Source organism: Ursus maritimus, unplaced genomic scaffold, assembly GCF_017311325.1.
Source record: "Ursus maritimus isolate PB19 unplaced genomic scaffold, ASM1731132v1 scaffold_36, whole genome shotgun sequence".
In the NCBI taxonomy this organism is placed as follows: Eukaryota; Metazoa; Chordata; class Mammalia; order Carnivora; family Ursidae; genus Ursus; species Ursus maritimus.
In genome coordinates, this window is record NW_024426230.1 from 24,203,412 (window position 1) to 24,319,986 (window position 116,575).

The following is a 116,575-nucleotide window of genomic DNA, read 5'->3' on the forward strand; positions in this document are numbered from 1 at the left end:
AAAAAAAAAAAAGGTGGAGATCTTGAGATTTTTGTAGGGAAAACACTTTAAATTTTCTTGTAGTAGGGAGAAGAGAAATATGCAAGAACTGGAATTTAGACTATTTCGTTAACATGAACTGAATCTAATACATAGTGAATCCTAAGATGAAAATGATTAAAAAGTCAGACTGAGAAGGCAAAATAGGAATTTCAACTTTTTAAAGAGCATTCCGCAAAATGGCTAATCCATAGCTACACAATTAAGAGTTAATTACCTCGAATTCTACATAAAGAGGATTCTGTTATTATTACCCACTTTGAATTCAAAGGTATTCACAGGGCAAGAACTGGACTTGCCTCACAGTTAACCAGCCCTTACCTAGAACAGTGCCTACATAGAAGATTCAAATGCCCTTTTAATGAATAAAAAGCCTACCCATCACAGTCCCTTTCAGTAAAATGACACAGTGCTAGAGTTGAATCATTATTATTAATGGAATAATAAAAGCAGAAAAGGAGAAAAAAAGGATGTTTTCTTTCCATTTTACCATCTGTGCAATACAACGACCTACCCCAGAGGAGTAGACAGCAAATTACCCATATGACAGAAGGCCATTTCACAGCTATATGCAGGAGTGTTGTTTGGAATAATGGGATATATATCATGATTAAACCCAATAAACAAAGCTGTTGCAAAAATCAAAGGAAAATTCCCTTAATATAGCCATATGAGATGCATTAACGCTCCTTTTGAAATAAAAAACAAAAAGCATAAAGCAATCTGAAACAATCTCTTTCCTTTTAATCCTTCAAGAACTCAGTGGATTTAGGGAATTCAGTTTGCTTCTTTATAATTTTTCTTTAATCCCAAATTAACCGTACCTCACTCTCCCATTTGTCTCAAATAACGAGAAGGAGCACAATTAAAAAGACAACAGCTCTTATCCCCTCTTGGTCATGGAATGTTCTAACTCCCTGAAGAGAGGAACCGCTCAAGTAGGGGGAAAAGAAAAAATCGACCCAATACAAATAATGAAGCATCTGCCAGGAAAAGCAGAATTCTACACAGGATAATGTTTGTGCACCCATCATCTTGATTAGTATTACACTGCCTACAGTTAAAATTGACAGACCTGGTTTCATATAACTTTTTAAATCAAGCTCAACCATTTAAGAGTTGTTTCTTTAAATGCAAACGTCTAATGCCAAGATTCTTTCTCACCCACTGTCCTCCACGAAGCATTTTTCCATGCTAAGTCCAGCACATCCTCAAGAGCAGCTCTAGAAGCAGATTCGAACGCCCCTCAATACCGCAAACAAACGTAAACGGCCTTTATACCACACACAAAAGTACAGCAGTGGCTGCAAAGGTGCGGGGAGCTCTGCGTGCTGGTGGCGAGAGCAAGCAAGGAACCCAGGGCGCCGCACGCGGAGCAGACGGAGCCCCGGCCGCTTCGGCCCCAGATGCAACAATGAAGGCATCCTCCCCACGTCTCGCGCTCCTCCGGAAAGCGGCCTCTGCCCGGGCGCCCGCCGGCCGCAGGGAGGGAGCCAGCTCCGGGCCGCGCCCGGCCCGCCTCACCTTATAAACGTCCCCGTAGGTGCCGCTGCCGACCCTCTGGACGAGCTCGTAGTCCTGCTGCGGGTTCCGCCTCAGGATGTCGGCGGCAGGCCGCAGCGGGGCCTCCATCTTCGCTCAGGGCCCGGCCCCCGCCGGCTCTGCCCGCGGCGCCCCGGTTCCCGCTAACGAGGACGAGCGGCGCCGCTGCCCAGCATGGAGCGTCCGCCCGCAGCTCCGCCTGCACGAGGGACGAGCAGAGGCTACAACCCCGAGCGGCCCAGCCCCGTCCCTTCCGCCCGCCGGGGCCGCGACGAGCGGGCCTGGGAGGGTCCACGGCGCCCCGCAGTCCCGTCCCGGGCGCGGCCCTTCCCCCTCCGGCCGCCCGCGACAGCCCAGCCGGTCTCCCCGCCCGCCGGGGCCTGGGGCCGGCCCGGGAGCCGAGGGGGCGGCCCCGCTCTTTGTTGAGCGCCGGGCCCGGCACCTACTCCCTCGCCGGCGCCCGCGCCCCGCTTCCCCGCGCCGCCGGCCGCTCCGGGCTCGCGCCGCCGCCGTCGCCCCGCACGTCCTCTCGCAGGCGGCGGAGGCGCGTACCGTCGCCGCCGCCGCCGCACCACGTCCCCCGCCCGGGGCTGCGTCAGCGGCTGAAGCGTTCCCGGCCAGCGTGGGTCGGCGCCCAGCGGCCCGCCCGAGCGCGCCGGCCGCGGGACCAGAGTGCCGCCCCGAGGCCTGGTCGCGACACGACACTCTCCCGGCCGCAGGCCGCCGCGCCCCCCGACCGGGTGCGCGCTTTCGGGGCGCAGGCCGCGCCAGCCGCTGAGGTCGCGGACGCCCGCGGGCATTCGTGACCCGCCGGGCCCCCGCTGAGCCGCCCCCAGGTTCGTCAGGTAAACTTGCAGGCTGACGGGTAGACGGAGAAGGGTGGGCACGAGGGCGGCGTCTCCGGCGCACCACGGACAAGGTAGGCCGAGGGCACTGGGCCAGAAGTCACCTGGCCGTGGGGTGCCGGGGAGGGGGCGGGGCGTGCCGGCTAAAGCAAGCCGCGGCACACCCTGCTGCGCCTTCCTGTTGTGCAGGGCATTCCCAGGGTGCCGGCTTGAGGCTTCGCCGCACACCTGCACAACCTGTCCTCTGCGGAGTTTTTCCACGACGCTGCTGAGAGCCGGACTTCCTGGGAAGTCTCAGTGGCCTCCATCCCTGCTGGGCACACGCAATGCCTGCCGGGGGGCACTGCTTCTTGAATGAGATCAGCAGTTGTGCAGAAGTTAAAACACAAGCAGAGACCACAACCTGGTGCTGGCTCTACCGCCTCCTCAGTGTGTGACCTGGGACAAGACATCATATTTGGCAATAGCTCAGTATCGTTATCTGCAGCTTGCAGAGCATACGGTTTTGCATCTGACACCCAAGAAAGTGTCTATAAGGCATTGTACAGGATTATAAATAGGGTTATCAAACAGAAGAGGTTATAAAATACTTCACAGTGCGCAGAATATGGAGCAGGAGTTCGAGGAAGTAATTTGGCTGATATTTCACAAGCTGTTTTGCAGTTTCAGTTCCAGTCCTGTTCTGAAGGTAGAAATAAAGTTGCCAGCTTTATGTATACTGGCAAAGATATTCCTAGAGTTCAGTAGAGGTTTTGAACAGAAAAGCCAGATAGGACTCAGCCAATGCGTTTAGTAACTGAAAAAATCACAAAACAGCGAGTTGCAGATGTTGGTTTGTGGTTTTGAGCATCCAATTCAATTCTGTTGTTGGGCAGTATCCTCCTTGTTGGTGATCATTGTAATTAATTGTGTAAAGTAGAAATTAAATTTACACCTTAACAGGACAAGGAATATATGTATTTTCTTGTGCTCCATGCACAAAGGACACTTATTTAGGGAACATAAGTAAGCTCAGACTTACATGCTCTATGGACAAAGCCTATGTGTTTGCTGCATTGAAAAAAATTGTTGAAGAACAGTTCCTTCTTTCAAAGCTTCTTGGCACTTGTTTTGGTGGGCACATACTTTTGGCTTCAATGACTCAAAATCTTTTCAAATGTTCTATTGGTATCCTAGTACTTGTTTACTGTCATAGATTCTTTTTTTCTTCCTTTGACCCTATAAGCATTGATCCTTTCTTTAGTCTGAAATTTATTCTTACTTATTTATACTTGCATTTTTCCAGAGAATTTGAGGCAGCATACAGAAAATACATGCTATACTACAAGGTAAAAATAAGTAAGTGAAGACATAGGTATGCTGTTAAGATTGGATACCGGAACAATGCAGCAAACTGGCCAAAGCAGAGGGTTTCATAGTGTTTTTGAGATCACAATGAAGCAATTGATCAAGAGAGGCATATCTTGTCCTGACACGAAGACTTCAGAGAAATTTACCTCATGAGCCTTCATAAAGTGGAAATTCTGAATTCCTAGCTTGAAGCAAGGATAAATGTTTGATAATCCATCAAGCATGTTATTCTTGAAACACAACGTTTGATATGAACTGGGCAGTAAAAAGTTTGAGGTCATAGGCTTCAACAAGGCTCTGGAGTGCAGATATTTTTATGTTGCCAGCAATGGCAGATCCATATGCTTTGACCATCAACCCAGAGGTGGATAGCATGGAAAAAGTTGAAATTCTACGTGGTGGTTAAAAAATGTGTCTGTTATAATCGTTACTTGTACCACAACTGATGCAAAGAGGAAAACATTTGCTTTATTCCAACTCCAAAAGAATCTTAAGGATTTAAAAAGACTGACCGAGTTCATTTAAACAAGATCAGTGAATTCATAGCTGGTGGGTTAAATATTACGTGCTTGGTAGAGAAATTCAAGTTCAATTTCCATAAAATAAACCTATGCTACATAAATTTAATTTTACATCCTGAAAAATTAAGCACATAGTTTCAATAATAATAAAAAAAATGTGGGGCACCTGGGTGGCTCAGTCGGTTAAGTGTCTGCCTTAGGCTCAGGTGGTGATCTCAGGGTCCTGGGATTGAACCCGGAGAGGGCTCTTTGCTCAGCGGGTAGTCTGCTTCTTCCTCTCCTTCAGTGCTCTCTCAGTGCTTGCTTTCCCTCTGTGCTTGCTCTCGCTCTCTCAAACAAATAAATAAAATCTTTTTAAAAAAATCTTTAAAAATAATGTAATATAATAAAAATAATAATTAAAAAATTGTAGCTAACAGATTTACAAACTACCTAATATTATAACAAGGTATGGAATAAGAATAAATATAGCTTGATAAGCCCTTCATCCCACTCTCAATATCATATACTCTTTGTGTCTTCATAATATCTGACATGTAAATATCTTCCAAATTTTACTCTTATCTGCATAACAACCAAAAGGGTTTGCTCTGTGCTTTGTAGTGTTTTTCCATTCTATCAAGTTTCTTTAGTAAAATGCTAATTATAATCTGTGGCTTCTGATATCAATTTTAGCCAACGCTGAATTTAAAAAAAAATTGGGGACATTAAATTTTTTAACATCTACCTAGGTAAGGTTCACAACTTAATAGCCAAGACAGAAAGGCTAATTAAAACTCTTAAGTGTGACAGAACAGAGCATGAGGACAATAATTTTGTGCATGGAACACATAGGCTTAACCTATGTAATCTCCTGATCAAACTTCCAGCATAAAGTAGTTGCAAAGCGTAACACTGTTGTTGAGTTTATTGCTCCATAGATTTGTTAGATATAAATTAATTAAATTTTGGAAGACATCTGCCGCAGTTATGATTTAGATTTTCAAATAGTTCAACTATTCTATCTTTTATTAATTAGGGTCAGTTGTCTATTGAAGTCAGAACCATGTTTTCGAAGTATAGAAGGGTTCTGTTTTGCTCTGGACGGCAGTACAACATGTATCTCACTCACAATCTGTATCTGGTCATTATGACGGGAGTTTTAAAAAAGAAGAATGGGGGGTGCCTGGCTGGCTCAGTCAGTGCAGCTTGCAACTCTTGATCTCGGGGTTGTAGGTTTGAGCCCCACTTGGGTGCAGAAATTACTTAAAAATAAAATATTTTTAAAATATATGAATAAATATAATTTTAAAAAATTAGAAGAGTTGAGGAAGGCAATGTACATTCTTTTTTATCCAGCTTGAAATGATCCTCTGATATGTTAAAATGGTATTCTTATTAACCCTGATTCCCAGGGTATATTTTAGATTTTTATGAGGACTGGTAGCAGGGTTCCTGTCTTTGGTTCATAACTTGGTCTTGTCTGCGAATTCAGTAGCTAAGAAAAAATGTAAGTTATAAATAATCGTATGTTGTTCCTTGTTGATTTCCTCACAGTATCAGAAGTATAACATTCAGAAGGGATGCTTAAAGTTTGCTTGCACCTCATATAAACTAGTGTTCCAAGAAGCCCTAAGGTACAGAAGAGACTACCTTGCCTGACTGTGGCCCTATCCTACAGCTGTATCACTCTTAAAGGATTCTAACTAGCTCTCTTTTTCCTTGCCCCTTTAAGACGAGTATGATAATGGTATTCCACCGTTGCTAGTCTCACGGTGTTTCACTATCCTTTATTGGTTCCTTTAACCCTGTCCTCATTTTTATAAATAGTCCTTTCATTAGATTCTCTTTCCGTGCTGTATCTTTCTTGCCAGAACCCTGATTGATAGTTACAGAAATTGGAAGAAGCCTCAGGAAGGAAATCCTTGCTTTGTGGGATGGTATTACTCACATAATCTGATGATTACCTGTATACACTTTTTGCCATGGAAAATGAAACAATGGCATCACAATTACTGAAATAACCATCAGTAGTGGCAAGAGATGGAGTGCTGATGGAGGGTGCATCGTTGGAAGACCAATTTCTTACACTTAGCTGCTTTGATAGTGATGATTACTAAAATCACAGTGTCATTTGCTCTGATTGCCTCTGAGAGAATACATGGGAAAAAAGACAAATGGCCTGAATCCCAAACTTAAGGCATGAGTAGAAAATCAAAAAGCTTCTTTGACAGCTTTGAAGAAACATTTCTCGTGTACCTGCAGGGAAGATAATGGCTGAGAATCAAGCCCATGGCCAACAGTAAAGGCTATCGAGTTGCAACATTAATTAAATGTGAGACCTAGATCTGTTATGCTAAGGTAAGAGCCCTAGTAGAGAAGTACTGGGACCCTGCAACAGGGGATGCGGGCATTTGGGTAGATATAAATGAGGCTGAGAACTTCGAGCAAGAGTTACCTTTCAAATAGGTGATGGGCATTAAGGAGTGCACTTGAGCACCAGGTGTTGTATGGAAGTGACGAATCACTATATTGTACACCTGAAACTAATGACACTGTATGTTAACTAATTGGAATTTAAATAAAAACTTTTAAAAAGAGAGAGATTTCAGCATTGCCCTGATGGAGGAGGACAAGACCTGTTCTTGGAGGAGAAAACTTATGCACTGAAGGAATTACAGGATCTTACCAAATACTTACCTGTGACTCAGGTTGACCCGAGCAGCTGGTAGTATTTCTGAATTGGTTACTTGAAGCTGGTAGTCTATATGCTGAGAAGCCAGAACTTCTGGCATACTGTAGAGGAAGGGATCTGAAGGTTCAGGGAAATGGGTATGTTGGACTTGCCCTATTATGTGCATCCTGCTTAGTAATGCTCTATTCATACCATCCCTATACTGGCCCATAAAATTTACCTTTATCAAGGTATTGAGTAAAGGTCCACAGATATCCTTGAAAAATTCTTTGGTGGCTGTCCTAATTGGTTGGAAATGATAACGGAGATGCCACAATGAAATCGGGATCCATGATTTCAGTGGGAATATTGAGATCCTGGTAGAGGCCAAGTAGGACTTAACTGTCAAAGACATGTTCAGCACAATCACCATGATAACCCTCAGGAGGAAGTGATAATCAGGACTGCAAGGATCTTTGATGGTGCTGTATGATCATCAATGTCTAGGAATGAATGAAACAAACAGTCCACTTAAGTGCTACTTGATGTATGTAAGCAGAAAAATTCTAGGTCTGATGAGCAAAAATGTATCTCAAGTCACTGTAATGGCGATTTAATACGTATCACCCGATTCTTAAACTGTTCACAGCTAGTTCACAAGCCTGGAGCCCGTTAATTGAGGGAGAAGCCTCATAGTTGTATTTCCACATGTGGAGTTTTTACTAGAGGAAATCGACATGGCCCTTGGCACCTAGACCGTAGCTACTGACTTGAACCCTAGAATGTAGATTTCAGTTCCCTTCAAAGGAAATAATCAGAAGCAGTTTGCCTTCACGTGACTAGGATAGCACTGTCATTGTCTTACCTCAGGTCTTTGTAAACACTTCAGTGACAATACGGTATCATTCCAGAGGGACTTTGTGTTCTTGATATCCAGTAGAACATCCTGTTACTCTCTTGCCTTGATGATGTGGTGCGAACTGGATAGGTGAACAGGAAGTAGCAGCTGCCCTCTCTTACCTTGATGATGTGGTGCAAACTGGATAGGTGAACAGGAAGTGGCAGCTGCCCTAGATGCCTTAAAAAGACCTTTCTATCAGAGGATGAGAAATAAGCCCAGTTCAGAGACTGTGCAGTAGTAAAATTTCTAACAATCAGTCGAGTTATTGTGCTTCACCGTGCATTGCCCACCTTAAAGAACAATACATATTGCTTGGTTGGCCTCTTTGGATTTTGGAGCCACCAAACTGCAGGTGCTGCTCTCTGACCCATTTACCATGTAAACTATATGACTGCCAGTTTTTCATATGACTTGGAAAGACAGAACGCCCTACAGATGGTCCAGGCTATTGGTGCAAGCTGCACTGATAGGGTTTTGGAATAAGAACATGTCCTCATCTCCTGACAACTATTCTCCATTTGAAAGGTAGCTCTTGGCTTGCTACCAGGCCTTGGCAGAAACTAAACACCTGACTGTGGGATACTAAGTGACTGTGTGATGTGAATTGCTCTTTAGGAACTCGGTGTTATCTAATTTACTGAATCATAAATTAAACGTAGGCAGCAGAATTTCATTGTCAAATGGAAAGGTATATATACTGGGGTGACCTGAGCTGATATGGAAGGCATGTATAAATTACATGGACAGACTTCCTCTGTACCTGCCCCTACTTCTTTGCCACCTTTTTTTTTTTTTTAAATCTTTTCTATGGGCTCATGGTCATTTAGCAAAGGAAGGAAAAGCTTGGACCTGGTTTATTTATGGTCTGCATGATAGACTAACACCAACTGGAAGCAAACAGCCTCTGAATTATGGCCCTACCCATAATGAGGTTGTTTTGAAAAATAGGGATGAAGAGAAAGTCTCCCCATGGGCATAACGTCGAATAGAACATGTGGTTGTCCTCTTTGTTAGGAAGGAGAGATGGCCTGAGGTATCGATCTATCTTTATGTAAAGTGGCCAGTAAGTCGGCCAGTAACTTGGAAGGAAGTATATCCGAGACAAGGGAGTCAGTGGGAGAGGTAATACAGATAGATTCTCAAAATGGACCCAGAACGTGAAAATATCTGTGAACCACATAACTGCCCACAAGAGGGCATTCATTCCAATAATCAGGTTTACAAAATGATCTGTCCTACACGTGTCAGCTGCTACCTAGTCATTCTGGTGCTGGTTCAGTGGGCCCATGTACAAAAGGAATGGAGGCCAAATGTGGATTCAGCAGCATGGACTTCCACTTGCCAAGCATAATAGTTATTGCCACTACGGAGTGTTTAACGTGCTTATAACAGGGCCATTGCCCAGGCCCCAGTATGGTGGTATTTCCTAGACAGACCAGTCAACCACCTGGTGGCAGTTTATTATACTAGATCCCTTCTGTTATGGAGAGAAGAGGGATTCATCCTCATGGAAATAGATACATATTCCAGATACAGGTTTACGTTCCCTGCCTGGAAAGTTTTTTTTTTTTTTTAGTTTTTTTTTATTAGTACCACAATTCATGGATTTATAGAATGCTTTATTTCATCATCATGTATTATAACATTAAATTTAAGCAAGAAATTCATTTTACTTTGAGGAAAATATAACAATGAAATCATGACCATGGAATTAACTGATCTTACGTCAAACCCATCGCTTAGAAGCAGCTAGTTTGAAAGAATGGAGGAAAGGCCTGCTGAAGGATCAGTTGTGATGCTGGCTGGGAGATAATCCAGTGAGGATATGAGATAGGACTTAACCCAATAGCCAATATATGTTGCCATCTACCCCACATTCCGAATGTGTGGGCCTAGGACCCAAGGGGTGGAGTGGTGGCTCTTCTATTCCTAACAACTCACTTGAAGAATTTTTGTCTGTACAACTTTGTCTTTAAAACATTGGGCTTGGTGAATCTGAAGGCCCAAGGGACAGATACTATCCCCAGATAACACAATTTCATTAAATAGGAAACTGAAACTGTCATTAAATAGGAAATTTCATTAAATAGGAAACTGAAACTGTCACATGACCCGTATGAGGCCTTCTAACCATTGGGGCAACAGTTAGAGAGGGGATCACTGTACCAATTGGGGTGATTGGTCCTCATTACCAAGGGGAATTGGTTATTGCTCCACAAAGATAACACGAATGACTATGTCTGAGATCCCAGCATGTACTAGGATACCTCTTGGTATTCACGTGTCTAATATTACTGAACAATATGAAACTGCAGCAACCCAGTAAAGATAAGGCCGCTAAGGACTTGGACCTATGGAAGTAAGTTTTGGGCCACCCCAGCAGAGGAGATACTAGTGGAGGATAAGGGGAAAATGAAAGCTGTGATTATCACCTTGGGCCTTGTGCTCAAAAAATATTTTTCTTTCCTTCTCTTTCCTTTCTAGTCTGTGTCCATCAGATGAGACTGAGACCCTCCCCAATGCTAGGGGATAAATCTCAATTGGCCTAGCCGCCTTCTTTCCTTCCTTTCTTTCTTTCTTTTTTTCTTTCTTTCTTTCTTCCTTTCTTTCTTTTCTTTTTTTTTTTTTTACTAAAGGGCTAGACAATTCTAGATAATAGCACATAAGTAAAGTCTGTGGGAGTGCTTCTGGAGATTTTCCTTGCTTTTAGCAACGTACACAAGGCACAGACATGCCTTTTTTGTTTGGAGGCATGGCTAACTGCTTCTGGTGTTGGAATGGCAGGTGCTTTCTTGGCACCATGATAGGAGCCCACATTACAAAATAAGTCCACACACTAAGGACGGTAAAATGCAGCCTTGGTGCTTGTAGCCAAGTCTGCTGGTGTTCTCCAAAATCCATTTCCCTTCTTTAAAAAAACATCCAACATGGGGCTCAGCAACCCCAAGATCAAGATCATGCTCTTCCAACTGAGCCAGCCAGGTGCTTTCCCTTCTTTCTTTAGTATGAGATCTCTTAAATTTTAGTTGGATACACATATACATAATATATTTATCAAATACATGGAGCATGTACTGGTCAGTGGTATTTGAGTAGAGTTGATATGTGCCATTTCTGAGTTGTACCCTTAGAATGGATATATGCCCTTCTTTCCTTTCTTGCCTTCTATTTGACTGGAATGAGGGTGCAAATGCCCAAGCAGCCATCTTGGATTATACCATGGAAGTCCAAGCTTAGGTTCCTTGATATTTCAAAGCCACCGTATTAGCCCTGGAGGGTTTATGTTCAGATTATATCAGGAGAGAGAAATGAATATCTGTCTTAAACCACTGTAATTTTTTACAGCAGCCAAATCTATGTCCCAGCTAATATGGTCAATGATGATATTGAGCTGGTAAATGAATCACCACAGAACCAACCCATCTTCAAAAAAATTATGTGACGGTAAATGTCCTTTTGGGTTAAGCTATTTTGAGTTACAGCCAAAAGCATTCTAACTGATCTAAATTCTTTCCCAAGATTGCTAGTTATATAGGGAAAGAACGAGTTGTAGCATCAACTATGGAGAAACTTGTGATTAAGAGAACCCTTTTCTTTCTTAAGGAGGTTACACTGTATTTTATTATTTTTTCTTTTTTTCTTTTTTTTACTGAAGTATAGTAACACATACTGTTATATTAGTTTCAGGGGTCTGGTACAATGATTCAGCAGTTCTGTGCATTTCTCAGTGCTCAACAAGTTAAGTGTGCTCTCGGTCCCCTTCATTTATTTCACCTATTCTCCACTGATCTCCCCTCGGCAACCACCAGTTGTTCTCTGTATTTGATTCTGGTCTTTGACTTTTTTGTTTGTTTAATTGTTTTTTCTTAAATTCCACATATGAGTGAAATCATATGGTATTTGTCTTTCTCTGCCAGACTTATTTCACTTAGCATTGTATGCTCTAAGTCCATCCACGTTGTTGCAAGTGAAAAGACCGAGAGACCCTTTTTCTTAGGATGGGGGGAAATGAGCATGGTGAAGGAACCAATGGGGGAAAAAAAGCATTGAGAATATAGGAGGAAGGGAAAATTTATGAAGTAACATTTCAGTGGGGTCAGGATGAGAGGAGATCTAATATTAATGTACAAATACCTTTTCTTCTTTTTTTTCTGATTTAAAATAAACTTGACCTTGACTTTTTAAAAGCAACCTATTGTTATATAATTACCATGCCACACAATTCACCAATTTAAATTGTATAATTCAGTCATTTTTAGTATATCCACAAAGTTGTACAGAATTGATTTCAAACATTTAAAAAATGTTAATCGCCCCCAAAAGAAACCTCTTTATAAATTTGCCAATTCTGTACATTTCATATAAACGGAATCATACAATGTATGGTCTTTGTGATTGGCTTCTTTCAGTTAGCATAATATTTTCAAGATCCGTGGTGTAGCATATATCAGTACTTCATTCATTTTTATGGCCAAATAATATTCCATTGCATAGATATACAGTGTTTTATTTATCCATTCATCAGTTACTTGGCATTTAGGTTATTTCCACCTTTTGGCTCCTATGAATCATGCTATTATGAACATTCCTGTACAAGTTTTCACATAACATTGGCCAAATTTAGGGCAATTTGAGGATTAGAAAGAATAATAATGGTAAATAACACACACACAATTTTTTTTTTTTTGCTTTAGATTTCATGAATCTATAGTGGTTCTCAACAAAGATGGGAGAGGGAATGTCAGCTGCTAACTGTGAAATGTAAAAGAAATGATATAATTATTTAAAAATCACCATTAAAAAATCACTAATATAAACTTGATTCAGGCAAGGGTATCAATGGATACTAAAACCATGGGGTGAAGTTCTTGGCCAAGATAGTCACAGTCTCAAGTATTATCCCACAGATTACCTATTAATTACAAAGAAAAGACCTTTTTTAAAATATATTTTTTCAGTTAATATATATTGTAAAGACCCACATATAGAAAAAAAATAATATATTGAATTATACAACTTTGTGTGTCTGTGTCTGTGTGTATATGTGGAATCTATTCTTTTTAATGAGATTCACTGAAAGGGATTATCAGGCTAGAATGTGAGCTGAGAATTATAGTTAAGATATACAAGAAAAGCAGAACACACTTCTTTTTAGTCTGTGAATTTGGTTTGTAAGTATAGAGTTGAGATAATTCCCATATTCCTATGTTGTTTCATTAGTGTGTGGGGAATGCAACTCTGTTGAAACTGTAATGTGAACTTGGTTTACAGTGTTCACAGCTCTGAGGTCACTAGAACCATTAACTGAAATATGGAAAGCATAAGATTGGGCAGTGGTGGGTGAGATAGTTTGGTTTTTGACATGTTGATTTTGAAGTGTCAGTAAAAAAAAAAGTGAAGATGACCTCAGGCAGTTATAAATTTGGTTCTAGTATGATGATTTTCTCTCTTTAAGGGATTTTAAGACCAGAAGCCTAGATTGGGAATTATAGAGGTCTTGTCTGAAGCCATGATAGCCAATTACATTGAGTGAACATGGAATGAAGAGCTGCTTATGAAGAATAAGCAGAGACTGAAGATTTGGTAATCCAGAGGCTAGCAGCAATCTTGTAGGCAAAACTGATCTGTGAAGTGTGGGCAACAAACCGAATGCACGAAAAAACCGTGTAAGGAATGGGATCACGGTATCCTGAGGGTCAAGTTGCACCAAAGGACTGTTTCTCGAATACTAAAAATGGAGTTTGCAGGCAGAGAGGAAGAAATTAGTGGAAAGGGAGAGATTGAGAATATTTTTGTTAAATGTTTATTGCCTTTTGCTTTCTATTCAAAATTGTCTGCAACCTTTGTGGCTGCCAAGGCTCACCCAGACTATGTATTATGATTTTACTTAAAATATTTGGCAATATAATTCCAGAGTTCTTCTCTGCAAATCTAGTGGAAATTTTGCCCACTACACATTGAGTTAGTTACATATTATGATGAATCTCCAGCTTTCATTTATCTTGGTGTTGATCTAAATTTTGCTGTCCTAATTTTAAAAGTCAGGCCTGTACAGTATACAGGTACAAAAATGCATGATACCCTCTTTACCAACATGACCTTGCTTTTAAAATGGGGAGAAATGGTGCCTGGCAGATAAATGCTGATTATTTTAATTTCTTTGGCTACGTAAATGTTGCCTGCGTATCTGTACTAATGTGTAACTATTCTAGGAAACAGGTATTTGAGCTTCCAGAATAATGCAGTATATTGGTTTGTGTATTTCTGCGACGGGCTAATGCTGTTCAATTCTTCGGGAGTGTGTGTGAGGGGTGCTGTTTATTTGTATGTGTGTTTTCCATTGAAAAGGTTGCAGTACGTCGTCTGCCCCTGTCTTCATGCTCTGGGGGTGGGCTGAGGTAGGGAGGGTGTGACGCCGATATGTGTGTGAACTCGGGCTTGTGATGCTGAGCTTGGTTCATCCGCTGTCTCCTCCCTTCTCCTCCCCACTCCTCCCCACCAGCGCCACAGCAACATCCTCCGAGTCGGAGACAACTGCGCCCAGCGCGGGCACAGAGCCTCCCACCGCCAGCAACCTGCGGCCCGGGAGAAGAGCCAGCGCAGTGAGAGCGCCTCGCCGCCGCCAGTCCCCAGACCACCATGGCCAAGAACCGCAGGGACAGAAACAGTTGGGGTGAGTAGCACACGCGGACTTCTGCAGCCTGCGTGGGGACTAGCCCTCTGCTTTCTGCTTCTGGGGACGAGAGGGCCAAGGGCTGATGGGCGCCAGAGTCCGGGGCTGGGAGACCGGCCACAACCGAGCGGCTCCCTGCAGGCGGGAGAAAGCTTGGCCGAGCGGTACCGGTGTGGCCGGAATCGCGCTGTGGGGGAGGGCTGCCGCTTCTCGCAGGCCGGAGCCCCCTGCTTCTCCCCCCGTCTCCACCCTCGGTCCTCCTCCCCGCAGCATTTGGACAGCACCCGCCGGTGGCCTCCCGGGGACTCGTTGGTTCCGCTTCAGCGATCGGTTGGCAGGAAGGCGAGGAGGGTAGGCAGGGGCTGTTGTTACCCAGCCGAGGGGGTGAGGGGCGAGGGGGTGGGCAGCCCTAACCTCCACCCCCTTCCGCCTGGCGGGGCGCGGGCTCCCGAGCGGGCGGCGTGCTGGAACAATGAGGCAGAGCGCGCCGGCCCGGTGGGAGCCTTGCGGACCTGAGCAGCCCAGGAGAAGGGGCGCTCGCTGGGGAGTCCCCCGGCACTGCAGTATGTGTTTTAATGTGGGGCTTGGGTGGGGAATTTGGGAAGAAGGGAAGCAGAGTTGTGGTTTCCAGCCGCTGCTCCACCCCAGCCTGGTACCCCGTTCAGGCCAGCCCTAAGGGTGGCATTGTTCTTTGGTTTTACCTTTTGGAGATATTGGACTCATGATTCAGCACCAGGCCGAGGGGCGGGGGGAGGAGAGGCTAGGCCCCGTGGGTTCACGCCGCGAGTGGGTGGGCGGCGCTCACGCAGGCGGAGAAGAGAGAACGCCGTGATGCAGGAGAAATCGCGGCCCCGCCCGCTCCGCTGCTCCAGATTCGGTTCAGGAAGGATAGTGTGGGCAGATGGGCGTCTTTCTCTGCCTTAGGCTCCCGTTTTCTTCCAGTCACGGTGCTAGCCCCACTACCATCTTAGGAATGAAAGGCATTTCGTTTCAGGGCATTTTATTATCTGAACCAGAGCAGATCTTAGGTCACTGTTCCTTGGTGGGTAAATATTTTGTTCATTCGCTTTAAGTTGTTACTTGGAAAGTTTACATCCACTAGGAGTTTGGAGCTCCTTGATTGTCTTCTGCGTCTCAATGAGATCTCTTATATGTCCTTCAGACCAACAGGTATAAATTTATATTTTAATTGGTTGTTTTTGGCTGACTTTTATCAAAAGACCATATTTCTCGTTGACTCTTTGGTCACAGGACCAACTTCACTCCCACTAGGAAAGGTTTACATTGGAGAGATTATCCAAGGTTTGTGGTAGGTGGGGGGAGTTGGTGCGGGGAGGTCTGTCGTTAGTTGTCTGAATTTAAAAGAAGGCGGTTCCATTTTCTGAGATTACCAAACCCCAGTTTTAGTAAGTGTGACTATTGCAGTAACACGGTTTTCTTTGCTTCTTATGAAATTATGAGTAAGCTTTCTCAGTGTCCTCCTACCACCACCCTTTTCCTTGGCCTCTAGAGTAGGAATTTCTTGAACACAGTGAAGGTATGTATGTTCAAGTCAGTTTTGGTCTTCATCTCTGTGCGTTGTTGACCCAACCCTGTTAAAAGACACGGTGTGAAAATTTATCCTAAGGATTAAAATTTCTCTCTTTAGTGAAGCTTTGGATCATTATTCTTCAGTATTTCTTTGGGTACAGATTTCTTATATAGTGGAGGTTTTTTTCTGTCTTGGGGATGTGGTTCTCAAATGGAATTTGCATAAAAATCACATTGGGAACTTATTAGAAATGCATATTCCCACATCTTCCAGCCAGGGCTTTTCTTTTCTTTCTTTTTTTAAATTATTTTTTTTATTTTTATTTTTTTAAGTTTTTATTTTAATTCCAGTTAGTTAACATACAGTGTGATATTAATTTCAGGTGTACAATATAGTGATTCAACAGTTCCATACATCACCCGGTGCTCATCATGACAAGTGCCTTCCTTCATCCCCATCACCTATTTAACCCATCCCCCCACTCCCCTCTCCTCTGGTAACCATCAGTTTGTTCTCTAGAGTTGAGTCTGTTTCTTAGTTTATCTCTCTCTCTCTTTTTTCCCTTTGCTCATTTGTTTTGTTTCTTAAATTCCACATATGAATGAAATCATATGGTATTTGTCTTTCTCTGATTTATTTCGCTTAGCATAATGCTCTCTAGCTCCATCCATGTCACTGCAAATCAGTCAGGTTTTCAATCAATAGGTCTGAAATGGGGTCTCGGAATCTGCCTTTTAATTAGCATTTTAGGTGATTGACAAGCATTGGATTATTTATATTTGATGAAACATGTCCCAGACAGTTTACCCAGAAGTCATCAAGAGTCTCAACTCAAGTGATGAATTAGGAAAAGAAATACTAAAGTCACTATGTTCCACTGTGTTCCACTAAAGTCCAGTGTTCACTGGATATTTTCACAGAAAAGAAATATTTGAATTGTGGAGTCTTGATGCTCTACGGAAATGCTTTACTACTCAGATTTTTCTTTGCTATAAAGTATGTATAACATAAATACATAAATGACTTAGAAAAAGATAGCCTATAGAGTAGGCAACAGAGGTTTTTGATGAAGATGTTAGCCATGTCTGTCCTGATTCCGTTTTATTACTAGCGCCTAGTGCAGTACCTAACACGTAGTGGGCATTTAATAATAACAATGATAGCTAATGCCATTGAGCTAATATCATACGAAGCAGGCACTATACTCCTTATTTCACATACCAAAGGTAAACGATAGAGCCAGGGTTCCAACTCTGGTGGCTTGACTTCAGATTCTCTTATCTTCACCACTGTACTGTACTGATTCTTTACTGAATTGGTAATACCTTCTGCACTGTGTACAACTACAGTTTTCAAGGCACAGTCACCTGCATTATTGCGTTTGATCTTGGGCTTCTTCAGTTGGCTGGACATAGTCTTTTGCAAGTAAAAAAACCCTGAGACTCAGGTAGGTTAAGTAACTTGGTAAAAGTCACATATTTAGTAAGAGGACTGAAATTAGAACATAGGGTTGTCTTCTAATTTATTTTCTATAACATAATACTGTAGAATTTTTTAAAAGATGCTATTTATTTGAGCGAGAGAGCATGCGTGCACAAGCAGTGGGAAGGGCAGAGGGAGAAGCAGTCTCCCCGTGGAGCAGGGAGCCTGATGTGGGGCTCGAGCCCAGAACCCTGAGATCAGGACCTGAGCCGAAGGCAGATGTTTAACTGATTGAGCCACCCAGCGCCTCAATACTGTGGAATGTTATATAAGATAATAGGGCATAGTGTAAAGGTAAAGGGAAAACAGGCTCTTGTAGAAGCTGGAGGTCTGTTATGAGAAAAAACTCAGGTAATAAGTGACAGTGAACTAACCTTGTCATCTAGCTAGATACTTTTCAGACAAGTTGGAAGGCAGTGGGTGGAGGTCAAAGGTAGACAATCCAGAATTGGAAAATATAGTGATTTCCAAGAAAAGGGCAAGAGAGATCTGCAAAATCTGTACAGGAAACCTAAAATTCAGATAAGAATTCTCTAGGACCGTATCACAGCTAATATTTTTATCTGAATAGTCAGAGACCTGTTAGGTTCTAATAAGATCGTGGAAACTACGAAGCAGAAAAGCATCTCTGCTGACACCCAGAATCGAGGGGGTGGTTGAGGGTCATACCCAGAGATACAACTGAGAAGCAGGTCTGTGAGGAGAACTAAGAATCCCAACACCTGCATGTAAATCAGCACCGAGCCAGAAGTTTATTTTTTTAATTTTTTTACAATTTTATTTATTTATTTGAAAGAGAGAAAGTGAGTGAGAGAGATCATGAGCAGGGGGAAGGGCAGAGGGAGAAGAAGAAGAAGACTCCCCGCTGAGCAGGGAGCCTGTTGCGATGGGGGGCTCTGATCCCAGGACTCTGCGATTATGACCTGAGCCGAAGGCAGGCACTTAACCAACTGAGCCACTCAGATGCTCCTGAACCAGAAGTTTAAATAAAATTGAGCACTTAAAAGTCCATTCTTCAGAAGTAGACATTATTATTTGCATTTTAATATATAAGAAATCCGAGACTCAGCATGAGGAAATGTGCCAGAGGTCCCATAATTTATATAAGTTATAGATCAAGATTTAAATTTAGGGTTTTTTGCTTCCCCAGTCTATGTGATGAAGACAAAGAACCAAATAATATGCCCAAAAGTTCCCGCAACAAGCCTGTCTAGGTTTAAGCTAGTAAAAGAAATCAGTGCTCTATAAACTTGATCGCTTTGGACTAGAAAAGAAGGCAAAGAATGTACTAGTGTGAAAAAGAAAAGATTCAGATGACTATCAGAGGCAGTAGCCCAGAAAGCAGTCTTTCAATGTTGGGCTTAGAGTTTAAGTACTACGAGAAACAAAACCGAAATGCATCCTTTGTTTTTGTTAATTGCAATTGCTTATAATTTGGGAGTCCACATGGGAATTTGGGTTTTCTACAATGTAACAGAAACTGTCAGTGCAATGTTACTTTCGAAAAATAATATTTGTATGTCAGCTTTTTCTGCCCTTACTTAAAAAAAAAAAAAAAGAACTATCTTAGCTTAAGTAAGTGTAGGGAGTGTCTATTTGTTGAAAAGGCATTGATCGAACATTAATTTTTAGGTTTCTTTTTTTTGTTGTTTTTTGAGGTAAGATTAAAAGCGATCTTGAGTATAGTATAGTTACTTCCTGCTCTTTCTTTTCCAATTGGCTGTATTCTGTTTTTCTTGAAAGGAGACCACTTGTCCCTTTTTACTTGCCTCATTCTGTATCTATCTATTCCTCCTAAAACAAAATAAAATTTCTACTGAGTCATACATACTTCCCCTACAGACTCTCCCCTCCCATCACACTAATTTAATTTGCCTTCCCTATATCTTTTTTCAAATACATTTTCTTGTGTGTATATATTTTTTTATACTTTATATCTTCTTACACCTTGTCTTGATGACTGCTGGGTTTATCTTTGTTCCGTTTCAAACTCTAGAGCCTTTGTGATCTTTAGAACCAGTGACTAGACTCTAAACAGAACCTGTGATCATCAGGAAAAATGATCTGTAAGATAATTTTAGTCATAAAAATGTTGGAGTGTTTTTGAATTTAGAGGCTCTTTCTCTTTTTATAAAGTTGCATGAAATATATCTGCACAAACGAACATATAAAACATAGATGTTTACTTTTGAAGGGAATGGTAATGAGAATCTGTCTGCTCCCTCCCAACTGAAGAAATAAAACTTTATCAGTATTTGACATTGCTTATGTGTCCTTCCTTACTCTCCTCCCAAAGATAAACCCTTTCATAACTTTGGTGTTTCTCATTTCCTGATCATTTTTAACATGTATACATCAAACATACATTTTTAAGAACCTAATATAAAATGGAATCTAGAGTATGCATTTTTCCACAACGTATTTTTGTTCATTTTACATCCTCACCCATACTTGATAATAGATGTGAAAATGGTATTTCGTTGTGGTTTTTTCTATGTGCCTTTTAGCTTTTTTGTCCCTCCTTTCCTGATTACTGCCCTTATGTGTTTAGTTGACTTTTTTGTAGTGTACCATTTTAATTCTCATATCATTTATTTCTTGTGTACGGTATATGTTATGGTCTGAATATTGGTACCCTCCAAAATTCATATGTTGAAATCCTAATATCCAGTGTGATAGTCTTAGGAAGTGGGGTCATTAGAAGATGGTTTAGGTCATGAGAGGGGAGTCCTCTGAATGAGATGAATGGGATTAACCATGCTCTCTTAAAAGAGGCCACACAGAGTTCCCTCACCCCTTCCACCATGCCAGGATACAATGAGGAGTCTGTGACTTGGAAGAAGGTACTCCTGACCATGCTGGCACCCTGATCTTAGTCCTTTAACCTCCAGAATCGAGAACTAAATTTCGTTGTTTCTAAACTACCCAGTGCAGGGGCACCTGGGTGGCTCAGTCTGTTTAGCGTCTGCCTTCGGCTCAGGTCATGATCCTGGAGTCCAGGGATTGAGTTCAGCGGGGAGTCTACCTCTCCCTCTGCTCCCCTCCCCACTCATGCTCTCTCTCTCAAATAAAATCTTAAAAAAAAAAAAAAAAAACCAACAACACTTATAAACTACCCGGTCTGTGGTGTTTTGTGATAGCAACCTGAATTAAGGCATTCTAGAACTATTTTCTTCGAGGTTACCATAAGAATTATATTTAATATCCTAAGGTTATATATCTCTAATTGGAAATTATATCAGTTTAACTTCAATAACATACAAAAACTCCGCTCCTTTATAGCTCCGTTTGCATCCCTTTTAGCTACTGATGTCACACGGTTACATCTTTATATAGTATGTGGACAAAAACATAAACTAATAGCTTTTTTTAAATGCATTAGTCGCCAAAGAGGACCTACAGATGGCCACAGACACATGAAAAGATGCTCAGCATCACTAATCATTAGGAAATGCAAATCAAAACCACAATGAGATATCACCTTATACTTGTCAGAAGGGCTAGAATAAAAAAGACAAGAAGTAACAAGTGTTGGCAAAAAACGTGGAGAAAAAGGAACCCTCACACACAGTTGGTGGGAATGTAAATTGATACAGCCACTGTGGAAAACAGTATGGAGGTTCCTTAAAAAATTAAAAATAGAAATACAATATGATCCCATAATTCCACTACTTGAGTATTTACCCAAAGAAAATGAAAACACTAATTCCATATGTATGTGTGTATGTGTAATAATATTCCACACACTAGAATATTATTTAGCTATAAAAGGATGGGATCTTGCCATTTGGACAACATGAATGGACCTAGAAGGTATTATGCTAAATGAAATAAATGAGACAGAAAGACAAATACCATATAATTTCACTTATATGTGGAATCTAAAAAACAAACAAGTGGATAAACAAAGAGCTGAACCAGTCCTATAAATACAGAGAACAAACTTATAGTTGCCAGAGGGAAGGTGGGTGGGGAAGATGAACAAAATGGGTAAAGGGGAGGGGGTGATACAAGCTTCCAGTTATGGGATGAAAAGGTCATGGGGACAAAGGTACAGCATAAGGAACATAATCAATGATATTGTAATAGGGTTGTATAGTGACTGATGGTAGCTACACGTGTGGTAAACATAGCCTAATGTATATACTTGTGGAATCATTATATTGTACACCTGAAACCAGTGTAACATTGTGTATCAACTATACTTTAATTAAAAAAATGCATTAGTCCCTTAAATTATTTAGAAAACAAAATGTGAAGCTACAAACAAAAATTATAATAACACTTGTCTTTAGACTAATATATTTTTTAAATATATTGGTCTCTTTTTTTTTTTTTTAAGATTTTATTTATTTGACACAGAGAGAGACAGCCAGCGAGAGAGGGAACACAAGCAGGGGGAGTAGGAGAGGAAGAAGCAGGCTCCTAGCAGAGAGGCCTGATGTGGGGCTCGATCCCAGAACGCCGGCATAACGCCCTGAGTCGAAGGCAGACGCTTAACAACTGCGCCACCCAGGCGCCCCTAAATATATTGGTCTCTTAAATTGTGTAGCAAACAAAGGAGTTATAAAATGTTCTAGTAATCCTAGCTTTCATAATTGCCCATGTATTTACCTTTACTGAGATTTTTATTTCTTTGGATGGTTTTGAGTTACTGTCCAGTGTGCTTTCATTTCAACCCTACAGGACTCCCTTTAGCATTTCTTGCAGGGCAAGTATGGTGGTAACAAACTTCCTCAGCTTTTGTTTATTTGAGAATTGTCTTAATGTCTCTCTCACTTTTGAAAGACAATTTTGCCAAACATAAGATTCTTTGTTGACAGGTTTTTTCTGTTTTTTTGGGGGGATTTTTTTGTTTGTTTTAAAGCACTTTGAATACATCAGCCCACTCACTGTTTTCTATTCTGGCCTCCAAAGTTTCTTACGAGAAATCGGATATTCTTGAGGATTCTTTGCACGTGATGTCAGTTGCTTTCAAACTTCTGTCTTTGCCTTTGTCTTTTGACAATTTGATTATAATGTGTCTCAGTGTGGGTCTCTTTAAGTTTATCCTGCTTGGAGTTAGTTAAGCCTTAAATGTTTATACTCATGTCTTTTATCAAGTTTGGGAGGTTTAGGACATTGTTTCTTCAAAAAATGTCTTTACCCCTTTTTCTCTCTTCTCCTTCCGCTACTCTTACAATTCGTATGTTGGTCTGCTTGATGGTGTCCCACAGGTCCCTTAGGCTCTGTTGACTTTTCTTCAAACTTTTTTCTTTCTTTTCTGCAGCCCCGAGTATTTTGATTGCCCTCTCTTCAGCTGTGGGTTCTTTCCTCTGTCTGCTCAAATATCCCTAGGAATCTCTCTTGTGAGCTTTTCAATTTGGTTACTTCACTTTTCAGCTCTAGAATTTCTTTTTGCTTTCTTTTAGGTCTCCTACTTCTTTATTGTTATTTCCATTTTGTTCAGTCATTGTTTTCTTGACTTTCTCTGCATTTTCTTTTAGTTCTTGGAACATCTTTAAGACAGTCATTTTAATAAGGTGTTTGTCTAGTAGGTTCACCATCTGGTCTTTCTCTGGAATAGTTTCTGTTGATTTATTGTTTTTCCTTTGAATGGGTCGTATCTTCCTATTTCTTTGTATGCCTTGTGGTTTTTGTTATTGAAGACTAGACATTTGAATCTAATAATGTAATAAGGAGTAAGAAAGTCAGATTATCCTCCTTCCCCAGGGTTTTCTGGGTTTGGGGTTTTTTGGTTTTGTTTTTGTTTTAATAGTTATAAGATGTCTTTATGCTGAGGATCAGCCTGAGGTGTAAGCTTCAGGTCTTCTCAGGTCTTTTTTTAGCATGGGCCTTTTCCTGGGCATGTGTGGTGAGTTTCTGATTTTCTGTGTATATGTAGTTGCTTTTGAATACCCTAATCTTTAATGTCTGACTCTCAAAAAAGGAAAAAGTGGAAACTGAAGAAGGGAAAAAAAGTACTGGCCCTTTAAATCTCCTGGAAGTCACTTCACTAGAAGGAAGGGACAGTCAGCAATAGGGGAGAATACAACTGTCCACCTCTATGTCTGCACCCTTGTGATAAGAAGCAGTAATCAGCAATAGGAACACAGATCCCCAGTTTTTGGAGGACAGAGTCCTGACTTCTGCAAGCTGTGTGTAAGCTGCTGTGGGAACATGTGCATAACTGCGTGCCACAGAGCTGAGGGGGGAGGGTCAGTAGCTGCTGCTGACCTAAGAGTTGGACTTGACTGAAATTGACTGCAGTGTTTCACCATTCAAGCCTTCCCCTGGAAGTTGTAAGACTTCAACAAATTCCAGAGTTCCAATAGTTACATCTGATAGATTCTGTCAGTGGAATTATTCTCTTGGTGCTTCCTACTCTGCTATCTTCCCAACTTCATTTTAAGCTCTAGGACCATTTGGATTTTATTTTTATGGATAGTGTGAAATAGAATCTTTTTGAATTTTTTTCCACATGGATAACCAAGAGTCCCAGGCCCATTATTGAGTAATCCACCTTTTTGCCCATTGATCTCCAAACTGTATTGTCAGATATTATTCCTGGATATGAGTGGGTCAGTTTCTGGGCTTCTTACTGTGTTACAGTGCTATTTGTCTGTCTATCCCTGTGTCAGTAACACACTATTTTATTTACTGTGGTTTCATAGTATCTTCATATATGGTACAACAGATTGTTTCATTGTGATCTTATTTAAGTATGCTTTGAACTATTCTTTATTCTTGGCTTTTTGGTTCTGCATAAAATTTTAGAATCAGGTTTTTGTGTTCTTTGGAAAGCCCAAATGGGTTTTTTTAAATTAAAATTGCATTCAGTTAAGGGACGCCTGGGTTGCTCAGTCACTTACATGCCTGACTTTGGCTCAGGTCATGATCTCAGGGTCTTGGGATCAGGCCCCGTGTTGGGCTGCACAATCAGCAGGGAGTCTGCTTGGGATTCTCTCTCCCTCTTCCTTTGCCCCTCTCCCCACTCGTGCTCTTCCTGTCTCTCTCTCAAATAAATAAAATCTTTTAAAAAAGTTGTATTTAGTTTGTTGATTAATTTGATTAGAATCAAGATTTTTACTATACTGAATATTCCTATTCATGTACATGGTATATTTCTTCATTTATTTAGATTTTTGATGTCTTTCAGTAATTTAAAAATCTTCCTTGAAGGACTGGCCTTTGTTAGATCTATTCTTATGTTCCTTATATTTTTTTGTTGCTATGATTTTTTTCCCTGTTATATTTTTTATTGGCTATTAATAGCACCTAAAAATGCAGTTGAATTTCACATATTTACCTTATATCTAGCAACCTTACAAAATTGATTCTATAGAATCAATTTGATTCTATAGAATTTTCTACATAAGGAAGCATATCACCTGCAATAATGACAGCTTTATTCATTCTTTTTTAATCTTTATCTTTTAAGTCTTTTTTTATCTTAGTTAGAATAAGAATGGTCTCCTTTTTTCCTAAATAAAAGTCTTTTTAAAAGTCATCACTGGATATGGAATTATAATGAATGTTCTTTCTGTATTTATTGAAATAATCATTTGGTTCTTATTCTTTAATTTGTTCATATGTTTAATTACATTAAAATATTTTCTGTGTTGGGGCACCTGGGTGGCTCAGTCAGTTGGGTGTCTGCCTTCAGCTCAGGTCATGATTCTGGGGTCCTGGGATTGAGCCCCGCATCAGGCTCCCTGCTAAGCGGGGAGTCTGCTTCTCTCTCTCCTCTCTGCTTGTTCTCTCTCTCTCAAATAAATAAACAAAATCTTTCAAAAAAACCAAGTAAAATAAAATATCTTCTGTGTTGAAGTAATTTTGTCTTCCTGGCAAGCCTAGGAAGGAATATATAAGATTAGACTGATCCAGTTTGGGAAAATGAGTCTTAAACTACCTGGACCTGCTGTTTTCTTTATAGTAAGTTTTTGAACCATTGATTCGACTTCAATATTGGTTTTGGGACAATTAAAGCTTTCTATTTCTTCCTGAGTCAGTTTTAGTAATTTGTATTTTTCTTGGAATCTGTCCATTTCATCAACTTGGCATAAGGTTGTTCTTAATGTTTGTTATTTTCTCTACTTAATTTTATTTGTGCTTTCCTTATTATATTTTTTATTGTTTAATCCCTCCTTCTTCCTTTCTTTTATATTTTATTTAATATTATTTCCTTTTTGTATTTTCTTTGGTTTCATTCTATATTCTCTTTTTAACTTAAAAAGTTGGATATTGAACTCATTAATTTTCAGCTTGTCTTCTTTTTCTAATATGTGAATTTAGGGCTATAGGTTTTCTCTACCAGTTTTGCTGTATCCTATATATGTTGGTATGTATTAGATTATTTCTCATTTAGTTTCAAGTATTTTAAATATCTACAGTGATTTGTACCTTTATTCATGAATATATAGAAAGTACGGATTTTTAGGATGCCTGGCTCTTGATCTCAGGGTTGTGAGTTCAAACCTCACATTGGGTATAGAGATTACTTAAAACTAAAATCTTTTTTTAAAAAGTATGGCTTTTTCTAAATTTTTGCTACTGATTTCATACTTAATCTTTCTCTAGTCAATATTGTATAGCAGACCACCTTTTATGGTCATAAAAATGTTCCATATCTATACTGTCCAATATGGTAGCCACAAGCTGTATATGTCTTTTGAGCAATTGGAGTATGGTTAGTGAGGATGAGGACCAAATACTTACTTTTATTTAATTTTAATTAATTTAATTTAAAGAGCCACATACAGTTAGTTGCTACAATATTGGGTGTTTATAGAATACCCATGCTGTGCACCCATGCTGTGGGCTTTGTTGAAACTTGCTTTATGTCCTAGTACATGTTAATACAAATATTCCACAAAAGCCTGAAAAGCATTTTATGTTTTCTAATTTTTGATACAGCATGCTATATATATTTGCTGGCTCAAGCTTATTTTTTTTTTGAAGAATGATAAATGAATGGGTTTGTTTTAAAGATGCATGAATTAATATAAAGTACTTAAAGGTTATACTTACTGTCAAATCACTTTTTAAATTTTAATTCCACTATTGTTGACATATAACGTTAGTTTCAGGTGTACAATGTATAGTTCAGTAATTTTATATAGCTCAAGCTTACTAAATGCACGTTCATGCCTTCCATACTCTTGATTTCCGGACCGTTAGATCTATCAGATACTGATATCTGATAGATACTTTAAAATTCTGGTGGAGATTTTAAAAGATGACAGTGGATTTGTCAATTTCCCCTTGGTCTTCTGTCAAGCTCTTACTAACTTTTGAGCTATGTTGTTAGATGCGTACAAATGTGGGCCTGTTACATCTTCCTGATGAATTGAGCCTTTTATTTCTATGTAGTGAGCCTCTTTATCTGGAGTAATTTTTTTTGCCCCAAAGTCTATTTTGTTTGATTAACATAGGTGCGTCATATTTCTTTCTTTTTTAAAAAGATTTTTACTTATTCATTTGAGAGCAAGCGAGCACGCGAGTAAGAGCACAAGCAAGGGGGAGGGTCAGAGGGAGAGGAAGAAGCAGGCTCCCCGCTGAGCAGGGGACCCCAGGATCATCACCTATCCCGAAGGCAGACGCTTAACCGGCTAAGCCCCCCAGGCACCCCTAGATGCTTCATATTTCTTTTGCTGATTTAGTTTGTGGGCCTACTGAGAAGTGGCTGGAGTAGGAGGCTAACTGATATCCACAAAATGAGTCATCTTATCCATCTGATTTTTTTTTTTTTTAAGATTTTATTTATTTATTTGACAGAGACAGAGACAGCCAGGGAGAGAGGAACACAGGCAGGGGGAGTGGGAGAGGAAGAAGCAGGCTCCCAGCAGAGGAGCCTGATGTAGGGCTTGATCCCAGAACCCCGGGATCACGCCCTGAGCCGAAGGCAGACACTGAACGACCCAGCCACCCAGGCGCCCCTCCATCTGATTTTTTAGCACTTCCTCTGAAGTGAATGCCCTCTGGTGAATATTCAAATGGGACTGAATATACTTACACTCTGTGCCCATTCCAAAGGTCCAAACACATACTTCTTTGAGGTACCTGACCATCTGGACAAGATGGTAGCCACTGGCCATGAATTCGTAAAATTCCATACCTTTGGCATGTGCTATCTGCTCTCATATCTATCCATTCTATTAGAAGACAATAGAAGTTTCTTATTTCCTGTGTCTTCCAAAGGTCATGAGTGCCTTTCATGGACAAAATCTAAATCAGAACTCAGCTAAGAAGGGATTATAAGAACTGTAGTGCCATAGTTCTCACACTTCCATTCCCTGCAATATGGAGAAGACCTGAGCATGGCAATGTTCATGGCAGAAAGGGGAACCAACAGTTTCCAAATAGCTGACTCAAAGATGATTAAAGGACCAGACAATTGCTTAGAAACCAAGTACTTCTAAAATTGACTTTTTTTCAGTGACTATAAATGCATGTTTATTTGTTTGTTTTCCTTAATGGGAATGATATTTCCCATCTGCTTTTTTTCTTAAAATATGTCAACATATTTTCTTACATGCTTATGATTAGGTATTTTTCTATAACATGATTTCAAATGGCTTCATAGTTTAATGTAGCTGTGACATAATTTATTTACAGTATCCTACAGTTAGGTGTTTAGAGTATTTCTAGTTTGTCATTTTTATAAATAATGTTATAATGAACTCTTTTGCACATAAATACATATGCACAGTCCCAATAATTTCCTTAGGATAAATTCCTGAAAATTGAATTGTTTTATTAAAGGATATATTTATTTTCAAATGTTTTTGAATGTTTCCAACTCTAAGTATACAGTTTGCCTTTGAACAACATGGGTTTGAAATGTGCTGGTAACACATGCCGAGTTTTGGGTTTTTTTTTTTTAAGATTTATCTTAAATTAGAGAGTGTGTGCATGCACAAGTTGGGGTGGGTAGGGAGAGAGGGAGAGAATCTTAAGCAGACTTAAGCAGAGCTCAGTCCCACGACCCCGAGACCATGACCTGAGCCAAAATCAAGGTCAGATGCTTAACCGACTGAGCCACCCAGGTGCCCCAAAGTTTTTTTTTTAATAATAGTACTGTAAATGTATTTCCTCTTCCTTCTGATTTTCTTAATTACATTATCTTTTCTCTAACATTATTGTAAGAATAGAGTATATAATACCTGTGGCATAGAAAATATGTGTTAATCAACTGCTGTTATTATTGGTAAGACTTCTGGCTAATTGTAGGCTATTAATAGTTAATTTTTTGGAGAGTCAGAAGTTGTATGTGCATTTTTGAGTTTGTAGGGGGTTGGCACCCCTAACCCCCCCATGTTGTTCAAGGGTCAAGTGTATATATTTTTTAACCTTTGCAAGTTATGATAGCTAAAAAGTTTATCTCCCTTAATTAGCATTTCTCCAGTTACCAGCAAGACTGAACTTTCCCCTCTATGTCTATTAACCATTAGTATTTCTTCTCTTTATCAGTTACACATCTCTCTGTTTAGGCCTTTTCACGTATTTATGAACATATATGAAATATATATGTGTGTGTGTATGTATATACACATGGGGTTTAATTTTTGCTGTATATATATATATATACACACACATACACACACACAGTGCCTTAATCATGATGGCATTGTTCTTCCAGAGGCATCCTTTGAATAGTTTATGGAAAACTTTTATATTTAATATAAATAAACAGCCTGCTAAATGACTTACTTATTCCTTCCAAGACTCTGAAATTGTAGACCTGCATTAGTCCTTGTAATCCTCTTCCTCAAAGGTATTGCTAACAACAGAACAATCTAAGAGTCTGCATAGTAGTGTTCTGAATTCTGCTATGTGTATTCACCTCGTTGTACCTCATATCTCTGTTCTTGCTCAAACACTCTTAAGACATCCATTTTTATGAGTTAATATTTTGTTTTGTTTCCTTAACTCACTTTGTCCCTTTATATATAAACTCTCTTTTGTTGTGATGTTTGAAGTCATTCTCAGTCATTCAGACAAATGTTTTCAGTCACTCTTCAAGTTTGTTTGTTCAAAAGAGGCATAATAGTTTAATATAATCTATACTTTTAATCTCAGTTGCCAAGAAACAATTTCCTAGGTGCCGTGTCTTTTCTCTATAATGGCTCAAATGTACTCACAGTTCATCATCTTGTAAGATTTCATTTTTGCTGGAAAGATGAAGTATAAATTCTTTTCAAAGTTTACAATTAAGAAAATTAGAGATACATGCCCATAGTATTTTTAGTATGTTAAAATGATTCTCCTCCATATTTAAAATTTTTAAAGATTCCTTTTCAACATATAGAAACTCATAGCTGTGTGGCCAGCTTCCAGAGATGTAGAATACCCCATAGAAGGGAAAAGTCCGACAAGCCCCTTTACTGAGTATAAGACCCAATATGTAAAGAGGCGAAACAATACTGTTTTTTGGTTCTCTCCGTGTGAGCCGTACATTTGTATCATCCATAGTGAAATGCTAATTCCTGTCTGGTTTGCTTCTAACCTGTTTTCTGTTTCTTCCCCTTTTAAAAATATGCATAGTGCCCAGGGAATTGGAACTAAGTTTAGTTTAGCAAAACAATATATAAGAGGGTAGAAATCTGGTGCTAAAGAAACTTGGCATGCATCGCAAGGATTTTTGGATTCTTTTATAACAAAGATAATGTTAATTGCTTAGTTGAAATATAGTTATGAACAACAAATCAAGCACATAAGATTTGTTCTTAATACCATGCATCTCGAAACTTTTTCAGTTATTTTATATTAAACTAATTGTAAGTATTTATTGGGACCTACTGTATGAGCTTCTTATAATTTTTTTCAAGAAGTACAAACTGAGTAAGACAGTCTCTGTTCTCCAGATATTTTAAATCTGTGTTTTCAATTTTGACCTTTTTATAGAAACTGAACTTTTTCTAGATAGTTTAACAGTTTTACTGAGATATAATTATGTACTATACAGTTCACCCATTTAAAGTGTACAATTCAGAGGCTTTTAGTATATTCAGAGTTGTGCATTCATCACCCAATTTTAGAAGATTTCATTAGCCCCCAAAAGAAAAGGTGCACCTCCTAGACATCACCTCCCAAACCCCTCCCACTCGCCAGTCCTAGGCAACCACTCATCTACTTTCTGTTTCTATAGATTTGCCTATTTGGGGAGTTTCATATAAATGGAAATCCTATAGTGTGTGATCTTTTCTGACTGGCTTCTTTCACTTAACATTGTGTTTTCAACATTCATCCATGTTGTACATATATTGATCCTGCATTTCTTTTTATTGTTAAATAACATTTCATTGCATGGATATACCATATTTTGTTTATCCATTTATCAGTTGGTAGATATCTGGGTTGTAGCTCATCTAAATGCCTGTTTTCATATGTCACTGTTTATTAGCATGAATATATGTATACATTGATGGTTATGATAGGTTTCAGATAGGACGCCTTTCTTAACTTTAGATGGGATGCAAGCTAATGTCTATATATTTATAAACATTTAACAGATTCATTCTATCATTTAATAAAAAATTATTTCTGTATTTTTTAGAGATTTCTTATCAAAAAGAAATATTTAATGTTCTTTTTGCCTACATTGTAATGAGACTTCTTCCCATAAACCATTTCATTATTTTACAGTCATGATCCAGGTATTTGTTTTATTTTACAGCATATTTACACCACATTAACTATATAATTTCCCTTTTCTTATTTTTTTAAAGATTTTATTTATTTATTTGACAGAGAACGAGAGAAGGGGAGCATCAGAGGGCGAGGGAGAAGCAGGCTCCCCGCTGAGCAGGGAGCCCGATGCGGGGCTCAATCCCAGGACCCTGGGACCATGACCTGAGCTGCAGGCAGACGCTTAACTGACTGAGCCACCCAGGCGCCCCTATAATTTCACATAAAGTCCATATGTAGCTCTCCAAAGTCTTAAGGATATAAACTAAAAGTTTGGAGTTACCTGTCTCCTTCACACCGAGTACACAAAGGTAGAGTAGGAAAGGATAATCATACACAAACATCTACTGAAGTCTTTTTTCTTTCTCTCACCCCCGGTATTCACTCTGTTACAGATCCTTTCAGATCTGCGCTTGTCTTAGTCTGTTGGTCTGGCCCCTTACCACCTTCCCAACATGCTCTATCCATTACCATACTCCCTCCTGTTCCTCCAACATGCCAAATGCGTTCTCCTGCACACTGTGCCCTCAGCTATGCCATACTGTACACATTGTTTTATACCTTGAGTTATTTTTCATAATATATAGGCAATTGTTTTAAATGAGCCCCCTTATTCTTTGTAACTACCTTATTTTTACAGGTGGGTAAACCATAGTTTAATATTCAGTCTCTTGTTGGTAGGCATTTATATTATTTCTGGTGTTTTGCATGTGTATATCAGCAGGATGATTTCTTTTCTTTTCTTTTTTATTTATTTAATTTATTTATTTGTAGCAAGAATTACTGTCAAACTCCAGTCACTGGGCCAGAGACCCTCGTGGTGTTAATAAAAGACTTGCCCCTCATGTAGTATACTTGCGAGTTCATCAGGATGAATTTTTCTAAATAGCATTGCTGGGTCAGGGACTATGTTCATTTGTATTTTTTATAACTATTTGCCAAATTGTTGTCCAGAGATGTTATATTCATTTTAATTCCCACCTGCAGTGCCTGAGGATACAAATATACATCTCAACCAATGAAAGGATTTATCATATTTCTGATCTTTGTGAATCAGATATATATTAAAAAGTATTGATCTCTTTTTATTTTTAATTTACATGAGAATGAATATGTTTTTATATGTGCGAAACCATTTGATATTGTGGTTTTTGTCAGTTGCTTACTTGTATCTTTTGTCCACTTTTCCTATTTCACATTAGGTGTAAGATTCATTTGGAATTGATTTTTATTTATCGTGAAAGGAAGGGGTAGAGGTTCCTTTTTTTTCCCCCGATATGAATATCCAATTGACTTAGCATCATTTTTGGAAAAGATTGTCTTTCTTCACTTATTACAGTGACACCTTTGCTGTAAGTCAGATGATTGTATATGTGTGGGTTTGTTTCTGAAATCTCTAGTCTTTTCTATTTGTCTACTTGTCTACTTGTCTATCCTTGTGACAAAGCACCCTGTTTGAATTACTGTAGATTTTAAATATCTTTTGGTGTCTGTTAGTTGATATCCCCCAAATTTATTCTTCTTCAAGATTGTCTTTATTATTCTTGTCTCTTTGCCTTTCCATTTGAGCTTGTAAATCTGTATAAGAAGAATTTATACAAGAAAGAAACTTGCCAATTTGTATAAGAAAGATTATGAGGATTTGTATGGTATTATAATCAATCTGTGGATCAATGGGGAACATTGACACATTTATAATACAGTCATTTAATCTGAGAACATGTATGCACCTCTTTTAGTAATGTTTTATATTTTTCTGTAGAGGTCTTAAATACCTTCCATTATATTTCAGTGAAACATTGGAGCAGCTCATACTAGCTCATGAGAGCTGATCTGATTCATCTCTTCCCAATCCCACATTCAGCGAGTCTCATTGGTAGATTGAAAGGGCCCATGATGGTAGGATTTATATCACAAAAATTGGCAAACACCACAAAGCAGAACTTTTCCCACTGTTAACAGATTATTGTTAAATATTTACCAGCACATCACTTAGATTTATTACTAGATTTATCAGGTTTTATAATGATGTGTAAATAGTATTTTTATTATTAAAATTAATGTGTAATATACACACAGTAAAATTCATGTGCTTATTTTCCATCCATGTATTTTCCTTAGTGAAGTGTTGGTTCAGATCTTTTGCACATTTTTAAATTGGGTTATTTATTTCATTATTATTATTATTATTGAAGAGGATTGGTGTTAATTCTTTAAATGTTTGGTAGAAGCTGCCTGGTCCTGGAGTTTCCTGTGATGGCAGTTTTTGGATAACTAACTTAAGCTCTTTACTTGTTGTTGGTCGTTTTTCTGTTTCTTCCTGATTGAGTCTTGGTAGGTTGTGCATTTTTGGAAATGTATCCATTTCTTTTAGGTTATGTAATTTGTTGGTATATAATTGTTCACAGTAGTTCCTTACAATTCTATATATTTCTGTGGTATCAGTTGTAATGTCTCCTTTTCATTTCTAATTTTATTTATTTGAGTTTCTTCTCTTGTTTTTCTTAGTCTAGTTAAAGGTTTGTCAATTGTATCTTTTTGAAGAACCAGCTCTTAATTTCATTGGTCTTTCTGCTGTTTTTCTGGACTGTGCTTATTTATTTCTGCTCTGATCTTTACTATTTCCTTCCTTCTGCTATTTTTGGGCTTAATTTGTTTTTCTTTTTCTAGTTCCTTAAGGTGTAAAGTTTTTTCTTGAGATCCTCCTAATTTCTTAATATACACATTTATTGCTATGAACTTTACTTTCAGAACACTTTTACTGCCTCCTACAGTATTTGATATGTTGTATTTACATTTTCATTTATTATGAGATAATTTTTTATTTCCCTTTTGTTTTCTTCTTTGCCCAATGCTTCGTTTAGAAGTGCATTGTTTAGTTTCCACATATTTGTCAATCTTCTCACTTTTCCTCTTGTTGATTTCTAGTTTCATACCATGGTAGTCAGAGAAGATAGTTGACATGATTTCAGTGTTCTTAAACTTGCTAAGATTTGTTTTGTGACCTATCCTATGAGCTGTCTTGGAGAATGTACCGTGTGCATTTGATAAGAGTGTGTATTCTGCTGCTGTTGGATGAAATGTTCTATATATGTTTATTGAGTCCTTTTGCTCTAAAGTGCGTTCTATTTCAATATCTGCTCGTGTTTTTCTGTCTGGATGATCTATCCATTGCTGATAGTCAAGTATTGAAGTCCCCTACAATGATCTTATTGTTATCTATTTCTCCTCCATATCTATAACTATTTGCTTAATCTATTTTGGTGAGTAGCTCTTGGGAACATACATATTTATGATCTGATATACTGGCCTTTCTATCATTATATACTGACCTTCTTTGTCTCTTGTCCTTTTTGACTTGAAGTCTTTTTGTCTGATGTAAGCATGGCTATTCCCACCTTCTTTTTTCCCTTGTGCTTGGAATAGCATCTTCCCTTCTTTCACTTTGAGCTGTGTGTCTTTAGAGCGGAAAGGAATCTCCTGTGGGCGGCACATAGTTGGGTCTTATTTTGTTGTCCTTGTTTTTGTTTTTTAATCCATCTAGCCACTCTGTACCTTTTATTTGGTAAATTCAATTCATTTACATTATAGATATGCAGGGATTTACTATGGCTATTTTATCTTTTGCCTTCTGGTTATTTTTCTCTCCACTGTTTCAGGTTCCTTCTGTTTCTGTCTACCTTCATAAGTTGGTGGTCTTCCATGGTGCTCTGCTTAGTCGCCTGTTTTTTAAATTTCATATCACTGCTTTAGATTTTGCTATGTGCTTACCATGAAGGTTACATAAAACATTTCATAGATATGTTTTTTAGTCTTTTTAGTCTTTTCTCAGCTCATAGCAATTTATCTTCATTCACCTATAGAAGTTCCATCTTTTTACTCTTCCTCTTATTTTTGATGTCAAAAAAGCTTTTACACTATGACTTCATTATCAAGCTCTACACCCAATGTGGGACTTGAACTCATGACCCCATGATTAAGAGTCTCATTCTCTACCAACTGAGCCAGCCAGGCATCCCACCTGAGTCACTTCTAGATTCCTATCTTCTAGCTTGCTAATTCTGTCTTCCATCTGATCTCTATTTCCAATGCATTCTAACTCATTCTTCATTTCATTTACTGAGTTCACCAGTTCCAGAATTGCTGTTTGTTTGGTTTTTTTTAAGAATTTCAGTCTCTGGTAAAGTACTTCTTCTGTTCATTAATTTTTTTTCAAAGATTTTATTTATTTAATTAGAGAGAGAGGGAGAACACAGAGGAAGAGTGAGAGGGAGAAGCAGACTCCCCGCTGAGCAGAGAGCCTGATGTGGAACTCTATCCCAGGACCCTGAGATCGTGACCTGAGCCGAAGGCAGACGCTTAACTGACTGAGTCACCCAGACGCCCCTGTTCATTAATTTTATTTCTGAGATTATTATTTTACCTTTCTGAGTTTTCTTGTAGCTCACTGAATTTTTTCATAACAGCAATTTTTTTAAAGAGATTTATTTATTTTATTTGAGAGAGAGAGAACAAGCGCGAGTGGGGGAAGGGGCAGAGGGAGAGAACCTGCAAGCAGACTCCCCGCTGAGCAAGAAGCCAGATGCATGGCTCAATTCAGGGCTTGATCTGACCCATGAAATCATTACCTGAGCTGAAACCAAGAGTTGGACACTTAACCAACTGAGCCTCCCAGGCACCTCTAATAACAGTGATTTTGGATTCTTTATCAGATCACAGTATCCATGTCTTTCATTTGGTTGCTGGAAGATTATCATTTTCTTTATGTAATACCATATTACCATGACTTTTTCGTGCTGTTTGATGAAAACTGCCCCTGCTACCACATTTGAAGTTACAAATACCTTTCTTATTTAAGCAAGGTTTTGTTTGCTTTGATTCTAACAGTTCAACAGGTTTGGTAATTAGGAGTCTTCCTTTGTTTTCCAGAAGGTGGCACTATAGCACAAGGTTTTGGTTTCCCTTGCAGCAGCTCTTTTGTATTTACATATACGTAAAGCTGGCTGGGGGGGGGAGGAGGGTGGGTGGCTTTCGAGTTGGGGGACATACTTAACACCTGGGATTTGGGGTGTGCCCATAGCTGGAGGCCAGCTCAGTAGGGACTCCTTGAATGGAGGAGGTGGGGTCCCAGAGGTCCCTGGGTGGTTTTTTTGCCAGAACTCTGAGACAAGCAACAGGAGATATTTTCCTTCAGTTCCTACTTCTCTTTCCTTTCCCTCCCCCCATTCACTGCAGTCTTACCTCAGGGAGAGAAATGTCCCTCCAGCTGTGGAATGCAGAACCTGACTGGCAGACCCCTCCCCCCAACTCACTGCCTTTACCCCCCACCTCTTTAAAGGCTTGTGCCTGGTCCCAGCTGCTGTACTTGATGCTGGAGGCTCTACAGCCCTAGGCTCCATGGCCTCTTCCTTCTCCCTGCAGCCTCCTCTGTGGTCCAGTCCACCCACTTCTTGGTGCACAGATGGATGGATCTCTTGGGTGTCCTAGTAAGCCTGGAAAAGGCCCTTTCTTTCTTTCCTTTTTTTGGGGGGCGGGGGTTATAGATGGCCAATTAGTTGTAAATCAAAGAGGAGAGAAAAAAGAAAGTTCTCATGTCACCATGATGCGGATGTCATTCTTCTCATATTATCTTTTAAATATCTGTAGGATCTGTAGTGATATCCCTTTTTCATATCTGAAATTGATGATATGTGACTTTTTTCTCTTATTTTGTTTGATTAGTCTTAGATTATTAAATCATTCTTGTTGATCTCTATTTCTAGTTCATTGGTTTCTGACATCTTTATTACTTCCTCCTTTTTTTTTTTTTGCATTTAATATGCTATTCTTTTTCTCACTTAAGATGAATATTAGATTATGCTTTTTCAAAGTCTTTTCTACTAAATACATTTCAAGGTGTAAATTTCCTCTAAGCAAGTTTTTGTTATGTCATATTTTCACTATTTCTGTATAAATAAGATACTACACTGCAACCTACTGATTCTAATATTTATATAGAAAGAGTCAAAATAGCCATAACTGGGGCGCCTGGGTGGCACAGTCGTTAAGTGTCTGACTTCTGCTCAGGGTGTGATCCCGGCGTTATGGGATCGAGCCCCACATCAGGCTCCTCTGCTATGAGCCTGCTTCTTCCTCTCCCAGTCCCCCTGCTTGTGTTCCCTCTCTCTCTCTCTCGCTGGCTGTCTCTATCTCTGTCAAATAAATAAATAAAATCTTAAAAAAATAATAAATAATAGCCATAACTGACAATAATTAGAAGATAGGATATAGGCTTACCCTACTATATGTAATGAATTTTCATAAAGCTATTTTGATAAAGATAGTGTATAGTGCTGCTGATGAATGGATCAGATTCATTAGATTATTTAGTTTACAACATATTCTCATTTCCCGTATGATATTTTCTTATATCCATAGGTTATTTAGAAATTTACTGCTTAATTTCAAAATATTTAGGAATTTTCTAAATATATACTTGTTATTGATTTTTAGTTTAATTTCTCTATTATCAGAGAACATTTTTTTTGCAGTATTTTAAAAATTTGAAATGTGCTGAGATCTGATATATGAACCAGTACATGGTCTATTTGGTGAATATCCCATATGAACTTTGAATATATGGTTTTGCAATTATTAGATGTCAACTTGGTCAGGTTGGCTATTGATACTGTTTAAATGTTCTACATCTTTACTGACTTTTTGTCTGAAATTTTAGACAATGGAGAAAAATTCCTAGAAAGATAAAATGTACAAAAAAATTTCTGAAAAAGAAATACAAAACTTTATTAGTACTAATGTAGCTATTGCATCATAAGTATTAATGAAATTGAGGTAATAGTTAAAAATCATCTCACAAAGAAAACAGCAGGCCCAGATGGTTTTATAGTCAAGATATATCAAAATTTCAAAGAACTGTTCACCGTAATTTTTTATTACAAACTCTTTTTGAAGATAGAAAGGGAAGCATTTGCTAATTCCTTTTATAAAGCTAATATAACTGAATATTAAACTAGCCAAAGAGGGGTGCCTGAGTGGCTCAGCTCTTAAGTGTCTGCCTTTGGCTCAGGGCCTGATCGCAGGGTCCTGGGATCAAGCCCCGCATCGGGCTCCCTGCTCTGCTGGGATCCTGCTTCTTCCTCTCCCCCTCCCCCTGCTTGTGTTCCCTCTCTCGCTGGCTGTCTCTCTCTCTGTCAAATAAATAAACAAACAAAAATAAATAAATAAAATAAAAATAAACTAGCCAAAGACAAAATGAGAAAGGAAAATGATAGACTCAATTCATTGGTGAATATAGATGAACAATTCCTAAACAAGACTTTAGCAAACTGAGTCAATAGTATATAAATAAGATATTGTACCCTGAAAATATCAGGTTTGTACAAAAATGTAAAGATGTATTACTTACGTTAACAGAGTAGAGGTGTAAACTAGGTGATCATGTCAACAGATGCAGAAAAGACATTTGATAAAATTCATTTTCCATTTATGATTTTTGAAAACTCATAGTAAACCAGTAGAGAAGTTCCTTAATAAAGTAAAGTTATCTAACAAACCAGACCAAACTATAGCAAATATGAACTCAAATATTGGAAGTAGTCCCATTAAAATGAGGAAGTTATGTTCACTAAAATCATAAGTTGTGTCTAGTATTACCTCTGCTATTCAACATTGTATTCAATGTCCAATGATACAAGAAAAGGAAAAGAAATACATCAGGATTAAAAAGATAGAAATAGAACTTCACTATTTGTAAAAATTATTTGTTTCTACATTAATGAAACCCAAAAGTATCTACTCAGAATTTATAGAGAGGAGTAGTTTAACAAATGTTTCAACATGAGGCTAATCTATTAAAGTCAGTTACATTTCTTTACCCAAGCAACAGCTATAAAACATAATTAAAAACAGCAATGAAACCAGTTATAATTAGCAATAAAATCTAATGTACTTAGGAATGAATGTAACAAACCTACTTTCTCCAGCACCCCAAATTATAAAAACTTTATTGAAGCAGATTAAAAGAGATTTCTCATGTTTATGGGTTGGAAGACAATATAATAAAATTGATCCCTTCCAAAATGATCCATAAATTTAATATAACTTAAAAAAATTCAACTAGCATATTGATTCCAATATTTGTACGGAAAGGGTCAAAATAGCCAAGACTGATAATAATTAGAGGAATATAATCATACTATATATAATGACTTTTTATAAAGCTGTTTGAGGAGCACCTGGGTGGCACAGTCGGTTAAGCATCTGATTCTTGGTTTCAGCTCAAGTTGTGATCTCAGGTGGTGATCTCAGGGTTGTGATCTCAGGGTTGTGAGATCAAGCTCCGTGTTGGGCTCCGCACTCAACACGGAGTCTGCTGGAGACTCTTCTCCCCTCTTCCTCTGTCCCTCCCTGCTCCCTGCTCTCTCTCTCTCTAAAATAAATAAATAAAATCTTACAGAAAAAAATTGTTTTGATTAAGATAGTATACTGTTGGTGCTGATGTAGATGAATTATTGAATGGATCAGAATCGAGAGATCAGAAACAAAGTCATTATATGTGTGTGTATATGTGTATAAATATATGTATGTATGTATATATATTTGTGCATAAATATGTATGCATGTGTATAACTCTTATTTATGATAAAAATCAAATGGCAGACTACTTGAGGAAAGGAGGTTTTGATAGAGTTCTGAAAACTTTGTTACTCATATAAAGTCAAATTGGATTTCGATCTCACATCTTACACAAGTAGCGACTTCTTGTGGGTTGAGAACTTAAGTATCAAAAGCAAAACTTAGAAACTAGAGGAATGTATATGAATGTATTCACATCTTGTATAAGGAATAATTTCTTAAACATGATATATTAAGTACTAATCATAAAATAAATTATTAATAAAATCTATTATATTAAAATTAAGAATGACTTTTCATTAATAAGAGCTTAAGGAAAATGAACAGGTAATCTCTAAACTAGGAGATTTTTGCCATGCATATAACTAACAAAGGACGAGCAGTCAAAATACATAAAGAACCACTGCAAATCAGTGAAAAAAAGACACACCTAGTAGAAAATGAGCAAAAGGCGTGTTTACCTCATTGGCATTTAGAGATGCATAGCAAGACCGTGATGACATATCACTTACTTATTTTACACCTGTGCAAGTGACAAAAATTAAGAAGTCAGACAAAACCAAGTGTTGGAAAGGATGTGGATCAATAGGATGTCTAAGAAATTGAGAGGAGTGGGTAGGGAGTGAAACATTGGTACAACCACTTAACAAAATTGCATCATGCTGAAATGTTGAATATTTGAAAACATTACAGCCCAGAAATTCTATTGAAAGCACCTGTTACATATATGTAGTTTGATGCAAGCAATCTTTGAGAATTATTTCAGTCTGTAGAAAGTTGTGATATAGTTTTCAGCTCTGAAGATGTTTTTCTGTCCAAAATATTGTTTAGCCTGGGTTCCTGAGTCACATCAATTGTGTAATCAGATCCTAACTACATGATAGGCAAAGAGCTTTGTCAAAGAAAATGAATATTTGCCATCTTCAACAAAAGGCCATTTGTGCTGAGGCTGAAATTAGGTTGGCGGGTAGTACTGGAATCAAATATGAATAGATAATGAATGATAGTATTAATAGAAATCATTATTAATAATAGTATTATTAGTAATACTATTAGTGTTAGGTCATTATTAAGCATGTACTAATTGTCTAGCTCTTTGGTTTTCATTTAATGAACATTACTTAAGTGTCACAAAGGCCTCTCTGATATAGGTATCATTCTTAATCTCATTTTTCAGATAGATGATAGCCATTGGGTGGTTAGATAATTTCCACAACTTCGTATATGTGTAAGGTGTGAAACTGGGATTTAAACAAAGACTCTGACTCCAGCATTGAGATAAGGCAATATGGAAGGTGTCATTCTTTGGATATAAAATCAATTTTTCTTAACTTTGCTGAGAGAACAGCTCTGATTCATGGCTACAGGCAATGGTCCTCTTGTTTCCAGACGCTTTGTACTAGGTTCAGAAAGTATCGCTGTATGTCTGTCTCCACTAGTGAAAAACTGAAATTAGATGTTAGATTTGCAGTATTTCAGTAGTACTTTCTTAAAGATGAACAGCAATATAGATAGATAATTATCAATGTGGTACAATTATATATACATATGTAAATGTAATCAGAAGTCTTGTTAAAAATTATGCCAGGAGATATGATTGCCTGTTTTTCTCTAGTTATAAAACTTCTTATTAAGTACAGGCATTCCTCATTTTGTTGCACTCTGTTTTATTGAGCTTCACAGATATTGCATTTTTAACAAATTGAAGGTTTGTGGTGACACTGCATTAAGCAAGCCTGTACACATCGTTTTTCCAACAGCATTTGCTCACTTTGTGTCTGTGTCCCATTTTAGTAATTGTTGCACTATTTAAGACTTTTGAGTTCGATGACTGTGAGGGGTTCAAGGCTGCAATAGAGGAAGTAACTGCAGATGTGGTGGAAACCGCGGGAGAACTAGAATTAGAAGCGGGGCCTGAAGATAGGACTGAGTTGCAGAACCCTCAGGATAAAACTTGAATGTGTGAGGGGTCGCTTCTGATACATGAGGAGAGAAAGTGGTTTCTTAAGGTGGAATCAACCCCTGGTGAAGATGCTGTGAAGACTGGAAATGACAGCAGAGGATTTAGAATATGACATAAACTTAGTTGATAAAGCAGCAGGAGGGTTTGAGAGAACGGACTCTAATTTCGAGAGAAGTTCTATGTGGGTAAAATGCTGTCAAACAGCAAGCATGCTACAGAGAAACTCTTCACAAAAGAAAGAGTCAATCAATGCAGCAAATTTCATTGTTGTCTTATTTTAGGAAATTGCCACAGTCACCCCAGACTTCAGCACTAGGCACCCTGATCAGTCAGCAGCCATCAGCACCAAGGCCAGACCCTCCAGTAAAAAGATGACAACTTTCCGAAAGCTCAGATGATGATTACCATTTTTTTTTTTTTAGCAATAAAGTAGTTTTAAATTAAGGTACATATTTTGGGTTTTTTAAGACACAATGCTATTGCACACTTAATAGACTACAGTGTCGTATAAATATAACTTTTATAGGCACTGGGAAACCGAAAAACTCCTATGACTTGCTTTATTGTGGTGGTCTGGAATTGAATCTGCAATATCTCCAAGGTATGCCTGCAGACATAATGGAGGATGTCTATTTAAATATATTTTCAAAGATTTAAATGAAAGGTTATTTAAGGGCCCAGTTTGTTCAAAATTAATACTATTAAGGGTTGATTTGAGGCTAGGTCATATATCTGATCTGAAGAATTAATTGGTGTATGTTTTGACCTTCTGTTCTTTTGATACAAAGCAAATGAGCCCATTCATGTGGTGTCTAAGAGTTATCTGATTTCCCTAAAGAAACAGAATGTCATAGTAGAAAGGCCTGGGATGAAAGTTTAGATACTTGGGATCTAATCTCAAGTTGGCAGTTACTAACTATGTGAACTCGGATCTAACGCTTACTAGTGGGCATGCTCTTGGAAAAGTTACTTAACCCAATTCTTAATTTCCTCATGTGTCAAAAATACAGATAATAATAAATACCTTGCTGGAGTAGTAAAAGGAAATAAATAGTAACACAAGAAAGCATCCATGGTAGATTGCCTGATACAGAAAATCCAAATCCTTTTCTTGGGCAAGGTTGGTTACATCTTTGGCTTTTGTTTCCTAAATCTATAATAATACTAAAAGCATTTACAACGTACCAGCAGCTGTTCTAAGTGTGTTACTTGAATATATTAATTCACAGCAACGTTATGAGGTAGACACAGAGAGGTTAAGCAACTTGCTGAAGATTACTAAGAAATGGGGAAACCTTTATTCAAATCTCAGTAGTCTGGTTCCAGAGCCAGCGTTTTAAACCACTACACTGTACTGCCCTTTTAAAGGAAGGGTTTGTAGGCTGTACCAGTAGTTTATTGCCTGTTTTGCTGCATAATAACCACAAAACCTCAAGGGCATAGAACAATAAGCATTTATTGATCATACATGTTGAAATAGTTGTCAGGCAACTATTGGTCTTGGCTGAGCTCCCTCACATGGCTTGGGGTTGGCTTGCTGTAGGGCTTGGTTGGGACTATGCTGTTTGCCTTTGTTCCAAGTGTCTCTCATCCTGCAGCAGACTACTTTGAGAATATTGACATGGTGAATGGCAGAAGTGAAAAAGCAAAATGGAAAAACACAAGGACTTTTCTAAGAAGCCTCTGCTGTGTCATGTCTGCTAAAGCAGCTCACGTGGCTGACCCCAGAGTCAAAGCGGGAGGACATTACAAAGTTACATTACAAAGGCAGTAGATACAAGAACAGGTCCCTTGACACATTGAAGTTATTTTGTAATATACTACAAATGCCATGGTCCGGGGTTCTAAAACCCTTTTTTTTTTTTAAAGATTTTATTTATTTATTCGACAGAGATAGAGACAGCCAGCGAGAGAGGGAACACAAGCAGGGGGAGTGGGAGAGGAAGAAGCAGGCTCATAGCGGAGGAGCCTGATGTGGGGCTTGATCCCAGAACGCCGGGATCACGCCCTGAGCCGAAGGCAGACGCTTAACCGTTGTGCCACCCAGGCGCCCCCAGGGTTCTAAAACTCTTATATATTAAGGATTAATTCTAAAAGTTGACCTCTGTCAAAACTGACATTTCTGAAAATTAAATGGAAAACTTCTTTCCATCTTACATAAGAAGAAACTAAGCATCAGAGTTTCAAAATGACTTAACAAGAGAACAAGATTTCTTTGTCTATGTTTTTATTTTTATCTTTTGATCCTCTTCACCTATTTCTCCCACCCTCACCCCCCCAATTCTGGTAACCAGCAGCTGTTCTCTGTACCTATAAGCTTGTTTTATTTTTTGTTTTTATTTTTATTTTATTTTTTAAGATTTTATTTATTTGACAGAGAAAGAGACAGCCAGTGAGAGAGGGAACACAAGCGGGGGGAGCGGGAGAGGAAGAAGTAGGCTTCCAGTGGAGCAGTGAGCCCAATGTGGGGCTCGATCCCAGGACTCTGGGATCATGCCCTGAGCCGAAGGCAGATGCTTAATGACCGAGCGCCCAGGCGCCCCTGTTTTTGTTTTTTAAATTCCACATATAAGAGACCGTACGGTATTTGTCTTTCTCTGTCCTGCACAATGCACTTGAGGTCCATCTATGTTATCACAAATGGCAAGATTTCATTATTTTTTATGGCTGAGTAATAGTCCATCGCATATATGTGTGTGTGTATGCATATATGTGTGTGTGTGTGTGCATATATGTGTGTATACACACACACACACACACACACACACTAATTTCTTTATCCCTTCATTCATCAGTGGACACCTAGGTTGTTCTTAGGTTGTTTCCATATCTTGACTATTATAAATAATGCTATAATGAACATAGGGGTGCATATATCTTTTTGAGTTACTCATTTCATTTTCTTCAGATGAATACCTAGAAGTGGAATTGCTGGATCACATAGTAATTTTATTTTTAATTTTTTCCATACTGTTTTCCACAGTGGTTTCACCAATTTATGTTTTCACCAGCAGTGCACAAGGATTCCTTTTTCTCTATGTCCTAACCAGGACTTGTTTCTTCTCTTTTTGATAATGGCCATTCTAATAGGTATGAGGTGATATCTATTTGGTTTTGATTTGCATTTTTTGATGATTAATGATATTGAGCTCCTTTTCATGTGTCTGTTGGCCATTTGCATGTCTTCTGTAGAAAAAGGTCTATTCAGATCCTCTGCCCATTTTTAAATTGGATTGTTTGAGGGTTTTGTTTTTTTGTTTGTTTTTTTTTTTTTTTTGCTATTTAGTTGTATCAGTTCTTAATATATTTTGGATATTAACCATTTATCATATATATGATAATTTTTTACATACATATGTATACATACACACACACAAATTTCTGGAAAATAGGCAGAAAGTTCTTCTAGGAATACTTAGTTCAGTCTATAATCCCAAGGCAGTGATGGTGATGGTGGTGATGATAGCTAACCTTTATGAGATTACTATGTGCCAAGCACTGATCTCAGCACTTTACATATAGTAGCTCCCTTAATCTTTATAACAACCCAATTAATAGGTACTATTAGTAGTTTACATTTTACAGATGAAGAGTTGAGAGATTTAGTAATTTCCCAGGGTCACACAGCTTTTGTATAAGATCTTCACACCAAATAACTTTTTTAAAATTGAATTATATCTAGAGCTCTTTGCTATGGATTTGAAGGATGTCTGTAATCTGGCCCTATCCAATTTAATTATCTGTAAATTCCATTGCTATGAGGTATAATTTTAGACATTTAAGAACCTAGGAATTTGTAGATGGCATGCATGTAATGAAGGAAGCTGAACTAGGTGCTGTAGAAATTTATTCCAATTTCAAAAATATGTGATTCTGATTCTCTGTATTTATTTCCTCCTATGTGTGTTCAGTTTTAAAAAACTTTGCAAGGATCCTTTATGTGAATAACTAAACTTATTTTTAGGGGATGAAGAAAGTATGAACTAAAGTCATTTTATTCCTATGCTCCAAAAGTAGAACCCTTTGCTTTGATTTTCTTTCTCACTCTGCAAACAGATCTCTGCCCTGACTTGGAGCTTTCTTGAGAATAAAATTCTCTTTGATTTGGTCACATAATCAGAAAGATGAGATATGTCTTTCTGAGACATAAGTCTTTCTGAGACATTTAATGACATTAATATATGTCATTAAAACGAGCATTTCTAATTCCATTGTGCCCCTGTTTCAGATATTTGAGAATTGAGAGGTACCTGTACATTTCTTGGTATTTTGAGATGATTAGCTGAATAAATTGCTATTTTATTCAACAGGTGGGTTTTCAGAAAAGACATACGAATGGAGCTCAGAAGAGGAGGAGCCGGTGAAAAAGGCAGGACCAGTCCAAGTCCTCATCGTCAAAGATGACCATTCGTTTGAGTTAGATGAAACGGCACTGAATCGGATCCTTCTCTCAGAGGCTGTCAGGGACAAGGAGGTTGTTGCCGTATCTGTGGCTGGAGCCTTTAGAAAAGGAAAATCATTCCTGATGGACTTTATGTTGAGATACATGTACAACCAGGTGCGTAAGATTGCTTTAAAATGTTTTCTTGTTTCTGTGCTCTTGTCCTGTTGTGTTTGTATTTAGTAGTGTTCAGTATTTCCACTTGCATTATCCTATATGCTGCGGTAGAACCATTCCACCTGCAGTGCTTTGGGTACCAAACTCCATTGGCCACTTTCCTCTGAGGCCACTTTGCCACATTTCCCTTAGAATATAGCTTATTTTTTTATTCTTTTAGAAAGAGACACAGCATAGTGATATGATCATAAACTTTACATGTTAGAGTGTTTAAAATGTGTCACATAACTTTTATCATAACTTTTTTATGATAATTATTTTCTCCCCAACATTTATTATGACAAATTTCAAGCATGCAGCAAAGTTAAAAAGAATTTTACAGTGAAGACCTCAGTGTGAACTACCTAGATTTTACCATGAACATTAATATTCTTGTGTTATCACATGTGTCTCCAGTTCTTCTTCCCTCCTTACACCCATCACCGCTTCTGATTTTTTTATCCATTTCAAAGTAAACTGCTGACATTGGCACACTTCTTCATAAATATTTTAATCTGTATCGTTATCATATATTTCAGTTGTTTTCTTTTGTTGTAAAATCTACATTACAGTTACATGCATAAATCTTAGGTGTACATTTGCTTATTATGATTATTTTTTGAAAATGCTTATGCCTGCATGGCCACAAGTTCTATCAAGTATATCTTGCTGTTACCCCAGAAAGTTCTCTCTTCTCTTTTCCCGCTTGATTCTCATCTTACCCCACCCCCAGAGGCAATCAACAGTGTCATAACATTTGAGACGACAATGTGGCTCAGAAATGAAACTTTAAGGGACCTAGGATAAACCAAAAGCAGAAGGATAACAGAGTCCAGGAACATAAGGTTGGGAATGGAGAGCATACCTATATATTATTTTCTACCCTTTTCCCCATAGCAATTCTCTTGCACATATGGCTGTGGAGGCAGAAGGGACACACTACCCACAGCAACTTTGTGTTATTTACTTATACCATAATTATTCATTTGGGATTGATCTTTTATAGTTAGGGTATTTTTGAGTAGTTTCGTGAAGTTCACTTTAATATCTTCTATCTCTAGCTTCAGTTCAAGCAAATCAAGAATAGAACTACCAAAATACTTCAGGCTTTGAAACCAAACAGAACTCTTCGACATTAGTATGCTACTTAACATGGGTGGGAAAATTAAGTGAACAAAATTAGTTTCCATTCTTTGGGATTATACAGTTTTAGGCATATTCATAGTTTAAACTGTGAAATAAACATTAAAATTAAATGCTCAATAACATTTGTCATGTTGCTTGTGTTAAATAGCACTTGCCAGATTAAAGTGTAACAGATTGCTTATGTTTTTGTTTTTCTGCAACACTATTAGGTGCCTCTCCTCTTGCTGTTCACTCCCTCCTCCCCCAATACCGAAGTGTTTGTATGTATCATTATTGTGTATATCCTGACATAATATCCTTTCTCCTATCTTTATTTCTTTGCTTCTAGAATGCTCTCCCCAAATTTGCTCTCCTGGAAAATTCCCAAACATCCTTCAAATTTTAGCACAAACACCACCTCTCCTGTTAAGTCTTACCTGACCGAGAGTTAGTTATTTCTTTTCCTGTGCTTCTATTTATGCCTAATATACATGGCAACATAAGAGTTTGTTAACATGTCTGTCTTTTTTAAAATTAGGTTGTAAGCTTTCTCTGGTCTGGAATGATATCTATGTATTCCCAGGACCTAGAATAAAATGTAGCAGATACGGCTCCTCTGTAATAATATTCTAGATAAATAAAGTAATCGTATCAATGCAGTAGATGTGACTATGTTGTTTCCTTTTGACTATAGTTGGAGAGAGCTACAAACCGGAATTGATGTGTGGGAAAAACTACACCACATATCCCGTTCCATATCACAGACTTTCTTAATTTATAGGAATCAGTCGACTGGGTTGGAGATTACAATGAACCATTGACTGGTTTTTCATGGAGAGGTGGGTCTGAAAGAGAGACCACAGGAATCCAAATATGGAGTGAAGTCTTCCTTATCAATAAACCTGATGGCAAGAAGGTATGATGCAAACTTCGTAAAGAAAACTGAGTCTCACTTGCAAGAGTTACCACTTTTCAAGATCCTCAAAATGACCTTCTGAAAACTAGGTTCGGCAATTTGACATGAAAATTAAAAGGGAAGTGGGTTGCGTGTTCCTGTTTCCCTTTCTGTTGATCAAGGTGGAAAAATCATAGGGACAATAGGACAGCAGTTCAGCAAGCTAACATCTATATTTTGTTTCAGTATCGTTTCTGTTATGTTGGAATACCAATGAAAATTAATCATTATAGTATCAGCTAATTAATATTTTTAGTTTCTGTGGCATTCATGGCATATATAAAAAATTACTTATTAAGTATTCATTGATAATTGTTTGCTTTAGTTCTTATGGTGTTAAATTTGTAGTAACCCTAATACTGCACCTGTCCTATAAAATATCAATGCTGTGCTCTACTTGCCTGTAGGTTGCAGTGCTATTGATGGATACTCAGGGAACCTTTGATAGTCAGTCAACTCTGAGAGATTCGGCCACAGTATTTGCGCTTAGCACAATGATCAGCTCAATACAGGTATGGAATAAAATGAATCCATTTTGATGGCTGTTTCTTTAAAACTTATGAACATATGTGTTCCTACATACATGTGGTAGTTAAGACAAACAACAGAAATGGTAAATATATTATTTGGCTCAATTATCATACAAGTTATTGTGATTTCTATAAAAGTAGAATTGTTTTGGTTACTGTCATCTAATTTCTGTTCAGTTTTCAAACTCTATGGTCAGAAAAATTTGTATTGGGGCGCCTGGGTGGCACAGCGGTTAAGCGTCTGCCTTCTGCTCAGGGCGTGATCCCGGCGTTCTGGGATCGAGCCCCACATCAGGCTCCTCCGCTATGAGCCTGCTTCTTCCTCTCCCACTCCCCCTGCTTGTGTTCCCTCTCTGGCTGGCTGTCTCTATCTCTGTCAAATAAATAAATAAAATCTTTAAAAAAAAAAGAAAAATTTGTATTATCTTATTGATAATTTTTTTTCTGTTTAAAGCCTACAATCACTCAATATTATTAAGTCTTATGACGTATGCAAATAGATACATTAAAACTACCTATTGTAAGTTACATTTATGGAAACAAGATTTATAAATGATGGGGCGCCTGGGTGGCACAGCGGTTAAGCGTCTGCCTTCGGCTCAGGGCGTGATCCCGGCATTATGGGATCGAGCCCCACATCAGGCTCCTCCGCTATGAGCCTGCTTCTTCCTCTCCCACTCCCCCTGCTTGTGTTCCCTCTCTCGCTGGCTGTCTCTATCTCTGTCGAATAAATAAATAAAATCTTTAAAAAAAAAAAAAAAGATTTATAAATGAGTTTTTTTTTAAGATTTTATTTATTAATTTGACAGAGAGAAACAGCCAGCGAGAGGGAACGCAAGCAGGGGGAGTGAGAGAGGAAGAAGCAGGCTCCCAGAGGAGGAGTCTGATGTGGGGCTCGATCCCAGAACTCTGGGATCACGCCCTCAGCCGAAGGCAGACGCTCAATGACTGCGCCACCCAGCCGCCCCAAATGAGATTTTTTTTTCCATAGCCAGTAGAAACATTTCTAAGTATGAAAACATATGCTTTCCCAGCTTCTTTTTTTTTTTAGAAGGAGAGAGAGCACGTGTGTGATGTGGGGGGTTGTCTCGGAGGGGAGGGACAGGGGAAGAGGGAGAGAGAATCCCAAGCAGGTTCCACATGCGGGGCTCAATCTCACAATCTGAGATCATGACCTGAGCCAGAATCAAGAGGCAGATGCTTAACTAACTGAGGCACCCAGGCGGGGTTTTTTGTTTTTTGTTTTTTAAGATGCTTTCCCAACTTTTTAAAACATTTAATATACATTTAGATAAGTAAATGTCTTACAAAAATTTTTATCTTTGTGGCACCTGGGTGGCTCCTTTGGTTGAGCCTCCCGCTCTTGATTTTGGCTCAGGTCATGATCTCAGGGTCCTGGGATCAAGCCCCACATTGGGCTCTATGCTTAGTGTGGGGTCTGCTTGGGATTCTCTCTCTCCCTCTTCCTCTGCCCATCCCCCTGCTTCTGTGCTCTCTAAATAAATAAATAAAATCTTTAAAATTTTTTTTGTATCTTCCCTTCCTTTTTTCTTTCTTTGTCTTTTTTCAAGTATTGTTTTTGAAGTTATTGTAGGCTTTACAAATGGTCCTGAAAGTCCTTGGAGAGTTTTACTATAGCCATAGAACATATAGCATGAGAGATTTTAAAACAGTGTTTAGATATTTTCTATTCATAAGAAAGAGCAAGAAACAGATGGTTAAAAAGAGGTAAGATAGTTTAAGAGGTAGGGAAGGCAAAGTGGTTGGGGTAAATAAGTTAAGGCTGGAATTATAAGTGAGCAGAGAAAGCGTTGTTCATAATCAGCAGTATAAACAAGCCAATTAAAACAAGATTGACTTTGCCTTTTTAATATTTTTTATTTATATTTTACCTGAAAAGATTGAATATTTTCACTGAAAAATCTAAGTCCCTAGTAATGACTTTTTATTATCTGAGAAAAAATCTGTTATTTAAATAAGAACACAAAGTATGTTGTTTGTGTCAATATATAAACATATAAACATCCTTTTTTTTGAAGTTACCCCTCAAAATAAAAGAGAATGTCATCTTAGTGCTGTGATCTGTTCATGAAGCAGTAATGCATATGTGTAGAGATATGAGCCTGATATTTGGAACCTAACTTCAATGTGGTAGAACTGTCTATAGGCTTAACTAAATTAATCAATTATGAAAAGGTGAACATAAGTTTTCAAGACAAAATTTTATGGATGGGTTATTTAGATCGGGATTGCTATTATTTTGGTATGCTTGTAAGAATGATTATTTTAGTGACTAATTGTTTAGTTAGGTTCATAAATAATTTTAATATTCTGTCTCCAGGACAAGTGGCTGTGGTATTTCTGGAACAATTTTATGATCATTGTACGTTGTCTGTTGTCTTTCAAGCCTTCTTTATTACTCTCTCAAGGTCTTATAAATACCATTATATAAGAATACACTTAAGAGAGTTTGATTTTGTGAACATTGATATTTATAAAAGTAAAAAATGACTAAGTGCTTCGGAGGATGTTAATTATTTTCTCATTTTATCTTTACTTCTTAATCAAGGTATATAACTTATCCCAGAACGTCCAGGAGGATGACCTTCAGCACCTCCAGGTAACAATGTGTATACTTTTTTTTTTTTTTTTACATATCTGGTCATCTTTTGAGGATGTATAGATTTTGTTGGGCCTTCCTCTACTTGGAAAACTTAATTCAGAAAGATTTAGAAACATAATCAAATAGAGGTTGTCCTATTTCCAGGTTTCTTGTTTCAGCCCTGTATAGTTACATTCTTTCTAATTCAGTTTTCAAATTTCTTTGTTACTCTAAAGCTACTTGCAATTGGCCCTATATATGTGAATATATATGGCAGATGAGAGAAAAGAATCTCTGGTTTAAAAATGACCCAAAATGTGAATTTGATCCAGTCATAAAATAAATAACTCACAGAGGTGAGAAGTACACCATGGGGATACAGTCATTAACACTGTGATGTTGTGTGGTGACAGGTGGTGGGCACACTGAAGGTGAGCACACATAATGCGTAGAATTACCAAATCGCATGGTGCACACCTGAAACTATAACATCGTATGTCAGCTGTGCTTGAATAATATGTTTTGAAAACCTTTCTGTTCTATATGCTGCCCTCAGAGTATTGTTACAGCAAAAATGCAGAGAAAAAAACCTGAAGTTGAAGTCTTACGGTCAGAGATTTAATAATTATTAGTATGATATCAGTTGTATGCCAGACTTTTTTCCTATGGACTACTTTATACCTAAAAACTATGAGGGACTACCTGATGATAATTCGTAAAATTCTCTTTTAGATCTGAAAGAGTGACACCTAATTTATCCTTCATATTTTACAGATGAGGTAAATTTGGCTGAAAGTAGTAAATGACTTGCCTAAACTCATGTGGCTAATTAGTGGTATTTCTAGTGGGACTAGAAATCTGGGTATCTCCTGGGCTCAGTGCTCCTTCCACTTTCCAAGCAGCATTTAAATCTCAAATATGTAAAAGATGAGATTAGAGGTTTCCTTAAGAAAGTTCCCATCTCTGTAACACTCTGCTATCTTTCAATGCATGTTATTTTGTTACATAGCAAAATGTATTGTTTCTCTGATAATTTCCCTCTGCATATTTTATAGAAAATTTTGCTCTAAATAGACAATCTATCTTGGCAATAAGAGCCATGTACAAATTTAACAGACAACAAAGGCTAATAAAGCAGGGTAACCTGTGATGTTGGAAATAACATTTGGAGTTCACATCCGGCTTTATTCCCAAATATATTTCTAGTACCTCACACTGCATTTAGGACAAATAGGCAATACGCTGAATAATTGTTTCTTGTAATAAGTACGATTTACTTCTTCAGGCCTGTGTCATAACCTAGCCAACTGTTCTCCAAGCTAATGGTATGGCACTGTTCAATACCAGCTTAGGGATTTCTTAAGAAGGCTAATTTTGGACTTTGATATTGAGTAAGTAATCTTTTTCTGAGACCATTTAACATTTTTCCTGTAAACGACAACACCTCAGCCTCCTCAGAAAAGATTGTGACTTCCAATTATGTTAGTAGATGATTCTAATGTGAGTGTCTCACCCCTGGACCAGCTGCCTTTTAGACATGGTATTGCAGACTTTCACTGAATCACTCTAATCAGATGCTTAGTAATTACCCTTGGCTTCCTAGATCCTTCTGCAGGAGAGGCAGGGTGGTGCTGTGGGAGCTATCCTCGAGGGGCAGGGGCGGGAATCCTCTGTGTCAGTTCGTCCCAGCTCTGAGAAGCCGCACTGGCTTGTTAGTCTTGTAGAAGAAGTGGCATTACTTCCGTACAGCTGGGGAAACCCCCTGGGCTGGGCTGGATGAAACGCTCGTCAGAGGCCTAATCACAGTCCCCCCCTCAGGTCTTTGTTCTCTAAAACCTTACATTTCTGTCTACACAAAAATTGATACGGTGCCTCTCAACTGGGAGCAATTAGAAACAAGAGAAGGTGGTATATCTGATTATATTTTTAAGCCAAATGCCTTTATGCCTTTGTAGTAATTCAGTCCATTGTGCCATTAAATTTCCTCAGGCAACAACTTTTGTAAATACGGCCAACATAGTTTATGGCTCTCTGGTCTGATCTGTGCGAGTTCTGCTTTGAAAGGTTATTTACCATGTTACTTTTTCCCCCATCTTCCCTACAAAAGAACTGTCCTACATTCTTGATATAAAGGTATTAGCCTGAAGTGGAAACTTTATTTTTAACATGTACTTTATGTCCTTAATTTTTTATTTAAAAATTACTGTAGTTCTGCTGGAGGGGAGGGGCTGGAGGGATGGGGTGACTGGGTCATGGACATAACCCAGTGTGATGTAATGAGCACTGGGTTTTATATAAGACTGATGAATCACTCTGAAACCAATAATACATTACATGTCAATTAATTGAATTTAAATTTAAAAATAAATTAAAAATTACTGTAGTTCTGCTTTATCTAATTCTTAGTTCCTTAAAATGATTATTGTAACCTTAATAATACAGTATTATGTCTTAGCGAGGAAAACAAAGAATGGAAGAGAGCACAGAAGTAGAACTTTGCTGATACTGAAGTTTTCTCTGTGGTGTGTGTGATTTTCTGTCTAGCTCTTCACCGAGTATGGCAGACTGGCGATGGAGGAAATATTCCTGAAACCATTCCAGGTAAGTGGAGGGTAAAATGATGGTAAATTCTTATTAAATTTTTCTGAAGAGTATAACCAGGTATATTGATTAATTGAGAGGGTCATATTTCTTCCTTTTTATTTCTTTCAAGAAGTACTTTGATAACTTTGCTAGCGCTATTTGATGCAAGTAAGAGATTAAAATAGGGAAATAAAAATTTAACTGTTTTTTAAATGGGAAAATGAAAAGATGAATTAAGATTTTTTGGTTCCTACAAGGCTATCATCTTTTCTCCCCCAAATCCAACCCTAGAGATCTTACAAAAACTAAAAAAAAAAAAAAAGTGATGAATTTGTTAAACGTAAAAGTTAAAAACAAACAAAATTCCTGGGAAAATAGAAGGGGTTACAAGACACAATAAAAGCTAAATGAGAATCAGAGACAGGATATTGGGTGGGGGCAAGTTTTTTGGAGGTGCTTTTTCCCTTTTCTTCCTTCCTTCTTTCCTCCCTGCCTCCCTCCCCCTCCCTCTTTCTTTCTTCTTTCTTTCTTTCTCTCTTTCTTTCTTCTTTCTTTTCTTTCTTTCTTTCTTTCTTTCTTTCTTTCTTTCTTTCTTTCTTTCTTTCAAGTTATGTCTAAGTAATCTCTACACCGCATGTGGGACTCAAACCCATGACCCCAAAAGAACCGCATGCCCCTCCAACTGAGCCAGCCAGGCGCCCACTTTTCTCTTTCTTACACCTTGACCTGTGTGGGCCATCACTTGCTTCGTTGCACCAGGTATCAGACTAGCAACCAGCTCAGCCTCTGCTTGGAACAGCAGGGTGATGTCAGGGCAATATCTGAGCTTGTATTGAGTGGTATAAGCAGATTATTTGGCCCATTAATGCTCCCGCTGCCCCAGCCCTCTTTATATATCAAGAGCCAGGAGATTATAATTAAGTCAAAGAGCCTTGAAAACCTGGAAGAGGTGCAGATTTAACCACCAACGACTGCTCACCTAAAGCATGCCAGCTTCAGCCTAGGCTTATCAGAGGGGCTCAAGCTAAGTCTTAGACTAAATAAAACTTAGGAAGAGAGAAACAGAGTGAGAGAGAAAGAGAAAGAAGAGAAAGAGAAAGAAGAGAAAAGAAAAAGAGAGAGAGAAAGAAAGGGAAGGGAAGGAAATGAAAGGAAAGGAAAGAGAAAGAGAAAGAAAGAAAGAATCCACCTCCAAAAAACTTGCCCCCGCCCAGTATCCTGTCTCTGGTACTCATCTAGCTTTTGCCGTGTCTTATAACCATTCTGGTAAGTGATGTTGAGAATGGGGGAGGCTATGCATATGTAGGGGCAGGTGGTATATGGCAGATATCTGTACCTTCCTTTCACTTTTATGGTAAACCTAAAACTGTACTAGGAAAATAAAGTCTTAAAAACAAAACAAAACCATTCAAAAATGTTAAACTGAGTAAAGAGAAAATAGGCAAAGGACATATAGACAGTTCACAGAAAGGAAACCTGAATGGCTAATACATTTTTGAAAGGATGTCAAGTCTCATTGATAATCAGATAAAAATTAAAACAACAAGATACCATTTTACACTCATAGGCAAAAAGTTGAACATGGGGATAATACCAAATGATAGGATTTGAGTAAAGGGGAGCACTCAGGCCCTGCTGGTCAAAGTGCGTTGGAGCAGCGATTCTGTGAAGCAGGGGAAGTGTATAAGGGTACTCACTGTAGCATGGATAGAGTGGTAGTAGCAGCAGTGGAAGGCAGCATAGGTGTCCATCCCTAGAAGGACGGATACATAAATATGGTGAGAAGCACATTCTGGAATATTTTGCAACATCCAAAGGCAATGAACCTGTAGTCTATGGAGTAGCATGAATAGAGTGTTAAAATTCATACCAAATTAATTAGGAAAAAAGTTTGAGATTTATAACACAGTACTGTTTATGATTACTTAAAATGCTCTACATACACAAAAATAATACACGTTAGAGTAAGTGTGATTCGGAGTAGACAGTTGAATGGGAGTGGGGATCTGGGAAAAATATGAAGCAAGAAAGGGGCCTTTGCTTGGAGGGATGATGGTCTAGGGAAGGGGGTAGGGAGAGGAGTCCAGGTAGAATAAAACCGGTCCCTGCTTACAGTCTTCTCTTTGGATTATGATACCTATTAGATTCTGTTACCTTTGTTTATTTATTTTTGAAGGTTTTATTTATTTGACAGAGAGAGCACAAGCAAGGGGAGCAGCAGAGGGAGAGAGAGAAGCAGGCTCTCCTGAGCAGGGAGCCCGATGCAGGGCTCAGTCTCAGGACCCTGAGATCATGACCTGAGCAGAAGTCAGATGCTTAACTGACTGAGCCACCCAGCCGCCCCTAGATTGTTACCTTTAAAATATAATAATTTGTCAGGGTGATAGTTGAAGTATTATATAGTAATCGGGCTATTAGCTTTGATTTTTCTCTTCTCTGAAAGTTGTTACTCTCCAGATCCATTGGCATTGACTGGGAACTCCATTGTAAATTCTGGAAAGGATTTTTAAGTCTTACCAACAAATGTTACTGCTTCTTACACTTTGCCAGATACATTAAAATGAAGAGAGACTAACCCGTGCTCTGATTAGATAGATAGATAGATAGATAGATAGATAGATAGATAGATAGAAAGAAAGAAAGAAAGAGAGAGTGAGGGAGACACAGGGAGAGGTAGTGTTTTTGGTTAAATAATAATAATAATAATGAATAGAGACCAAACAATAGAAAAAAAACTTCAAGAAATTATCACTTGCTGGCAAACTGGTGGCATTTTGAAATGTCAGTGAAAAAAAGTTTTGACTGAATGAGTCAACAATGACTCCTAAACAAGTTGGCACTTGTAAATCAAAGTATCTGAAATTGAAATGAGAATGTCATTAAGAAGCAAAAGTGGCTTCCAAAGATATTTAATAATGTTTAAAATGTAAGCAACCAAATTCAAAACAAAAAATACTACACATCATGAAATTAAAAGGTAATATGCTAATGTATTCAGATCTCAGAATGTTCAAGATATCAGCAAATAATTCACATTTTTAAAAAACATCGTTAAGGCCAATGTTAATGAGCTTACTGCCTACAAAATAATTCACATTCAATTAATTCATAGAGCTGTTTTTAGAGTTCATCACTTCTAACCTCTTCCTCTATCTCAGAGCAGCTTTATTTATTTGGATAAAAGTGTGGAGAAATTTTAAACATTGCTTGAGAGAGTAAGATGACAGGTAATGAAATTTAAAAAATAATTTGTACTCAAAACTAAATTTAACAAATTTATTTTTTTTAATATTTTATTTATTTATTTGACAGACAGCCAGAGAGAGGGAGCACAAGCAGGGGGAGTGGGAGAGGAAGAAGCAGGCTCCCAGCAGAAGAGCCTGATGCGGGGCTCGATCCCAGGACCCCGGGATCACACCCTGAGCCGAAGGCAGACGCTTAACCGCTGTGCCACCCAGGCGCCCCTAAATTTAACAAATTTAAAATAGAAGAATTCTTACCTCTGAAACAGTGACATTGTAAATAATGAACAAGATCTATTACAGGCAGGAAAAGTGAGGTGCCAATGAGGTGAATAGCTGAATTAACAGATTAATTTGATTCTTATCAAAAGCCAATTTATATCAAGCAAACAAAATATCTGTCGTATTTTAAAACTGTTTTTAAGAAGAGAACTAAAAGGGAAGTGAGTTCAGTTTAAAAGCAATATTGAAATGTAAAGTTTAGCCAGTGGTGTGCTGATAAATGTTTCTAGCTGGCTGGCGAGGAAAGAGGAGGGGGTTCTCATTGAAAGCATTTGCTGATTTCTGAGGTATAAATACCTTCACCATGGCTGATTTCAGGCTGCCAATATGATGTCAACTGACTTGTGAAGTTCCTCAAACTTTATTTTTTTATAATACTTTTTTATTATGTTAGTCACCATACAGTACATCCCTAGTTTTTGATATAAAGTTCCATGATTCATTGTTTGCGTATAACACCCAGTGCACCATGCAATACGTGCCCTCCTTACTACCCATCACCAGCCTATCCCATTCCCCCACCCTCTCCCCTCTGAAGCCCTCAGTTTGTTTCCCAGAGTCCACAGTCTCTCATGGTTCATTCCCCCTTCTGTTTACACCCCCTTCATTCTTCCCTTCCTTCTCCTACCAATCTTCCTATTTCTTATGTTCCATAAATGAGTGAAACCGTATGATAATTGTCTTTTTCTGAAATTCCTCAAACTTTAACAACTGCTCCTTGTGAGCCCCATTTTAGCACACTTAGGAAGTAGAACCCAAGAATAAAATAACATATTTCATTAGTTAAGACTAACAGAAAAATGTTAGATGTTTTCAGTTAGCAATAGTGAGTGTATATGGTACCATCAGAGGTAAAGGTGATCCTAGTACACAGTCGGAAGGTGCCTCAAGAGTCAGACAAGGCCGGACTGCTCTGAGGCAAGAGGATAAGCCTTGGCTACTGGCTCGGGGGATGGGCCGTAAAAGACAATGAGTCACTGATGTGTGCATGTTGTGAGTTAATACCTGCTCTGGCCTAATTTTTTTATATATGTAAAAAGAAAGATTTCTGTAATTTGGAAGGTAGTAATCTGGACTCTTATAGATTCTTCTCCAACTTTTCTGCTTATGTCGTTGGTGATTTTTGCACAGAGATTCTTCAGTCTCTCTCTCTTTTTTTTTTTAAGATTTTTATTTTATTTATTTGTCTGAGAGAGAAAGAGAGCACAAGCAGGGGGAGCAGCAGACTCCCTGCCAAGCAAGGAGCTCCATGCGGGACTTGATTCCAACACCCTGGGATCATGACCCAAGACGAAGGCAGATGCTTAACCAGCCGAGCCAGCCAGGCATCCCTTCAGTCTCTTTAGAGTCGTACGCACTGTAGGTATTTTTAGCCAGTAAAGGACATTGGTTCTTCAAGTGGATTTTTTGCTTGTCGTTTCTATAGGTGTCGCTATGGATAGGTTCCCAATTCCTAGAAAATAGAGGATATTTTGGTCTTATTTTTATCTGGAGGGCCACAAATTTGATTTGATTTCTACTTTGTTAACTATTCAAGCCTCTCTGAAAAATCAGCTATATATTGGAGATTTTTAAATTGACGATTTTTCATTCAAGTTTTTTTCTTCTGATTCCTATATTCTATGTTTGAGCCCATTTAAAAAAGAAAAGACAAGGTTCCCTTTACTTTAGCTATTTAGATACCCAGAAGATTGTTTGAAAATTTCCTGAACTCTATTTATAACATTTCCTATGATTGATCTTTATTTTGTTTACAACTTTGAATCTTTGACCGATTAGTCTCTGAGAGAAAGTCTTCTGAAATGGACTTACCTGGTGTTTTGTCTATTTTTATTGCCCTCTAAAGTCTATTGAAATGTTTTATTTTATTATTATTATTATTATTATTATTATTATTATTATTATTTTGAAGAGCTCGGTTGTTTAAATGTTCTCCTGGTCTTTTTTTACCCTACTGCTTTTAAACATTTTTTTTCCCACCTGAGGGACTAACAATTAAGTGAACTAGTTGGAACAGGACTGATAGTTCAGGTCTGTAAGTATCTAACAAAATCCTGAATTATGCAGCAAATATCTGTCTTCTTGGGTTAAAGAAATTCCTTGAAACTCAACTCTACACCAGGGTTTAAATTCAGCTTCTGTAGAGCCATTTGGTCTAGCAATTTGGTGTTGTTTGGGGCAACATGGCTAGTCCGTTTCTGCAAAAATTCCTGCAGAAATCATTTAGGAGGTCAGGGGAAGGAGCAGAAGGGATTGAAGGGGTGAAGTGAGTGGAGAAGATAAAGCTGAAAGATGCAAGGAGGGTAAGTTTCAGAAGGTAAGAGAGTCAAATTGAGAGACGCTGTCTTGGATTCAGCATTTTGTTTTGAGGTCACTAGTTGACTAATTAAAGAGGCTAACTAATGAGTGTTTGATATTTTATCTCTTAATTTTTATAGAGCTCCCCTTAACTGCATTAGTTATTGATATTGACATGTACAACGATCACCGTAATGACCACTGTTATTCTGAATTTTTTGAAAGTCATTCATTCTTCTAAGTGCAATAATTAGGATTATAGTGCAACACAAACAGAAAGCAGACATTTTTCCAGGAGGAGGGTCCAGCTTTGATAATATACAAGCCTGTAACAAGTTGGTCAAATGTGTGTGCTCTGAAAAGCAGCTTGGTTCCTCAAGCAAGCAGAGGTCAGGACAGTGCTGTACAATCAATAATCTGATAGTCATTGATCCTGGGTTATGGACTAAGCACAGTGACTGACAAATTGACAAGATCGAGTGTCCCCTTAAAAGTTTTGTAGGGCTCCCAAGGCTAAGTTTGATTAATTACTTTTGTGTAAATTTGTTGCCAATTTAACAGACCTCCAATCATTAGTCTTTGGGGCATCTTGATTGGTTTGGAGACTTACTAAGTTTATGCCCCTATCTGTTCCTTTTAGACCACTTCCCTATGCATTCAGTGACACAGGACAATTCAAGACAAAGCAAAATACATGAGACCAGACTTTGTATGAATTGTCAAGCAAAAGAAGGCAAAGCAAGCAGCAAAAGCATAAAGAGGTTAATAGTAAAAATATTTACTGAACGGTATACCTCCAAGCCAAAAGTTCTAATAACCTTATACAAAAATTTGGTCTAATTATTTATCATAAATGAGTACTTTCCAAAACTAAAGGTTGAACTGCCCTATACAAAGACTTAGAACTGATGACCTTATATGAAGATCTATTGGGTCTTTATAACAAAAATCCTAGGATAAATGAATCAGTGACAAGAGCTCAATGAAGCAAATCAGAACTTAAATCAGATAATTGTTGAGACACATTCACCTGGAAGTAAATTTGAAGGACAAATGGAATTTTGGAACAAGGGACAAGGAGAAGTCACCTGTTAGCCCGAGAGTCATAGAGACTGCTGCCAAGTGAGGGACTTCCAGAACTGTCAAAGGATGAGACCATCACTCAAAATCTGATACAAAAACCAGAGCTGAATTTATTGCTTTATTATATAAAAGAGAGATGCTGGTGAGGCCTAGTCTCACTGAGCAAAGCAAACTAACAATTACATTTAGGGTTTGGGAATTTGTTCTGAAGTTATGTGGTTTACAGAGGCAAGAACGGGTTGATGTCTGTTTTACAGGTTTTGTTGTCGTTGTTGAATACAACAACAGTTTTTGGTTTTTGTTGGCTATAGAGGTGAGAAAGGGTTGACATCAGCCTTAGTGAATTTTCTGGAGTGAGTCTTCGACTACTTAACTGACTTTGAAAGTATGAGGCTGTCACTGGCTGACATTCAGTGGCTGTCGATTGAAGTGAGTTTGTACTTGGATAGGGTTAAAACAAGTTCTAAACTGCGTTTTGTTGTTACCCGAAACTGAAATTAGAACTGAAATTGATGAAGTGGTTAAAGACCAGTTCAGGTATTTCTGGTACAAGGCTCTAGAGCAGTTACTCTGTTCCTGGGAGTTTGGGAGTTTCTTTCACATACTTGTAATGGATGTGCTCATAAATTTAGCATTATATTGCTAATAGCGTTATTCCATGTAAGCTTTTATTCTGCCATCATCAACACATGTATTTTGTTCCATCTGTTTATAATACTAATAGCTGTTAATATGTTATCGTATCAATATGCCATAATTTGAGTAGCCATTCTCCTGTTGTCGAACATTTGGATTTTTTCTCAGTTTTTCACTATCATTCATAGTAGTGCTCCAACACTGCTTTTGTTTTTTTTTTGTTTTGTTTTGTTTTGTTTTGTTTTGTTTTGTTTTGTTTTGTTTTGTTTTTTTTAATGATTTTTTATTATATTATGTTAGTCACCATACAGTACATCCCCGGTTTCCGATGTAAGGCTCGATGATTCATTAGTTGTGTATAACACCCAGTGCACCATGCAATACGTGCCCTCCTTACTACCCATCACCGGTCTATCCCATTCCCCCACCCCCCTCCCCTCTGAAGTCCTCAGTTTGTTTCTCATAGTCCATAGTCTCTCATGTTTCATTCCCCCTTCTGATTACCCCCCCTTTCTTTATCCCTTTCTTCCCCTACTGATCATCCTAGTTCTTATGTTCCATAGATGAGAGAAATCATATGATAGTTGTCTTTCTCTGCTTGACTTATTTCACTTAGCATTATCTCCTCCAGTGCCGTCCATGTCCAACACTGCTTTTGAATAATTTCCTGAAGGATATAGCCCCGAAAGGGAAGTTAACGAAAGTTATGTTTTTGATGATTAAAAAAATATATGTGATCATTGGCAGGATAGGCACAGCATAGGCCCCACCATTTGCCCCGTTTGCTGACTGGAATTAATTCATTAAAAAGTATTTATGGCTCAAAATATTTTTATCTGAGCAAATTAGGATAATTTATATTTTTGATTTTTATCTCTGCCCGTATGTATGAACAAATCAAGATTCACTGTTGTGGAAAAACCGGTGACTTCGACATAAGGACTGAGATTCATAGAATTCCATACATTTTAAATATAAAGCAGACAAATTATCTTGGGAGGGGATGGGGCCAGTGCTACAGCTGGCTTATACCAGTGCATGAGAACTAATCAGTGCATGGTCAGGAATTACATAAGTCAACCAGTAAATTGCTAGTAGCTTGAAATCGGTTCTGGGAGAGCCAGTTTAGCAGCACCCCTCTGGGTGGGCACATTCGGCAGGGAACTTGGGAATCTGACACTGTAGAGAGATGGAGAGAGAGAACATAGAATATAGATAACTGGTTTCAGAAAATAAGACTTCATATTTGATCCAGTGCTACACATGGTCCTTAGTATATCGACTTAGGAAGATGCCCAGTGAAAAAGACCAAAAAATGAAACTAAAATTCCCCAAGAAAAAGGCAAAATATAGACAAATCCACATACCTGGTTTCATTTATCCCGGTTCATGAACCTTTATTTTGCAAAAATTGCTTCCTAGCTAACCTCTGTTTAAAAAAAATATATTTTAGGTAGAAATGTTCTGAATACAAATTATTGTATTTCATTTTGACAAAAAATCTGTTAAAGACAGTGGACTGTTTAAGATAGTAGATAGGGATATTTTATTTTATTTTTTTTTAAGATTTCATTTTTAAGTAATGTCTACACCCCAAGTGGGGCTCAAACTCACAGCCCCCAAAGATCAGGAGACAGATGCTGTACCAGCTGAGCCAGCCAGGTGTCCTGGTGATACTTTTAAACTCTCCTCTCCACAAGAATCTCCTCCCCCCCCCCACATACACACACAATAAATAAAAATTAAATTAAATTTAAAAATCCATAATGCAAACCAAGAAGTGTGCCTGGTTTCAGGAGAGGAAATGTGAGTCAGGGATTTTATATTCAAGAAAACTGACTTTCAAATAGAAAGTCACAACTGTTATAACAGGTCCCAAACTTATCAGCATGTAACAGTGCAAAGAATATTGTTTTTATGAGCCCTTATGAGAAAGCTACTGACGAATGGACTTCACATAAACAAAGATGACATAGTTTCACCAAAGGACAGATGATCATACACTGTGTGCCTCCTGCTAGAAGAGCACTCAGCCGAAAAAATATGACCTGAGATCAAGGCTCTGTACCCAGCTGCCAATTTGCAGAAAATCCAGAGGACAGAAGAGCCTGTTGAACTGCCTGTGAATATGCAGTCAACAAGGTCCGGGTTATGCTCATCTTTATGGGTCAGAAGTCCTAGGTTCTTTAACAGATAAGCTGTAAGGGGAAAGAAGAAATGGAGGAAGAACCCAGAGACTAAAAGAGAATTGAGAGACATACCAACAAAGGTGCCTGGGAGGTTCAGTCAATAGGGCGTCAGACTTTGGCTCAGGTTGTGATTTCAGAGTCCTGGGTTTGAGCCCCACTCTGGGTTCCCCACTCAGTGCTGAGTCTGCTTCTTTCCCGCTGCTCTCCTGCCTTGTGCGCTCTCCCCCTCAAATAAATAAACAAAATCTTTAAAAAGATATATCAACACATTTTAATAAGGAAGACTAAAATAAAGATTCAGTTAGAAGCTCAGAAGGTATAAACTTTTAGAAAAATCCTTTAAAGATAGCTAATTTCATAAAAATTACTAATTTTTTTTCTCAATTACCTACATTTTTCCAGAAACTAAAATCGAAGTATCTCTTAATCATATAAAAGCATGCTTTTAGGGCACCTGGATGGCACAGTTGGTTAAGTGTTCAACTCTTGGTTTCAGCTTGGGTCGTGATCTCATGGTCCTGAGATGAAGCCTCACTCTGGCTCCATGCTCAGCACGGAGTCTGTGTGGGAATCTCCCTCCCTCTTCCTCTGGCCCTCCCACTCGTCTCTCTCTGTCTCTCACTCTTTCACTCTGTCTAAAATAAATAAATGTTAAAAAAAAGAAAAAGCATGCTTTGAGCAGACGTCAGACTGAACTACAGTACCTGTGTGGTCCTCCCGCTGAGGCTGTGCGGCACGGGTTTGAAGTGGCCCAGCTTAATGCTAGCTGTGCCATCTCTCTGTGCCATTGGCCACGTCGCTTAATGTCAGGTGGTGGGGCTTTTTATATTATCTCTTCTGAAAAGAATCATAAATAATAACCTATCTCTTGGCTGTGAAATATCATGTGTATAATTCCTGGCATTGTGGTTGGCATATAATAAGCACTTAAAGGAAAGCTGCTATTAACTTTGGTTTCAAGAGGTCTGGGGTGGGTCCCAAGAATTCTATATGTTTAAAAGACTCCGAATGATTCTAATGATTGTTCTACTTCTGGAAGCGCAGTCCCTGATAAAATCCTTCTGGATGTGAACAAATATTCAGCTGGATGTTTATCAATGCATTTCTTAGAATAATAGAAAAACTGGAAAACGTCTAGGATAATGGCAAAATAAACTATGGTCTATCCATTTGCTAAAATATGTGCCCATTAAAATAAAAATCACATCGCTAACACAGCGCTATGTGCAGACACCCTTCCAGAGGTGCACTATTTATGTCTCACTTAGCACTCCTGTGAGGTGGGTGCCATTAGGGTCCATATTTGACAGATGAGGAAACTAAAAATGTACATGGCATTACAAATAAGTTGTGAAATGGTAACATTTCTAAACTATCACTAATAATTTTTTATGATAAAAAATGTGGCCTTGTTAGAGGACAGACTGAATTCACTTTCTAACAAATTATTTCAAAATCATGGGGCGCCTGGGTGGCTGGGTCGTTTAGTGTCTGCCTTTGGCTCAGGGCGTGATCCCGGCGTTCTGGGATCGAGCCCCGCATCGGGCTCCTCTGCTGGGAGCCTGCGTCTTCCTCTCCCACTCCCCCTGCTTGTGTTCCCTCTCTCACTGGCTGTCTCTCTTTGTCACATAAATAAATAAAATCTTTAAAAACAAAAACAAAAACAAAATCATCATATGATGAAGTGATCAAATCATTTGTAGCCAAAAACAGTAGGAAAAAAATTATTACTAAGGTATGTTAGGTTTTTTTCTGGATTGTCTGTGTGTTTGCATATTCATCAGCTTTTTAAAAATTTGTAATTTGTTATTTTTCTCTTTCTAAGTAAATATTCACTTTCAAGCCCAATTACATGTTCTTTTTCTCACTGAGCCCTCCCCCCAACAGATTGTATAAGCTTTGGGCCCTATAAAACCTGGATTCTTACCCATCTGCATAGCGTGTGTGTGTACGGAGAGCCCCTGAAGAAGAGAATGGGACAAATGTAATAGAGGAAAGATATATGAAGAGATGGTAAAATTTTCCTCCAATAAAACTTGAGTCTTCATAAAAGCTGTCCCCAAATTGCCAAGATGCATGCACGCCACCAAGAGATGAGAGAGGTGCCCTCCAACTGGCTGAGTGGCTCTGTGTGACTATAATCAGTTTTGGGGCAGCCTTCTGTTTTCACTTGGTGGGAACAGGAAGGATGATCTCCCAGGGAACAGATTGCTCAGAAACTTTCAAAGGTTTTATGTTTGCTTTTATAATTCCACAGTGTGGTGTAGAACACTATTCAAATGATAATAATAATGTTTAATTGGTTTCAATATAAAGCCGAGGGAGGCCATTTAAAATCCCCTTATCAATCCTTTCTTCTTCTTGTTTCTTAGAGTCTGATATTTCTTGTTCGGGACTGGAGTTTCCCATACGAATTTTCATATGGAGCTGAAGGTGGCTCCAAATTCTTGGAAAAACGCCTCAAGGTTTGTTCGATATTTAGGTGCATGAAATTTCACCAGCAGTAAAATCGAGAATTATTTTTGTTGAACGATCTGCAGGATGGATACGTATTAGACACAATCTTATTTGACTCTTCTCGTGTCTCTGTGAACAAAGATTGATATTTAATACAATACTTTCAGAGTTACGGTTTTAAATATTATCAATAATTATGGTACAGATTAGAATTCTTCTGTAGATATCTACAAAACAATGATTTGTTCCAAGATAAATCTTTCAATTTGAATAATTAAATCCATTCAAGGCTGACAGTACAAATATCTGGATTCATGTTTCAGTAGAGGTTTAAAAGTCAATTTAACAGAAATATCTAATTTTGAAATCCCCAAAGTCAGTCTTAGAACATTTTGCTAATAGTTCACAGAAAGTGAAATTAAAGGATTTTCCATTTTCAAAGTGAGAATAGTTCAGTATTGAATGAATTGTTTACGTTGGACAGATATCACAACAAATAACTATTGAGAAAAAATTTTAATCAAGATTAAATAAGGCTTCATGATTCTCATGATCTCTTAGCTTATCTTTTTAGGTTTATAATTACTTTAGTGTAGTTGTACTATTAACTGTCAAATACATTGGAAAAAACAGGGACAATGTAGCTTATAAATACCCAAATATTCAGATGCCTTTCTAGAATTTAAATGTGTACCTACCAGGTGACAAGAGGCTGTCTTGAGTATCTCCTGAAAAGAAGGTAGGAATATCTTATGATCTATTCACGTTTCCTGTGAGTACTTTGAATTAAAATTGGAATTTGTAAGAACTAGGTAGAATAAAACCCCACTAATTTGTACTAAAAAATGGGAAGGCCCATCTGAGTTAGCATAAGAGTAAACATTTGTTAATTCTAATAATAATGCCTTATGTATGCTATACTTAGATATGGCCATTCCCCCAAGACTATTTTTTCTTTAGTATCAGCCCTGTCATGTCATTTTTATCATTGTGGGACTAGACAGACGTAGCGAAGATACGATGTCGCAGAATTCTTTTGGAGTTCAATTTATGATGAAAGTAGTTTAAACTTTAGAATGATTTACTGCAGGTCTCAGGGAACCAGCACGAAGAACTACAGAATGTTCGAAAACACATCCATTCCTGTTTCACCAAAATTTCCTGTTTTCTGCTACCTCATCCTGGCTTAAAAGTAGCTACCAATCCAAACTTCGATGGAAAACTGAAAGGTTTGTCTTTTAATGAATATGTTTACGTTACTTATCCTGGTTATAAAATTATCATTTTGTCTACTGGGCTTACAGCTGCAAATTTAGGTTATCCAGTTATGTGAGGCTGATGATTAAAAATTGTCAAGAGGACTGGGAATCCTGGGCTGGGGCTTGAGTACCTCCTTGGTGAACTGGAGGGTTCTATGGGTACTGAATACATACAAGGAGAAAAGAGGCAAAATCCTGTGTTCACCTGGGAGGCAGTGACTCTTCCCTTTTCACCGATGCTCGCCTCTGTGCATTGAGAAATGCTCCTTAATGTCTTCCTATTAAATTTTCCTTATTTACATTAGAGAAAGATAGATGTCTATATTATTCGAATGCTATAAGTCATATAATTATTGTTGTAAGTTATATAATTAGAGATCGAAAGAAACATTGCATAATTCTGAACTCAAGCTCTTTGAAAATGCTACTGAAGAATTTAATTTATAAGTTATCGAAAGCTTCACTAAAAATGAAGTCCTCTTCTGGATGAGGACCAGTTTCTGTAAAACCCAAAAGCACTGGAGTGCTTTTGAAATAATGTATACTAATTGTATAATAATAGTAGTTGCTTGTCAAACAGAGGCATTACTAACATTTTAAGATTCCAAGCAACTCGACTAATTAGAAAAAGGGGTGGGCTCGATGTGGTGGACATAGGGGTCTGAAGAAACAGGAGTGAGTACTTCCTAGTAAATAATCGCCAGGTCTTTAGATGTTTGCTTTGTAATTAACACAAAGTAGTAAAAAGACATTTCTGACTCTTACTTATAAGCCTGGCATTGAGTACACACGCCACTGAGCTCAGACATTTGTTTAATTTACTGTGGCCTTTCTGCGTTGTGCGGGGGTTGGAGAGACAGTGACATAACACGCTCTTCCGCACAACCCTTCTCAAAGGACTTTAAAATTCCTCTTAAAAGGGGACAACATAACATGCGTCCACTTTTACGGAACTGACAGGTTTGAAAAGCAAACCTATTTTTCCCCCTGTATCCATGGCGTTTATACTCAGATACCTTATATTTAACTATGACAGTATCATAAATAGAATCCCAAATTGCTCAATCATCAGCATTATTTCTATACATGTTTTAAATTATCTTTATGTAACAGAACAAGCAGCAGTATGTACATTTTAATGCCGGAACTGCAGGATCCTGTCATTTCACTATCACCTACGAATTCCAGCCCACCCGTGAGCACAGAGCTCTTGGGACTGTGTAGCTACCTAACGCCTTCAGTGTGTTTTGAATAAATGACATAAAGAGAGGGCTCGCACAAGGCCCCTCTTTCTTCTCAGGGGTCGGGGAGTCGTAAGCAGGCAGGGGAGGGGCAGGCCTTCAACAACAGTCCTTTACTGGACAGGAGAGTACTCCAGCTCGCTCCCCTCTGCAGTGTACAGCTGCAGTTCTGAAATTAACCGATACGTTGTGCAGTGAAAGAGCTCAGGGAGAGAGTGTAAGACAAACCACACAGATGCAGATCCGCCTTTTTAACAGATTTGTTTCCCTCAAATTTTACCCTCATGTCTAAACACATATTAACCCATACAGTTGCTTTAGAGGCTCAACCCCCCCCCATTATGAGTTTACCGAAGTGGCTGGCCTGAGAGAAAAAGAAAGGGAAAGCAGCTGCAGGTGCCCATCAAAGTTGCATTTCGATGAGGCTTTGTGGGACTCCTGCTGAATCTGTGTGTGCGCCGAAGTGTTCTACTTAGCCTCAGTTTCTCCTTGGGCGGTTTTGAAAGTCCGCTATCCACATTGTTTTTCCATCCCATTCTGAATCTTCTAAGGTGATGTGGTTTCTATCCAGGATGTCTTGTCCGTTGGCTATGCTGTTTTCCAGAGGGTCGGCTTCTGAATAACTTTCTTCCTCTAGGGAAGAAATGTCTCTAGATAAACAGTTGTGCAAAGATTGTTCTTCGACGATAATTCTCACATACTTTCACAAACTTATAGAAATAACTTTCTAGCTCACTACCAGTAGTAATCATGGTTCTTCACGTTATTGAAATAGTCTTACCATTTCCCGTATTATATGAAACATATAATGCTATGATTCAAATTAACGGCTATTAATTTAACAACATCCCACACAGGAAGTCAAAAGGATCAGGTTCACTGATGCTGCAGTCAAGCAGTCCTGAGTGCCCACGGAATGCTTCTCTCAGCTCAGTGAATCTCTCAGTTAACAGGAGCTGCGTTCTTTCTGCGGCTGCTCTGGGCTCTGCTCCACGTGCACAGTGAGCAGTAGCCACTTCGCGAACCGTGGAGACACACCCTTAGCAGCTTCAGGTAGACTTCAGGAAGCAGAGCCAAACACCATCGCAAGGTAGTTATTCTTCAAAAGGTGTTTCTAACGAATTGTCCGTCAGGTAATCCTGAGAAAATGTCTTCCTTCATAGACTTACGCGGCAGTGCTACCCCGGTGCGTCTGCCCCACAGAGCTCTCGTAGTGGGTGTTGTCATGTCCACAGTGACTGTGACAGATGACCCCTTCGGCCCAGCCCCTGAATTCCTCGCCATGTTTTACTCTTATGGCAAGAATTCCTGAAGAAATGATGGAAACAGAACATCATCCCCAATAATCATCTACCCACACATGTCTGTTTGCATTCTTGCGGTGGGCCAGAGCCCATTAGCACACCGCTGTAAATTGACCTGGTCTGCACAAGTTCCGGGTCATGTGTTTATTGTGAGGAACAAATACTGTCAGCAAGAGCTCACCACCTGGGTATGTTACGAATATGTGGTTCGTACTTTCTGAATCCAAAACTGGAGTAGTCTCAATGACAACAAAGACTGTGGCTCGCGCCATCTTCAAGACACATTTTTAATCCCAATATGTGGTTATATGCTGCTTATTTAATTTAATGATAATTAACCACACTTGCTGATGCATTAGACACACAAGTATATCTTTTTCCATTCCAATTTTATAAGGGAATGGGGGGGTGGAATTTAAATACATGTGTTAGAAGTGATTTTAAAGTCGTTTTATAATGAGAAAGGTTTTTGTTTTATACAGAAATTCAGGAAGAAATCATACGTTCTAGATATATAGTAATATTCCACAAATGCAAAAAAAAATGTCATATAGCAAAGAAAGAAAACCTGTTAGTATCAGTGAATACAGAGGCACAGCAGGCAGCAAAACCAACACAGAATGTGGTAACATAATACAAACACCAGTATTAGTAACTATTGTTAACTAGAAAGCAAACCACAGTAATAAATTGGAATAAATAAATTTGAATAAATCAAAATATAATACAAAGCAAAATTATCAGTAAAAATTGGTACAATGCAAACAGCAAAATACATTTGCATAAATTCCTATTCAAGTACTCATAAAAGATGGGCACTAAAATTTCAGAGGTGTACAAAGCATGAAGTAAAATGAGTCTGAGGGTCTCCAGCATTATGCTCCTACAACTCTAAGAGCAGGAAGCAAGAGAAGGGAAACGTGAATTCTTACGTGAACTGGTATTTTAGTGTATACTGGGGTTGTGATCGTAAGCAAGGGAGGTGCAAACACAATACATGGTTTGAATCTTTATCCTTAAGACCTCAGAAATCACCAGTCCCAAAGCCTGAAAACTCAGTGACTCTGCTGAAATTCAGACTTTTAAAAATTATAGGCAGTTACTACATTTACTCAGATATCAAATCTCTGGACATATCTTGCTTTTTATGTAGGTCTATTTTTCTATCTTTTGAAAGAATGATTTCAGAAATTATCACTGTGTTCAAAAGATTCCTCTGAAGATGTATTTTCTGTGTTACTTTGCTAAACATGTAAGTTTAAGCTTAAACCTAATGCTGTAACGTGAGGATATGTAATCAATTGTCCTAAACATGATAGGTCAACAACTCGGACATCCTCTGATTTGCCTCCATGGCCGCCTCTTGCCATGTTAATTTGTACTGGTGAGTTCCACCACCGGCGGTGGCGTCACCATCACTATTCTTCTGAACTTGAGTTCTAGTTATCACACCTTACCCAGTTCTGTACACTTTTCATAAGGTGGGTACACTAAAAACTGCCATTTCAGCATACATTTTCTGGAGGGAATACATCTTATAAGCCACTGAGTATCTGGCCTTTTCCCCATTTATAAAACCACCAACAAACTTAAGTACATCAGAACTTAAATGGTTAAGTGGATAGAGTGTAAAATATTTAACATTTAACATCCAGAAAGCTGTTTTATGGGTGGAGGGTGAGTAAATATGTAATTGAAGTAAAGACTAGCGGTAGCAGTTCAGGCAGGAGGGTCACTGACCTGAGAAAAGTGGGCCGCAGGACTTGTTTAGATGATGGGACAGTGAGGGAAGGCTTTGTCACTGGGGAAGAAATGGAGGAAATCAAAGGATGTTTTGTTGCATGGCATGGAGGACTGGATTGGATTTTTAAAGTAATGATGAATGTGCTTTTACTTGTAGAAATAGATGATGAATTCATCAAAAACTTGAAAATACTCATTCCTTGGCTACTTAGTCCTGAGAGCCTAGATATTAAAGAGATCAATGGGAGCAAAATCACCTGCCGAGGTCTGGTGGAGTACTTCAAGGTATCACTCTCATTTCTAGAGCACTGTTTTAGAATGCAGTTCCTACCTGAAACAAACAAACAAAAAATTATAGACTCTGTAATATGGGGGCAAAGTTATGCGGAATCTATAAAAATAAAAAAATCATTAGACTCCCAAGAGCAGCTTGCTTCTGAAATTAAAATTCTAAAGAAAATGCTTAGAGTTAACTTTATCTTGAGAGAAATATATTTTGAAGTGTGAATATATCTAAGAGTTGGTAAAGTCTATTTTTTTGTTGGGGGAGAAGGTGTAGCTCAAGGTCCATAACATTATGTAGTCTTCAGTCATGAGCTATACAGAATTTTACGTCCTACTGAAGATGTTCCCGAAGGGGCTGTACTTTGCCTTCCTATTGGAGGAAATTCTTCCACATTGCCTCTCTCTGCACCAAGGGCCCATCTGAAGTGGAATTATTTTAAATTTGCATTTACTTGTTTACCTTAGGTTAGCACTGAATACTAAACTTTTCTTTTTTTCTAACCAACCACAGGTGGGGGGGGTTTCAGTTACCAATCTGGTTTGTGGATTGATGCTGCAAAGACTAAAATACCAATTTTTAAAATTCACATTTTTGTCATTTCAAATACTGTCCATACCTCCTGCGTGATTATTTATCTTCATCACTCTTAGCAATAAATGACATGTTATTTATGTACCTGAAATGTGAATTCTTACTGTGCCTAACACTGTGGAGGAGCTTAGAATTCAGCAGGAGATTAAGGACGCTTACAGAAATGTATCCCATAAGGCTTATGACACCAGCAGGTACAAACGCCTGTGAGTAACTGAGAAAGAGAGGGTACTTCTGGCAGAGCGATGTGAGACAGTTTTAGAGGAGGGGCAGTGAGGTAAGCCTTCAAGAAGGGTAGGGTTGGCAAGAGGAGACGTGTGAAAAGGACACTTCAGGAAAAAGGAACATAACTAAGAAAGGGGGAATTAAAATGAGAAAGAGAATTGTTCCCAAAACTGTCAAGACCTTAGACTTTAGAACACAATTTAACAGAATTGGAGAAATAGTAAATGGAATTACTTGAACATGAGTCTCTCTCTCTTTTTTTTAAGGCTTATATAAAGATCTATCAAGGTGAAGAATTACCACATCCCAAATCCATGTTACAGGTAGTTTTTTTTCACGTTACAGGTACTTACTAATCGGGAGCCATGACATTTTAAAATCCACTTGTCACTAGAGCTAAGCTGTCCTTAGCCTTATGCTGTGCTAAGCTGAAGATATGCTCCAATCTGGCCGTCAGAAATTAACTAATACAAATGTGGGGATGATTTATTGGAAGATTATTTTTCTGTTAACTACTCTCCGTGTGCTCAGATATTTTCAGATGCACACAGAGGAGCCTCACCTGTGCTGACATACACGCACTTTATAGCAAAGCTTTCATTCTCTCCGTACAGACTTGGTTTAGAAAACAGACTCCTGCTGTGGCTCAGGTTCACACGTGGCGCAAGGAGAAAAGCAGGTCCGGGTTTAAAACAAGTGATTTCTACAAGTAAACATTGAAGAAAGGAGACACCAGCTTTTTCCTTACTTACCTAAACAATTTCTTTAAGTTCTTAATGGATCCTTTTTTTTTAAATCAGTGGTACATTGTTCTATCAGTATCAGTCCTTAAACTTAAGGCATGTTTGTATGTATATTAGGACACACAGAATGTACTTTGTATTATTTCCCGTGTGTTTGGGCTTATAGCTTTCCCCCCACATTTGGTGAGAGGCTTAAAAATATTTTTTAAGAGGAAAAAAAATCTTCCAAATGAAAATTCATTTTTATAACTATGGCTTACTGAGTAAACTTGTTTTTATGTATTTTGAAATTTTAATTTTACAAATTTTTTAAAATGTAGTGGAAATACTTCAATACTTTCAAATTATTTCGCGGCCTTGTGTCCTTGTACATTTCTTGCACCTGATACTCAGAAATGAGAATTGCCTGTGAAGGGTTAATAAATATGAATTCCGTTTTACATCATATTTTATACTTTGTCCAAAGGCCACAGCAGAAGCTAACAATTTAGCAGCCGTGGCAACTGCCAAGGATACATACCACAAAAAGATGGAAGAGGTAAGAATTAAGTAATATTTTAAATTATGTGTTTTTTTTTTTTTTAAAGATTTTATTTACTTATTTGACAGAGAGAGACAGCCAGTGAGAGAGGGAACACAAGCAGGGGGAGTGGGAGAGGAAGAAGCAGGCTCCCAGCGGTGAAGCCTGACGTGGGGCTCGATCCCAGAACGCTGGGATCATGCCCTGGGCCGAAGGCAGACGCTTAACGACTGTGCCACCCAGGCGCCCCTTAAATTATGTTTTAAATAAAATCGGTATTTCTTCAATGAGCTCATTCTTTTTTTTCTTCCAAGTTATACTGTCTACACATGCAAAGAAGTGGCTTTGACTTATTCTTTCTCAGCCTATGTATATCACATTTCTATTTATTATATACCTAAAATACTTTTTAGGAAAGGAACACTATCAATGCACAATTTGAAACATATTCTAAATGTGTTCTCCCTATATTAGAGATACATTTTTTCTTTTTGGCCACATCTTACCATTATTTATAAGCTCTAGTGACTAAACTAACACGTGCTCTCCCCTCTGCTACACCTCCCTTCGTGCAACACTTCCAGTATTTCTGTCTTAACTACAAAACCCCATTAGGGCGCCCGGTGGCTCAGTCGGTTAAGCATCCGACTCTTGGTTTTGGCTCAGGTCATGATCTCAGGGTTGTGAGATTGAGCCCCAAGTCGTGCTCCGCGCTGGGCAGGGAGCCTGCTTAAGATTCTCTCTCTCCTTCTCCCTCTGGCCCTCCACCCCCTCAGCACATGCTCTCTCTCTCTCAAAAACAAAAAACAAAAACCAAAAAACCCATTAGGAAAAAAAGAAATTAAACTTCAAGGGCCAATATTTCTACATTCTGCATTTCCCCTTTTAAACATTCTGAATTAGGATGCATCTAATAATTATTGTACATATCTACTAATATGATAGGTTTTCCCCTGCAAATGTTATATAAATTATATCCGAAATTGATGGAGTCTTAAGAGTCAAGGGAAACACAGTATATGGAATGGTGTTCACAACATAAGTAAAGGGTAACTAGAATGAGAGTATGCCTTCTATAGTGAAGTCTCAAATAACCGAAGGGAAAGGTCTGGGTAACTGGGATTTCCCTTGTAACTTTTGAAAAAATGGAAAATGTGGTCCAAGAACATTGAATATGCTTCCATTTAGTCTCTTGAATAAAATACCGTGAAAGGGCTCCATTCAAACAGAATCAGTGAAACTGCCAAAGAACGTGTTTTTCCTAATTTTACTTTCGAGTTTTATAGCATTGCTATTGTTTTAAGTTAAATCTCATTGGCCAAAAATACCTCAGTGTAGTTAGAATAAATGTCCCAGAGGGACTTGTATATAAGTAGTTTATTTGGTTTTGGGGTCCTTCTGTGATGAACTCAGCTTGCAGCTCACTTTGAATCATGCCTTTTCATCCTGAGGAACTTGGATTAAGTCTTGGATGTTCTTTCCCAGGTCAAAAGAAAATAAAAATTAAGCACGGCTTTATCTGAGTCACCTGTAAAATACTGGTCCCACTTACAGTCATGCCTGATACGGAGTGAGCCAGGGTGTGGGCTGACAGAGCATGCATGTAAATTCCAGATCGTCGTGTCCCGGGGAGTTGAGCTAGCTAAGTGTTAGACTGAGACATTGCTGATTTTATCCTGCATCGCGCACACGGCACCTCTCTATCTGATACAGGTTTGCGGAGGGGACAAACCATTCCTGGCACCCAACGACCTGCAGGCCAAACACTTGGAGCTTAAGGAAGAATCTGTGAAGCTGTTCCGAGGGGTGAAGAAGATGGGCGGGGAGGAGTTTAGCCGGCGCTACCTGCAACAGCTGGAGAGCGAGATAGACGAGCTCTACGTCCAGTATATCAAGCACAACGATAGCAAGAATATCTTCCACGCGGCTCGCACCCCAGCCACACTGTTTGTTGTCATCTTCATCTCTTACGTCATCGCGGGCGTGACCGGGTTCGTCGGTCTGGACATCATAGCTAGCCTCTGCAACATGATAATGGGACTGACCCTTATCACCTTGTGCACCTGGGCCTACATCCGGTACTCTGGAGAATACCGGGAGCTGGGCGCTGTGATCGACCAGGTGGCCGCAGCCCTGTGGGACCAGGTAAGAACCCTTGGAGCCCTCAGCTGATTGCAGCACACTGGGTACCAGGCGGTGTTGGGTGTGACAGCTAAGCAGGTGAGCCTGACCTGGGCCCCGGTCCTCAAGAGCTTTAGGACCTGTCGAGAGGGCTAGATACAAACAACGAACGTGAAGTCCTGCATTACTGGTTTCCTGGTAACATTTCAGCATTTTCAAATATCTGTGCATTAGGCAGTTTTGTTTTTTACTTTTATTTAGCCTAAAAGTTAAAGCTGTTAAAAAGAAGTGTGAGAAAGCACAGCTGAATTGTTGAGCGGATTGTGACTGGTTTGTGCGTTAAGATTACTTCGTACTTACAACCTATCATTTGATTCGCGGTGGCTTTGTAAGGGGCGTATGTGAGATGGTAAGTTGTTGTATCACTATCTCTTTCAGTATAAACTCCTGAAAAGCAAGATCAGATTACTTCAGATTGTCTCTATTTGAACCAGGCATTTGTACCGGGCCACAGCATGGGCCCAGGTCAGCCTCTGGACCAGCTGCTCGTGGTTCAGCTGTCCTTTATGTTTCACTTAATCATAGCCTAGAGCCAGGGTCACCGTGACAACTATAAACACATCTAGAACGATAATGGACTCAATCTGTCATTCTGGAAGTGTCTTCAGTTACCTCATGAAAATGTAGGGCCGTTCAGTGAAGCTAAAATTGAGATTTTTCATACACTTTTGGAGTTAAGACTTTTGAACTTATGTTCTGCAGGTAGCAAGTAATAGCTACAATTCTCCCAGCATTTATACTTAACATATACTCTTTAAAATAGAATTTTAACTAATGAATTTACCGTGTGCCTTTGAAGAATCTAGTTAAGATAACTAATGGTAGCACTGTGGGTGAAGAATGAATTAAAAACTGGACCCTCTGAGCCACTGTCTCAAATAGCTCCCCAACCTCAGAAGACTAATGAGGGGCTGAGGCAAGTCCCAAAGCCTTCCTCGAGTACGATGCTGAGCCCTCTGAGGGACACAGAATTGGGTTCTTCAAAAGGTTCAGATGAAATATGTAATCTGAACTGAAAAAATCTGTAGTATTTTTCTTAAGTGTTCAGAAATACCGTAAACAAAGTTGAATTATCATGATGCTATTAATGAAGCAAGATGTATACTTTTCTTTTTTTCCTTTTAAACTGCCTTTGCCACAGGGAAGTACAAATGAGGTAAGTTAATTTTTTTAATTGAGAGCTATATATTTATAAAAATTATATTATTTTGTAAGCCAACTAGCCATTAATGGATTCAAAAGTCTTTGGTGATGTAATGAGAGCTGGGCGTTACATACAACTGATGAGTCACTGAATTCTGCCTCTGAAACTAATAATACACTATATGTTAATTGAATTTAAATTAAAAAAAAAATCTTTGGTGACAGCTGCTCCTGTGTTCTTCTAAGATTCACAGTCTTAGCTGTGAATTTTTAACATAGTTTTAAAATTTTGTATTTATTCCAGACATTTTGTGATTTGATCTGCATTTGAAACATAAGAGTTGTCAAGAATATCCTGTTTAATGTTTTATTTCCTGAATGTGTAGAAAATCCCAAAATTCCTAAGCTTCCGCATTGTGTGTTTTGCTCTACTACATAGTGAAATAAGAATACAGTTGTGCATCCTGGGGGAGCTTAACTAGCAGAGAGCACGGAAATGGGGCTACAACCATCAGATGTTCTTAGCCGGGCTTTTCAGTAACAGCTGCCTTTCCCGCTTTAAGCAGGTTCCAGGCCAGCATAAAGTGTAACTTTTTAAGCATTCCTGAGACCGACCTGTAAATTGGTGTTCATTTCTCCTACTGCACATGGGCAAAACTCTGAGGAAAGAGTCTGAGCTTGCAGGAAGAAATCCTTTGTTACACAAGAAAAATGATCTCTGTAGAGTTCTTCTGGTCATTATCTTTAGGAAGCAAAACTGACCTCAAACAACCACTGAGATAGCACATAATTCTTTCCTCAGTTTCTGCTGTTACATGTAACTGGAGTATGTCCTCTAATCAATGCAACATTTCATACAAGTCAATAGAGAAGTATTTTATGTAAAATTCAGTAAGACAAATTCATTAAAAAAGTAAAAATCTGAGTTGAATGTTAGGATTATGACAGACCTAGGACAGTACCACGTTACAGCGGTGTGCATTCACAGAGTGATGAGGCTATTCTTGACATTCAAGAGAACAGCCACTGCGACTGCAGACAGATAAAACTTAATGGAGTTTCCTGGGCATTCTTTTAAAAGTACTCCGACTCTACAGACTCCAGAATTACCTCAGAAAAGTTGGCTTTAGCTGAGTGTTCAATATATGAAAATCAGAAGAGAGTATGAATCCTAGACATTCACGGAGGGGGGAAAAGGACAAAAATATTTATGGACACGTATGTAAAGCAATATGTAAAAATTCCCACGATTCAAACACTGTCGACACAATGCTTCTGAAAAATGTTTTGTCAGATATGAATCAAGTAATGGAAACAAGGGAAGAGAATGTTGAAATGAAGGATCCCAGTTGGCAAGGGGGGGGGGGCAACACAAGTACTTATTGGCATGACCATATCAGGAAATAATGGGGGAAAATGGTCCCATTCTGAACAACCTGTAAGGCAGCGCAGAGAGCAAGTGGTCTAGCCGTGAAGAATAAACTAGCCATTGGCAGTCAGAAGTCATGAGCTCCTATAATTCCTCCAAACCTGGTAATATCATGATATGAGTTCCCAACACGCCCCTGGGGCACAATGGTTAGGGAGCCCTGCTCCAGAAGGTGCGCAAAGTCAAAGGAGGAGCCGTCCGAGAAGAAACCACTTACCACAGAGACCAACCCACAAAAGCAAGACATACGCACACTGGAGAAGTGACATATTTTTGAGTTCTAAGATTATTAGTTATCACTTTGTATCTTAGACTAATGATATAAAGATTCCACATTTAGCACGCTAATGATTATACAGTACCATAATCTAAAGACACTGAAAAGGAAGAAGTTTCCATCTGTGTTTGTAATCTCGCCTCTTGTATTTCTAGGCTTTGTACAAGCTTTACAGTGCAGCGGCGACCCACAGACATCTGTACCATCAAGCGTTCCCTGCGCCAAAGTCAGACGCTACTGAACAATCAGAAAAGAAGAAAATTTAATCCAAATTTTTAGAAGTACAGGTGCATGACCAGTTGTCAGTTAAATATTCAGTTTTATGTCTCCATGCAAACATTCGGAGTGCTTCTATCAGGACAGAGTAAAATATCAAGCTCCCCTGAAAACTGCAAAATGGGTTAGTTCTTTTACTTCGGTGTTTAATAAGCAGGTGTACGCATGGTTCTATCATTTTTGTTCACATGTACAGTTTCTTAATTTTGTCTTCAAATATGCTGTTATAATTTAAAGTGTTTGTCTATTTATGACAGTACATTGTGTTCTGCTTGAATTTACTAAATTCTACTACTGGGTTATAATTAAACCATGTAGTAATATTACTCCATGTTTGGACATGCTCATTTAATTTCTACAGAATTTTTAAGTTATTTCACACAGTCACCCATTTAAGCATAACAACTCAACAGGCTTGATTCAATCTATATCATCTTATATATACCATGAGCTTTTCAGTTGCTTTATCAAAAACTAAATACTGCTTCTTTTATATTATGATTTAATATAGAATATAAACTTCTTGATCAAAAATGCACAAAAAATCACTTTGTATATGTACTTAAGTTTCACTGCATTGTATATTTTTTCATTTGGTACACAAAGAAATGTATTATTCATAGGTTTATTCTTTTAACATGTGAACTATTATTAAAGTTTACTCTGGTTCCTAATATTAAAAACAAATGCTTACTGAATTGGAAATGTTTGAGAGGTACTGATGTAGAACGATAAAGGTTTATCTCTCTTTTTAAAATTAAAAATGCATTTTCTTCAGCGTTGACACCATTACAAATCTGAGTTTCCACTTTAAGAAATGTATGCTAATCCCCTTTTCGGTACCTTTCAGTTCTTTTAAACCAGTGATTCTATAATCTGGGAGTTCTAAAGTAGTAAATTTCTAACTTCCTTAGAAATGGCTTAGCCATGTTTAAATTAAACAGGAATACAAAGGAATGAGTGACAGGAAAGAATGATTAAGCTAGAAGACGATGTGAGGCTCATGAGACATATATATAAGCTTACATCTTAGAGAAGTCTGATTACATGCTCTGAAAAATAACTTTCCCAGCTGATAAAATTCTAGCTTATTTTCATTTTTCAATATCCCCTTCATTATATACTGCTTCCTTTGCTTTTGGACCTTCTGAATGGAAAATCAAATATTTATAGCACTATGTAAAAAAACACGGAATCAAACATGACACATTTCGTTTCCACAAAAATATATTTAATAAGCTTGTTATATAAAATCAAACATTTAACATTTTCAACATTTTATCAATTCAAACTCACTGATAACTAACTGGGAGTGCTCTGTATTTTGGAAGATTACCTAAACTAAAAATATATTTACATATTTACAACACATGTAAATGTAACTGAAGAGCTCCTTCAATTAATGTTGAAATTCACAGAATTCTAGAGATTTACAGGCTAACAGTGCCATAAATTTTTCTGTAATCAAATGTACTGCGCTAATTATGAGCAATGTCTTAACTATGGAAAGGAAAAAAATTGGGAGGGAAATGGTAGGTTTTAAAGTTCTGTGACAAATCCTTCGAAGATAAAAATATGTCAAATCAATTGAATGACCCGGATTTCTTCATGAATCCCCGACTGCTGGCGGCTCGAGCCAGTCTGCGGGGATAGCGGTGTGCTTCCTGCTGCTGGGAACCCTCCACTGTCTCACTAGAGCCCTGCTGCTAAACGTTTCAAGGGCCCTGGTCAAAAGGAAGGAAATGACAGCAACTTCTGAGTGCTGTGCACACCTTCCCATACAGGCTAAGACCTTATGCCTACATTTATTCCTAAAAAATTACAGGCCCTTTACCCTTTCATACCAAAAAAATATGTTCTCAACATGTTTTAAAAGGGTTATGTTTTGGGAGGGAACCCCATACATTATACACATTTATCACCATCCAGGTCCCAAGTCCCATTTTGTGTTTGGAACTGCGCAATGGTAATATTTAACCATCTGATTCCAGCTACTAGTCCACGTTAAAGCAGTACACATCTTTTTTTAAATACTGCATAGGTTTTCTGTGTTTTAAAGAAAGATACTGCTACTGTACGAGTTTACCAAGTGATCATTTCCTATTTAATATCTGGTTATAATGAGACATTTCTTGCTGCATTTGTCTCCACTGAGAATATTCAAAGCAGTTTCTAATATATAGCATTTAGAAGTGTTTGCTGTATCGGCTCTTAAAATGATAATCAATTTTTGCTCAATAAAAATATTTTTAATAACAAAATACATGTAAAATTAGAATTTTGTAATTTCCAAAAAGCTGCCTTTATTAACCAAAGTATTTGTTTGCAGTTTTTTTACCTGTGAAAATATTTTAAAGCCCTTACACAAAACTTAAATTTTATTTTTAAAAAATTAACTTAAAAATTCTTGCCATGTTGCTGGGCATACCACTGCTGTCTCTGCTTGCGGTTTTCCAACTCTGTGAGAAGAGCCTGTCTGTAGGCTTCATACATTTTAACAATCTGTTCCAGTTCTTTCATGAAAAGCAACTTTAGCATTCCCTGGTATGTATCCAGGTCAGCCAGCTGGAAGAGTTCCCACTTCAGAATGTGGTCATATCTGTTTTAAAACACAAGCCACGCATATGTTCACAACACATACATAAATATGTATTTACAGCAACAAACTGATCTAGTTTTATAAAGATCAACTTTATTATATCTAAACAAACCACAAGCTTTAATTAAAAATAACTGAGTTAACTTATTTAAATATACTATTTTTTTAAGGAGAGGAGAAAACTCCTGATATTACTTCAAGTTAAAAAATACCAATTTATTAATTATTCTATTAACATTAGACAACGATGAACACATTTCCAACGACTGTGTTCTGTAATTTCAGAAGAATACATATTCTGTGCTATTCATAAGTTCACCTAAAGTTTAGTTGTCAGGAACTTAAGAATGCTTTAGACCATATTATGCCCAAAGACAATACACAAAAATGGGCAAAGTCACTTGTGTTATTAGTGTGGACAGAACTTTCTGAGAAATGTTGTTCACTACTGCAAAATAGGAACTAAAAGAGGAACGAAGAGGAACCATCATTCGTGGGCTCCTTTCCTGAGGTTGAGTATACAACACTAAAACAACATCGGGGCGCCCGGGCGGTGCAGTCGTTGAGCGTCTGCCTTCGGCTCAGGGCGTGATCCCAGGGTCCTGGAATCGAGCCCCACATCGGGCTCCTCCGCTGGGAGCCCGCTTCTTCCTCTCCCACTCCCCCTGCTTGTGTTCCCTCTCTTGCTGGCTGTCTCTCTCTCTCTGTCAAATAAATAAATAAGCTTAAAACAAAACAAAATTGAGCAGAAAGGGAAGAATAATTTCTTCTCAAAATGAGAGTAAGTCGACTCTAGAAGTATGTAGAGCTTGTATTTCCATGTCTCCCAGGAGGCCTCTTAGTACTCCTTCAATGGTAAGCTGAGCGCATACTGACAGGGAAGTATGCAACAAAAAGCAGTAATTTACACTCTGGACTGAAAAACCTGAAGACATCACTCCTGTCCAATTTTCCCATCTTACAGATCAAAAAACTGAACCTAAAGAGGCTATAGATTTCTTGCAAAACTGTTTAGTGACCAAAAAATGAGAAAGGCAGAGTCATGGACCAAATTATTCAGAGTAATGGTCTTGAATGTTGAGATTAGACAAAGACCTTGAACTACAGCGGGCCATACGCCTGTATGATATTGAAGCTGCACTTCTCAAACCCTATTACAGAACAGATATAATCCGAAGCTTTGATTGTAAATTCTAGTACATTTATTTTTAATAGTCATTTATAATATTTCCTACCCAATGATTCTATGTTTGGTAATTCATTTAACACCTTATTCCAAATATATTTTTGAAGGTTTTTTAAAAAGGGAAACAGTAAACAAATAATGAGCAGTCAGGAGGAGCCACAGACTGTGCCTGGCACGCTGACTTGTACTCCCGTGTGGCTTGGGTCTGTCTAAGCAGGAGCACAATATGCAGAACCACAGATCAACATATCTTGTTGGATCCCAAATTTGCCCGCTTAATTACTTGAGTGCTGCAAATCTAATAGGTACACTTGGTAGAAAGCTTTATATTCTCTTCAGTGGGAAACTCTAACCTAACTTAGAGAGATACCATAAGAAATAATGAGCTTCCATGAAGTAACCGTTGTGTTTTCAGAGCCTCTAGTATTCATGTAGCTTAAGATCTTATTTGTTGGAAACAAATTCATAATCCCTAGCAAAAAACTTCATCCTCTAGATTCAAAATCCCATAGCTAACAGGCATTTCAGCAACGTCTACTGATTCAAGATGCTTAAATTTATGCCAGCTGAACTATAAGAACATTAAATCTCATTTATCATCTGTGTACTTTCTAGCAAGGAAAAAGGGAGAAGACTAAATTGGTAAATATCATAATTGTTTTCAGATATGAACATCATTCTGTATAAGCATTCGAGTTTAAAAAAAAAGGAAAGAGAAAAAAAGCTTCAAGCAATTTTCTGACTTCCCAATCACAGCATTTAGCATCAAAAACAGGATTAAGGGTAGAAGCAACAAAGTCAGAATAATTACAGAAAACCCTTTGGGGAGGAGAAAAGTCCTCTAGAAGAGCACCGATGAGAAAGTAGGCAAGGCTCCCACTTGCATTCCAAAATCTTGCCCCGTTTCTATGGGATTACTTCCCTTCTCATGTAATACTTCCCAATACGTTTATTTTCTTTTGTTTTTTAGGAAAAATATAAAATTCCCATTCTTTTCTTCTTAACTAGACAAATCACCTGATTCCCCAGGCTGCATTTTTAGTCACTTATGGTTTCAATATACAGGTAGGGATGCCCGGATGGCTCAGTTGCTTAAGTGTCGGCAGACTCTTGACTTGGACTCGGGTCACGATGAGGGTCCTGGGTTGAGCTCCTGCAATGGGCTCCCCATTCAGTGGGGAGTCTGCTTGTCTCCCTCTCCCTCTGCTCCTCCCACCACATGCTCACTTCCTCAAATAAATAAATCTTAAAAAAAATACATACAGGTGGGGCGCCTGGGTGGCTCAGCTGGTTAAGCACCTGCCTTCATGATCTCAGGGTCCTGGGACTGAGCACTGCCTGGCTCCCTGCTCAGCAGGGAGTCTGCTTCTCCCTCTCCCCTCCCCCCCCATGTGCTCATGTGCACACTCTAATAAATAAAATCTTTACACACACACACACATGTTCACACACAAGTAAATCATTCAGAAAATGGGCTGTAAACTACTTCAGTAGCCTATGCTTATTGTAACACACCAGCGTTATTTTTTATTCTACTTATAAATAACCCATATATGCAAACAGCAATTGCTATAATCCTGCCAAAAAATGCGTTCACACTCCAGCGGATGTTGTCTTTAAGGAGCCAAAAGTGCTGCTATTTCCAGCTCCAGGGATCACAGAGCAGCCTAAGTCCCTTCCCTGTGCCTGCCCCCGTAACAGTGTGCCCGTTCTTCCTTTCTACCTTCACCCAGAGCTAGCGCAGTGGTGACACTGAAGGACTGCCAGGCCACAGGAATAAAATACAATCCATGGCTGCAGTACTGTTGGGGACCGGTGTTGGGGTATGTATGAGGAATAACAGAAAGTAAATATGTTCCTGATGGTCTTCTCCTTTCTGTGCTAACCTTATCATTTATGCTGTAGTTCAGCCTCATTACCCTTGTACGATGCATCACAGGCTTTGTGAGCAGCTTCGGAAACTTTACTTAAATTCATAAATAAAAATTCAGAATATAATCTGAGTCAAGTTCGGAAGTATACTCAAAAATTGTTTTGGTGAGTTGCTGCTAGAGATAGAATTTTAAAATTTCAGGAAGTTAGAAGATTGGCAATTATTTAGCAAAAGGAAAAAACGTGCTAGTTATCTGACTAAAACCTGTCTTTTTATTAAATAAATGATTCTTCATTATCTACTTCATAGATAACAGCTCATACTTTTTTGACAACAATATCAACCATTTCCATCTTCTTAAGAGACAAAAATTTTGGACCAACTAAAAAGCAACAGGTTCCTAAACCTCTCATTTTAAGTTTTTAAGCAGTAAAGAAATACCTGCTCTCTTGTTTCAGTCTAGCTCATTCTGAGAGTCCTGACCTATTTGGAAAAAAAACTAAGTTGCTCATTTCCTAAAGTTTTAAAGCTAGCTCACAGAACCAGAGTTGAAAGGGCTATAATCTGTTTCTTTTCACAAGCAGCAAGGAATTCCATTTAAGTATGATCTTTTTCCCCAAAAAGGAAAGCTTTTTATGTTACTTCTCCCTAATGATGACTATAAAGTAGAAAGAATAACCCTCTTCAATCTTATCAACTCCCTGAAATAAGAAAATTTATTAGTAGGCATATATTCTTCCAGACTTAAGGAAAATATAAATACACATATTACATATGGCATAAGACCAGCGTATGAACAAAGGCTATACATATTGGTAGGTCAAGTGGTAACAAGAATGAAAGAAGAGAGGGAAAAGGGAAGAAAAGTTCATCCATCATCATTCCTTACTCCATTCCTATACTGTACGGATAGAATCAGATAAACAGACTGCAGTAAGTTAGCCCAGACGCCAAACCAAGCTAAGCGTTTATGGATAAATGTGTACATAATTTCAAATAAACTAAAATCAAACTTTTGAAAAGCATTGTTTATATTTTGCAAAGTAATATCTACAATTAAAATCTTTTTAAAAATTACATTGTCAAGGCTTAAATTTGACTTAGAGGGAAAAAAAGAACCAATGCTTTAGGACTAGAACCCTGGAACGTGGTTTTGTCTCCACATCAGATCATAGAGTAACAACTGTGAATTTGCAGACTGAGAAAAATGTTTATGTTGGCCAAAAATTAATAAATAATTCATAGTAAATGACCAATAACTTTATAAGAATGTTAATCTGGCCTAAATGAGCAGAATCATAATCAAATAATTATAAGACATATCCTTGAGGTAACCAACTAATCAAATTAAAAGCCCGAAAAGAAGCTAATAAAAACAATGGCTCTAAGCAGGAAAATAACTTCTAAAATCTCTAGGCTGGAGGCATACACGTATGCATGCATGAGACAGACAGACAGACACACACACGGTTGGTGAATACACAGTATGGTAAAGATGTAGATCAGAGTTGGTTTAACCCCTTGCAAATTTTATTTCAATGATCATCCTTTAAAATTATGGAAAAGAGTTATATTTCAAAAAAGTATAAATGTAAAGTTTTACATTCCTTTTATTTGAATATCAAAGAATTAATTTTTTCCCCAAATTCACTATCTAACATCTTAAACTATCTAAAACTCTTCTTTGGGCTATTTTATGCTGTTAATTTTGGTTTCTTGAAATACAAAAAAGAAATGAAGAGTAAGGCTACAAAACCCAGGAACTAAAAGTTAGCTTACAGAGTTGTTCAAAGTACATGCAATCATATATGAAATGCCTAGCAAAGTTTAACAAGAATTTAATAGCTGCTCAGTATATTTATTTAAATAAGTTATTAATGACAAAAGTTAAGAGCATGATCCTTGAAATTGGAGATAAAGGTTTGAAATCTACCACTCGATGGTTGTAGGATCTTAGCAGAGATAAAGCCTCCATTTTTTTAACCTGTCAAATGGGTTTTGGAAAGATTATGAGATAACATATGTAAAAGTTTAGCATCATAAGATGCACAAGAAGCCCTGGATGATCAATAACTATTTTCAAACACTCCCGTTCCTGGGATCACGGCACTGTGTATATATACCAGGGTTACTAACCCTGATCACACTGGGTACTGATCTGAGCATCTACTTCTGTTTCCCAGGAGAGAGCAGCTCTTTTTTTTTTTTTTTAAGATTTTAGTTATTTATTTGACAGAGAGACAGCCAGCGAGAGAGGGAACACAAGCAGGGGGAGGGGGAGAGGAAGAAGCAGGCTCCCAGCAGAGCAGGGAGCCCGATACAGGGCTGGATCTCAGGACCCTGGGATCACGCCCCGAGCCGAAGGCAGACGCTTAATGACTGAGCCACCCAAGCGTCCCGAGAGAAGCTCTTTGAGGCAGATTTCATTTTTTCATGATTGTATTTCAAGAATAGTGCCTACTATGGCACCCAATAAATATCCTCAATGAGCCTGGCAAATTCACAGGCATCTTTACAAACTAGGCCACATTTGTCCTTGCTCCACTCATATGATAAGAAGCCATATCAAGTGCTTATACAAGGCAGCCACCGTGCCATGTGCTTTAAAATGCATGGTCACTTATGCCCCACTGCTCTGTGGAGGGAAAAACACTTAGATCTAAGTTCAGCGACTTGCTCAAGGTCATTCAGTATGTAGGTGATGGAGCCAGAAATCAGACTGTTCCTTCCTGAGTGATCTTGACCTCTGCCCCCAGTCAGCATCATCACCATCGCCTTTCCTAAGCTCTCTTAATGTACAAGGTATTGTGATACACGTACTTTAGATGCACTATTTTTATTGAATTCTTAATAATCTTAAGAGTAGGCACTATTCCTATCCCCAATTTACAGAAGACAAAACTAAGTTAAGCACTCTGCAGGGGGTTACACAGCTCAAAAGTATCCGTGAAGTCAAATCATCTCATCCCAGAGCTTGCAGCCGCTCCTTGTATTATTTCCTCAACACCTGTGTCCTGCTCCTTCCTCCTTGTACCTAGGACTTCCCTGGGTCCTTACTTTCATCACACGGTGTGTTATCACTGATTTACAAGTTAATCTCCCCTAGAAGAACGTAAGCTTCTTTTTGTACCCCTAATATAACACAGGTCTGCATACAGAGAAAGTGAAGAATCAATAAATGTTTGCAGAACTTACATTTCTAGTCAATGATTTTCAAACTTTATAAGCTGTGGTAGCCCTTCCTCAAGTAAAATATTATTTAGAAGCCCAATATGATTAAGAAAAAACATAGTGCTGTGTGGGTTAAGCAGCCCAGAGACTCCATTCTGGCTCCATTCAGCCCTCAACAAAACATGCTGTAAACTCACTTACTTCACAGGGGCTCGAGCATAAACCTGAAGCCAGTCGGGAATTTCTGCAGTATGATACGGATTTGCAGGTACCAGAAGGGACTGATTTCTTTCGGTTTGCTGTGGCTGATATGTGACAGGAGGGGGCTGGTCATACCGAGGTACGCTAAGAAAAAAGAATCGACACTCATCAGGATAAAGGCTCTAAATCTAAACAAGAAATTGTAAAGAACAAATCATATTTAAACGTTTTTCAGTGTGCCTCTTGCCCAAACTGAATTCCTCCTAACCACCTAAAAAAACACAGAAGTCTGACTTTTTTTTTTTTTTTTTTAACCACACCATAAGGTGAAGTAAAATCCACCTTCTCTTGGAAACTAGTAACTAGCAGGTCATTAGTGACGGATATAAACCTAAGCTAGATCTTTACATATATTTTTTTAAGGATTTTATTTATTTGAGAGACAGAGAGCACACGTGGGAGGAAGGGCAGAGGGAGAGGGATAAGCAGACTCCCTGCTGAGTAGGGAGCCAAAGGGGGCGCAATCCCAGGACCCTGGGATCATGATCTGAGCAGAAGTCAGACGCTTAACCAACTGAGCCACACAGGCGCCCAAAATCTTTACATATTTTTAAGAAGTTTCTTCTGTCTGGTATTTATTCTTTTCAAGGAACTTGAAAGGAAGCTATAAAAAATTTGGAGCTAAATTATAACCTTTATACCGAGGCTTAAAACTAAAATAATAATTTTCAGTAATAACTAGTATTAGCTATAAATTCATATTGGAAAGGTTGACAGTTTCTCTCAAAATGAGAAGGGATACCTTCTTCCTCCTTTAGGCTGAAAAGGGGATTTAGAATATGTAGTACGGGGGCGCCTGGGTAGCGCAGTCGTTAAAGCATCTGCCTTCGGCTCAGGGCGTGATCCCGGCATACCGGGATCGAGGCCCACATCAGGCTCCTCCGCTATGAGCCTGCTTCTTCCTCTCCCACTCCCCCTGCTTGTGTTCCCCTCTCGCTGGCTGTCTCTATCTCTGTCAAATAAATAAATAAAATCTTTAAAAAAAGAAAGAATATGTAGTGCGGTGGGAATGAGAACCGTGCTTGAATTACTCACATCAACGCTTTTCTGCTTTTACCAACTTACGAGAGCATGTGGGAGCTACAGTTGATTAGAACCTATTTTAAATCACAGAGACTTAAAACAAAAAGAAAAAACAGACCGTGCTTTTATTTAGTTCTAATGGCTTAACTGGGACAGAGAGAGAACAGCAAGGTGGGGAGGCAGGTGTCACGTGGGAAAATGCTAAGGAAAACGCACTGGACCACTTAAAGCCTAAAGACTGACATTTGGGAGGCCAAAACAATCTATTCCAGGATAGGAGACAAAACTGGAAGAGCCTGCTCCAAACATCAGTATTTATGTGGGTATCATAAAAGGTCACTGCAATACTAAACTAGGATTAAAATAATTGTTAGATTGTGATTAACAATTTAAAGATCAATGTCCAAACGGCAGTGCAATTTTATATGTATCTCTTCTTTCGTAAGTAGGTACGAAGTAGGTACAAAGTGAAATATCCTTTGATAGCACAACTGGGGGTGGGGAAGAACTGAGGCTCTGAAGTCAGATATGCCTGAGGGTTTTAACCTCATTGGGCCACCTCACGAGTAATATGAATGTGGGCAAAACTGCTTCACTTCTCCAAGCTTCAGCCTTATATGTAAAACTGGAATAAATTCATAAAAAGGTGATTGTGTAAATGCACTAGTAAGTCAAGTGTTCTGTATAAGGATTAGCATAACAGAGACGATAAAAAATAGTTAATACTATCTATGCAAGCTTAAGTGCTTGCTGCTAAGAGAAGCAAATCGTGAAAATGCCTTATAAACTATGACAATTCTATAATAACGTAAGGTTACTCATGATAAATAGAAAAGTCCGCTCAATATACTCTCAAATCTGGTTGTCTGGACCGCAAAGTCTTCTGCCACCTGGTGATAGCAATCTGTAATCGTGCTTCGTTCTTTTTTTTTTTTTTCCTTTTTGCATTTTCCATCATTCTTCGTCAACAAACGTCTGGCTACACTCCCACTATGTGCCTGTGTGTTGGATGCTGGGACACAGTAGGGATAAGTGGGAACTCATCCTTGCCCTTGGTGGGAATCGTGATCAGGTAGGAGGGGACTCTAAATTACTCCCATGTCACAGGCCTGAAAATGGAGGCCAGGGAGGACAGCAGCTTGCCTGAAATGGTTTGGAGAGTAGGCAAAGGGGTCAGAGCCCAACACAGGCAGAGCAGTTGGTTTGGTTCTTCTGAAGTGATGACAATTTCAGTTGTTCAATAAACACTGACTGAGTGCCACTAGATGGAATCGCTGGGAAAAGAAACTCTTCCAAGTTGAATTAATAAATCCAAATATGTAAAATGACACAGTAATGAATAAAGCTTAGTCTTCTAGGTGATAGTATTAAAGTGTATTTTCATAACAATTTTAATGGTTCTAAAAAATGCCCAAGTCTGCCATAACCAAAGATCGTATTGTGCGAGGTGATACGAAGAACACCTACAAACATGCTGATGATATTCTAGCCATTTTAAGTTGTGGCTCAGAGGTAGTTATCAGGAATTCATTTGCAATTTCATGACTAAGCTAGTACTGGGGTTAGTACTGTGGGTACTAGGGTACCAGTGTGTGTGTATTTTACAGTCACACACAGCACATCGCCCTTTGGATTAATCACCTTCCCCAGCTCAGTTGCTACATAGGACAACTGGCTACAATATTCACAGGGCTAACAGTCTGGCCATAACGAGACCTACGGACAAGCCCAAAGGAACACTGGCTACATTTATTAAACAGATCTGGGATGTTTTGCACAGTTCCAATTTTCACTTTCTTGCCTGGCAACAGTAAGAAACAGAACACAAAAAGTAAGAATATGAATAAAACGGCAAGATGCTATAATTCAGAAGTATATTTTGACACATTAGGAGGGAGGTCTGTATTATTTATAGAAATTTAAATGGAAAGAGACTGATGTTTTAATTATTTATTTCAATTTCTGGATATCTACAATAAAAACATTCTGGCATATTAAAGCAGAGTCTGATCATATGAACACTGTGTTTTTTGAGGTTGTTTTACAAAGTTTTTTTTTTTACTTATTAAAATCATCACTAAATAGAACTCCAAAGAAAAATGTCATAAGCTTTCAAATATCAAACTTCAGATGCTTTTCTTTTTGATGAAAACAGGATCTCAAAATCTAACATTAGACAATCTCAAAACAAAAAGCTGAAAATAAAGTTGATACTGTACCTAGGAGCACAGGGGTGCCTATATTGAGCCTTCTTATTTGTGTGATCTACATAATAGGTTCCAAATTCTGATGATTCAACTCGCTCCCATCCTGGAGGAAGTCCTTCTCGCTCAAGAGGATGGCTCCAGTGAGTTGTATTTGTGTTGTGATCTATGTAATACTTTCTCCCTCTCATTGTCCAGTCCACAGACCAACCAGGAGGAAGAGGTAAATCTTCAGAACCATGGTTAGTTAAATTTCCTAAAGACGTAGCAGCAACTCTCCCAATACCTGAAGAGGAAGAGAGAAAAAGAAGAAACAGAACAATTATTCAAAGCCAAAAAATATGACATCTGAGAGTCACAAAATTAACTATCCTAAGTATACTCTTCTGTTAAAATTCATGATTTTCTAACTGTAAATAAGAATTTTCATAAAACTAGCCAGTATTAGAAGAAGAAGGAATAAGACTCCCTCTCTTTGAAATTACTTTTGGTTGATGCCTCTATCTATACTTTCCACCTTCTATAAAAATGAACTTAAGATGGATCATATATCTAAATGTAAAACATAAAAACTATAAACCTTTTAAAAGAAAAAGGAGGATAAATTTTCGTGACCTTTCATCAGGTAGAGTTCTTAACCATGATGCTGTAAGTGCAATCCATGAAACAAAAATACTGGTAAACTGGACTTCAGCATAATTAAAATAATTATAATTATAAAATAATTAAAAATGTTTGCTCTACTCTTTTAAAGAAAATCAAGCTATAGACTGGGAGAAAATATATACCAGTCACATATTAGACAAAGGGCTTTAATCTAGAATTCACAGAGAACTCTCAAAACACTAGGAAAACATTTTAAACGGGCAAAAGATTTGAAAAGGCACTTCAAAGAAGATATATAGAGGTACATGAGCAGATTAAAAAAATGCTCAAATCATATTAACCATAAGGGACATTACTAATTTAAAAAACCTTACAAATTAAAACCACAATGAGAGAACAATAGTCATCTATGAGAACAGCCAAAAAAGAAAAAAAAATCTTTCAACACACGTTGTGATGAGAATATGGAACAACTGAAACTCTCATACATTGCTGGTGGAAATGCAAAATACTTCAGCCACTCTGGAAAACACTTCAACAAGGTCTTACCAAGTTAAATATGTTTTCCATATGATGCAGCAATTTTATTCCCAAATACTTAACCTAGACAAATGAAAGTTCACATAAAAACCTGTATGGGGATGTTACAGTGTTGAAAATGGGAACAACCCACACGTCCTTCGAGAGAATGAGTAAACTAGTACAATCATACAGCGGAAGGTACTGTAAAAAGGAACTAATCATTGATACGTGCAACAACATGGATAAATCACAGAGGCATTACACTGAGTGAAAGGTGCCAGCCTCACATGGCTGTAAACTGTATGATTCCATTCATACGAAATTATTGCAAAGGCAAAACTACAAGGACAGAAAATTGTGGTTGCCAGGAAATAGGGGTGGGGTGAAAAGACTAAGCCACTGTCATAGACCAAAGACCACTCACTGCACAAAGGGGCAGCAGTGACATCATTTTCAGGGTGACTGACTGCGCTGGCATTATGTAGATCTATATATATATATATATCAAAATTCATAGATTTCTGTACCTTAAAAAAAACCTTAAGTTTACTATAAGTTATTGGGGGGGGGAGAATAACCTGGCTGCATCGTTTTATTTGCATGTAAGAAGAGTAATTGTGTTGACTAATCACCCCAAACTCCAAAATTCATTGAGTTTATGTCCACAGGTTAATAACACAGACTGAGCTCCATGAGTTTTCCTTGTTGCTATAAAGTGTACAGGGGCCCTCTCTGCATTATTTCTTACAACTGCATATGAACGTACAATTACCTTGACAGAAACTTCAATTAAAAAAAAGGGAAGAGGTATAACCTTTAGATACATGTAAGAACTGTCAAAAGCATCTCAGACAGAGCAAGAACAGTAAAGAAGTGGAGATAAGAACAGAGCACTGTGAAAAACTAGCTGGTGCAAAACACTACCCTGGTAATTTCTCCTTGACCCTCCACAATCCTCCTCCCTCTTCAGCAATCATAGGAGGTGATTTCAAATAACTGGCAACGGAAAACTCAATTTACTTAATATGTATAATAAGAACAGCACAACATCAATCTATAAGAAAAATTAGAGACTTTTGCCAAAAAAGTATAAATCTATTAAAAAGAACATTCAGAAAAATGTCCCAAAGCAGAGAAAAAAATGCAACTAAATTCTCCCACTAACTAAAAGAGAAAAAAGGAAGCAATCAATTCTCTACAAGAAGACCACAAAGAAAAACAAGAACCCAAAAGATAAGATGGTAAGGCAACAAAGATAAAAGCTGTGCTCAGTAAAGAAATAAAGATGAAGACAAAAACTGGAAGAACAAACATGTAGTGTTTGTTACCATGGAGAAACGTGGCAAATCTTAATCAAGTATGATCATTAATATCACCAATAATATGTCATATACGTATACGTGTATCTCCCTATATTTGACATGACGAGGATACTTCACCTCTGTGGTATTCTTTCCAAAAACCAAAAGCCCAATCTAATCATGAGAAAAACCTGAGATAAAATCTAAATTAAAGGACAGTTCAAAAAATATCTGACAAGTATTCCTCAAAACTATCAAGGTCATGAAAAACAAGAAAAGACTGGGCAACTGTCATAGACAAAGGACACTAAGGAGAAATGCCAACTGCATGAAATGTGGTACTCTGATTGGATCCTGGAACTGAAAACTGATATTAATGAAAGAACTGGTGAAATCCAAATAAAGCTTGGAGTTAATAAAAAATTTGAGTTCGCAGATACTAAAAATAAAAACTCACTGTTTACCTTTGGAGGCAGCTAGGGTGCAAATTCATTATTCTAAAAACTAGTAAATAAAGGGAAAGATTTAATATTTATGCTTTCTTATATGAATAGCAACCAATCTCATCAATGAGATAGTCCTTCATTATAGAATTCCAATTAATAGAGAAGAAATGACAGAATTTGTACATTCAAACAATATTAGGTACCAAACACCAGATTTAAACCATATTAAAACATGAAATTCATATTTAGAGGAAACACAAAGCCCACTCTGTAAAAACTCTTATTTTTCAAATTTAAACCTCAACAATTTGATAAGGGAGCCAAGATGTCCTCAAAGTTCCAAACAGGGTCATCAGCTTTACCGATACCGTGTAAAACCATGATTCCTAACCTTTTCATGACACACTTCACCTGTACTTTCTGAAAGTGCCATGCGCACTAATTTTTTTCAAACTATTTGAGATAATTTTATAAAACCTATTAAGAGAAGAATGTACAGTGCAAAAAGACTAAAACTCAGATTCAAAACAAAACATTCCCAGTTATGAAACAGGTCTAGAAGATGGAAAAAACAGCTGTATCAAGCTCTAACACATGAGACCTCTGCTCCGCGTTCAGCCAAAAAGTTGAAACTTCAATAGCCAAACATGTAAAATCTGTAAAAAGTATAAAAGAGCACATAACACTCTTATAAAAGGCATGAACACTAAGAATTATGAGTGTGTCCTCTGTCCCTGACCCTTTTCGAAATGTATTATCATATTCAAAACAGCTCTACAGGTAATAGTCTCACTACCAATTTACAGATGAGGAAACAAAGATTCAAGTAAGTTACTTCCAAAGCTATAGAATTGGTATACAAATGACAAATTTATTACTAAGAAAGTAATCAACAAACAAAAGATCAACTGTAATTCTTCAAAGAAAAGTATGACTGCCACTAATAAAAGAAAAAAACAAGCTACCAATTTTGAATTCAATCAGTGGAATAATAAGAACTTGTTTCTGAGATACAAGGAAGAAAATTAGTTTTCCATTATTTCAATTAGTCCCAGAAAAGAATGAGCGGCATTCATAATCCTCAAAATAACTTCCATTTGTAGGGATTAACTGCACAAACACCTTCCGTTTATATAAAATAATACATTCATAACTAAATACATTATTTCCCAAACACAAGGATAAAGGAGTATTTTGTCTTTCCACCAAGACTTTACTAGATATGTCTCCAAAGAATTTAATCTCACAACCAGGCAGATATCTGTGAAATCTGCCCTTACAGACAAAGCTCGAAAATTCTGGTTTACTAATTTTGTAGTGGCTACAGAGAATAAAATGGAATCTGGGACTCTAATAAAGGTCCCCAAGCTTCAGGGTCATAAATGCTGAACACCACAGCCCACGTTACAATTACGATGCTGATAAAGAGAGCTACCTTTTCTCATCTCCTGCAGTATAATTACAAATAAAGCTTATCCCTAAAGACTCTTAACCCCTTCTCAAAGACGATTCTGGGTTCACCATTTGTGCATTTCCTGGAGTTAACATTACTTCAGTGTTTTTTGGTAAAGGCTGACACTTTTCAGTTTGATTTTGGTAACTTGACTTCTTTGTCTTTAAAAATAAAAGTTTTAAAAGTCTGTTACTTAAAACTGTATAGAACTACATTATTTAAATGCATAACAAAGGGATTCATTCTGCCCTTAGTATTCCAACTGAAGACTTCCTGTTAGCAGCCAAATTCCTTCCTTTGGCACACAGAGTAGGTGCCTGCCCAGCACACTGGCCAAAATGTTAAAGGTCAGATTTCACAGCTAAACCTAGAACTTGACAGGCCCTGAAACCCCCTGAGACACTATACAACCTGCCAAATACAATAAAATAAAGTTAACCCTTAAGATAAGGCATTTCCTGACTACTGGCATAAGTCACTACCACACTACTCTTCCTTATCTTCTTAGGGTTTACTACCTTAGTAACAACAACCAAAATTTAACGGTCGTGAAAATAAATCCATAGCACATCTTTACCCTCCCACAAACTTACTTTCTCCTTTCCATTCACTCTAATTCCTTGAATTCTCTTCAGCATTAATCTTTAAAATATGGTAAGTTTCAAGTCTTTTCAAGATGAATTCAAGAAACTTCCAGCTATTGTTTCATATTCGGATTTTTTCCTTCAGGAAAAGACAGCTGTTAGGCTTTTCTGCTTGGTTAGTAATTGGTTATTAATCTTTCCCTGACACTTAACAGACTCCTTCAAAGAAGAACTCTTTTTTTCTAAAAGGTAAAACATTAAATCTTATTGCCCTGATATAAATGCTATTAAGTAAAATTTCTCAAGCATATTATCACTCTAATAAATGCAAATCTTTTTTTTAAATGACTCTTTAATTTGAAAAAGTATCCAATTAACTTCTATTTTATTTATCCCTAATTCATGATTGGAAAGTTATTTTGAAGTCTGTCATTAAACTTATAAAAACTATGTCACACTGCCACTAAGAAAGGATCCGTAGAAATTTAGTTCTTGCAGTATTTCCTCAATGATACTTTGTGAATCAGAATTTTAAAACAATGTTTTAACTTGGCATTATTAATTCTTCATACCTTCACTTAGGCAGAAAAGTGTTGTGAGTTATCAGTGATGTTTGCAATATAAATACACATGATAAAAGTGTGAAGAACAATCTGTATTTATGGTAAACAAAATGTTTTAAGCTTTTATTCCTGCTACCCCTCAGCCACCAAAACTGTCTTAAGACTCCAGACTTGAAATTCTGGATTCGTTCACTTAGTCAACCATTTATGCAGCCAAATTTCTATGCTAGTCCTATCTGAATCTTCCCTTTTCCTTATCTCTCATATCGCATCGATGGCCAAGTCCCATCAATGCAGATGTGTCCCACTTCTCCCCTTTCTAAATGTTTGCAGCTAAGTCAGGTCCTCATTAACATTTAAAATAATAACCTGCAAACACGCACCAAATGGAAGATTATGAAGTCAACGAAACTACCCATAAATAGTATATAACATTAAGAAACTCATTGGAGTAAAAAGCAAGGATATAAAACTGTACAGAGTATAATCACAACAATGTAAAAAAAAGAATGCCATAGAAAAAGATGAAGGAAATAACTGAAATACGACGAATCTTGGCCTGATGGGCACTTTCCCTTAACTTTTCTGCTTTTTGCAAATTTCCTACAGTAAGTAGCTATTACTCTAAAAAATTATTTTTAAAAACTTACTATTTTGCTTGGGTAACAAATCATTTCTGAGGTTTAAAACTACTTGATATTAGAAATAGTCAAAATAAACACCAAAGTATGCAAATGTCTAATTCTTTAACCTAGACGGTCCTTAAAAACAAAAAGGTACTGGGATGCCTGCTAGCTCAGTCGGAGGAGCATGGGACTCTTGGTCTCAGCATTGTGAACTCGCGCTGGGTTGAGATCACTTAAAAAAAAAAATCTTAAAAACAAAAAGATGTTCATCCATGCTCATTTCTATATGCCTAGAAAACCTCTCCTCTTTGATGTCCCAATGAGATTCCAATGTCAGCTTTCACAAAGTGCTTTTACCAACTATTCTCCATTATTCCTCAATTTTCAAAACTCCAGTGATTTACTTCTCCTAACCCATAATTAAGTCTCATTTTTTCCCTTAAAGGCAACACAGACTTGCCCTTTCCTCTCCAATACCACTGGTACCTGCAGTCATCTTCTTGGTAGCAATTTATCCTGAGTACAACTAGTTAACTTTAAACACAGCTTTCATAAAATGACTTGTCTTTGAAACCTGCAATGGCTTCTTTCTGACTCGTTTAAACCCTTCAGCTTGCTGTTGCCCACAAATCACCATTCTACTTCACATCTCCTTTTTCAAATTAGTAGAACTACATAGTTCCTTGGATTTACAGGTCCACTCTGTTTTCAGTGGGCTATCCCAAATTTTTCATCTAAAATTCCTTTCCTCTGCCCCATTAACCTAAAGTCCAAGCTCAAAGCACAGCTCAAGTCCTACCTCTTCCGTGAATCTTTCTTCAAGTATTCCAGCCTACCCTGATCTCTCTTCTGACTCCCTATAGCACTTACTGTCAGTCCCAGAGTTTAGCGACTGTTCTGCGATTACTGTGCATATATTGGTTTTGTTCCCCAAATAAGATACCAGAGAGCAGTTACCAAGAAGATCAGAGAAAATGCTAGACACATAAATGATTAATACTAAATGAATAAGGGCACCTGGGTGGCTCAGTCAGTTAAGCATCTGACTCTGGATTTCAGCTCAGGTCGTGATCTCAGGGTTGTGAGATCAAGCCCTGCATCGGGACACGATGTGCATGGAGCCTGCTTAAGATTTTCTCCCTCTGGCGGGGCGCCTGGGTGGCGCAGTCCTTAAGCGTCTGCCTTTGGCTCAGGGCGTGATCCCAGTATTCTGGGATTGAGCCCCACATCAGGCTTCTCTGCTAGGAGCCTGCATCTTCCTCTCCCACTCCCCCTGCTTGTGTTCCCTCTCTCGCTCTCTCTCTGTGTCAAACAAATAAATAAATAAATAAAATCTTAAAAAAAAAATCTTAAGCAGGCTCCCCACCCAGCATGGAGTCCGATGCCGCTGGATCTCATGAACCTGAGATCATGACCTGCGCCGAACTCAAGAGTCAAGACACTGTAACAGACTGAGCCACCCACGTGCTCCTCCACACTATTTTTAAGTTACCTTGTTTGAAGTTTCGAAGGTTAAAAAGTAAATGTCTCATGTATTTATTTTTATCCTGCCAAGATTTAAAGTCTTCAACTTACCAAGGAAAAAACAGATGAAAAAGTTTAATTTTCAGGTTGCTTCGGTTTATCTAGTGTAATACAATACTCTGGGAATGAAGTACAACTGTACATTTCTCCTATCTCTTCTGCTCCTTGTACAAGTATTCCCAAGTTAGCAAATATGGAAAACAGATTTTTAAAAATTACATGGCTAATATTTTTATTCCTTAAAGAACAACAAAAGGACAGACTTATCACACAACCATTTGACAGTAAGTCTTTTTGACCAACCTGGGAAATAATTATTGACCTAGGAAAACAGTAAGAAACACTGAGGCTGTAGCTGAGGAATGATGCAGTTGGCCAAGGTACGCTTTACCACACCCAATTCTTCCTATTCACCCTTCCTTTCTCAGGTTTAAGTCCAGGTTCTTTGAAACCCTAACTTTCCCATTCTACCAAACTTAAACCTAGATTCAATCCAACTGTAGACATTAAATTCTCTGGGTTTTCAAGGTTCATAATGCTAACAGTCTAGATAACCTTCGGGTAAGTACTAAATTTTTATAAAATGAGTTAATAAAATAAATAGACACAAAATTCTTTCACTCAGTATAGATTACTAATTATTTGCAAGCTGGCTTAACAAAACTGGCAAAATGGAAAAGTATTTTTCTGGGAGTTTCTGTTGGGTTCCCAAGAAAATCCAGAAAAGAGCATCTTTTTAATTGTTAATAAATCTAAACTAATGTAGGATTTGTAATTTTAAGTTACCTGAAGCATGTCTCCCCTGATTTTGTGGCATTCTTTGGAAGAGATCGTGGTTGTAGTCATAATATCTATAGTCTTCATGTGCACGATCTCCAAGTGGGCGCCTTCTCTGACCATCAAAATAATTATCTGAATAATAATATCGGGAACCAGAGTCTCCATTTTCAACAGCAAAATTAACTTCTGTTAAAAATGACTGGGAAGAGCCATACTCCCTAGGGACATCTGCTAGACTCCGGGCAAGATAAGAAGGTGCAGATAATCTGTTGCTTTCTCTTCTCATTATTTCATGAGGTGTTCTTTGAATTGGAGTTCTAAGGAAACTCTGGTTTCTTGAAACTATTCCATCTCCAGAAGCTGAAAAGGCATTAGGACTTGAGTCTGGCAGACAAATATCAGTTCGTCTTGGAATTGTTGGACCATGCCGAATAAATGAAGGCATGAGATCTACGATAAAATAAAACAAAGAGTAAAATGACCCCTTCAGTAAGTAATAATTACACTTTTCAAAAGTTGTTCATTTACTTCTATTACCCCCAATGCAAAATTTCAATGGACTTAAGCAAACACAATTTAAAATTCTGATTTAAGATAGTACTTGGGCATTTTAAAATTAAGGCTAATTTAATTAGTATTTTCCCACTCAAATGAATTTATAATTTGTATGAATGTGGTATGTGTAAATTCAGAATCAAATGTACTCTGCATACCACCATACATGATGAAATGTCAGTAAGCTTAATTATGGTTAATGAAATACTCATGAATAAATGTGTAAAAATAAGAAACAATCTAACAAATAGATACACAGTTACCAACATAATTTAAGATTATTGTTTTGATTTTACTTCATTTTCAAAATTCCCAAAAATCCTTTTACAAGCAAACACAATTTCAAAAATAAAACAGAATATAATGCTATTCTAGTAGAATAGAAGTGGATTCCTTTAAAAAGACTTTAAAATAATTAATCTGGTTTCCTTTCAGAATTACGTAATACTGGTACAGTAATCAAAAGCTGGAAAGTAAAAAATTTAGCTATGAAAATTAAAAAATAAAAAGATCTCATTTCAAAGAGGCACACAAATGTTCAATCAGCTCAAAAATGCCAAGTCTGAAACCATGGCTCCCGTTAAGAACAAGCAATTATAATTCAAAACAGAAGATAACAGTAGAACAATGGCCTTCAGGATACAGTACGTCTGAATACAGAACTTGAGTGGCTTAGACATGCCAGGTTACAAAGCAAATAACTTTGTCACATGAAAAAAAACTAGATTTGGAAACTTTTATTTATTTATTAAGTAAACAATATCAAACAGCACTGATAATAATAAGCTTCAGAAGCTAACTCTATAGAGAACTTAATATCCGAATAAACTTGCTTTAAAGTATGGCTAACATGGGGTGCTTGGGTGGCTCAGTCGGTTAAGTGTGGGACTCTTGGTTTTGGCTCAGGTCCTGATCTCATTCTCATGAGTCGTGACAGCAACCTCACCGGGCTCTGCGCTCACCAGGGAGTCTGCTTGAGATTCTCTTTCCCCCACTCTGCCCCAACTCGAGCTCCCTGGCCCGCCCTCTCTCACTCTCTCTCTCAAATAAATAAATCTTTAAAAAAAAAATAAAGTACGGCTAACATATTTCATGATTTCAAGTAATGTTAATAAACTTTACTTGCAGCAAACTGCAAGCTATCATAAATTTAGCTGAAAACCTAAGAGCATATGTAACTGAAAAATAAGCTGATAGAGAAAGGTTTAAAAATCAGTTTTCAGGGGCGCCTGGGTGGCTCAATCAGTTAAGCCTCCGACTCTTGATTTCAGCTCAAGTTGTGATCGCTGGGTGGTGAGATCGAGTCCCCTGTCCGTGCTCAGAGGAGTCTGCTGCTCTCCCTCTCCCTCAGCCCCCCCCCCCAGGCTCGCTCTCTCTCAAATAAATACATAAATAAGTCTTTAAAATTAAAAAAAAAAAAGAAAAGAAATCAATTTTCAGGGGTGCCTAAGCTGGCTCAGTGGGAAGAATGCTGCTCTTGATCTCAGAGTCCTCAGTCCGAGCCCCACACTGGATGTAGAGATTACTTAAATAAATAAGTAAAAATCAATTTTCTGGTTATTGATGTACCCATTGATCTATTTTGTTCTATAAGAAAGCATTGCAAATACAAGGATAAATCTTGAAGGCTGATGATGTGGTTATTATTTAAAATACATGCTCTCCACACCTTTCTGTGTGGTCCTGGGTAAATACCAGGAACCTCTACGAACAGCTTTCCCAATTACAGAATGATGTAATGCTTACGTCACAAGGTTAGTAGGAGCTTCCAAGAAGGGCACTAACACAAGGTGCCCACTATGAACATCAAAATACTAGTTCTTTACCTCACAAATGTTCTGAACACACAAGCAAGAATCAAAAATTCAAAAGATTCAGCTGAAAAAGCAGAATCAAATGCTTAAAGTGAAAAGTGTGGGGGGGAGGCAGAGAGAAACACAAACTATTAAAGTTAAAAACAAAAACAAAAACAAAAACTTTTTGGCAATTTCCCCCCAAAGTACGGTAGAAATGTTGCGTACTTCGCCTTTTGGAGTCGGGGAGGGAAGGTGGTATTTGAAGCAATTCTCACTTAAATACCCATACACACATGATTTTGGCTTCTCTAAGATCTAAGATTGATGCGGCTTTGGACAGCGGCTACAAGAGCGACGGTCAGCCGTCACCTCCGAACGTCTACAACCAGAAAAAGGGCGAAGGAATTCTACCCGAGTTCGCGCAACTCCCAGCACGGACGAGTGTCACCCGAAATGTCTGCAAACACAAGGCGTATCTCGAGATCCCTAGAAGAGGAAAAAGTGCGCCCCGGTCTAATCACTTCCATCCCTTAGCATCGGGGAATCCGCAATTTAAGTGTTTCCGAAAGAACCTCTTCTAGTCATCAAAACGAAACACACCGCCCTGGGGTGGGTGGGGACGAGAAAGTTTGTTATTTTTAGGGAGGCCCCCGGGGGGAGGACTCCTCTAATTTCTTACGCTTTATCGGCTTTCAAACCACGACCAGCACTTCAGGCACAATATCATTTTAGAACACAGTACTTCACAGAGACCCACAGTCACGAAAAGCGGCGGGGAGCCCGGGTGCCCCGCAGGCCCCCGCAGCCGCTCGGGCCAGGTGTGGGCGCGGGGGCCCCGCCGACACTCACTCCGCAGCAGAGGCGACGTCTCCTTCTTCACGTACTTCCCCTGCACCTCGGCGGGCTTGGACACTTCGTTTTTGGTTTTCTTTCGGGACAGCATCCTCGTCGACGAGGCCCCAGGCCGCGGCGAGCAGCCTCCTTAGGGCTCCGCGGAGGGCGCCGGCCGGCCCCGCCGCCACCTCCGCCGGCGCCGCCGCCTCCTTCCCTCCCGAGCCGCCGCCGCCGCCGCCTCTCCGCAGCCCAGGGTCGCCCGCAGGGACTGCCGCATGTTCGGGGCGCTAAGCGCGCCGGCCTCAGCTCAGTCGCTGGTCAGTTCCTTCCCGGAAATCCACTCGCTCCGCGATGCTGCCCGAGAACTCCGTGAGCGGACGCAGCAACGCCCGGCCAGGGCCATGGTCTGCAGAGGGCCCCCTGGTAACCGCCGCCGCCGCCGCCGCCGCCTACGTCCCGTAAACTTTCCCCGCGGCCGCTGGGAATTCTGGGAAGCTCGACGCAGCGCGAGCGCCGCCGCCGCCCCTCCCCCACCCAGCTCCGGGCGCGGCCAGCGCTGCGGGACGCGGGGCGGCGCTGTCCGCTAGCGGGCCGGCCCCTGTGTCCCCTCCGAGGAGAAGCGGGGCTTGCGGTCGGGAGAGGACGACGGACGAAGTCCGCCAGACCGAGCGCGGGAGACCGTCGCGCGCTCTTGCAGTGGAGCCCCTTCTCCCCACTGATGTTCCCGGGCTCGAGGGAGCGGGCGACGCCCCCCGGAGAAGCGTTCCGGTCGTCCTGAGTGAGGACATCCCTCCTGGAGGTTCTCGGGCGGGTCAGTTCAGGTCCCTGATAATAACGCAGAATGCGAAGAGAGTTGAAGGACCGCAACACCCAGGCTAGTGCGGTGGCGACAAATTCAAGATGCCTCTTTTTCTTGAACACACTAATCTGGCCAGTACTGATTAAATATTTGTAAATCAGTCATCTCCTGTATGCCAGGGTGCGTCTCTCTGATACAGGAAAAACAGAGGAAAAAAGCAAAATAGAGTGTATACTACCTCTTACTTGGATAAATTTCATGTTAGCATAATATCTCCATCACTCTCATTGTTATATTGAATAGCCACGTAGTTCCTCTTGGAATTTAATATTACAATCTTAGAATTTCTTAGGATTTTGAGCACTAAAGTCAAGACCTGAAATTTTTAATTTAAAACAGAACTTAGTTTCTTCTGTATAACTTAGAGGAGCTGTCAAATGTACACAATAACATTTGGAAAATAAGGAGATCCATACCCAGTGAACAGATTAAGACTTTGATAATGGAAAACGCATGCCCTGAGATCAAAAACATCTTAAAAGAGATGTAAAACAATTAAAAAGCAAGGATTTTTTTTTTACTACATAATATTAGGGAGATGATCAAATTTTGTTTGCCATGAACGAACCGATAAGACATTTAGTGTCTGTCTCCATCTTTGTATGCCATTATGTTCGCTTGGTACAGAGTTTCTCACAATTGACTCAATAACCAACAAATACTTACTGAGCATCCACTATGCTAGGCACTGTTCTAAATGCCTTCAATATAACGTTAAACAAAATGGGACAAGAATCCCTACTCTTATGGGGAAGAGAAACGATAAAGAAGGAAAATAAGTAAGACATACTGTGTTACGTAGTAATAACTGTGGAGGTGAAAATAAAACAAGAAAAAGAGGGTCTGTGATTTTAGGCAGTGTGACAGAATGACTGGAGAAGGTTCATGAGGAGATATTGGAGTTACTCGGCAAATTGGAGGACCAGAAAGAAAGTCTATGTAGCTGGAGTAGAGGAGGAGAGTAATGGGAATTAAGTTGGGTAATAATGCCTGGAGCATAAAGGGCTCATTGCAGAGAATTTCACTTTGAACGGAAGAGTGACATGATCTAACAATGTTGTAATAAGATTGCTTTGGATTCTGTGTTGATAATAGATTGAAAAAGAAGGGTGAAAGTAGGAAGATCAGTCAGCAGCTATCACTGGCTTGGACCAGGGTAGCATCAGTAGAGAGGATGAGAAGTGCTCGTATTTTGGGCGTATCTTAGAGACAGAGCCAATAGGATTTGCTGACAGATTGAATATGAAGTGTGAGAGACAGCGAGAAATCAAGGGTCACTCCGGTAGGTATGTAAATCGTGATGACAGAACAGAATAGAGAGCTCAACAGAATAGCAAATTATACACGGAGAAGAACATGAGAGAAGCAGTAACTTGTTCCTGTTGCTCAGATAATACGGCCCAGTACTGCAGTATTGGCATGTGGATGGAGAAGAAGGAGTGAGGAAACAAATGAGACAATGCCGTTTTGTTTTAGGTAGGGTATGGAGGCTGCAGATGAAGGAGGGAAGGCGGCACTCAAAGTGTCAGGTTTCTGCCCAGGGCTTACCTCAGAAGGATAAGAGAATGAAAGGATATTAGGACCTTGTTAATAAAGCCAACTCTTCAACACCTGGGGTTTCCCAAAGACTGAAATACAGGCTAGCTTTTACATACATGGGAGAAAGAATCAGAATCGTACAGTTGGAAAAGAATTCTGAGATCGGCTAGGCTAACCTTGGTTTATCGATGTGGGAACAAAAGTGGAAAAATTAAGTGTTTTGCTTCAGATTATATTCCGTGTTAGTGGCAGACTATTCTCAGAACTGGAGTTTTCTGTTCCCATGTTGTGCCGTTTTCTGCTGTGGCACAGTAAGAATCCCACTAATGTGAGTCCAGACTCTTTCTAACACAGTTGTTTTGAAAGCCGTCCATGTTCCCTACTAAGTACTCCCCTTTTTAATGCTATTTCAATTCTTTGAATTACAGCACAGAGAAAGCCTCAATTAGGTGCCCTTTTTAAGAGTTATAATTTGCCGTCTTGTCAAGGAGGGTGCGTTCCAGAATGCACAATCTGCGAACAGTCTCAGTAGTAGCAATGCATAGCGGTATGTAAATTTTGAATACAAATCCTTAAATCCAGAAGCTTTGAATTCACATGTGTTTTCTAGAGGTTCCTGGGCTTCTGGGAGCATTTATTAAAGAATCCAGACTTTGCAGCTATAATTCTTCAGACATTGCTTTTGATAAGACTAATACTGTTTTGCATAATAGAGATATTTCCCCCTTTCAGTTGCTTTCTCGTTGTAGAAAACCAATTAAGAAGTTACTCATGTCTTAACAACTATTTTTTAGTAATTTAGGATTAAAATTTCTTTTAAAGAAAGTGATAAGGTGTGATTCTGCGCTAACCTCATACTTCTGTGGGTCTTAGTTTTCTTATCTGAAAATGAAGGAATTGGACTAGTTGATTTTCTAAGTGTCTTTCAGCCCTGTAGTTTTGTGCCACATAGGCAGGAGGAAATATACAAAAATTAAAACAGTTGCCTAGTAGGACAGTGGGCATATAGGTGATTTCTCATCTTTAAAAATATCTATATTGTTGTTTTCACTAAAAAACAAAGTAAAAGTTACAGTGTCAGCATTATATAAAATCATTAGCATAAAAATAAAATTTCATGGCTGATTGCTACTTTCAAAGAAAGCCAAGGTTCTTATGCTATTTTTACTTTCTCTTGTTAGAGGTGTATAATTTGAAAGGGTGAACTATGTGATAAAAGATTGTTCAAGAAAGGACCAAATGAAAGTAAGCCTTACATATGGAGATTCGAAAAAAGGGGGAGAGGAACGTCTACTCTCTAACCCACTCTTGTTGGTCATATAACAAGATAATCTAAACCCCGAATCAGGAGGAAGTAATAACTATGTGAGGGTCTAGGGCTCTTCAAGCCTCCAGAGTTTTGTTCTTACCCTTTGAGGCAGAAGCTTTAGTTGCTCCCTATGAAGGATAAGGATGTGTGATGTTTACACAGTTCTGAAAATATAAATGCTTAATATTAACGGCTAGCTGGTTTCCCAAACTCTCAGTGTCTGATGAATCCCGCCCCCCAATAATGTAGAGGTTTAGTATAGTAAGTCTGATCAAAAAGAGTCAAACTCTGTCCCTAAGTTTAACTCTTGTTCCTATGTACTGCTATTGCCTAGTTTCAGAGGTCCTCTGAAACCTTGACAGGGAGCCAAAATGCGTCGTGCAGCTTGACAGTGGTAGGCTTCGACTTCAGCTGTATGTCCTCGTAAGCCTTTCTGTATCTTTGCCTCTCTAACCCTAGCAACTTCTTTCTTCCAAAATTGGGTCTTATATTCAGCCACTTTAAGTTTTACTTTTATTTTTTATTTTTTTAAAGATTTTATTTATTTATTCATTCGACAGAGATAGAGACAGCCAGCGAGAGAGGGAACACAAGCAGGGGGACTGGGAGAGGAAGAAGCAGGCTCATAGCGGAAGAGCCTGATGTGGGGCTCGATCCCATAACGCCAGGATCACGCCCTGAGCCGAAGGCAGACGCTTAACCACTGTGCCACCCAGGCGCCCCATCAGTTTTATTTTTTAACTCTTTTTTGTAATTAACAACTTTTACTTGGCCTACATTAAGTTTTTTGTTTTTTTTTTTTTTGAGAACTCAAGAATTTGCCCAGGGCTTTCATTATTGGGGAGCGGGGGGGTGTGTGTGGCTATTGACGTATACCTAATGTGGAAACACCTGCATCCTTTCCTCACAACATGGGAGCCAAGGGATACTTAGAAGCACCATTTCTACTCCGTCTGCCTAAATAAGCCACACCACTATTTCTCTTTTGCTGTAGCTACTCCATGCTGATGTAGAGCCCTCCTATAAAGATGATGTCTAGAAGTCCCAAATGGAAATTGAGATGAAATATTCACCTGTCTTCCGTAGCTATTGGGGATTTCACTAGTCTTTTAATACTGCCGTCTCTTACTCCAGCCTGGGCCTACTCTCCCTGTTCAGAGTCTTCCTGTCTCAAAAGGCTCTACTTCATTTCATGTCTTGTGGGAATTTCAATTATAAAGGAATGAGAATCAGACTAGCATCAGATTTTTCATCATCAACAAAGACTGCTATAAAACAATGGAACAATGTCTTCAAATAAATGAAGGAAAATCAGTTTCAGTTTACAATTCCATATCCACCCGAAGTGTCACTCAAAAACAAAAGGAAAGTGAAGACATTTTTGGGCATGAAGGAACTCAGAAAGCATACTTCCCATATATCCCACCCTAGTAAGGTACCAGAAGGTGTGTCCTAACAAAATGAGAGAATAAACTCTCTCACACACACAGAACAAGCAAAACAAAAAGAGAAAAGGATTAAAGGAGTAGTGAATGTCACCCAGGAGAGTAGTGAATTTAAGTCTACATATCACAATTGGACAACTGGAACTCAATCCAGATTGGAACTGGAATTAAGAGAAATGTAGGAGGAAGTACCTAGGAAAAGACGGAATTTAAGAAATGTGTATAATTTATTTGGAACAAATTAAGATGATAAAAGCTGAATTTTCAGAAAAAAAAGAAAGGCAATGAAACATGAAAAACTTGTGGGACTACAGCAGCATGGCCCTTCTGAAAAGGACCTGCTTGAGGGTGAAATCCAACAAACCAAAAGATTTGTCAAAATTTTTAATGGGGGGTGCATGGGTGGCACAGTCAGGCATGCCACCCTTAGTTTTGGAACGGGTCATGATCTCGGGGTCATGGGATCAAGCCACATGTCGGGCTCTGTGGTCCGTGCTCAGTGCAATCTGTTTGAGATTCTCTCTCCTTCTCCGTCTAACCCTCCTGCTTGCCTTCACGCCTTTCTCTCTAAAATAAATAAATCTTTTTTAAAAATTTAAAACTGGGCTTGGAGGAGTAGTCGAAAATGAATGGGTGGTTAGCATTAAATGCATTTTAATACAGAAAAGCCTAAACAATTGTGGGAATTAAGACTTTTAAAGAAATCAGACTTTGTCTTGCGTTTTCCTATATTAATACATCTTTAATTTTTTTTTTTTTACTTTGAAAAGCTTAGTATCTTTAAATACTTAATCCAAATGCATTTAGTCAAGGCAGGTCTAAACAGGACATTAAATATCAGGATCCTTTGCCTTTGGCTGGTGATGCTGTTTACCTCATACTGATCAGGATTGAGAAACTAGAAATAACAATGTAAATAAAGAGCAGATTCAGTAGAGTGAGGAAATAGGAGGGCAGGAACACGAGGTTGTAGCCAGAGGGGAATTTTATGAGTTTTGAATGACAAGTTACCGGTTGTGAAACATTAGCCAGTAGTTGGAGTAGAGTGGAAGTAATGAGAGAGTTAAGGAATGTGCAGGCGGCATGTCCGAAGACATGGAATCTGGCAAAAATAAACTATGAGCCATCGGAAAACGGTGAAGGGAATGTCTCAGAAATCAGTAGAATAGGAAGAGGAAAGTATAGTATAAATAAAGGGCATAAAAATACCAGATTTCTTCTTAATAATTAATGTATTACAACAAGGTCTCTGAATCCCAGTAACTTCTATTGAGAAGTTCTCTTCCCGCAGTAGTAACATTCAAATACTGTATTTCTACTGATTTCTCTCATTGTTAAATTCACAATGCTATTAGGCCTCTAAACAAATTGATGCTTGGAATTTCCATAATAGTCTCCTCCAAATTTAGAGCACATATAGACTTGATGCCAGGGCCTGTCTGATTATCTTATACATGATAACACTGAATGATTGTATCTGGCAGCCAGGAGAGTTTTCTTAATTATTGTGTCAACGATTTTTTCCAGCGACAAAATTGAGTATATTTCTTACTTGGGTTTACAATGGCTGAGAATGTAGGGGGATAAAGGAATTTCAAGCTACTTTCTTTATTGTCTTTGTTTCTCTTACCCCATAAACACATCCTCCTCCACATAAAAACTGCTCCTACCTAAATCCCAAACCTTATTGGATTCTAATGGTAATATTAAAAACTAATATTTGAACTCCTGGCACTACTGAGTATACTGTGAGGATCCATGGCTGGACAGTCCAAATAAAGGACAGCAGTGTAGCTTTTGTTAAGGTTCGGAGACATTGTTCCACATTAAGTCAGTGATTAGTTTCTCAGGTGAACGTCCGTATAGTTGAATCCCTGCATACATTTCTTTGGATTAAACTTTTAGAAGTAAAATCCCTGGGTCAGAGTGTAGTAGGCTAGATAATGACACCCCAAAGATGTCCACATCCTAATCCCTAGAGCCTGTGAATACATTAACATGGTAAAAGGGACTTTGCAGATGGGGTTAAGTTAAGGATCTTGAGATGGGGAAAACAGCTTGGATTTTCCAGGTGGGCCCAATGTAATCACAAGCGCCCTCCTAAGAGGAGGCAATGTAAGGATGGGAACAAGAGGGTGGTGTGGTGTAAGAGCTGTGAGCTGAGGGACGTAGGTTAGCGTCATCCGTAAACTGAAAGAGCGAAGGAAATTAACTCTCCCCTCAGAGCTTCCAGAAGGAACCAGCCGCACAGACACTTGGACTTTAGCCCAGTGAGATGGATTTGGAACTTCTAACTGTGATTGATAAATTTATTTTGTTTTCTGCCACTAAATTTGTGGTAATTTGTCAATAGGAAACTAATGCAGACAGTTTGCAAATACTTTCAAGGTTTTGATCACTGAATTTCCTATCACATTGTGTGAGAGTGTGTCTCTTTAATCTCCACGTGTTTACATTCATGTCCTTTTTCATATAAATAGTCTGTGAACTTTTCTGGGGCACAGAATATGTTCTCTGCCTCTCTTTTCATCTCACAATGTCTCCAGAAAATGATAGATCCACAAAAGTGTGTATTAACAATATTGATGAATTTCAGTAGAGTAAGAAGTTACTAAAGAAAAGTTTGACCTGAATTTTTTTTAAAGAAATGCATGTTTTACTTTGAGCCCTCTGAAGTTAGGTAAGTATCATATTATGTGTTTTGGAGTTAAGAAAAAAAGGAAAGCAAATAGTAGGAATAAATATATCAGGAATCCCTAATATCTCATGCTAACAGGACAAACCTAGCGGAACCATTATACTATTTTGTTACCAAAATGAGAGAAGCAATGGGAAAAACTTAAAGGAAAGAAATAGAAATATCCTACTATGCAGATTAACATGCAGACACCTGGGTGTAGATCATGGTTAACACATTCGTCCTCATTCTTTTTCCACCTGTGTTCTAACACGTTTCTATTGTTGCCCCTTTATTTTTTTTCTTAATGGCTTTGAGGTAAATTGACATACAGTAAAATGTATGTGTTTAAAGTATATCATTTGGTTAGTTTTGACACCTAAAACCTGAGAAACCATCACCATAATCAAGATAATGAAGATATCCATCACCCCAAAAAAGTTTCCTTGTCCCCTTTTGTACTCCCCCTTTCTGCTCCTCCACAACCTCCCACCTAGTCTGCTTTAAGTTACTATAGATGAGATTTCAGGTGCTTGAAGTTTGTATAAATGAAGTTATACAGTATGCGCTCTTTATTCTCTGGTTTCTTTTACTCAGAATAAATACTTTGAGATTCATCCATGTCATTGTGTGTACAATAATTTATTCCTCTTCATTGGATTAGTAGTTTATGGTTTGAACATAACCACAATTTGCTCAGTCTTTTCTCTATTGATGGACATTTGGATTGTTGTCAGTTTGGGGCCATTGTAAGTAAAGCTGCTGTGAGCATTCATGTACGTGTCTTTATGTGAACGTGTGCTTTCATTTCTCTTGGTTAAACACCTAGAAAGCAGTGTCTGGTTATTGTGAGAGATACATTTTGAACTTTGTAAGAAACTACCAAACTGTTTTCCAAAGTAGTTGTACCATTTTACAGTCTCACCGTCAGTGTTTCTGAAAGTTTTAACTACTCCATATCCTCCCGCACACTTGTTCTGTTCATTTTTTTGTTAGCCATTCTAATAGGTATGTAGTGATATCTCATAGTGATCTTAATTAGCCTTTCTCTAATAACTAATGATGTTGACATTTTTTCATGTGCCTATTTGCCATTCTTTTTTTTTTTTTTAAAGATTTTATTTATTTATTTGACAGAGATAGAGACAGCCAGCGAGAGAGGGAACACAAGCAGGGGGAGTGGGAGAGGAAGAAGCAGGCTCATAAGCAGAGGAGCCTGATGTGGGGCTTGATCCCGTAACGCCGGGATCACGCCCTGAGCCGAAGGCAGACGCTTAACCGCTGTGCCATCCAGGCACCCCCTATTTGCCATTCTTATATCTTATTTGGTGCCCGTTCAAATCTTTGTCAGTTTTATTGGGTTTATTTATTGTTGAGTTTGAGAGTTTATCATATTTAGTAAAAGTCCTTTAAAAGATAGTTTACTTCATATGACTTAAATCTGTTTAAAGGTATTGAGCTTTGTTTTACAGCCCAAAACATGGTATGTTTTGTTAAATATTTCATTGGCACTTGAAAAATATGTGTATTCTGCTGCTGTTGGGAAGAATGTTCTGTGAAGGTCAGTTGAAGTTGGCTGATAGTGCTAAGTCTTCTACATCTGTGGTAGGCAGATAGAACCCCAAAGATGTCCATACCTAGTCACCAGAATTTGTGAGTGTGTCACTTTACATGGCAAAAGGGACTCTGCAGACATGATTAGGTTAAGGAGATTGAGAATGGGAGAGTATCCTGGGTCCTTCGGGTGGATCCAATTTAATCATATGGGCCCTTAACAGCAGAGGACTTTTCCCAGCTGTATTCAGAGGGATCTGCAACTATGGAAAAAGGGTCAGAGAAATTCAACATTACTTGCTTTGAAGATGACAAGGGCCATGAGTAAAAAATGTAGGTGATCTCTAGAAGCTAGAGAAGGTAAAGAAATGGATTTTCCTAGAGAATACAGAAGGGAGTACAAAGCTGACACTATCTTACTGTCAGCCCAGTGGAACCTGTGTTACACTTCTGGCTTACAGAACTAAATTGTTTAAGCCCCTAAATTTGTGGTAATTTGTTACAGCAGCAAGAGAAAAATAATACACTGGCCCATGTAGTTAGAATTTCTAATACTCTTCACTTTTTGTTGCTGTTGGTGTTTAGATCCAGGTTTCCAATTGGTATCATTACTTTACCTAGGTAGAAGTTTTCCTTTAATACCTCCAGTAGTGTAGGTCTACTACTGATACAACATTACAGCTTGTTTATGTCTGAAAGGGTCCCTTGACACTTTTTGGGCATTTTTTTATTAATAATAGTATTTTTTATTATGTTAGTCACCATACAGTACATCCCTAGTTTTTGGTGTAAAGTTCGATGATTCATTACTTATGTATAACACCCAGTGCACCATGCAATACGTGCCCTCCTTAATACCCATCACCAGCCTATCCCATTCCCCCCACACCAAAGCCCTCAGTTTGTTTCCCAGAGTCCACAGTCTCTCATGGTTCGTTCCCCCTTCTGTTTACCCCCCCTTTCTTCCTCCCTTTCTTCTCCTACCGATCTTCCTACTTCTTATGTTCCATAAATGAGTGAAACCATATGATAATTGTCTTCCTCTGCTTGACTTATTTCAATTAGCATTATCTCCTCCAGTCCTGTCCATGTTGCAGCAAATGTTGAGAAATCGATCTTTTTGATGGCTGAGTAATATTCCATTGTATATATGGACCACATCTTCTTAATTCAGTCATCTGTTGAAGGGCATCTCAGCTCCTTCCACGATTTAGCTATTGTGGACAATGCTGCTATGAACATTGGGGTGCCTATGGCCCTTCTCTTCACAACGTCTGTATCTTTGGGGTAAACACCCAGTAGTGCAATGGCTGGATCATAGGGTAGCTCAATTTTTAACTTTTTAAGGGACCTCCACCTGTTTTCCAGAGTGGCTGTACCAACTCGCATTCCCACCAACAATGTAGGAGGGATACCCTTTCTCCACATCCTCTCCAACATTTGTTGTTTCCTGCCTTGTCAATTTTTGCCATTCTAACTGGCATAAGGTGGTATCTCAGTGTGGTTTTGATTTGAATTTCCCTGATGGCTAATGATGTTGAACATCTTTTCATGTGTCTGTTAGCCATTTGTATGTCCTCATTGGAAAAGTGTCTGTTCGTATCTTCTGCCCATTTTTTGATTTGTTTATTTGTTTCTTGTGTATTGAGTTTGAGTTCTTTGTAGATCTTGGATACCAGTCTTTTATCTGTAGTGTCATTTACAAATATCTTCTCCCATTCCGTGGGTTGCCTCTTTGTTTTTTGACTGTTTCCTTGGCTGTGCAGAAGCTTTTTATCTTGATGAAGTCCCAAAAGTTCATTTTTGCTTTGTTTCCCTTGCCTTTGGAGACGTGTCATGAAAGAAGTTGCTGTGGCCAATGTCGAAGAGGTTACAGCCTACGTTTTTCTCAATGATTTTGATGAATTCCTGTCTCATATTGACCTCTTTCATCCATTTAGAGTTTATCTTTGTGTTTGGTGTGAGAGAGTGGTCAAGTTTCATTCTTCTGTATATAGCTGTCCAATTTTCCCAGCACCATTTATTGAAGAGACTGTCTTTTTTCCATTGGATGTTATTTCCTGTTTTGTCAAAGATTAGTTGACCATAGAGTCGAGGGTCCATTTCTGGAATCTGTATTCTGTTCCATTGGTCTATGTGTCTGTTTTTGTGCCAGTACCATGCTCTCTTTGTGATCACAGCTTTGTAGTATAGCTTGAAATCAAGCAATGTGATGCCCCCAGCTTTGTTTTTCTTTTTCAACATTTCCTTGGCAATTCGGGGTCTTTTCTGATTCCACACAAACTTAAGGGCTGTTTGTTTCAGCACTTTGAAAAATGTCATTGGTATTTTGATCGGGATGGCATTGAAACTGTAGATTGCTCTGGGTAGCATAGACATTTTAACTATGTTTTTTCTTCTGATCCATGAGCATGGAATGTTTTTCCATCTTTTTGTGTCTTCTTTAATGTCTTTCATCAGTGTTCTGTAGTTTCTAGAGTATAAATCCTTTACTTCTCTGGTTAAGTTTATTCCGAGGTATCTTATGGTTTTTGGTGCTATCGTAAATGGAATCAATTCCCTAATTTCTCTTTCTTCAGTCTCATTGTTTGTGTATAGAAATACAGCTGATTTCTATGCATTGATTTTGTATCCTGCCACATTACTGAATTGTTGTATGAGTTCTAGTAATTTGAGGGTGGAGTCTTTTGGGTTTTCCACATAAAGTATCATGTCATCTGTGAAGAGAGAGAGTTTGACCTCTTCTTTGCCAATTGGAATAGATATTATTCTTTTTTGTTGTCTGATTGCTGTTGCTAGGATTTCTAGTACTATGTTGAACAATAATGGTGAGAGTGGGCATCCTTGTCATGTTCCTGATCTTAAGGGAAAGGCTCTCAGCTTTTCCCCATTGAGAATGATATTTGCTGTAGGCTCTTCATAGATGGTTTTTATGAAATTGAGGAATGTACCTTCTATCCCTACACTCTGAAGAGTTTTAATCAGGAAAGGACACTGTATTTTGTCAAAAGCTTTTTCTGCATCAATTGAGAGGACCATACGATTCTTGTCTCTTCTCTTATTAATGTGTTCTATCACACTGATTGATTTGTGAATGTTGAACCACCCTTGCATCCCAGGATTGAATCCCACTTGGTCATGATGGATAATCCTTTTAACGTACTGTTGGATCCTATTAGCTAGGATCTTGTTGAGAATTTTGGCATCCATATTCATCAGGGATATCAGTCTATAATTCTCCTTTTTGATGGGGTCTTTGCCTGGTTTTGGGATCAAGGTAATGCTGGCCTCATAGAATGAGTTTGGTAGTTTTACCTCTGTTTCTATTTTTTGAAACAGCTTCAGGAGAATAGGTATTATTTCTTCTTTGAATGTTTGGTAGAATTTCCCAGGGAATCCGTCAGGCCCTGGACTCTTGTTTTTTGGGTGGTTTTTGATCACTTCCTCAATCTCTTCACTGGTTATCAGTCTATTTAGATTGTCAATTTCTTCCTGTTTTAGTCTTGGTAGTTTATAGGTTTCCAGGAAGGCATCCATTTCTTCCAGGTTGCTTAATTTATTGGCATATAGTTGTCGATAATAGTTTCTAATGCTTGTTTCTATTTCCTGGTGTTAGTCGTGATCTCTCCCTTTTCATTCATAATTTTATTAATTTGGGTCCTTACTCTTTTCTTTTGAATAAGTCT

General features: G+C 38.5%; 3 protein-coding genes across 6 annotated transcripts in view; 1 reads left to right on the plus strand and 2 right to left on the minus strand.

The window, feature by feature from the left end:
- MAP4K5 (mitogen-activated protein kinase kinase kinase kinase 5) overlaps positions 1-1,718 on the minus strand; it is a 99,758-nt gene extending 98,040 nt beyond the window's left edge. Inside the window, exon 1 of one of the 2 annotated variants that reach the window (XM_040620878.1) lies at positions 1,564-1,718. In XM_040620878.1, the coding sequence (XP_040476812.1) occupies positions 1,564-1,671 (108 nt within the window). In that variant the 5' untranslated portion in view covers positions 1,672-1,718. The remainder of the gene's footprint in view (positions 1-1,563) is intronic. The other variant, XM_040620879.1, reaches the window with a different exon arrangement.
- A 12,185-nt stretch (positions 1,719-13,903) lies between these two features.
- On the plus strand, positions 13,904-80,727 carry ATL1 (atlastin GTPase 1). 2 transcript variants are annotated; one of them, XM_008693194.2, is made up of 14 exons: positions 13,904-14,524; positions 46,113-46,360; positions 48,306-48,440; positions 48,887-48,991; positions 51,579-51,629; positions 54,156-54,212; positions 66,297-66,389; positions 67,472-67,610; positions 72,086-72,213; positions 73,297-73,353; positions 74,240-74,311; positions 76,007-76,438; positions 77,616-77,630; positions 79,479-80,727. In XM_008693194.2, the coding sequence occupies exons 1-14, from the start codon at positions 14,491-14,493 to the stop codon at positions 79,587-79,589; spliced, it is 1,677 nt and encodes a 558-aa protein (XP_008691416.1). In that variant the 5' UTR covers positions 13,904-14,490; the 3' UTR covers positions 79,590-80,727. The 2 variants fall into 2 exon arrangements, with proteins under 2 accessions (XP_008691416.1, XP_008691424.1); XM_008693202.2 differs by lacking the exon at positions 77,616-77,630.
- Positions 80,728-80,808: 81 nt separating this feature from the next.
- SAV1 (salvador family WW domain containing protein 1) lies at positions 80,809-103,938 on the minus strand. 2 transcript variants are annotated; one of them, XM_040620895.1, is made up of 5 exons: positions 103,522-103,938; positions 100,328-100,771; positions 91,932-92,202; positions 88,630-88,773; positions 80,809-82,198 (listed from the first exon to the last, which is right to left on the minus strand). In XM_040620895.1, exons 1-5 carry the CDS (start codon positions 103,613-103,615, stop codon positions 81,997-81,999), a joined length of 1,155 nt encoding a protein of 384 aa, XP_040476829.1. In that variant the 5' UTR covers positions 103,616-103,938; the 3' UTR covers positions 80,809-81,996. The 2 variants fall into 2 exon arrangements, with proteins under 2 accessions (XP_040476829.1, XP_008691433.1); XM_008693211.2 differs by lacking the exon at positions 103,522-103,938 and adding an exon at positions 103,084-103,376.
- Positions 103,939-116,575: the final 12,637 nt, after the last annotated feature.

What these genes read in the sequence shown, in the direction of transcription:
- ATL1 (XM_008693194.2), top strand. Translation starts at nt 14,491, where the DNA reads ATGGCCAAGAACCGCAGGGACAGAAACAGTTGGG. An exon ending in TCTTGGAAAAACGCCTCAAG is followed by an intron (nt 66,390 to 67,471) that starts GTTTGTTCGATA and finishes GATTTACTGCAG; the next exon opens with GTCTCAGGGAACCAGCACGA. An exon ending in ACCACAAAAAGATGGAAGAG is followed by an intron (nt 74,312 to 76,006) that starts GTAAGAATTAAG and finishes TATCTGATACAG; the next exon opens with GTTTGCGGAGGGGACAAACC.
- SAV1 (XM_040620895.1), bottom strand. Translation starts at nt 103,615, where the DNA reads ATGCTGTCCCGAAAGAAAACCAAAAACGAAGTGTCCAAGCCCGCCGAG. An exon ending in TCAGGGGAGACATGCTTCAG is followed by an intron (nt 92,203 to 100,327) that starts GTAACTTAAAAT and finishes CTTCCTCTTCAG; the next exon opens with GTATTGGGAGAGTTGCTGCT. An exon ending in AGGCACCCCTGTGCTCCTAG is followed by an intron (nt 88,774 to 91,931) that starts GTACAGTATCAA and finishes CTTTTTTCTTAG; the next exon opens with CGTACCTCGGTATGACCAGC.